The 126,159-nt window shown below is 41.9% G+C and overlaps 3 protein-coding genes across 7 annotated transcripts; all 3 read right to left on the bottom strand.

Annotated features, from left to right (window-relative positions):
• Window positions 1-15,357: 15,357 nt before the first annotated feature.
• Window positions 15,358-73,300, bottom strand: LOC308301197 (DENN domain-containing protein 3-like). Of its 3 annotated transcripts, none has more exons than XM_080745092.1 (29): window positions 73,174-73,300; window positions 62,955-63,147; window positions 60,266-60,503; window positions 59,138-59,266; window positions 58,865-58,980; window positions 57,611-57,735; window positions 56,095-56,206; window positions 55,544-55,663; window positions 54,816-54,914; window positions 53,603-53,722; window positions 52,505-52,620; window positions 52,105-52,260; window positions 51,461-51,557; window positions 50,878-50,981; window positions 50,301-50,491; window positions 49,800-49,959; window positions 38,913-39,108; window positions 38,330-38,498; window positions 36,557-36,649; window positions 34,556-34,815; window positions 33,063-33,233; window positions 32,743-32,875; window positions 32,056-32,163; window positions 27,311-27,450; window positions 26,740-26,900; window positions 25,835-25,971; window positions 25,234-25,352; window positions 24,184-24,321; window positions 15,358-16,555 (listed from the first exon to the last, which is right to left on the bottom strand). In XM_080745092.1, the coding sequence occupies exons 2-29, from the start codon at window positions 63,042-63,044 to the stop codon at window positions 16,316-16,318; spliced, it is 4,038 nt and encodes a 1,345-aa protein (XP_080601218.1). In that variant the 5' UTR covers window positions 63,045-63,147; window positions 73,174-73,300; the 3' UTR covers window positions 15,358-16,315. The 3 variants fall into 3 exon arrangements, with proteins under 3 accessions (XP_080601218.1, XP_080601219.1, XP_080601220.1); XM_080745093.1 differs by having other exon boundaries at window positions 60,296-60,503; XM_080745094.1 differs by lacking the exon at window positions 57,611-57,735 and having other exon boundaries at window positions 56,084-56,206.
• A 2,296-nt stretch (window positions 73,301-75,596) lies between these two features.
• LOC308301233 (solute carrier family 45 member 4-like) lies at window positions 75,597-100,543 on the bottom strand. 3 transcript variants are annotated; one of them, XR_013962860.1, is made up of 13 exons: window positions 100,394-100,543; window positions 92,434-92,622; window positions 91,879-92,058; window positions 90,674-91,380; window positions 90,085-90,261; window positions 89,133-89,384; window positions 87,409-87,528; window positions 85,343-85,442; window positions 85,022-85,102; window positions 84,496-84,626; window positions 82,584-82,652; window positions 76,306-81,582; window positions 75,597-76,222 (listed from the first exon to the last, which is right to left on the bottom strand). XR_013962860.1 is itself a non-coding variant. In XM_080745137.1 (12 exons), the coding sequence occupies exons 1-12, from the start codon at window positions 100,473-100,475 to the stop codon at window positions 81,301-81,303; spliced, it is 2,370 nt and encodes a 789-aa protein (XP_080601263.1). In that variant the 5' UTR covers window positions 100,476-100,543; the 3' UTR covers window positions 75,597-81,300. The 3 variants fall into 3 exon arrangements, 2 of the variants coding, with proteins under 2 accessions (XP_080601263.1, XP_080601264.1); XM_080745137.1 differs by having other exon boundaries at window positions 75,597-81,582; XM_080745138.1 differs by having other exon boundaries at window positions 75,597-81,582; window positions 90,085-90,240.
• A 6,907-nt stretch (window positions 100,544-107,450) lies between these two features.
• gpr20 (G protein-coupled receptor 20) lies at window positions 107,451-112,435 on the bottom strand (the record flags this gene model as incomplete). The annotated part of the gene is made up of 6 exons (XM_080742225.1): window positions 107,451-107,642; window positions 108,117-108,242; window positions 108,865-108,949; window positions 109,970-110,214; window positions 111,568-111,834; window positions 112,331-112,435. The coding sequence occupies 6 exons, from the start codon at window positions 112,433-112,435 to the stop codon at window positions 107,451-107,453; spliced, it is 1,020 nt and encodes a 339-aa protein (XP_080598351.1).
• Window positions 112,436-126,159: the final 13,724 nt, after the last annotated feature.

The following is a 126,159-nucleotide window of genomic DNA, read 5'->3' as shown; positions in this document are numbered from 1 at the left end:
GTGGCGCTATAACAGGCCAATGTGAAAAGGGTAGTATTTGTTCCTTGACATACTGGGAATATATGTGGCAACTGGCAAACTTCACGGTAATTGCAAGCTGCGTTGATGATTTGAGGCTTTTTGTTAAAAAACGGAGCAATCCTGCAAACTTTGGAAGCTAATATTAGCCAATCAGGATGGAATATGAAATATCAGACGGATCGGACTTGATCACATGACTATAGAGATACTGTGTACTGATTTGTGTTCTTTTTGGAGAAAATCTGAAGGAGTAATATCCAAAAATGTGTTTTACACAAGTCGGCCCAAAGGTGGCGCTATAAAAGGCTGATGTGAAAAATGCAGGGCAAAGGTTTATCCTTAGCCTCTAGGGAGTGCGCTTACAAAGTTTGAAACTGATCGGTGGTGTTATAGGTAAAAACACAAATCGGCCTGTTATAGCGCCACCATGAGGCTGATTTCAAAAATTTGAAGTGGCATTTCTTCTTCGACCTAGTGGGAACATGTGTGCGCGATTTCATGATAATTGCACTTTGCGTTTGGGATTTGAGGCATTTTGTTCAAAACGGCTCAATCCTACAAACTTTGGAAGCCAATCTTAGCCAATCAGGATGGAATATGCAAAATCGGACATATCCGTGTCGTTCACATGACTGTCGAGATACTGCCTACCGATTTGTAGGATTTTTGGACAAAATCTGTAAGAGTAGTGCACAGAAATGTGTTTTGCGAACATCGGCCATTAGGTGGCGCTAGAAAAGGCCCGTTTGAAAAATTTAGGGCAGAGGTTCTAGATTGGCATCCAGGGAATGTGTGTGCTCACTTTGGCAGCGACCGGGCCAACAGCGACTGAGATTAGGTGCACACAAAGTGCGAGGACGCACGCACAGACGGACGCACGGACGGACGGACGGACGGACGCACGGACGGACGAAGGGGAAAACATACTCTCCCCCATGCCTTCGGCTGGTGGAGACAATAATAACAAATGCTGTACCAAACAAACATGGTTTTGGACATTCAAGGTTTCCACCCGAGTACCAACGGGTCTGCGTGAATATGCAGACGGGTCGGTATGCTGATGACCTAAACCTAACCTTAACCCTAACCCTAACCTCAGTAAAACTAACACTGGTGAGTAGCTAACCTGGCGACGGGGGTGAGTAACTAACCTCCCGATGCTGGTGAGTAGCTAACCTGCCGAAAGGGGCGAGTAACTAACCTGCCGACGGGTTTAGGTCATCGGCATACCGACCCATCGGCATATTGAGTTCTTCCTGTTCTGACAACAACAATATATAACCTTTGTTATATGTATACTTCTTATTACTTATACATACAGTATACGTAATACAATGTACGTAATACATGTATATGCCAAGGTCTTGTGTACTTCCATAGGGTATTGTGTGCAGAGGCCTACAGATGCTTGTGTGTGAGTGAGTGCTCTACTCTTGCTTTCTTACAATGCTTGCAATCATATTCGGAAATCATGTCAGGTAGGAAGGAAAGAAAATATTATGAAGTGTGTGTGTGTGTGTGTGTGTGTGTGCGTGCGTGCGTGCGTGCGTGCGTGCGTGCGTGCGTGCGTGCGTGCGTGCGTGCATGCGTGCCTGCGTGTATCATTGTGTGAGCTTGGGGTGTGGGTCTGTGCATTGATTTCATTATTCTTATTGTGATCCTGGCCTGGATCTTTCCTGTTTTCTATGATGCTTCCTAAGTTGCTTCATTATTGTTCATTATTTCTTTCATTACCATACCCTTATGGGGGTCATGCCTATTATGTTCCCTTAACCCTATGTTCCCTCAACCCTCTTAGATCGCCTATTTTTTAAAGATATTTGATGTATGGTGAATAAAGAGTGTATCAACTAAATAGCTGCAGTTGCAACTCAGGTTCATTTTACTGGACTAGAATAGGTTTTGTGGTGAAAGCCAAGGCTTATCAGAGCTGAAGTACCAAAGATCTTTTACATGATCCCAGCTGTCTCTTTTCCTCTGTCTGCTCTTCATTCCCTCTTGCACTCTTCTTTCTGAGGCTGTCACTCGCTTGTGGCCCTTTTGCTCAGGAATGTGGAAATGTGAATTATGGTATTTGGACATTTAAACAGCCAATTAAGGGAGTTGTCTGTGTAAACATTATCACATGTTTTGGTCCATATACATGTCAAGGAACACGCATGCAGCCCAAGCAAAACACATGAGGTCAGCGTGGCGAGCAAGAGTGACAGAGAGAGAGAGAGAGAGAGAGAGAGAGAGAGAGAGAGAGAGAGAGAGAGAGAGAGAGAGAGGCCAATCCAGAGATGGAGAACAACCGCAAGGGAAAGAAAGAGCAGAATGCACTCAATGCAATGAGAGAGAGAGAGAGAGAGAGAGAGAGAGAGAGATGCAGAGGAATGTCGGAAACTCGAGAAAGAGAAAATGAAATAAATGAGAAAAGTTAAAAAGCAATGGGACTAAAGAAAAGAAAAGAAATAAGGAATTGGGTGTGATTCATGGGTGGCCTACCACTGGATGATGTGTTTAATATACTCTACTCTCCCTGATTTACTGACTGGCAGGCCTGAGTGTGAAGAGAGAGAGGGAGAGAGGGGGAGAGAGAGAGAGAGAGAGAGAGAGAGAGAGAGAGAGAGAGAGAGAGAGAGAGAGAGAGAGAGAGAGAGAGAGAGAGAGAGAGAGGAGAGAGAGAACTGAGTAAAAAGAGGGAGAGAGAGAACTGAGTAAAAAGAGAGAATATGAGAACAATAAGGTGAGTATTTAGACAAGGAGGATGAGATAAAGTCTCAGACCTCCACAGTAAAGTCCTGAGGGGGGAAAGAACAGTTCTGGAAATAGTACTCACATTTACTGTATACTCAAGTAAAATTATCAATACTGCAATGTAGAAATACTCTGTTACAAGTAAAAGGCTGGAATTCTGACCTGAGTAAAACTACAAAAGTATTGGAATCAAAATGTAATTAACGTGCCAGAAGTAAAAGTACTCATTATACAGCAAGTGCCGTTTCAAGTTTTCAAATGTATAAAAATCTTTTGAAAATAGCAGATCTACAAGCTCACAATGCGTTGCATCGCGACGCATTGTGAGCTTGTAGTTCGGCTATTTTCAAAAGGCCGAAATGTAAATAGGGCTCAAGTGAAGTGGTTAATGTATGTTTTGTGATGCCAAAAATCTATAAAGTACCTAACTAGTAGTAAGCCTTAAAATAATTATAGTGGAGTTAAAGTACAATATTTGTCTCTGAGATGAGTAGAAGTAAAAGTATATAAAATAAAGAGAGGAGGGGGGATAAATACGTAAATGAGAGAAATGGAAGGAACGTGAGGAGTGGTACAGTACAGTATGGCATAGTGCTGGGGGTACTGGTCCGCCGCAGCTGTTCAAACATCATAGTAGCTCACCATGGTTTACTGTGTGTGTCTGTGCGTTCCAGTGTTTTAGCGCGCTTAATAGCATAGCCCTCTGAGCACATTAAGCAAAGTGGAGGTTCCTGAACTTTTAGAGGAGAGAAGGTCTGAGAGAAATTCTGTGTGTTGTATAGATCACTGTGAATGTATGGTGGAGATGATTGTTATGGTATACAAACATTAAGAGCATTTTTTAAATTTCATATACTGTACTGTAGACACACCACCTCGGCATCAATAGTCTTGCGTGGCCAGACTGTTGCCTCACACAATTTTCAAATGCTTCCATCTGGAGCACCGGAAGATCTGATCATGAGTAAAATATAAAATGGATGTGAAGCCTCCTGCACCACTTCTGTTTTGTCTTAACAGTCGCGTGAATTTATCCTAATATAAATCAAAATAAATCTAAGCATATATAGCTAGCAGAAATGGAAATAAAACATTTAATATCAAGATATTTTAAAATATATTTTCGTGAAATGCCATTGCCAGCCTCCTTTACTCAGATTTCAGGATGTGTAGTTCCAGACTCTATATAGCATTCGGAATCGGAATAGTTGTCTGGCTACGCGAGACTATGGCATCAAGGATGATGCAAGAACGTTTTTGACTAGAACGTTTCTGGTTTGCGTTGATGAACAAAAATGGGTTCTGAACTCTTGCTTTCCGGGAAAAAAACAAACTACTGGTCAAGGTACCTTCATGCCAGTGTTAATTTTTTCAGCAAATTTTGATTTAGTTTTAGTCTTAGTCTTTTGAATAACACACCATTTAGTCTTAGTCCTGTCTTAGTCTTCTGAAATAATTTTTGTCTGGTCTAGTCTTAGTCGACTAAATATCAAAACATTTTAGTCTTAGTCTTAGTCTTTTGGAATTAGTCTTAGACTTTTAGTCTTCGTCTTTTAGGATAGGTTTTTTAGCCTAATATAACCACATATAACCACTTAGTCTTAGTCTTTTGAATAACACAAATAACAGTCTTAGTCTTAGTCTTTTGGGACGGTTTTAGTCTAGTTTTAGTCTATCGACAAAATATCAAAATCTTGTAGTCTTTTAGTCTTAGTCTTAGTCGACAAAATTAACACTGCTTCATGCCAAGCACTTGATCCCTGACGGCTCCTATGGACTTGATTAGTGGCCAACAGTAACAATGTTGTTGAAGTGAGAAAATCAGTTGTTGCAGTTAAATAATAGACCATTTCCTAAATGTGGGTGGCAGTGGCTCATAGGTCCTGGGCACTGGACCAGGCCTATAGGGGGTGCTACACACACAGGCCAAGCAAGCCTTTCTGGACACTGATTGCATATGAGTGACCAACAGGACACTGGGCTTACTAACAACTTATAGAGGGGGGAAAAAATCCTTTTCGCCAGAAGCAAACACAAGCGTTTCCATTTTCTAGCCCTCAATTAAACAACATTAAAACCGCAGACATTCTCTCAGTCTAAACTTAAACCTTCGAAGGTATTAATATCATCCACTGTTATAGAAGGAGACTTGCGATTTTTCCATCTTTCTTTCGTCCTTCTTTTTCCTCTTTCTTCTTTTAGTCGCTCCCCTGCCTCTTGGTCTTCTAACTCTGTTCCTGTAAGGTTTGCTCATCTCTCCAGAGATTAACCTGATGTTTTTGACAGAAGGTAAGTAGAGAGAAGAGACACGTTGTGCTCTGAAGAATGTTGTTTTACCCCTGCCATACCACGTCTCTCTCTCTCACACACACACACGCGCACACAAACACATGCACACAAACGCACACAAACGCACGCACGCATACCAGTGGTGGAAAAAGTACTCAATTTTTTTACTTAAGTAAAAGTATCAATACTTCAATGCAGAAAATGACGCTGTTACGAGTAGAAGTACGGAATTACATTTTTACAAATGTAGAATTACTCATTATGTATGAATGTATCATTTCACAGGTTTTCAAATTTGCGATGCATTGTGAGCTTGTAGATCAGCAATTTTCAAATGGCCGAAAGTTATAGGCCTATAGGGCTGAAGTGGTTAATGTAGGCTATGTTTTGTAATAATAATAATTAATCTACTATTACTGTAACAGAAGTTTTCAAATAAATGTAGTGGAGTAAAAGTACAATATTTGGATCCAAGACATAGTGGAGTAAAAGTAAAAGTTCTGGAAATTGTAAATACACAAGTAAGGTACAAATAATTCAAAAGAGTAATTAAGTACAGTACTTAAGTAAATGTACTTAGTTACTTTCCACCACTGACACACACACAGCGGTTGCTGGTCCTCTTATACTCTGTCTGTTAGCTCTCTCTTACGCTTACTGTACTCCCATGAATACACACACACACACACACACACACACACACACACACACACACACACACACACACACACACACACACACACACACACACACACACACACACACACACACACACACACACACACACACACACACAGACATTCAGTACACACACCAACACACCTCTTCCCATGCCAGCACAGAAGAATCTCTAGCCTCTAGCTGGTTGTATTTCATTCCACATCCAACGTCTTGTCATCCGTGGGGACTGAACTACTGCTGACCCTCTCTGACACAGGATGGTCTGAATATCAAAGAGGAACGTAGAGGGAAAAATGGTTAGGGAGACAGCAAGACAGACAAGTAAGGAGACTGACTGTGTGTGTGTGTGTGTGTGTGCGTGCGAGCGTGCGTGCGTGCGTGCGGGCGGGCGTGCGTGCGTGCGTGCGTGCGTGTGGCTAAAAGTAAAGCGGAAAGAGGAGAGGGACAAAGACACAGAGAGAAACAAGACTAAATGGTAAGTGGTGCATTTATATAGTGCTTTTTATCCAAATCGCTTTACAGAGATTGTGCATTACATTCACCCATTCACACTCATTCATACGCCGATGGCAGAGGAAACCATTCAAGGCACCAACCTGCTCATCGGGAGCAATTAGGGGTTCAGAGTATTGCTCAAGGACATTTGTTTAGACACTAACACTGGGGGAGCCCGGGATCAATCTGGGAACATTGCAGTCCTCCATCTGGGCGCTCTGCCGGCCACTATACCCTTGAGCCACAGCTAAAATCCTCACTGTCAAACCCACATGGCCATGATACTCCTTACACACCACTTGGTCTAAAGGTGGCAATAGAAGAAAGGCCAATTTATGCAAAGTTGACCTTTTGGCCTGAGGGTGGTGCAAGAGGAGAGGTCATGGGGTCACTCAAATGGTTAGGGTTTATTCTCCAGGGAGGAAGTTTCATGGCAAACTCCCTGCAAGACTTTGAGATATCTTGTGTGCAAGTGTAAAAGTGCGCCTGAGGGTGGCGCTATAGAGGGAAGGCCATGTGATCTATCAGTATAGGGTCATACTGTAATGGTTCATCATCTCTAGTCCAGGTTTAGCCTCCAGGATGAAATTCCATGGCAATCCACAGAGTAGTTTTCAAGATGTCCTGTTTGGGACCAAAGTGTTGGATGGACTGTGACCTCCATTGCCATCTTTGTGCGTGTGTGTGTGTGTGTGTGTGTGTGTGTGTGTGTGTGTGTGTGTGTGTGTGTGTGTGTGTGTGTGTGTGTGTGTGTGTGTGTGTGTGTGTCTGTGTGTGTGTGTGTGTGTGTGTGTGTGTGTGTGTGTGTGTGCGTGCGCGCGTGCGTGCGTGCGTGTGTATAATGTGTGAGAGAGACAGGGACAGAAAAGTGAACAGACTGAAAGTGTAGCTGATGAGCCTGTTTATTTAATGTCATTCTAGCATGTGAAGAGACCTCTGTCCAACTGGCGTTATGAAATGGAGGTCTACTATATATTGCTGTTGTTGGCTACCCGGCTATTTCACCTGTTGAGCTGTTTGCTGCAGGGGGAATTCTTTCCAATTCTCAAATACTTTAGAACGATACCATTCTTATTCTCTGTCAGACAGGAAACAAAAATGAAATGAAAGATTTAGTCAGTGATGTGGTGGACAAAGTACACTACTACCCCATTACTTAAGTCAGAGTTTAGATTAGTATAGTCCTGGTAAAATATTACACCACAGGTGAAAGTTGCTCAGTCAAATATTTACTTTAGTTAAAGTACTACCTTTTTTAAATAGTATTTTTAGCACATTTTATTTTTAATATCAACACTTGTGTGTGCGTGCGTGTACGTGTCGTGCATGCGTGCGTGCGCACGCCCGTGCGCGTGTGCATGTGTGTACAGTACGTAGGCATTAGTCAGACATGGAATGGCAAGTGGAATTGCAGTAGATGCAGATTTCCTCTGGGGGAAAAATTGAAGAATCAAAAGTTGTAAGTTAAAGCAATCAATAAATAAAAAATAAAAAAGTAAGTAAAGAACAGATGAAAAATAATGGTGTCATGCTCTCAGCATGTTTACCTGTAAATAAATCAATATTAATGGTAAGATTTAACATCACTGTCATTCTATTGTGACAAAAAACATTTGGACTAAGATCTAAACACAAATTATAACTAATGAAAAATAAATAGCTACAGTAGAAGACTGAGATATTTAATATCCATGCACGTCTGTCATCAGTACTGTTTTTAAATACACCTCACTATGAACTGACTAGCAATCTTCTGTTGGTAGCATTTTCTGAGCCAATAGCATCTTTACAGTAAAAGCAAAATAATTCTATAGTTTCCATCAGCCTAGAGCAAATACATAGATTTCTTATGTTCCACAACATATAACAAATCACTCAAATTATGGCATGGACTCTATGGGAGAATGTGAGCCAAATACATCAAAAATATATTTTATTAAAAAATCTGATATATATTTTAATTAGTGCTGTCCGAGTTAACTAGATTAATCGCAATTAACTCACCGTTATGTTAATCACGATTAATTATTTTAATCGCAATTAATCGCATTTACAAACATTGGCTACAATATTGGCTATATTGGCTACAAGGTCCATCCCTGTTGATGTAACAAAAAATACAAAGTATAAATAAAGCATAAAGGTGGACACAACAGTAATCATAATAGTCAATTTAGCAGATCCTTTTACCCATCATCTTCAGTCTGTTTAATGCAATACCATTATGATTTATTCAGATTTTTAATTGATTTTGAATAAAAGATTGACATACTTTTGCATAAATCCAGCAAATATTTCCACTCCCAAGTTAATAGGGCCACAAAAGACTTGAAAGATATCCCTCTAAGTTACATTGTGACCTGATAAAAGCTGATGACTTTTTTGCGATTAATCGCGCGATTAACTACATAAATCATGCGATTAATCGCGATTAAAATATTTAATCGTTGGACACCACTAATTTTAATCTTTTGCCTATTTTGAAATATAAATTATATGTGAGATACATGCATGGGATTTAAAAGAGGATTCAGGCATTTTCCACAAACAGCTCATTGATGGACTAGACCAGTGGTTCTCAACCTGTGGGTCGGGATGATTAATTTACGGTGCAACATTTTTTTTCTCACTTAACAGTAAACAAACCAACATGAAGTGAAAGTGTATAGAGGGTATCTTCACATTTCTAATGTGACAATTTAAGGACTTTTAATTTTAGTACCTCTAAAATGACAAATTAAACATTGGCCAAAATTATAGGCAGAAATTGTGAAGGCGTTGTAAGCATGTAGATCTGCTATTTTCACAATAGAACCGCGTTATACAAAATGCAATGACTCAACTCTTAGTGCTCGTCAGGGTGGGGGGTCCCCAGTTAAAATATGATTATTCTGGGGGTCGCGGCCTGAAAAGATTGAGAACCACTGGACTAGACATACAGAATAATGTTATAATCCACGGGTTCAAGCAGTGTTCAGAAGAAGTGGCGCAGTTCCACAGTCCACTGCAGCTCACCGTGGAGTTTACTACGAGCAGTTCATTTCTCACATACTATAATCTAGTTCATAGAGTCTTTCTCAGAGTCAACAGTGTTTGTAGGAAGCTGCCAAAACCAGGTTGAGGGTTTCAGATCAGTTTAACAGACATCCTTCTGCAGACCCCAAGGTAAACAAAACTCACCGCTATGATGAAGTGACACTTCCAGTCCCCCAATGCCAGGCCAAACAAAATAAGATGGGCTTGTGGAGGGGGTGGAGGTAGATAAGATATACAGTAGATCAGGTAGGAAGTAGGCCTGTCACAATTATTACATAATCATCTAATCGCAGTTATTTGACATAATCGCAATTATTCTGTCATAGTCGTTTTCATGTTGAAAGATGTTCATATATTTTCCAACATTTTCAAAAATAGTGGAAATAGCAGATCTACAAGCTCAGTAGATCAGCTATTTCCACAATCAATGTTAATTTTTAAGTCTTAAGTTGTCAAATATGTCAGTCATTTCTTTGTATATTTAGGTGGCATATCTGCCATGTGCAACTTCAAAGTCTACAAGCCAAACAGAAATTTAATTGTCAACGACAAAAACACAATAACATTGTTAATCGCAATTATTTGAGTGACAATTAATCGCCATGTAAAATGTCATAATCGTGACAGCCCTAGCAGGAAGGTTTGATAGTGAAAGGTGATGCGGAAGAGCAGGAAGAGGATAGAACTTCCTCCACCACTACTACTTCGACGCAATGTTTTGTGAGCTTGTAGATCTGCTGTTTCCGTTGCATGGACACGGTCGTACACTGAAGTATGAAACAGGCTATTTAGAAGTCAAAGCAGGGACGTACTAGGCCCTAGATTCAGCCTGGGGAAAGGAGTTGGAGAGGCCTTCATTGCGCGCGGGCATCGGCGCGGGCATGATTTTAGGTCTCATTGTTTTTCTGGTACAAAGAGAGTCTAATGATGTTGTATGTAGACCATCCAGGAGAAGTCAAGGACACTAGGGAGTAGTGGGCCTGTATTCAGATGATATACAAGCCAGTGGGGCCAATATGATGGCTCTGTGGGCTGCTACTCAGCGCTATAGAGAGAGATCTCTCTCTATATCTACTGCTACTCAAAGATTGTCCATTTCAGATCATGAGAGACAGTGGGCCAATTACATGAGTTATGTTTACTTTGTGGGCCGGCAATTTTTTTTAATGGCCGGCCTGGACTGGCCAGGAATGGACCGGCCTTTCGGGAGTTGTCCCGCTTTTCCCAATGGCCAGCACGTCCCTGAGACAAACTCAATTCAAATGCTTTTTATGGGGTTAACCTACAGTATGTACAAAAATAACTACAATAACAGGCTACATCATTTCCAGTGATTCATGGCAGCGTGTTCAATAAAATGGATGTTTCCACTCAATTAATACAATTCAACTGTGGAAAACGATGGTCAATGACAACTGCCATCACTTGAAATGCAGGGCATTGACTTACATTTTGGAACATTCTGGAAAATGCATGGTGGAGTCGACTTGAATCTGCCTAGGGGTGAAGCTCACCTTGGACTGTATTGCTACTGTAACATTATACAGTAGTGCGATAAAGTAATGGATAGTTATCTAACTCTTACGTTTTTAACTTTGTATAATAAACCTATATGCCATTCTATTCTCATGCTTGCGGTTGGCTGGTTCTCCCGCTATGCGTTTAACCCTGCGATTAGTGCCCCTTTAAACACTTATAATTCACAGCCTATGAAAATATTATCAGAGAGGAGCGGGTCCCTGCCTGAGGGGGTCAGAGGGTTGTTTTAATGGCACCGTGGGTTCAGAGTGTTGAAGAGAGCGAGCTCATAGCATTAAGAGTGGCCTTAAATCACTTTCACTGGATCGGGAATGTTTAGAAAAACCCTCCGAGCCAGGTCTATTCAATCATAGATACATTTCACACCGAAATGTGAAAATTAAGGATATAATGCCGTTGCTGTTAAAACCGTATAGTTTAACGAAAACATGTGGAAGTTATTAAAAGGGATTCTGAATTATAAGGACAAACGGTTTCTTTTTCCTACATTTTACATGAATGAATGTTTGAACTTTTTAATATTTTCACTCTCCACTAGCTGGTAGGACATGGCTAATTGGCTGTTCGCACATGTCATGCACACTCACACACACACACACACACACACACACACACACACACACACACACACACACACACACACACACACACACACACACACACACACACACACACACACACACACACACACACACACACACACACACACACGTCGCCTTCCAGACTGAAATTTCCTGTGAATTAGAGGTGGGATGTGAATATGAAAGGTTTGTCATTTGGCAGGTGGCACGTATCAATTGAAAGTTTATGTAATGAAGTTTAAACATCAATAAATACTTTCTGCAGCTGCTCTCCACTTCCAAAATAGGGTCTATGGGCTGTAGAGAAAAATAAATCATACAATGACCATGCAGGGACAAATTACGTTTTGAGTGGCCTCTGTCTGGATTGGACTTCACATACTGTATATATAAACACCTTAATCTTACACCCAAATATACCTCAGATATCACAGAGAGAAAATAATCACTAACATTTAAGCCTCAGAGGACAACAGAGAAAGAAAGGCCTTTGCAAAAATAATTATAGACAACCCCTTCTTAAGGAATCATGATGAAAAGCTACCATTACACGCTGACATCTGAAAGAGAGTTTGTTTTTATGCTGAGACTGATGTATCCTCTTCACACTTGACATGTATTTGTCATCTGATTAGGCTATGATGACATAACAAAATATCAAATATATAGGATACAGGAAGAGTGGGCACCTACAGTAAGTGTCTCTGACACTGCCAACCCAAACAGTTAGTCTCTCTCTCTCTGTGTGTGTGTGTGTGTGTGTGTGTGTGTGTGTGTGTGTGTGTGTGTGTGTGTGTGTGTGTGTGTGTGTGTGTGTGTGTGTGTGTGTGTGTGTGTGTGTGTGTGTGTGTGGCCCACAATTGAGACAGCGGCCCCACTTCGGGTAAGGGTGAACGGTGTACTGCAGGCCAGCCCATAGAAGTCATTGCAATTCAACTGTAGTTAGCCTACTTTTAAAATAATCCTAAATGAATTGAAGACTATGGATTTAAATAAAAATATGTTTCCAATTGTATGGACTGTCTTTGTCAACATATCTTCTGGTTTTCTAAATAAATGACGTGTGTCACATTTAATTTGCCACTTGAATGGCTAACTATTCATTTAGCGAATGTCTGTCTGACCATCTGAATGCTGACATCACTGATACTACACACTTTTACCGCCATGGTAACCGTCTGTCTGCATGCTGACATCACGTCATACTCTCACTCTGACATCATTCCCTGATGTCATAGTACTGACATCACAGACTGGCCTGGACACATCATGTACTATGGGCATAAAGATCTGCCCAACGGGCACTCCAACATGGAACACCATATATGGGCATAAAGATCTGCCCAACGGGCACTCCAACATTACTTCTGAGACTCCTACATTCAATCCCTCAGATACTGTGCACACCCCTCACCTGAGGGCAGGGCTTAACCACCTGAACACTAGCATCCATATTCTACTAGACCTGTGTTTCCAGTTTAAAGGCCCATTCCCACTGGGCCAGATAAACAGATAAAAAAACATCTTTCTCCATTCAAGTGGATGGTAAGAGACAGATAAAAAAAATTCTGACAGATATTTTTCCATTCAAGTGGATGGTAAGATACTGATAAAAAGATATCTGTGACTGACATTTTTTATCTGTATCTTACCATCCACTTGAATGGAGAAAGATATCTTTTATCTGTTTATCTGGCCCGGTGGGAATGGGCCTTAAGTCTGCTTTTGAGCCAATCAAACAAAGCTATGGGAAACTGACCCGGAACAGAAAATGTTTCCTGGAAAAGAGAGTCTTATTGGAGCGGAGGATGGACCATATAGAGGATTGGATTTGGAACCCTTCTCATGGCAGACCCCTGCGCCAAGTCATGTCAGATCTCTGAAGCTAGAAGCTGAAAGGGGAAAAGTAATAATGCAAAGAAAGAACACTAATATGATCTCATAAAATCAAGACTTTTGCCCGATTGCCTGACTGGAATTGTAAGGACTTGTGGGGTCTTTCTATGGATGGCAGACGTGTATGTGTTTCTGTTATGTCTCTGTTATGTTTTTCTTTTTACTTTTTTATTGTGAACATGCTGATCTAATTGCCTAACAACCATGGCTCATTTGGCAGTAATGTGAACCTTGGACCTTGAAACCTTTGTGATCAACTCTCCAAAATGACATTGAAATGACAAAGTGGAGCCACAGTTTCAGATTACAAAGCCACCTCATCATGACAGCATGTTCAGTTGCACACAGTCAGTATCACTTGCAGGGAATTAAATCCTGCCAATCCAAGAGGGCAAGGCCATGGAATGAAATGTTATGCTTTTTCATGCTTAATTGGGTTTGAAAGGTCATATTTATATAAAGATCAAGCCATTCTTGAATAATATGCCCAAGGCTATGTTGTGTGTAAATTATGAAATGGGTCCAATAAGTGAGACCAGAAACCGCGTACTTTGCTCTGTAAGAGTACTCACTCTAATGAGAAAGTGCAGAGAACGTGGAATATTAAAATATAGACATTTTATATAAACAATCAGTGTCATTCACCTCTGCAGAATGTGATAGGATATGGAGAGGTTCAGACAGAGTCATACGATTCAAAATTCAACATATGGAATACATCTCCCCCGCAAGAGGCATGACTTTGAGAAGTGGATACTTTAGTGATGTGGCATTGGCCAGCAGTTAAGACACTTAGCAGAAGTGACTTAGTGATTCGTCTACCAAAACTAGTAACAATGAAATGTCACCAACCAATCATCAAGGACGATGATACACGAAAGAAGAAGATGACAAAACTACTACTTTCAACTACCTTTTTTCACTGTCAAAAACTACATCAAAACTAGATCAAATCTAAGCTATGATGACTAAAACTAAGACTAAATAAATTCAAAATTTCGTCAACAAATAAAAACTAGACTAAAATGTTACAGAGGGACTAGTGGAGAAGAGTAGAGTAGTTTTCATGTTTGGTTGCAGTGGGTGTTGTGTTTGGTTGCAGTGGGTGTCTATTTTCGGCATGGAACCAAGTGAAAACTAAAACTAGACGGACACAACTGCTTGAGTGAAATGTTAAAATTGCTCATTATACGGAAGAAGATGGCAGTCTGTTAAAGAGATATTTATCAGGGCCCCACAAGGTTCAGGTTGAAGTAATACATTCATGAGCTATTGGACATGTGCAATATTATATGATATGATTCCCTGTGGTCGCCCCTTATTTTTATATTTCAAAGTTTTTATTTGTTTTTTTAGAGTTACTGTATGCATTATGGATGATGTTTTTTTAATGACAACAGACTATGAACGGCCTATGAACTATGAACGGACTAGCAGTTTATGGCATTATGTTGCTCTATCAGTATATTTATTTTTGCTTTGTTGATGCTGCTGTTTGTTTCTGTGGATGCACAAAATGACAATTCACATTCACAAAAACACATACAATTCGTTGTATGTGTCATACAGTGACAAATAAACATCTTGTGCTCTACCCCTTTCTGTGATTCAGTTTACAGTTAAATCCAATCAAAAGTATTTGAAGTTAAAACAAAACACAAAACATTAAAACTGCTGTGCTGTGTGTGATAGCAGAAAGGTTTGAGGGCAAATCAAATGTCTATCTCTTCCATACTGCTGACTAACCAGTTCAAACTAATGGCTAGAAATTGCGAGGATAACTCGAAATGGCAAAGTACAGCAAGCATGTTAATTATATTTTTTGATCTGTGCAAGTGCAACACTGTTACCACCATTTTATTGTTCTGTTATGCTGTTGCTCCCTCACCCCACTATTTCCCTTTTTATTTATACTGCATGTACGGTGTGCATGTTTGTGTGAGCATCCCTGATTATGTTATTCATTCAATGTGTAATCATTTGAAACTCTTATTTTGCACTCTATTGGATCTTATTTGATTTCATATCTCTTTATTTACACAAATCCTGCTCAGTTCATGTGCTGAATGGTAATGTGTCCAGTATACAGCAGATGGCGCCATGGCGTAAGATAATTCTAAGTCTTCTTCAATTTCAATGAGGAGATAAAAACAACCACACAATAACATGCACACAAACAAATGTTTTCCTGGAAACCTGTAAAGCAGTGGTCCAGTGGTCATTGAGGGGTGAAAATATACTGTAAATGTCGACATTATGTCCGGACACAGTATGAATTATACGTCTTAAGTCAGGAAAGTGTACTTTGCAGACTATGGAAATAATATTCCTCTTGTAGGAATATTCTCACTCTCTCTCTCTCTCTCTCTCTCTCTCTCTCTCTCTCTCTCTCTCTCTCTCTCGCTCGGGATAAGCCCATAGAAATAACAGGTTCATATCAGCAGAATATCAAAAGTGCATGATCTCTTAATATACAGTAGTCTGTATGTGCCGATCACCTGGCCTTCCTCTTCCTTTCACATTTTGCAATCTTCATCGCATCCTCTAACTAACATCCTCTTCAACAGGGGGTCCGGGACCCATAGGGGGTCCCCAGAGTTACTACAGGGGGTCCTCCAAATCTTTGAGTGATAGAAAGATTTTTTCTCCTTTTTTATATCAACCACTTGAACCCTAGTGTCCATATTCTGAAAACCAAAAATAGCCAAGTTTAGGTGTAGAGGGGAAAAAAGAGCAGACAAAGTACAGAGTGAAAGGTCAATGTATTAAGTATTGACGGTTTAAAAACCCACATTAACATGAATCCAAAATACACTGATGATTGTGCTGTCAAACTATGAAACTATATGGAATCTATGAACAGGTTGTGGGGGGTCCCTGCTTCATCGCTCTCTTAACTAAGGGGTCCTTGGCCTGAAAACGTTGAAGACCCCTGCTCTAACAGTCAAGACGGTCAAGTGCAACATTTCTTCCTTTACGATTCTTCACTCTCTTGTACCTTCTTCCTCTTGCCACGTATCCTTCTCTTCCCTCTCCCTCTACTCCACCTTCCAGATGGCGATCTTGCCGTCCCGGTGTGCGGAGCCGCTGAGGACGTAGCGGTCCTCTGCACAGCAGAGGGTCTGGATGCTGTCGCTGTGAGCCTGCAGCTCCTTCTGCACGGCATGGCTCTCAGGGTCCACCACCAACACCTGGCTCCTCAGCTGGCCTGGGTCACCCTGGCCGTCCTCACCGCCGCTGGTGGTGGTGGTGGTGCAGGCGCGACAACCCACCCATATCTGACCACAGAAAACAAACAGACATATTGTGGACGGTGGATTGATGAGAAACAGTGGTGGAAAAAGTACTCACATGTTTTACTTAAGTAAACTTAGCAATACTGCAATATAGAAATACTCTGTTAGGGTGCCCTCACACCAAAATACCTATGAAAGTGGAATCCGCGTTCCGCCAATGCATTTCAATGAGAGTGAAGCGGTTTCATGCCAGCAGAGGATTTCGGCAAAAAACGCTCCCTTATCATTGAAATGCATTGGCGGAACGCAGATTCCACTCTCATAGGTATTTTGGTGTGAGGGCACCCTTACAAGTAAAATGTACTTGACTAAGAGTAAAATAAAAATTGCATCAAAATATACTCATTATGCAGAATGTCCCATCTACAAGCTCACAATGGGTTGCATCGCAACGCATTGTGAGCTTTTAGATTGGCTATTTTCAAATGGACTGAATGTACTGTATATAGTTGAAGTGGTTGACGTATGTTTTGTAATAATAATAAATCTACAAAGTAACTAGTAACTAAAGTTTATTGTCATACCTCCAGACAAGGTCCCCCTATGGGATAACCAGCGCCATCTGGCGCTGCAACAGAGTAAAACTCATAAGCTCCCGTACGAGAAATATCATTTGTCGGTAGGGCTGTCAATCACAAACGAGGGCGCCGCCCCCGAGTGTATAAAAGCCCTGCGGGCTATCATAACTTCCTCTTCCGCACCTCTGCTTACCTGCAACTAGAGTGTCGCGAACTCAGCCATATAAGTATATTTTCTGTAAAGTTTAGCCTAAGCGTTGACTAGGAAGTCGGCCACTGGCCTTTATAGATTATTCTCCTGTACGTTTCTACTTCTATTCTTCCTAACAGTTCGGTCTTTTTCTTCACTTTCGCTTTGAGTCTTTACTTCTTCTCTGTACGTTCTGCCACGTGTCTCCCTGCCTTAGCTTAGCTTCGCTTAGCTTCGGTTAGCTCACGATGGCAGCTCGTCGACCTACAGTTAGCAGCCTGCTAGCTAGGGTACCGAAGAAGTGCGGCCTTCCCAGCTGCAAAGGCCTCATCGCCAATGAAGATACTCATCCGTTCTGCATTGTCTGCATGGGGGTAGGACACGCCTTGGCCTCTCTGTCCCCTCCGGCCCCGGCCACGGGGGTGAACTGTGCTGAATGCCTCCAGTACGATGTTCCAGCCCTCGAGGCACGATGTGAGATCGCTGCCGCAGGCTACGGCCTTCACACCACGGTCTCCGCAGGAACCCTCCCAGACACCTCTCCTCGTGTGCCGGACAGCGCTGTACGCCACAGCGCTGCTTCTCGCCACGTGGTTAGGCCTCCAGCGGCCTCGCCCTCAGCTAGCTTCGGTAGCCCCGTTGCTAGCGGGTCTGCGGCCCCTGTTTCCACTGCTGTTTCTCCGACGGGCTCGACTGGTGCCGTGCCCAAGAAGAGAACATGCAAGACCGCCCACGTTGTTTCTCCGCCAGCTGCAACATGGACCGTCCCCCCCAAGGAATTCCACCCTCTAGTCGTCGGTGACATTCCTCTCTCCTTCTCCGTCCCCCAGCTACGGGCTATGCGGCCACCTAGCCCCGTCTCCTGGCATGCTAGCGACGGAGACGAACCGGAGCTAGAGGACTGCGACATGGAGGAGTTGGACACGGAGGGTGAGTACTCGGAGGAGGACGAGTCCTCTTTCCCCTCCGGACAGGGCGGAGGCGCGGCCAGGGTGGTTCCTCATGCTGAGGCTTCCATCTCCGCCGCGTCCTCCCAAGCCCCTTCTGCCTCTCTCCCCCCTTCCATGCCGGCTGGGGCGAGAGGGGCAGCGGCGCAAGACCCAGACTCCATCCCCATGGACGAGCTCTCGGTGCTGGAACGCGCCACCATCCGCTGTGGCCTGGAGCTGCCACTCGGAGACGCGCCACTCGGACCACGGGCTAGGATTCCCCTCCTTGGCCAGGATGTGGATTCCTCTCCCCCGCTTCGGATGGAAAAGCTCCCACTGGTCCCAGGCTTTGCAGAGGCCCTGCATTCAACCTGGACTACACACAAGGACCCCCCCAAGCTCCCCTTCCTGGTCGATTGCCGCGACGCAGAGAAGGCGGGAATCCCCTTGTGCCCTCCCATGGACAAGCTGATGGCCCAGTCCCTGGTAGGGAGCCTCAAGCCTAGCCATGAGCGGACCGGTCCTGGAGGCCGTCCTCCCCTCAATCTGGCCGTGGGTAAGAAGCCTCCTGGGTTTGCCATAGCCTTTGATGACAAGCAGTCTTCAAGGGTGAGGAACTCTTACAGATCGTCCGCGCTGGCAGCCAGGACGATGAACGCCACCCAGCTGCTGCTTTTCTCCACCAGGCGCCTCCTCAGCGAGATGCGGGAGGTGCCTGACGTGTTGGTGGAGGAAATGGACAAGTCGCTGCGCATGCTGATGGACCTGAATGTCCACGCAATCGAGTGGCTTGGACACGGCATGGATTATTGCATCCAGGCGGAACGTGCCAGGTGGCTGGACAAGGTAAAGTGTCCTGGCAGTTCCGGAGAGGAGACCGAGAAGGTCCTGCAAGACCTCCCCGGCCACCCTTCCTCCCTCATGGGCGGTGGACTGGAGCTTCTCCGCCAGGAGGTGGCGGATAAGAAGATCACTCTGGAGCTCCTGGGAGCCACGACGGACCCCCAGGTACCCAGAAAGGAAAAGAGACAGGGACGGAGCAAGGCCCCTGGTCAGGCTGACAGGGGGCGCTCTACCTCCAAACAGGGGAAACAGAACAATCCCCCTAGGACCCCCTCTTCTTCCTCCGCGGGACCCCCTCACACTGCAGCGGGGGCTCAGGCCCGCTCTCAATCCCGCCACCCTCCCAGGCACGGGATACCGGCCAGCTCCCACAAAGCCCGTGGGAAGCCGCCGCGAAAGTGACACTGGACTCTGGCGGGGTCCCCCTGAAATTTCAGGGGACCCCCCCTTGCAAGCGCAGACGTTTGGACAATACGAACAATTTTTCTTATGCCAAGAAATCAATGTTTATTCCTCCTCTGTGCTCTCCTCCAGTGCCTGTAATAAAAAGTGTGTTGATAAAACAATGCCTGTTTATTTCAAACCCACCTGCTTTACTACAGACGACCCCATTTTGCATGAATTTAACCAGTGTAGAGAAGTCCAGGCTGGAATTTCTTTCCACTCAGAAAATATCGCTTCCTCCAGTCATGCAGACAGGTTACAAGCAGAATATTTCTCTTTGCAAAATGTTCCCAGACAAGCTAATTCCTATTCACAGTGGTATGGTCTCACTAGTGTGCAATACCCCTCTGTCTCCACCGAGCGGCACTGTTATGCCGACTCTAGTTCAGGACAGGAGTTTGGTCTTAGCGTCAGGGAAGAAGCCAACACATATCACCCAGGGTCGGCCTCGTCTTCCCGCAAGGAAGCATATAAAGGCCTTAGCACAGGTTATAAACGTAAATACAATTCCCCGAGCCGGGGATTATGTTACTTATGCGATGAACCCTGTCCCCCGGGCTCCACGTTGTGTGTCGCATGTATTATTAACAAGCGAGGCTTCTTGGAGGTCACGTGTTCGTCTCCCACCGGATACGGAAATAAGCGTACCGGAAACGGAAACGCTCTTTCCGCCGGTGACTCCGCGCCTTCCGGCCCGGCGTCTAGCGGATACGGATACGTGCCCGGATACGGAACCTTTCCCTCCCGGCCCAGTAGTTCCGCTCAGGCGGTACAACCCCAAGGCTTCTCCGTTGCTCAGCAACACGTTAGCACAGTGTGCAGAGCAATGGAAACGTTGCAATCCGAATCACTGGGTGTTTCGGACGGTGACACGGGGTTACAGACTACAGTTCGCGAAAAAACCCTCCCTATCCAGCAAGGTTATTTATACTCGAGCCCGCGGCTTGAAGGCCGATGCCTTGAGGGAGGAGATAAGCTCACTATTGCGCAAGGGCGCTATAGTGGAGTTATCACGCGACCAGAGCCGTTTAGGCTTCTGGAGCCGTTATTTTCTGGTTCAGAAAAAAGGAGGGGGGCTGCGTCCGATTATGGACTTACGTGCTCTGAACAAGCACTTGAAAAAGTTCAAATTCAGGATGCTGACGTCAGAGTCACTGATGAAATCAGTGAGACAGGGGGATTTCCACTGTTCAGTGGATCTGAAGGACGCTTATCAGCACATCCTCATTTATCCCCCACACAGGAAGTTCCTGCGGTTCGCCTTCGAGGGGCGCCTGTACGAGTACACGGTCCTCCCTTTCGGTCTTTCTCTGAGCCCTCGGGTTTTCGTGAAAGTGACCGAGGCAGCCATTGCTCCACTGAGGCATCAGGGAGTCAGGCTGGCGAACTACATAGACGATTGGATGATTTCCGCCGCCTCCTGCTCAGAAGCGGCGCGCCATACCAATCTGGTGTTGTCACACCTGAAGGCCTTGGGTTTCAACGTCAACTTTGGCAAAAGCATGTTGTTACCCTCCCAGCAGATTTCCTTTATAGGAATATCTCTGGACTCGGCCACCATGTCCGCTCGCCTCTCCCCGGAGAGGGTGGACAGGTTTCTGACTTGTCTCGGCTCCTTCCGACTGAACCAGGTGGTCAGGTACAAGGAGTGCATGAAGTTGACTGGGCTGATGGCTTCAGCAGTGCAACTTCTGCGTCTGGGCAGGTTTCATATGAGACCTTTCCAGCGGTGGTCACTGGCGCTCAGGATTCCTTCCCTGCAAGGGTACAGGAAGGTGACAGTCAGCCAGGTCTGCATGGACGCTCTGGTCCCATGGAGGGACCAGGCGTTGTTGACAAGTGGGGTCTCCATGGGCGAAGTGGTGTCACGCAAGGTGATCACCACAGACACCAGCCGCTCAGGGTGGGGCGCCACCCACGAGGGGCGCTCAGCCAGGGGTCTTTGGACCCAGGCCATGTTGGAGTACCACATCAACTATCTGGAGTTAATGGCGATCTACTTGGCGCTCAAGCATTTCGAACCATTTCTCCGGGGTTGCCATGTCCTGGTCAGGACGGACAACACGGCGGCCCTGTATTATCTCAACAAACAGGGCGGCCTCTCCTCGCGTACGCTGGATCAGCTGGCGCGCGAGATGACCCTCTGGTGCTTGCCTCGGTTGAGGTCCATCAGAGCCTCCCATGTCCCGGGCCTTCAGAACGGCGGCGCCGATCTGTTGTCCAGGGGGGAGCCTCGTTACGAGGATTGGTCTCTCCACCCTGCGGTGGTGAGGCAGATTTTCTCCAGGTTCGGTCGACCGCGAGTCGATCTCTTTGCCTCCCAGGAGAACGCGAAGTGTCCCCTTTACTTTTCAGTGAGGGGACCTTCTCCTCTGGGGATGGACGCGTTTGCTTACGAATGGCCACAAGGTCTTCTCTACGCGTTTCCACCCCTGGAACTGATTCTTCCCACTCTGGAGAGGATCAGATGTTCCAACCAGGAGGTTCTTCTGGTGACACCATCCAGGGGAGTGTGGAGGTCTCTGATCACCCCACTGCTCTCTCGACCCCCTTGGCGGCTTCCCTTGCTCAGGGATCTGCTGCGCCAGGCAGGGGACGAGATCTTCCATCCAGACCCACGGGGCCTAGACCTGTGGGTTTGGCCCGTGAGAGGGAGAACCTGCTTGCAGCAGGCTTCTCACCGATGGTTGTAGCCACTATTCAGAGTGCTAGAGCCCCCTCTACTAGGGCTGTGTATGATGGAAGGTGGAATGCCTTTTTGGACTGGTGTGAGCTACAGGAGCCACCTGTGGTGGCTCATATAGCTTCGGCCCAGAGGGTGTTAGATTTCCTGCAGGACCGCCTGGACCTTGGTCTGGCGTTCTCTACACTGAGGGGTTATTTAGCGGCTATTGATGCCTGCCACCTGGGGGTGGCAGGTAAAGGCCTTTCTAAAATCCCTGAGGTGGTCCAGTTCATGCATGGTGTGGACCATTTGAGACCTGTGACCAGAGCCTTGTTTCCTGTTTGGGATCTACAAGTGGTTCTTGAGGGCCTTTGCAAGGCACCCTTTGAACCGATTGGGAGGACCTCTTTGAAACATTTAAGTTTCAAAACAGCTCTTTTGCTTGCCTTGTCTACGGCTAAGCGTGTGAGCGACCTTCGTGCGCTCTCTGTGAGCCCTGATTGTATGAGGTTTCTCAATAATGACTCCAAGGTTCTTCTAAAACCTCATTTGAGTTTTATTCCTAAGAACCGGGTGGTCCCGAAGGAACCTGTTGTTTTGACGGCTTTCCATCCTCCTCTGTTTGCATCAGAGGAGGATAGGCGTCTTCATTGTCTTTGTCCAGTCAGGGCCCTGAAGGCCTACTGTGATAGGACGGTGGACAGCAGGTCTACTTCTCAGCTTTTCGTGGTCATGAATGCCCGTCAACGGAAAGCGGTGTCCAAGCCCACTCTGTCGAGATGGCTTGTGGATGCTATTAGGTTGGCTTACACCCGGTCTGGGGCTGAAGTGCCGGAAGCACTTAAGGCCCACAGTACTAGGGGTGTGTCTACCTCTTGGGTTTTGTCCAAAGGTGTCTCCATTGAGGAGATTTGTGCAGCGGCGAATTGGTCTTCGCCGTCCACCTTTGCGACCTACTATCACCTGGACGTTGCGCCTTCTGCTATGGCGCATACGGTTCTGGGTGCTGCTGCCCTTCCTACTATGTAGTGGGGCGGCTCTCTCCCCTTCCTGAGATAGCATGCTGCTGTCTCTAGGATACGTGGGGGGACCCTGAGTTTTTCCCTTATATTATTGCAATTTTATAAGGTGGACCTGTGTCTGCCCTTAGTGCATAAGGCAGGCCTCGGTCTGTCAGGGTCTTTTTCTGTCTGAACACGCCCAGGCCCTGTGGGTCTGGGTCGGATCAGTCCTGAAAGGGGTCACGTCGGTTGACAGGACCTCCTTTCCGGGTGTGGTCGGTGTGCACGACAGTCTTGTCGGTTCATGACTTCTCGGGGAGTATATGAGTCCCATAGGGGGACCTTGTCTGGAGGTATGACAATAAACGTATAGGTTCCGAACGGAACCATGTTTATTTAATACCGGAGGACAAGGTCCCCCGAATAAAGCCCCTCGGTTCGCTAGTTGCGGGCGCAGAGGTGCGGCTTTAGAGGAAGTTATGATAGCCCGCAGGGCTTTTATACACTCGGGGGCGGCGCCCTCGTTTGTGATTGACAGCCCTACCGACAAATGATATTTCTCGTACGGGAGCTTATGAGTTTTACTCTGTTGCAGCGCCAGATGGCGCTGGTTATCCCATAGGGGGACCTTGTCCTCCGGTATTAAATAAACATGGTTCCGTTCGGAACCTATACGTTTTTAAATAATGTTGCGATGGCTTAATTTCCTGTTTTCCTGTGGGACAGGGTTGTTTTTTACACTAGATGGATCAATTGCTAAAAAAAAAAAAAAAACAGAAATAAAAAAAAACAGTTGGCAGTGTGATCCAACCCCAAAGATCTGTGGAAGTACATGATTGGCAATGTGATTGAATTAAATCCGCGGTTCCCAAACTTGGATCAGAGCTTCCTTGAAAATCTTCCCAAGTGTCCATCCATCGATAGATAGCCCATAGGACAATGAATAAAAAGTCTGTGCACAAATAGAGCCCTGCAGTTTGCTGCAGGGCTCTATTGTATGTTGGTATTGTGTTGCTGTACCTGATCCTTGACCCTGATCATACAGGTGACCCCAGTAGTGCCTGACAGGGAGATCCTCTCACAGGGAAGGCTGCTGTCTTTAGTGTTCCACATGCACAGCTCCCCCGAGTCTGCACAGCCTGTCCACAACTGGCCTTGCTGGAACACATGCATGCAGGCACGCACACACACGCACGCAGGCACGCATGCACGCACACATGCACGCATAAGAAATCTCATCCACATTAGCTCAACAAGCCCACACACCACAGAATTGATGTGGTGGAGAGATTACTTTCTTGTGTTACTGTTGTTCTATGTGAGCGGTTGTATCCCCAAACATACTCAGTCTCTCCATTTGTAGTAATTTGCCTGGATATTGATAAAGAATATAAGTAGCAGCCACTAGACCATTCCTGCCAATAACCCTAACCCTTTGGTACAGTAGGTAAAACCATCATCACCATACTGACTGTTGTTAACATGTGACTCACAGCCTGATCACCGAACCCTTAGTTCTCCAAGAACTAAACAGTTAAATTGAAGTTATTGCCTCAGTGGATTGACTGGCTAAATGAAACACTGACTGACTACCTGCTCAACTGACTGGCATTCTAGGGCTCTATTTTGATTGTCTTACCAGCTTGTCTTACCAGTACCAGCTCTTATGGCTTAACTTAAAGGCCTGTCCATACTGTCTCCGACCACCAAACCTTTCGTCTGAGAGTTCCGACTTTCAGACGTGCCGCTTTCCAAACTCTAATTTGGGGTAATGCTTTTCAGAGGATGCGAGTGACGTCACTTTGTAGTTGAACCGGACCTTTCCGATGAAAGGTTTGGTGGTCGGAGACAGTATGGACAGGCCTTTAAGTTAAGTTATTTGAGTATACAAAAAAGTACAAATTACAAAGTACATTTTATTAGTTCATTATATATTTTTGTAAGCTTTCGTCCCAACTAAGAGTCCTTTCCTGGAAATGTTAACATGTATTTATTGAATGTAGCGTATAATGAAAGTCAAAAATTAAGTACAGTATAAGTAAATGAACTTAGTTACTGTCTCAAACTCACCTCCAGCATAATGATGAAGCTACTGAAGCATTTAGACTCGCTCTCCAGGTCATCAGGAGGAACCACCTTCCTCTGGACTGTCCCATTCTTCTTCAGCTCCACAATGCTGTCACCACAACCTGCACATCCACAACATTACACCCATTTCTATCCAACTAATCATTCTCGTTAATGTCTATTTCAGTGGTTTTCAACCCTTTTCATATCAAGGTCCATTATTAATTTTCGGCATTTGAGCCATTTGATGACATTTAGCCTCTCAGACCAAGAACGTCGAATATTTTGTTATCGTTGGATAAGATATTGTCCACAATTCCATGCTGTATTGATGTGGGATGGGAGAGATAAACATGCAAGAACGTTGATAAAAAAAATCTATATTCTCTATTTGTGTAGACTTCATATGAATTGAGTAATAATCTTGAGATCGTTAAATGAAACCAAAAGGACCCGGAAGGTTAACGCTCTCTGTTAAAGATCTATAATGGTCCATTTTGTTACCAACACTTGGAATCCCCTCAAGGACCACTGGTGGTCTGCGGACCACTGGTTGAAAACCACTGGTCTATTTGAAAAAGAAAGGGTGTGTTTGTTTACGTACAGCACCACAGTGTGCCTTCGTGGATCTGTATGGACGAGAGGTGGTCGCATTTGACCTGGAACTGACGCTTGACTTTGAGTCCGGAGGAATCCCACTGCAGGATGGTCCCGTCAGAGCTGCAGGAGTATGGCTGCTGGCTGCAGGGAGAGAGACACACACACACAACTTTACCAGTGGTCATCAACATGTCCGTACACGGACATTATGTGTCCGTGCTCCGTGGCCAGGGGTGTCAGACCAAATTCTGGGCCCTGGCTACAAGGATTCACTGCGGGTCTCCCATGGATGTTCATGTGCTTTAACTATTGAAAAATAGCAGATATACAAGCTCACAGCGCGGCACCGAGTGCCGCGCTGCGAGCTTGTATATCTGCTATTGCTATCTGCTATCTGCTACTGAAAAATCCTGAAAATGTGTGCAAGTCTTTGAATATTTTTGACCCGATTCTATAAATGTATTCTAAATCCTGTCAGTGGTGCTCAAACCTTTTCATGTGAAGTACCCCCAAAATGATATGTATTTGGCCATGGACCGCCATCTCAAAATATTTAGTTCCAGGGAACCCCAGAAGCAAACTTTAGTTACAAATGTTCGCTTAAAAAATACATATATTCAAAGATTTGCAAACATTTTCACGACTTCTACAGTGAGTGACATTGTAGATCTACAGTGACATTGTATCTGCTATTTTCCAATAGCTAAAGTATACAATAATTAAGGCCCCTCCATCTTGGGCCTAGTAACTCAGTCCCACTCCCCCCCCCCCCCCCCTTGTGATGCCCCTGTCCGTGGCAAAGACTTGGCCTCGTCCGTGACACATTCTATAGTTATAGACACACAGACAGCCCCAGTTAGGGCCCAGGCCTTCATTTCCAGGCCTGTTGAGAACTCTATTGTTTCATACCCATTCTGCTGGTCTCTGGTGTCCAGGGTGAAGCCGGTCACTTCGTGCCTGTGTTCAGTCAGCTGCTTGTTGCAGGACATGCTGCGAGTGTCAATGATGTAGATGACAGAGTCCTGAGAGCCCACCCACACCTGATCCTGGTTCAGTCCCAGCATGCAATTCTACAGGAGAGAGAAGTTAGCATAAGTACTATTGTAGTGATAGTATCTTTATTTATATATTTACTGTACAATATCTGTTTATTCATTTTTTTTAAATATATTATTATATATTGTTTTTGTTTTCCAAAACTCAAAAGCAAAGCCCTGCATTTTCTGCTTGTTCGGGTTTCAACACCCAGCATTGGCTGGGTTATTGCTTGGGTGAAATTGGCGCTCTCTCCCTCCCTCCCTCCCTACTAGAGTTCTCAAATCTCTCTCTCGCTCTCTCTCTCTCTCTGTCTCTCTCTTGATAATTGAGCTCTTGGGGATGCAGTGATGCCTTCTGATTCATATGAAGGTCAGAAATGCAGTGAAGATGATCTATGTCTAGTTTGTCTACAGTTTTAAGAGTTCCACAGCTCTGTTCGTACCAGCTGAGAAGCTCCGACCTGGATGCAGTCTTGCAGCATGGACCAGCTGGCTGCATCAAACACCACCACCCTGCCTCCACCCAGCGCCACCCACAGCTTAGGGTTCCCATCGCCCTCCGAATCACTGCAGGTCAACTGCCCTGGGGAGGGAAGACGAGAGAGAGAGAGAGAGAGAGAGAGAGAGAGAGAGAGAGAGAGAGAGAGAGAGAGAGAGAGAGAGAGAGAAAAGAGAGAGAGAGAGAGTGATGAGAGAGAGAGAGTGATGAGAGGGAGGGAATGAGTCTAAAGTGTGCATGCATTCATGAACTCCAGCAGGTGGAGCTAGAGACAGAGTCAAGCTGCTTAGTGCAGTGACAACCATAGAGATAGAAAGGTAAAAGACAGACTGTGATTGGCCAGTAGTCACTTTGAGTGCCTTCACACTTCTGCACTTCCGCCTATCCTTTCTTACAAGTCACTAAATGAACAAGTGACTGTCAAAATAGAGGCAGAAATTGTGAAAATAGCAGATCTACATGCTCACAAGGCCTCGCAACGCAAGGCGTTGTGAGCATGTAGATCTGCTATTTTCACAATAGAACCGTGTTAAAGTGATCCCTGACTAATCTGACAAATATGCCTTAATACATTATAATTGTCCTCTATAACTACAATGTAAAATTAAAAACACCTTCAATATTTTATTTCTTCAAGAAATAGCTAATCTTTCACTCAACAGGAGAAATGCCTGTCGCAAGTTGATGATGTCATAAATGTCATGTGTGATCTAACCCTATGGAATTTATGGCATGCATGTGCAAAAAACACATTTTAAATATTGAGTTGATGCTCATATTAACCATATGAAGTATTAAGTTTGTTTTTATTTGCACATGCATGCCATAAATTCCATAGGGTTAGATCACACATGACATTTATGACATCATCAACTTGCGACAGGCATTTCCCCTGTTGAGTGAAAGATTAGCTATTTCTAGAAGAAATAAAATAATTAAGGTGTTTTTAATTTTACATTGTAGTTATAGAGGACAATTATAATGTATTAAGGCATATTTGTCGTATTAGTCAGGGATCACTTTAAACAAAATGTAATGCCTCAATCTTACAACTCCTCGTGTGCTCGCCAGGGTGGGGGTTAAAATATGATTGTTTTGGGGGTCGCAACCTGAAAAGGTTGAGAACCACTGCCCTACAGTAGGCTACCAGGAAGTGTCACCAAATCCACGCAACTGGAACAAAACCATTTCACTCAAGCCAGGTAACGTGTAATTAGTGTGGTTGCTATAGGACGGTTGTTCTATGTCCGAGAACCTTTATGCCAGCTAAAGTAAACCCGTTTTTTGTTAACCTTTTAACTGAAGTTATCTGGGTTGTAAGGCCAGATACTTTATCTTGGACAATATAATGTCCAATCAGACAGGATTGGTCATGCTTCACTCGACATCACAATATATAATTTAAATGGTAAAGACGGAATTCATTTCCCAGTAGACTCGTGTCAGTGCAACCACACTTGCTGTTTAAGTAGGTAGATTAATTAAGCTCTTGTTAATTCCTTTCCAGTGGTTAAATAATTATTATAAAACCCACAGACAGATGTAACCAATAACCTGCGGTATTTGGGTTATGTTGGGTATTTGGGCAACCCCCACCCCCCTACTCAAAAGGAAAGCATCTTCCGATGGCCATGGTGTCACCACCATAATATGGCTGTGTTGTGTACAGACAGACAGACAGGATAATAACTGTCTTGTGAGAGACTGACTGTTAAATAATTTTAACAGTCAGTCTCTCACAAGACAGTTATTATCCTGCCTGTCTGTACACAACACAACAAGGTTTTGACTGGAGCATCTGGTGCTGTATGGTGCTGCACTCTCTGAATGCATGCAGTATGCACACACAATCACATACTGTACAGTATAAACACACACCTTAAACACACTTACAGTATGCAAATACTTGCACTAAGTATAAATACACTCACATGCAGTATAAACAATGACAGAGTAAGCAAACATGTACGGTATCGGTATACCGTGTTTTGTACAACTGTACATCAGGGATCTCCATATATGGGCATACAAGGGACAAGGGCGGAATGTGATGTCACAATGTGATGTCACGGATATCCAGGGTTTGATCTTTGATGAGGTGATGTCACAACGATGGGATTTCACAATGTCAACAATGTGACAACAGCTATATAGACTATAGACATTGAGGCGTTACGGGCAAGATACGGATCTACGGACAAGATGTGACGGTTTTCATAGTTAACTGAGACCTACGGTCGCAACAAACTTGCATATACCGTAGTATAAACACACGCACGCACGCACGCACGCACGCACGCACGCACGCACGCACACACACACACCGTATTCAGCATGTAAAGGAATAAACCCTCATTTAAACAGTCGAGCTGACTGAGAACATAATGTTCTATAATACTGCCAACATCCAAAGCCCAGAGGGAAGCAAATAGTAAACATGAGTGAATACTCATTATTATTTAGAGACTGATGCAGGTTTTGCCCAAAGGTTTGTCACACCACTGAATGTAGTTTTCTGGGAAACTCGAATTGAGTTGTTGGGGATTAAGAGTCTACTAGAGTTCTCAAATTTTGTTTGAAACCGACCCTACCCGACCCGTTCCAACGTTTTCGGGCAGGGCCAGGCCGGGCCTGAAATGTTTGCTAATTAGTTCCAGTTAGGGCCCAGTTAGAGTCGTTGAGAACTCTAGTGTCTACCTCAAGGGAACCTCTGCATTAGATACACAGTTAGTAAGGCCAAGATTCCAACTAGCAACATTCACATACTCCAAAGATTATAGTTTACGAAACAGAAACAGACGACAGTGTCACAAAATGTGCATGCAAACATTCACAGACAGAGAGAGAGACAGGCTGGTTGGCTGGCTGGCATTCTGGCTGGTTGTCTTTCTGGCTGACTAGCTGGCTGGCTGGCTCCTCTATGAGACGAATGCTAAACACAACAATTACAGACCAGCCAGAGCCAGCTACTGCATAATGACACACCATCTTGTGACGGTAACACGGAGACAACATGCAGACGTCCACACAATGAATCACAGGCAGAGAATGATCCCTGTGGCACTACATGCAAGGAGCACGACTAAAGAGAACTGTGACTGATTATTACACAGAAACTCCTGATGGCACTACATTGTAAAGGATTTCTCTGCTCAAAATGTAATTACATGATGGAGGGCGCATATCCTGTGCTTAATATATCAGTAAATCAGGAATGTGGAACTAATGATTGTTACTAGCAAGTATAGTTTGTTAGTCAAAAATATGCATTTAAATTGTCATGGGTTACACTAATTCACTTAAAGGACAACTTTTGTTTTTTACAACAAGGGTTCATATTTTAGTTTGTAATATAGAAAAGAAAAAGTGAGTGTTAAAATGTTTTCATTTACTTCATTCTATCGTTTTAGAACGTTTAGCGTGATTAAACGTGGGGCATGCATACACATGGGGGCATGTGTACAAGTGGCTAAATATGTATTTTTAGACAAAATAAGCCTGCAATTTTTTATTGCTATTTACAGTAACCCCAAAAGTCACATCTGTCCATGAAAGAGTGCAGTGCATTTTGGGTAATGTGCTTATTCTGTGTAAAAATACATATTTAGCCACTTGTACGCATGCCCTCAGCCACTGAAATCTAAATAATTCAAATCTCTAAAACGATAGAAAGGAGTAAATGAAAACATTTTAACTCTCATCTTTTATATTCTTTAATTACAATCTAAAATATGAACCCTTGTTGTAAAAAAACGAAGTTGTCCTTTAACATGGACCCAGTTAAAAGAAGCCACCTGTGTCCGTTTTAGTAACACCAATGACATTATCACACCAATAAGTTTGCTACCAGCAGTCTAGTGAGTAATTTATAGATACAGTATGGAATTATATTCAAGAGAATTATATTTTTGGAAGTCAACAAGCCTTTGTAAAGATCAATCTAGCAGCCATTTTTAACAGAGATGATTGAACAGTGGTTTTATCATGCAGATGACAGAAAATCCTTTTAAAACGTTAAGATTTTAGTGCAGGATCATTTGAAATTCACACACTATAATTTATGAAGATCTCTGGACTGGGTGAACACCTGCGGTCAACCTCCTAAAGCATACATGGGCAACTGGCGGCCCGGGGGCCACATGCAGCCACCACCTTCACTTAATACAGGTAATATTGGAATACTGATATATTATTGATTTCAGCTATTATAATTCCAAACATCAGCTTAATAACTAGTATTACAATTCTATTGTCTTTTGTTTTTAAGTTCATTTGTATTTAAGGTAACATAATAAGTATAACTAAATGCATTTCAAATTAAGTACAAATGTACATTTTCAAGATTTTAATGAGCTTTGAGCTTACAGATTATAGTAGCAATTATAGCTACTTTTGTGTTAAGTAGGGCATTCAATTAAGATACAGTAAGAGGTTTCTGACCGACAGCAAAGTATATGCATTGTGGTTGTGGCCCTCTGCAGTGAGTGTGGAAATATAGTGGCCCTCTCCATCATCAAAGTTGCTCACCCCTGACCTAAAGTATGTTCATTCTCACCATCCTTTCAGCTACAACGTAGCGTGCCACACAGGCCTGGATCTTTATAATATAAACGACGTACTGCATGAATATATCTTTCTGTAATGATGTACATTGTATTTAAAGTTGTACAGAAGGGGATGCAATCTTACCCGGTGTGTAGAGCAGCACGTGTACAGTCTGAGGCTCAGCAACGTACAAGGAGGGGTTGATCTTGTGTTTCAGAGTCTCTGAGGTGGTCTCAGGCACCATCATGGGCCCTGGTCATCCCCAAGCCCCCCCGCAACACACACAGTATGTAAGAATGAATTATAATGTTCTAGAGCAGGGGTCTTCAACGTTTTCAGGCCAAGGAAGGACCCCTTAGTTGAGAGAGAGATGAAGCAGGGACCCCCACAACCTTTTCATAGATTCCATATAGTTTCATCGTTTGACAGCACAATCAGTGTATTTTGGATTCATGTCAATTTGTGCCTTCAGATATTTAACCACTTGAGCCGTCATTACCTAATAAACCTGACCTTTTTCTCTGTACTTAGTCTGCTCTTTTTCCCCTCTACACCAAACCTCTTTGCCGAAAATAGCCGATCTGCAAGCTCACAACGCCTCGCAGCGTGAGGCGTTGTGAGTTTGTAGATCTGCTATTTTTGGCTACAGTTCTCAGTATATGGACACTAGGGTTCAAGTTGTTAATATAAAAAGGATTGGAAGATTTGGAGGACCCCCTGTAGTAACTCTGAGGACACCCTAGTGGTCCCGTACCCCCTGTTGAAGACCCCTGTTCTAGAGGTTAACAGAATATACCTGAATTCACAGAAACAGAAATGATTCACAAATACCTTCATGTTGGATCAAAGAATCAAAGTAGGCTAGTTTGGAGGCAGCATAGATGGAGCGCTGGCTCTGCAGACAGCCCACCACAGTATCCATCAACAGGACATTTGTCAGAGCCTGGGCCATGTACTGAGGATCCTAGTAGACACAGAGAGACAGCTACAATATGTACACACAGCTCCATTGAACAGGATATCAGTCAGAATTAATATTCAATGCAGTGTTTTCAGTTCTAGAATTAGTGATACTGTAAACCTTCACTTTGCCAACTGACAGGCCTCCAGAGGAATAAACAGTATAACGAGAGACATCCCTACGTGAGTACCTTGTGTTGGTCGGCCATCTTGCGTCCGGCCCACATCTCTTTAACTACCAGATTCCAGAGTTCTGTCTCTGTCTTCAGGTTGGCCTCAAATATCTCACCCCTGCTGGAGGTACGGATACGAAGGGAGGGGATGCGAAGGAGGAAGGAGGGAGCTGAAGCTATCCTCACCTCCTGGAAGAGCGTAAAGGGAGGTTTTAGAAAGAGAGGGAGACGGAGAGATAGTGACTTGGCTTGTTATGCTAGAGAAGCACCGAACCCAGTCACCCAAAATGTGAGATGACCTGTGATGTCTTGCTGTACTTTTTATTTCCGTTTTATCTATTAGTTTGCTCATTAAGGTCCACAGAATGAGCGGCCTGCTCTGCCGGAAACATCGGGAAAAGAAGTTATGGCCATTTTGTATATTCACTGTCCCATTGACTCCACTATACAGTAAAATAAAAATATATATATTAAAAAAAATCAGCTTTAAGTAGCATGCGAGGGGTCAAACTAATGACCAAAGTAATAGATAAAACAGAAATAAAAAGTACAGCAAGACATCACAGGTTCAACCCTATTCCTTGAGCCTTTGGGCCTGTGGGTCCCTGACTAAGTACACTGTAGTATGTTCATGTATTTTCTTTCCCCACAATCCAATCCAACTTTATTTATAGAGGGTATGCGTGTGACATACCCGGAAGTTATGGCAGGAATGCCTACTGAATGGCAAAAAACTACTTTCTGGCCTTGACAGCCCATACAGAAAAGTCCTGTCTAATTTCATTAAACAATGATAAACTCACTTTGCCATCACTTTGCCACTCGATTTGCCATTCACTTTATGTATGCACATTTAGAAACAAGTTGATCAAAGTGCTTTACAGAAAATGTAGCAGCGAAGAGACACAAATTACAGTACAAGAAACACAATAAACCAGAGAAAATCATCAGTAAGAAATAAAAACACAAATAAGCATAACATAGGAACGCATGCAACATACAAGTAGAACTCAAAGCTTGGGAATACAAAATGGGTTTTAAGACACAGTGTGAGGGTGCCAGTTTGAGATAGAGGGGCGTTCATTCCAGAGCTAAGGGGCAGCCACAGAGAAAGCTCGATCCCCGGTAAGTATAGGCAGTGGTGTAAAGTAACTAAGTACATTTACTCATGACTCTGAGGAATTTGTACTTTACTTACTGTACTTACTTCCAATTCCCAATACTTTTACTTCTACTTGATTTTTATTACAAACCAAACCATTAACCACTTCAACCCAAAATACATTCTGGCAATTTGAAAATAACCGATGCGATGCATTGTGAGCTTGTAGATCGGTTATTTAAAAAGGATTTGAAAACTTGAAATGGGACATTTTGACGCCAATACTTTTGCACTTTTAATCAAGTAAATTTCGATTTCCAGTCTTTTACTTGTAACAGAGTTTATCTATATTGCAGTATTGGTACTTTTACTTTAAAAAAAGAAAGAAAAAAAAAACAATATACAGTACCTCTATGTCTCTGAACTTGGTGATTTCAAAGAAGTCCAGTCGTCCCTCTGTGAGCAGGAACAGGCGTTTCTGCGTCATGGCGATCTTGCCCACGCCGTGCGAGGTCTTGACGCTGGACGACAGCTTGTAGACACACTCGCTGTTGTCCAGGTGCTCGATGACCTCGGAGGGCAGGTTGACGTCCTGCGCCTCCTCCTCCGTCTCCTTCCAGAAGGTGTAGAAGACTCTGAAGAGCTCGGGATCCACCTGCCTCTGATGGCCTGGAGGGACACACACAGAGAGAGAGACAGTTCAGATGTTGGCACAGGGGCGTCAATTGGGTATGGCAGGGGTATGCAGCTGCCATACCCTGGGTCCAGGGCGGAAAATAAAAGTTACTTTTAACTATAAATCCACAAATGTCTCTTTGTCTATCTGTGCTGGTTATTATGCCGTTCCAGGCTGCCATATCCAGCCCAAGAAACCGTAGAAACGGGGGAAAATTTGAATGTACTTCTTTAAATAAATGTATTATGCCTGTTGCTAAGGTATGGCAACATGAAGGCGCGCGTGCAAGACACCAGTCATGTTGCCATACCTTAGCTTTTTCTGAACTGACGCCACTGTTGGTGGGAAAAGTACTCAAATGTTTTTACTTAAGTAAAAGTATCAACACTGCTATGTAGAAATACTCTGTAAGGGCCACACCAAAGTAAGGTTGCCAGCTATTAAGCGGATTCTTCCAATTCATTTCAATAAAAAATGTTTTTTTTTAGAAATCTGCCATTTGCAGATTTCACCAAAAGGCCTGACATTTTTTGTTTAAATAATCACAGACTAATGGCATAAATCAGCAGTTATCTTCCCCTTCCCCTCTTCTTCTGAGCAAAGCTAAGCTGCCACCATGTCCATGTGCATGTGTGCAATATTGCTGCTACATATGGGTGTTAGCTAATGGTAGGACAGATAATACTGTATGTGTCTGACATATTGGATTGAGCGAGGAGAAGATATGAAGATACCTAAATACAGGCCTCGTCGTAAGTGGATTTAGAAAGAGGATTGTTGTAGAAATGATCTGTAAAGGGAGTTATTATTATGAGGTTGTGTTAGGTTGGCAGTGGCCCAGGAGGTAGAGTGTCCGTTTGGGAACTGAAGGTTCCCGGATTGATCCCTGGCTCATCCTGGCTTAGCATTGACGACATGTCCTTGAGCAAATGACTGGACCCAAGCTGCTCCCTGGGTGCCGTTCAATAGTTTCCCACTGCTCCTGATAAATTAGTTAGGACGGGTTAAATGCAGAGGGCAAATTCCAGGTACTGTATGTGCAAATGGACTTGGCCAATATCCCAACAACTAAACTGGAGGAGAGAGAAGTTTTAAATCTTATTTGTGTCTACCGCAAAACAGATACTGCCCCACCAAGTGATGCCAGTTTTAAAGGGATATTTCTTTGTATTGTATGTTTGTATTTTTTAAATGTAAAAATAAATGAAAAGAATTATTGAAAGAACACAGCCTCCTCACGTATCCTGAGGGCAGTATTAGTCACCAGAAACAAGGACGGGTATTTTCAATGAATCTGGCATGGTTCAAATGGAGTTAGAAGTTACAATGGGTTTGTATAGGAAGGGGGCATGTTTGATAAAAATGAATATCGAATATCTAAATACTGAATCAAGCAACGTAAGAATGGTCCCGGGAGCTCCCAAAAGCCTAGTAGATGAGTAGATGATAAAATGATTTTTTGAAAGGGAAATATAAGTAACTCTGGTTGTCTGATCCAGAGCTATAGTTAGAAACAGTTGTAGTCATGTACAGTAATAGCTCCCTCCATAACATTAATCACCATCAAATCACGTGTTTCTGAGTAAAAGACATGAGCTCTGGTGGAATTAATATCCCAGCCACCAAGTAGGAAAATGTAAATCAGCATGTACTGTATGTGTGGGTTTTAATCTGAATGCACTCTGGCCTGATTAGATTATGACGTTCCACACTGTGGCTCTGATGTGGTCTTACCCTCACTGGAAGCCGAGGAGGAGTCAAAGGAAAAGGATGATTTGGAGGAGGGACTTCTGGAAGCCACGTCTGAAGACGAGTCTCTCTTTGATTCTATTAAAGTCAATTACAGCACCATCAGATGACACATTGTACAGCATGACTTTGTGTATTCTTGCCAGCTTTTATGTTGTGTCTGCAGCAGTGGGTGTGCTCACATATCTCTGTATGTGCCCTTGGTTGTGCGTGCATTTAGCTCTGGTTCTCCTTAACGCTATGGTAACAATGAGCCCTTGCCCTTACAGCCGTGGTAGCCCAGGCTGCTCAGTAAAAAAAAACAAAAAAAAACACTTTTGACAGTCACCAAAACAAAGACAGTTATAAGATGTTGAAAGCCTTCTTTCCTTAGTGGGAACACTCTGAGCCCCACACCTCATGTCTAAAAAAAAAAAAACGTTTTGGCCAGAAAAGAAAATATTTCACCTGAAGAAAATACATGTTTTAGTTACTCCACTGCGCTTTCTACAGATCTTGTCCAGAATATTTACCAGATTTAGCCTTCTGGTGAAAATTTTTGGTTTCTGGGCAAAAAAAAAAGGGAGGGAGGTCGGGGGCTCAGAGTGTTCCCACTAAGGAAAGTAGTCTTTCAACACCACAAAGCCGTCTTTGTTTTGGTGAGTAGTGAAACTTTATTATTATTATTTTTTTACTACAGACGAGAGGGTGCGCAGCCTTTCCTGCGGGCACAAGGGATCATCGGTAGCGCTAAGGAGTAAAGGAGAACTCCTTGTAATGCTATGGACCAGAGCTACGTGCATTTCACAATCTTGTGTAGTTTGTATCCTTATGTGTGCTCGTGTACCTCTCTTTATCTAATAGCACAAGCCATATAGTACTTTCCACTGATGTAATCATACAACAGCAACAGATCATCTGATAGACTCTTTAAGTTCGCTATGGTAGTGTGACAGCCACTAGCCTCTGAACTGATTGAAGATGTTTTCATGCATTGCTGGTGGGGAGCATTAATATTACATAGACAGCAAAACAGCATTCATCATCGGTGCAAACTCTTTCACACAGAATGCACATTTAACAATCCATCTAAAAACAAGACATTGCCTAATAATGTTCCTGTCCAATCTTTATAATCAATACAAAGTTACTGTGTGTGTGTGTGTGTGTGTGTGTGTGTGTGTGTGTGTGTGTGTGTGTGTGTGTGTGTGTGTGTGTGTGTGTGTGTGTGTGTGTGTGTGTGTGTGTGGTTTTTCAAGAAGATTCACAAACCACAACATGTTGTTCAGTGGCGAAGCGGGACTATACAATCTGGCTGCTCTTATGAATGGTCCCAGTGTGTAGTGAAGTTTTACGCCTCATTTGGCCAATTGGAAATGGCAATCTTTGACTTCAAAAATAAAGTGTGGCACCTAAGGGTCCTCCAAGCCATCTAACAGTGTCTATCTCTCCCCACAAAAGTAGATCAATCACAACTCAGCTCAGGCTGCCATGTGTACACAGCGAAACACACAGCTCAGTGCTGCAATGCCAATCACAGCTCAGAACCACTGGTGATGGAAATGATCACTCTTTGTAATTTTGGATAAAGGCGCTATATAAATGCACAATGTATGTGTGTGTTCAAGCACAGTATGTAAGTACAGTGTACCGTACCGTATGTAAGTACACACACACACACACACACACACACACACACACACACACACACACACACACACACACACACACACACACACACACACACACACACACACACACCTTCCTCTCCTCTCTTACCAACAGTTAGGGCATCAAACAGGCGGTGTATTGTCGCTACATCCTTAACAATCCCAGACTCCTGGATACAGCGCACAAACTCTTCCAGGTGCAGATGTGTTTTTGGAAGCACAAACTTCTTAACGTGGTAGTCGGGCTCATCCAACACCTTCTCATTATCCTTCTTCACCTAAAGACAAGAAGAGTATCACTGAAACATTATCGTCTAACTACTGTAACATTACATCATCATCAACAACAACAACAGGAAAACCACTGTCGCTGCCAACACCACCAGATACATCTGAAGACCAGATCATCATCATCTGTGATGATCTTTTCCCCCCGGGACACAAACTAGTGTCACTTGGCGCCGTGTTGTGATCTTGTAGATTGGCTATTTTCACTACTTCACCATTTGGGAATTTTGAGTGCAATAATGCAGTGGTTCTCAACCTGTGGGTCCCCAAATGATGTTGGGGGGTCCCCAGATGATTAACTTAATGTGCAACATTGTTTTCTCACTCAGCAGTAAACAAACCAATATAAAGTTTGAGTCCGAAAAGCCTGAAAAGGTTGAGAACCACTGCAATAATGGACCGACCTTGAGGATGAGTCTCTTCAGCTCAGGCCGTCTGTCTGCCTGCTGCCTCTCCTCTTTCTGCAGAGAGTCCACCAGCCAGGTGACCAGCTGGGTGGGGAAGATGGCCGTGTCCGTCTTGTAGAGGTTCTGGAAGTCGCTCAGGGCCTCCAGGCGCCGTGAGCACAATGTGTTGATGAAACCACGCAAGTAGTAGTATCTACGCAGAGAGGGGGATCAGTGGTGGGATCAGAAGATGAACAGAAATGAAGTATAATGCATTATTTTTATGGTACTATGTTTCCCATTACGGTACTCTATTAATTGATTATGGCTAATGCAATAAAAAATGGAGGGTTAAGATTTGTCTCCTGGAATGTTAAAGGGATAAATGCCCCAGTTAAGAGGGGCAGAGTCTTTTCTCACTTAAAACATTTAAAAACCGAAATTGCCTTTTTACAAGAGACCCACCTTATTAATAAGGACCACCACAGGTTAAAAGCGCCATGGGTTGGCCAATCCTTTCACTCTAACTTTAGTAGTAGAGCAAGGGGAACAGCAATTTTAATACATAAAAAAGTAAAATTTCACCCCACTAAAGTTATAGCGGACCCTAATGGTCGTTTTGTAATGGTTTCAGGCACGCTTAACGATGTGGCCGTGGTCCTTGTCAACTTGTATGCTCCTAATTGGGACGATGAAGCATTTATTAGAAGAGTAATATCACTCCTCCCAGATTTAAATTCTCACCGCCTAATTTTGGGCTCAGATCTTAATTGCGCAATATCCCCACTGATGGATAAATCACATCCAAAACGGGAGACACCTTCTAAAATGGCTAAAGCAATTTCATCATTTATGAGTCAAATAGGATGCTCTGACCCATGGCGCTATTGTCACCCAAATGAAAAACAGTTCAGTTTTTATTCAAATGTTCATAAATCATTTTCAAGAATTGACTATTTCTACATTGATAATTATTTCCTTTCTGCAATAGAGAAGGTAGAATATTCAGCTATAGTTATATCTGATCACGCTCCATTAATACTTGATCTTTCACTAAGTCTCCCTCAGAGATCTCGGCCCCTTTGGAGGTTGAATGGGGCACTTTTAAATGATGAGGAGTTCTGTGACACTATTTCTAAAGTAATAGACGACTTTCTTATTATTAATAATACTGAAGATACATCCCCGTCTCTTCTCTGGGAGACACTAAAGGTGGTTGTTCGAGGGGAGATCATATCCTACTCCATAAGGCAAAATAAAATGAAAAGAGCAAAACAGGAACAACTTTTGGAAAATATACAGAAACTTGACAGCAGAATGTCAGTGTCCATGTCCATATCTCCCGAAGTAGTTAAAGACAGGCAAAACCTTCAAATGAATCATAATTTACTTTCAACTACAGAGACTGAAAAATTATTGTTAAGACAGCGTGGGAATTTTTATGAGCACGGTGAGAAGGCCGGACGTATTTTGGCACATCAAATTAAGAGCCAATCATCCTCTCAGGAGATAAAACAAATAAGGACTCCACAGGGTGAATTAGCTGTATCCTCGACAATCATTAATGACACTTTCAAAACATATTACTCCAAGCTTTACACCTCTCAATCCCCAACGGATGACTCTGACATGATAAGATTTCTGGACAGCTTGGCTTTTCCTTCTGTAACGGCCACTCAAGCAGAGGAGTTGGACCAACCATTAAATATAAGGGAAATAGTAGATTCAATTAAATTAACTCAAAGTGGGAAAGCCCCTGGTCCAGATGGGTATCCAATTGATTTTTATAAGAAATGTATTGATAAATTAGCTCCTCTTTTATTAAAAATGTTTAATGACTCTCTGGACCGGGGCATATTACCCCAGACCCTTACGGAGGCCTCTATAATATTGCTGCCTAAACAAGGTAGGACCACACTGAGTGTGGCTCATACCGCCCTATCTCTCTGCTGAATGCAGACTATAAAATCTTAGCTAAAACCTTAGCATTACGCTTTGAACCTAATATGCCAAATATCATATCATCAGATCAAAATGGGTTCATGAAGAACCGTTACTCCTTTTCCAATATTCGTCGCCTACTTAACATCATTCTCTCTCCGGCATCCACTGTGACACCAGAAGTGGTTGTCTCTTTGGATGCCGAGAAAGCCTTCGATAGGCTCGAATGGGGGTACCTATTTGAGACCCTGAAAAGGTATCGTATAGGCTCTAAATGTATATCTTGGATACAGCTTTTATACTCTTCTCCTAGGGCATCAATAAACACTAATGATACGAGGTCCCAGTATTTTACACTCGGCAGAGGGACACGCCAAGGTTGCAACTTGTCACCCATGCTCTTCGCCGCCGCGGTGGAAACGCTATCTATGGCACTTAAATCTGCCCGTTTCACGCGAGGGATACTTAGAGGAGGCACAGTACATACCCTGTCCTTATATGCAGATGATCTATTACTATTCATATCTGATCCGTTAGCGGTTATACCCCAGACGGTGGAACTGCTGAACAGATTTGGTCCTTTTTCAGGTTACAAACTGAATCTCTCAAAGAGTGAATGTTTTCCGATAAATAATTTGGCCCTCCAAATCCCAGTAACCTCTCTCCCTTTTAAAATTTCTAAAAACTACTTTAAATATTTAGGTGTGAATATTTGTGGTAAACCATCTGACCTCTATAAAAATAATTTCCCACCGTTAATTGACAAGCTTAAGGTGGACTTGGAACGTTGGAATAGCTTACATATAACCCTTGCAGGGAGAGTAAATTGCATAAAAATGAATGTGCTACCACGTTTTTTGTATCTTTTTCAAAGCCTACCAATTTTTTTACCCAAATCTTTTTTTGTAATGGTAGATAAATTAATCTCTGCATTCCTATGGAAAGGAAAACCCCCTAGAATAAAGAAAGAGTTCCTACAGAGACACAGCTCGGAAGGTGGTTTGGCACTCCCTAACCTCAGAAATTATTATTGGGCAGCTAATATGCACAAAATGTTACTCTGGATACAGGAACCTACATTGGATTGGTGTGTACTTGAAGCCAACTCATGTCCATCCACATCACTTTTAGCATTACTCACTTCCAAATTGCCAATTCATCCTAAACAATTCTCAGCCAACCCAATTGTTGTCTCGACGTTGAGAATCTGGTCTCAATTTAGAGCTACCCTGGATCTCACAGGATTATCCAATCATAGCCCTATTCAGAACAACCACCTTTTTCTCCCTCCCAACAATGATGCAGCCTACAGTGGGTTACAACATTTAGCGTCGCCAAGTCTAAAATGACACCAGTAGACACCTCTAGACACCTAGAGGTACCTCTGTCAAACACGCCTCCAAATTCTTAACCGCGCCCCCTAGAAATGTGATATTTTATTTCAACGTGTAGTGTGGCTGTTCAGCCACGGGGTGGCGATTCTTCAATATGAGTCGACTATTCCAGTCTATTACTTGTTGGTTACTTGTTATCTCTACCTGCATTGTGAGCTTGTAAATAGTTTCTTTTCTTTTCTATGAGTTATTTTTGCACTCAAATTGTAATTATTTGTTTAACCCATTTAGGCCTAGGATTAGTGACTGCTTTAACTATTGAAAAATAGCAAATATACAAGCTCACATGTAGATCTGCTATTTTTTTTTTTTTGCAAGTCTTTGAATATATCTACTTAAAAGCGAACATTTGTAACTCAAATATTTGCTTCTGGGGGGTCCCTGGAACAACATATTTTGAGATGGGGGGTCCGTGGCCAAATACCTGTAATTTTGGGGGTCCTTCACATGAAAAGGTTTGAGAACAGCATGATTTCGATTTTAGAGGAAGGATTTAGAAATCGGGTCAAAGATCGGGTCAAAGATATTCAAAGACTTGCACTCATTTTCACAATTTTTCAAAAATAGCAGATCTACAAGCTCGCAGCGCGGCACTCTGTGCCGCGTTGTGAGCTTGTATATCTGCTATTTTTCTAAAGTTAAAGCATGAAATAATGGTTAAAGTGGTTCAAAGCTAACGCGACTTGGGCGCGTTCCAGGTATTTGAGAGTTAAATGTTAATAAAATTGCCTTGCTTAAATGGAGATTGTTTGTATATATTGTTGAAATCAGAGCCAAATGAATCCACAACCCTCAAAATCAACTGAACTTAAAATAAAGGGATGAGCCCTGGCCCCCGTATAATGTAAGTATTATATTATAAGTATTTCCATTTCCACAGGCCACAAATATAAAATACATTATAAACTGTTCCTGTAGTATCAATTTTGAGAGAGAAAGAGAAAGAAAATGTTGTGTATTTTATTCTTATGTTATCTTGTCCGCTTAGTTTGACAGGGCTGAATAGATTAATGTAGGCCTATGTTTTATGATAATATTCTAAATCTACAAAGTAACTAGTAACTTAAGTTGTACAAATAGTGGAGTAAAAGCATAAAAAAATATATTTACCCTCCCCTAAAAACATGACATTTACTACAGTAAAATTATGCCTAAATTAAAACCTAAACTTATAGTTATTCCTAACCTTATCCTCAGTAAAAGTAGCGTTTGACCGCAAAAAAGGATTATAGGATCATGTTATAGGCTACCGCTATCCACTGGGTGATTTTACATCAGTATTGTTGTCTTGAGGTTATCTTGTCTGTGGTGGCAGAAAGTAGTGGCTAAGCGGGACGCGAACCCGGGGCGCATGGATTGAAAAGACAAAACATTATCCACTAGGCCACAGAGTCCACAGTATATCACCATAGGTCATGATAATCCAATGATACTTTTTGCGGTCAAAACGCTACTTTTACTGAGGCTAAATTAGTTCAAAGTAAACATCTCTTAAAATCAGTGGTGGAAAAAGTAATCAAATGTATTACTTAAATAAAAGTATCAATACCACAATGAAACAGAAACACTCTGTTACAAGTAGAATTCTGGAATTAAAAATGTACTTGAGTAAAAGTACAAGTAAACATGTGTCTCTTAAAGTCTCAAGTTTGAGAGAGAGAGAGAGAGAGAGAGAGAGAGAGAGAGAGAGAGAGAGAGAGAGAGAGAGAGAGAATTGTTTGTATTTTACTTAAGTTATCATGTGTCTATGTCCGCTTAGTTTGACAGAAAAGGAGAGAAGAGAGTTGGGGGGAGGGGATTGCAGTGGACACCTTTGTATTTCAGATAGTGAGCCAGTGAAGTGAAATAGCCTGTTTTTTCTCCTTTTTTTGGACAGCTGCTCCCCTTGTTAACTTGTATTAGTGCAGGGGTCTTCAACAGGGGGTCCCGGGGTCCTCAGAGTTACTCTAAGGGGTCCTCTAAATCTTTGTGTGATAGAAAACTTTATATTAACCACTTGAATCCTAGCATCCATATTCTGAGAACTTTGGTCAAAAATAGCAGATCTACAAGCTCACAACACCTCACACTGCAAAGTGTTGTGAGCTTGCAGATTGGCTATTTTCGGCAAATACTTTAGGTGTGGAGGGGAAAAAAGAGCATACTAAGCAGTAAGCACAGAGGTTGAGGTACAAAAGGTTGTGGGGGCCCCTGCTTCATCTCTCTCTCAACTAAGGGGTCCTTGATCTGAAAACGTTGAAGACCCCTGTATTAGTGTATTTTTCTTATTGAACTTTTTTTCCCCACATGATTCCACAGTAGCTTAAGGTGTCTCCCGAGACTACCCTTCCCCCTCTTCACACCTCATAGCTGGGTCTCTCTTTGCATTGAATCATTTGCTTCAGAACACAGCACGCTGTCTATCTGTGTCAAACAACACTGTTAAATCGCTATTTCACTTTAAAAGGCTCATGTCTCACCACAGATATCATGTTTGCTTTTAGTCTCTGAGCACATACACTTTTCTTTATAAACTTTAAGAGAACTTTCAGGTCAACCGTAGCCTATACTCCTATTTTGGTTCAGTTTTGTGAGCTTGTAGATCAGCTGTTTTCACCAGTTTGTTTCCTGGGAAAATGTCTAATTTCCAGAGACTCTGTGGGTTCATTTAGGGGGGTGGTCATTTGTACACAGTCAGAGTTAAGGGGAGAGAGACCTTGACATTTGGAAGTTTGAGAAGCACTACTGTAGAACATAATTAATAAAAAATGCAGTGCAAATAAGACTTAGTATACATTTTTTGTATAGTCTCCTCTTATCACTTGATTAAAGAAAACATTATTTGATAACGTTTCATTGTGCTCCTAAAATTATTTATATTCTACCAGATGTTTCATGTGCCACTTGTGAAAATACAAAGCGGCTTGTAGTCACACCAGTAAATGCAAATACTTGGTAAAACCGGTTTCACTTATGCGCGGGGGAGGGATTGTCAGAATTGAATCAGCCTTTATCCCACCTTTATCCCATGATTTTATAACCCATTTTTCACCCAGTGTCAAGTCAATTTTTAATTAACTTGTTCATAAAGATTTATTAGTTGTCCCAGACACCTGGACAAGCCTAAAGTCTATAAATATAGTTTGTGCCTCAGGAACATTTAAAATGTACTTGTGGCTTTTGCTTTCACTTTTTCAAACAATGAAACTATATGAAATCTATGATAAGAGTGTGGAGGGCTCCCTCCCTGCTTCATCTCTCTCTCTCAGCTAAGGGGTCCTCGGCCTGACAACGTTGAAGACCCCTGGGAGGAGGCAGAGGAGGAAGAAATGTTCCCTGTGTTACCGGTGCAGTGTGAGACAGGAGCTGCTCATGGACTGACCTATAGTTACTAATCCTGCAACGATAAATGACACACACACACAGAGAGAAACGTGCATGCGTGCACTGCACTCAGCTGCAGAGAGAGAGAGAGAGAGAGAGAGAGAGAGAGAGAGAGAGAGAGAGAGAGAGAGAGAGAGCGAGAGGCGGAGAAGTCTCATCAAATGACAGAACGTTGTGACACAAACAATTACAAAATAATTGGTTCACACACTGTCCCAAAACAACACAAACGTGACATAATAATAAGCTAAATATAAGGAAACGAAAAAGACACAACTTTTGTTCACATGTTCAATTGAATTTGTTCTTTATTTGGAAACAAGGCAGTAGGCAACATTTTTCCAATAGCCTCATAAAGTTGTTCATAAAGATGTATTAGTTGTCCCAGACACCTGGACAAACATTTGATTGTGGTTTAATAATAATAATGTAATGGCATCATGGTCATAAATGTAGGCCTAATGCCTGTCTCCATTCCTCCTCTTCTGGTAAATTTCAACGTCTCAGAAGAACATGTGACAGCGAGGAGGTTTTTGAGAACCAAGCCTCTGACATGACCAATCGCTTTTGCGAAAGGGTCCCTTTCTAATTACAGAGTGAAAGGTCAAGTTAAAATGTCAAACTATTATTTACCACACTGTACATGCTTTTAAGCTACTTGAAGTACAAAAAAAAGTAAAAGTACTCAAGTACATTTACTCAGTTACAATATAGAAATACTCTGTTACAAATATAAGTCCTGAATTAAAAATGCTGGCATGCTTACTTGAGTAAAAGTCCAAAAGTATTGGTATAAAATAAAAAGCCTACAAAAAGGAAAAGCTAGGCTTTAGAGGCTACATCAATTATATTTAATTCAAAGGAGCTTTACTGGCATGATAAAATACAATAACAACAGTTCAGTTGAGATTTTTTTTTAATTATTTTGGAGGTGGGGGTAGAATACTGTAGGCTACAGTAGAGCTACATCACACACAGAGTAGACAGCCTTTGCATACAGCCAGGATGTGGAGGCGGGCTTTGACGCTGGGTGACGCCCTGCTCACATTGAAAGGGACAAAGCCGACGTGTGATATCGGCTGAGTGCCAGGAATGCAGTTTGGCCAGTGCCATCATAACCAACAAGGAAACAAAGACAGACAAGCGAACAGCAGAGCTTTTCCATAATGAAACATGCTCTCTTTGATTATAATTATCCGTTTTAGTCCCATAGCCAGTTTTCAATTATAAACTTCTATAATCATGTTTCATGAAACATTATAGAGTAAGTAAGTAAATTCCATTCAGGGCCGCCAGTGAGATGTAACAGAATTACCCTAGCTGTCAAACATTTTGCTAGGGATGTTGAATTTCAATCTTTGTTAGATATGTTACAAGACACTATGGGCTGTCACAATTATTACATAATCGTCTAATCGTGATTATTTGACATTATCGCAATTATTTTGTCATAATCGTCATAATCGTGAATGTTGAAAAATGTCAGAAATAGTGGAAATAGCAGATCTACAAGCTCACAACGCGTCGCATCGCGACGCGTTGTGAGCTTGTAGATCGGTTATTTCCACTATCAATGTTATTTTTAAGTAGTAAGTTGTCAAATATGTCAGTAATGTATTTGTATATTTAGGTTATGTGTCATATACCATATGCAACTTCAAAGCCTAAAATCCAAACAGAAATGTAATTGTCAACGACAAATACACAATTAAATCGTTAGTCGCCAATTATTTGAGTGACAATTAATCGTCTTGTAAAATGTCATATCGTGACAGCCCTACAAGACACCTTTACGAACACATTGGTGAAGACATTGTATGGTAAGGAATTTATTCCCAGGGTTTTATTAAAATTCCCTGAATATTAGCAAAACAATCGAAAGCTTTGTTTTATTATTATATTTGATATTATCTTGATAAGTTCCTCCCACGCTGAGAAAGGCTTACACCGAAAAGCTATGCAAAAAGTAATGGCACACAATTCAATTTCAATTCAAAGGTGATTTATTGGCTTATTGACATGAGAAAACATCTTTTTACATTGCCAAGCAAGAGTTAAAATATAATAAAATCTTAGTTTCTTCATGAAATTATTGGTAATGATTTGAATTTGTGTAGAACAAAAATTACCCAGTGTTTATTTTTAAATGGACCCTTACAAATACAAATGAGATATTTAATTAACATTTAATGAAAAAGTCCTATGCCAAAATGTATTTTTACACCATTTAAAGTATAATTACTCTCTAGTATCTACAGTAGTCTCTTCTGTGGTTCATTTCAATCCCCAGCAAAATAGTTAAACTAATTGCTCTGCTATGCCATCTAGTGTCACTTGACTGTATTGCAGAAGATAAGCTGAAAGGACGGCCTCCTATTTTTAGACACACCCATCTCCAGAGAGACCGGTGGGTATCCAGAGGTACCTACAGATACCTGTGGCGACCCTATTTCCTGTAAGGGACTGTATGCCTTGTGGCAGAGAGCAGGGTTAGTTAAGTTAAGGGATTTGTACAGAGATAACATATTTTGTAGCTTCAGCGAATTGTGTGAAAAGTTTAACCTTCCAAGATCTCATTTATTCCGGTACTTCCAGGTTCGTGATTTTGTTCAAACATATAATACTTCCTTCCCAAATGCGATCCCTAACTCGCTAATTGACACAATATTGGACATTGCTAAAATTGGAAAAGGGCTAATCTCAAAGATTTATAGTTCTATTTCTATACATACAGAAATATCTTTGGATAAAATCAAAAAAGACTGGGAAAACGAACTGGGAGGGGTTATAGATGATAATGTTTGGAAGGATACTCTAATGAGAGTGAATGATAGCACTTCTTGCTCTAGGCTGAACTTAATACAATTTAAAGTCGTGCATCGCATTTACTTTACTAATTTTAAATTATCTAAAATATATCCTAGTGTCACAGACTCTTGTAATAGATGTCATATGTCCCCAGCGAACATGACACACATGTTCTGGTCATGTCCTCGCTTACGTGGCTACTGGTCTAATATTTTTAAACACCTAACAGAAGCTTGGAATGTAGAGCTGTCACCGGGTGCAGAGTTGGCGCTGTTTGGAGTTGTAGTTGATCACCAAATTAGAGGAAGTGGAATAAAGCAATGTCTTGCATTTGCCTCTCTATTAGCAAGAAGGAGGATTCTATTGGAGTGGAAATCATCTCTGGCCCCTAAAGCATCGATATGGCTTAAAGATCTCATGATGTATCTAAACTTGGAGAAAATCAAATTCAATTTAAGGGGATCACCGAAGAAATTTGATCTGGTGTGGGGTCCTATGATTGAATATATAACTAAATTAAAGACATTACAGCTGCCAGCTCTGACACAGGGACAAGCTCCAAGCTAAGGTCATAGCACACTTTAACTTTAATTATTATTATTTTTATTATCTGGTTTTGTTTGTTTCCATACACCATATCTGCGCCACAGGGGATGTGCCAGGAGGGATAACAAGGGTAAATGAGAGGGAATGAAATGAAAAAAATAATAATCTTTGCAATGTAAGCTGTAGATGTTTGTATTGTTTGTAATATGTTGTATGTTGTATGTTGAAAGTGCACAGGGGAGAAAAAAAAAAAAAAAAAAAAACTTCTTGACACCCTATAAACTACAATTGCTGTATGTATTCATGTCAAAAAGCAATAAAGAAATTATATAAAAAAAAGAAATGAAGTATAATGAAATATAATTCGTTTTTAGATGCTTCTAATGCAGGGGTTCTCAAACTTTTTTAGGCTGTGACTCCCAAAATTAACATATTTGACAAGCACTTGGAATTGTAGGTAAACAAAAATCGCTTCCAGAGATAAATATTGTGAAAATAGCAGATCTACATGCTCACAACGCCTCGCACTGGTATTAAAATGGTCTTGAAAGTCCTTAAATTGTCCCTTTATAAATATGCAGATACCCTGTATACACTTATGTAGGTTTTTTTACCGTTGAGTTAGACACACAAAATAATTTGGGGTCCCCACTTGGTGTCTCACCCCAAGTTTGAGAACCACTGTTCTAATGTCATACTCCACAATCTCCATATGAACATACAGTACATAATATTACTGTACATAATATAACATAGTAATAACATGGAACATTTTTCAATTAAAGAACGACAAGGATTTCTGAAAGGACAACAGGAGGAAACACTTGAGCAGCATAACGTAGTGTACATGTACCTGGCGAGCAGGGCATAGTTGTCAGGCGGGACACAGAAGATGGCTTTGCCCAGCTGTAGGATCACCTCACTGTAGTAACTCTGGACAGAACTCAGGGACAGGGAGGCCGGGAAATCTGGGAGTTTGAACACCTTTATGGGCTTAGGAGTAGTTCTCAACACTACAGAGAGAGAGAGAGAGAGATAGAGAGAGAGAGAGAGAGAGAGAGAGAGACAGAGACAGAGACAGAGACAGAGACAGAGACAGAGACAGACAGACAGGGGGGGACAAAGGGACCAATGCAGAAAGAGGAGGCAAAAAAATAGAATTTATGGTTTTGATAATAATGTGTAACATAATGTATGTATCAGCTATGTTTTAAACTATTTGTGCATGCGTGCGTGCGTGCGTGCGTGCGTGCGTGCGTGCGTGCGTGTGTGTGTGTGTGTGTGTGTGTGTACTGTGTACAGATCAACATAATATGTATCTACGGTATGTAACAGTTATGTATTATGGTCTTACTGGGGTCAGGTATAAAGGTATTCTTGGCGAGTGATATCTGTCTGTTAAACTGTATTGGCCGGTCAGCTGCCAGGTTAGGGAGACTCATCCCCAGTCTCCTGTTCAGCCCTATCTCCGTCAAAGAGCTCTTCCTCCTGGCCTGGATCTCCTGCATGGTGGGCCTGCGAGGGTTCTCAACCATAGCTTTCATCCTGGAAGACACAGAGAACACACAATGTGTTTTCGGTTAGGGTTATCATGCAGTGCATGCAGCATCTCAAAGGGAGCTGAGTGCCACCAAAACACACAGAACAGGTTGTTCATGGATGGCATTTTAATAGCGCTTTTCTATGCAAGTTGCGAACTCAAAGCGCTTTACAACAATGGTCCATTCATTCATACACGTCCTCACTTCCGACATTCACACACCAATGGTGCCAAGCTAACATCGACCGACTCATTGGAGTCAATGTGGGGTTCAGTGTCTTGCCCAAGGACACTTCGACATGTGGACAGGAGGAGCCGGGATTCAAACCGCTGACCCACAGATCATTGGACGACCTACCTCCGAAGCTATAGGTTTTACTTTACAACTTACTTCTGGGTCTCTGATCTAGTATGGAGCTCCATGCGAGCGAAGGCGTCCATCTTCCTGTTGAGGCGATCCTTCAGGAAGGAATGGAAGATGTGGGTTTCCAAAACCTACAACACACCATAAAAACGTTTAAACAGCAAGGACATAAAGTAAAACACTAAAAAGGATAACACGAAAAAAGTCCTGGGGACATCGTGGTCCTATCATCAATCAATATGAAACCAATTGGTAGTCGTTACAGAAGTGCAGAACATTTTTAGCTCGAGACCCAAAAGAGAAATGTTACAGTATGTCTCCCTGGGACCCAAACTAGTGAAAATATCAGATCTGCAAACTCACACAATGCGCAAGCTTGTAGATTGGCAAATTTTATTTAATTTTTCCATGGAATTCCTTTGGTTTTTCTTTTGAAAAATGTTAGATTTTCATTTTCTTCCTGACGATCTTTGCTTCCCCCCCATTTCTTTTGAAAAGCTTTTGAAATGATTACAAATATTGAAAATATATTTATATATATTTACTGGCGAGTGGTGACCCATGCAAAATGTGTCGGGATCCATTTGGGAAACAGTGGGTCAGTGTTTACCGTCTTATAGAAAAGCTGTTCTGTGGGCTCCCTGGTCTTAAGGAACTCCACACTGTTGAACACTCTGTGTTCATAGTTCAGATGACTGCTCACATCCCTGTTGCACACACACACACACACACACACACACACACACACACACACACACACACACACACACACACACACACACACACACACACACACACACACACACACACACCACACCACACGACACCACACATTGAAACAGAACACCACACCAAAGAGTTTTTTATATGTCAACTCTCACATTTATTTACATGTTTACTCTCCACTACTAAACTGTATTGTCATGGAACTGTACCTTTTCCTATGCAAACTTCTAATAGTCTTAAATCAATCAACCAATCAGTCAATCAGTCAATCAATCAATCAATCAATCAATCAATCAATCTACACCTCTTCAACTTTATGTGTGTGTGTGTGTGTGTGCTATTCCATATAAATTAATAAATATAAATATAATACAGCATAGAATAATATACAATATACCATGCATTTCCGATCAGCAGCAAATAACCGCCTCTATGTTTTTTTTTATTTTTATTCTGTCATCCAAATAAATCAAATCAACAATATGTAATACTGTACAAAAATCACACAAATTTGAAACTGAAACACACCTGAAAATGTTAACAATGAGCTCTAGCGTGACTCTCTGGATGTCGTGGTTGAGGTTGCGTTGCCAGGTCCTTCTGTGTGCCCGCTGCTCGCTGATATCACTGCAGCTGGCCAGGTGGCACTGGTTCAGGTCAAAGTGTATCTGCAGGGACATACACCTGGAGAAAACATGACATAGTGAGTCCATTCTTCGTCCACCTCAAGTATCATTTGACTATTAGGATTTTATTCTGCCATAACCTTGTATCTTCATCTTTAATTAGTACATTAGTGCACTACTTGTATGAAAATAGGCGATCTACAAGTTCAATGTGTCATGACTATGAGCTTGTTGAATGTTTTGGACATACAAGGATTCAGCTGACAGTAACGATATGTTAATTGACTCAGACACATGTGTACCTCTGTGTGAAACACTCTGCAGCAGCCAGTGGAATCTCTGGCAGGTCGACGGTGTCAGAACAGGAAGTGGAGATGCTTCCAGTGTCAATCTTGATCAGGATCAGATCATCTGTTTCCTGGACAACCAATAATATATTGACCACTTTGGCACTTTCAACCTGGCGTCCCTATTTTGGGCAGGTCATTATACTGTGTCATTATACGTTATGTCAGGTTGTCAGTGCACACGTTATGAGCTTGTAAATTGGCTATTTTTGTGTGACAGTGACAGGGTCATACAACACAGTATAAAATAGGGCTTAAGTGGTTCAGTGGTAAAAGGGCTTTGTGGTCCGATCTGATTGTTGTGTCACATTTTGTCAAAGACTTTGCGAACTAAACTTCTTTTGAATTCTCTGAAAATGTGTGTTCAGAAGCTGTAATGTCTATTCCCCACCAAAGAAATTTAACAAGTAAAACGCCCTAATAGCGATTAGCGACCGTCAGGTCGACAGAGCTTCTAAATACGGCACAGTCATATGCCAAGTTTCGTTCACATCCATAGGAGATTTGGCTGTTGATATGGACACACATGCTGGAACGATCATAACATCCGACGTTACTGCTACTGTACGTGTGCGCAGGTGATATTAACTCCTCCACTGCTTATGACTAGTTTGACGAGTTATAGTTATGTGTCCACTCTGCTTATGACGAGTTTGACGAGTTTGAAAAAAAAAAAAAAAAGTTTTTTTTTTTTTTTTTTTTGAAAAAATATTTTTGGACCCCATTAAATCTAGTGAACATGATTTCAATCGCGATTGTGCATGTTCCACCCCCATACAACCCCATCTTTCATACAGGGCAGCCATCTTTGCTTACATAACATGTAAAACATAATGGCTATTATCTCAAGAATGCCTGAACGGATTTCCAATCGAATTTTTTTGTTTGAAAGCTGTGAAGAAACTGCACAAACATGGTGCATGATCTGTGCATGGGCGTGCGTGATCTGTGCACTATAAATTACATGGAAGTCTATGGAGACTTCTGGCGGGGAGATCCCAAAGAAGGCATATTCAAAATGGCAGTAGATGAGTTAAATGAGTGAGTACTCACAGCAGCAACCTCTTCAAAATGGCTTATGTGACAGCCCATGAGGAATGCAGTTGGAGCCATAAGGAAGTCCAGCATGCCGCTGGCCAGGACAGGAACATAGGGCTGCTGCCATGACAGAGGCTAGGAGAGAGAGAGAGAGAGAGAGAGAGAGAGAGAGAGAGAGAGAGAGAGAGAGAGAGAGAGAGAGAGAAAGAGAGAGAGAGAAAGAAATGGAAAAACAGATTTACTTGCATCTGTAATTATCACATCACCTGCCTTTATTTATTTTTCCCTGGTTGATTGAGAAATGCTGTATTAAAGGACAGAGAGGCTGATAATATAAAGGTTTTTAACCCTAGTGCTGATACAGCAGTAGCTGACACATTGCCCTGCTTATTGTAAATCGCTCTGGATTAAGAGTGTCTGCTAAATGTCTAAACTGTAAACCAAAATGCTGCTACATGCCACCGTCCGTTGACCTGTCATCAAGAGTAATCTCTCTGCGTAAGGAACTTGGCGTTCCTTACGCAGAGCATCTGATGGATTGCATCCATCAGATGCTATTTTCTCTATAAATAAGGTTATGGGTATGTGATAAACAAACTATCAACCGGTCGCGCATTTGGCGTTGCCCAACGTTATACAGGTCTGCGAGGAATGGCTGAGTCATAATCATGGACGGATTAACCCCTGCGAGGGCCCCTGGCCAATAATTTTTTAGGGCCCCCCACCCTCCATCATAACCCCCCCTCCCTCCCGATGCACACTACCCAGCTCGTATTTTAAGCCATGATTATCATCTGTGGGACAAGAAAGCACCTGTAGACAACAGAGGAGGGGCCCACACATTAGATTTGTAATTAATGTATACATTTAATTTTTGTAAATTGTCAATGACAATGCGGCCCAGTTCCCCCAAGGGCCCCTGAGAGCCAAGGGCCCCTGGCAACGGCCCCACTGGCCCAATGGTTAATACAGCCCTGGTCATAATGTAATAGCCCATACTGTATCTATCTATCTATCTGATAGATTTTTATACTTTCTGCTCCAGTCAAAAACGATTTACGGATATTTAAAAAAATACAAAAATTTTGACTACTTTCACTACAGTATATAATTAGTTCAATTACTAGTGTTAACGTACAGGTCCATTTGGTGTCATTTGTACAATCTCTGAGTTAGGCCGTTCTATAGGTACTATAGTAGAGACACTGATTTGACATTGTGAACTGACCTTTAGAAAGTGCCGCAAGCCTTCTGCTACCAAGGTGAGTCTGGCCCAGTCAGCAGAAAATAACACCACCCTTTGTTCCTGAAGCAGACAGGATAGAACCTACAGACATGGGGATGGAAGAAACACATCCTGTGGTTTATCAATGCTTATTACACCGCTTGGTTGAATGCTTGATTCTGATTGGGCAATCGCTGAATTCAGCTGTGTGTTATTTCTGGATAATGACCGCTCAGCTCAATAACAGAACGCTCTCTAATCAAAGGCTCAGAGCACCTGCTTGAAATGTATGCTGCATCCAACATGACAGCTATGTAAACGGACACACTATGCCATTTAGAACTAAACGCTGCTCTCAAGAATGTTTCTGAAAACATTTGAAGCGAGAAATTGACGATGCCGTGACTGAAAATTGATTCTATTTGATCAACACTTCTTTGCTTGCCCAAGCGACGATGTTCCGCTAGGTGGGCAGCCAGCGCAACCGTAAGCAAGGAAATACTCGTTTTGTTGTTACTTTTGAGACAATTTATTATTAATTTTACTAAGTAGCCGTGTAATAAGCGGGATATTTGCCGGGTCACTAGTCATTATTGAGAAATACGGTACCTTCACTACGAGTCGATGCCTTATCACCCTGTCTGGATTTATTTCTCAATAATGACCAGCGACCCGGCAATTATCCATTGCAAATCCAACAGTCCTTTATGAAAGCATGTCAGTGTGTTTACCTGTAGTAGCTGCTGTGGTCTGAAGCAGAGCAGAGGTATATGAAGATCCAGATCTATAGCTGTTTGGTCTTTGTCTTCGCTAGACGGCAACACGATGGTCAGAGGTTTTAGAGCAAACGTCTAGAAAATGATCAACAGTCTCATTTTAATGCTTCATTTTTTTTATTATGGGGTCTCTTATTTCTGTCTTGAGCCAATGTCACACTGAAGCACACGGAGCTGCAATGTAATCACACATGAACCTGGAAACATTCGTACCTAAACTGTACTGAATTAACCATAGAAACATCAATTTGTCAGGAAAATTGGTCTTTCAAATTGATTTGTCGTACTTGGTGGTTGTGGTAAGTAATAGTATAGCAAGACACGCACGCACGCACGCACGCACGCACGCACGCACGCACGCACGCACGCACGCACGCACGCACGCACGCACGCACACACACACACACACACACACACACACACACACACACACACACACACACACACACACACACACACACACACACACACACACACACACACACACACACACACCATATGCACACCATATGCAGTTGTCCAGGTGGAGGAATGGGCACTAGCGACAGCTTGGTAGCAAACTCCTTGGCCCTCTCCTCCAGGTCTGCCAAGCGACACGTCTTCACCTGGACCAACACACTGAAGACAGATAAAGAGAGAGGAAGAGGCAGTCTGTATACTGTATGTACAGTAGCTATATGGATAACTGTGGCCTCATTAGCTTTGCAATAAAAAAGTGACAGCCATAAATTATTTTTAGATGAAGGGTTATTATCGCACAACAAGAATGGACAAGTGTACAGATGAAGAATTCAAGACGAACCAGGAAACACAATTCCGTTTGGCTATAAATTATTTTAAACAAGAAACATAATTTGTGTCTTAATACGCTTTCTGTGCCACGGCCACTTGAGGGCGCCAAAGTGCCAGAGTCACTCCCATAGACCAGCGCTGTAACATACGGGGACCCACGTAGCAGTGACGTGCGTTTTCACGTTTGTGCGTGTCATGAAAATGACCCGGATGAAGATAGCTATAAGATAGCCATAGGCTATCACTCACAGCCCGATTTTCGGCGATTTAGCCGTAAATAAACCTTTTCCGCTTCCATAAGAACACAGTTCAGAGAAAACGAGCGTCAAAGATGTGAGAATGCATTGGATTCGGCGGCGCGATTTGGCGGCGAGACGCTCTCGCGGGCCGATGTAAACAGATCGCGGCCGGCGGCCTGGATGAAAATTAGGCTCAGGCTTCGGTGAGGCCTCCGATTATTTAATTCATTTTATATAAAAAGCCGAACTAGTTCGGGATCGGCACCCCGTGAAACGTCGCGCCGCCGACAGCATAGATTCAGTAAAAATTGGGGGTCTGTAAACTTGGCATCTGGCCATTTTCAATGGAATAAATTGTCGGAGCACGTAGCTCGGCTCCTTGGAAAGCGTAGGACGAGCCAGGACCACCAACGTCTTTACAAGCAGCTCAGGGTAAGTAAAATAGCAAAAGAAAATATTGTCTCCTGCCGAAAAAAAGCTGAACTTGTTCGGGATCGGCACTCAAAAGGTTTGTAAATGAATCAAAGTTAATGGGCTGATTATTCTCACCATGACAGCACTGTTGTTAGGGTTAGGGCTATCACGATTAAGACATTTTACATGACGATTAATTGTCACTAAAATAATTGCGATTGACCATTTTATTGTGTTTTTGTCATTGACAATTACATTTCTATTTGCGCTGTCACGATTAAGACATTTTACATGGCGATTAATTGTCACTCAAATAATTGCGATTAACGATTTTATTGTGTTTTTGTCGTTGGCAATTACATTTCTATTTCCGCTTAAAACCCAAAAAGCCAGAAGGATCGTGAGGTCGCGCTTTCACAGTCTGTACCCATACTGAAAGTCTAGATCAAGCGGGTGTTGCCCTTCTGCTCCACGTTTGTTTTGATTATTGCGATTATGTCAAATAATTGCGAATGGACGATTATGTAATAATTGTGAAAGGCCCAGTAAGGGTGCTTGGATATGACATTCTTCTCACCATGACAGACAGTCTTTCAGAGCAGTGTAGTAAGGGTGCTTGGAGATGACACAGAGAGCGTAGGCAGAGTACAGCTTGGGCGGCTTGGACGACCAGAGGCCGTTCTGGTAGAAAGATGTTCCTTCCTACGACGCACAAGAGAGCAGTGTTGATTTTGACAGTCTTTTGGATGAGATTTTGTTTCGTTTTAGTCATATTTGAGTCACCTGAAAGGTTTTAGTGTTAGTCTAGTTTCAGTAGACTAAATCTCATAAGATTGTAGTCGATTAAATCTAAAAAGTATTTTGCCGGGAGTTGATGGCATCGTAATGGCTGATTTTACACTCGGTTGCATGCTGAAAATAGACAATCTGCTATTTTCAGAGTGCAACACCCGAGCACAACCAACTTGTCTTTTAGTTCTACTGGATCTCTTCTCCACTGGTCCCTCCATAACATTTTAGTTTTTATTTCCTGATGAAATTGTCAAGTTTAAATAGTTTTAATCTAAAAAAAAAAAAAAAAAGCCTTAATCCTATATTAAAATTGCCTGATGGGTGAAACCATGGATATTTTTTAACACGTCACGCACACATTTGAACATACAGTAGGTGTGAGGGAGAGTGTAGTGGCCCGAACCTCAAGTTTTAGAAATGTTCAAAAAAATCTTATAAACTTTAACAACATAAGGAGATATGTAGGGTCTGATATGTCGGTGTGTATACACACCGTCAGATAGAGATTCCAGACATTTATAGATAATATAGATATTGATGATGATGGTCTTTGCTGCGTGTCACTCCCCATCTCTCTCCCCATTTCCTGTCAGACTACTATCCGATCAATAAAGGTATAAACACCCCAACAAATAATAATCGTATAGAATAGTTAAGGCACATACTGTACAGTACCACATAAGTATAGGCTCGAATGTAGCTTGACAGCGAGTTCCGGGTTCGATTCCCGAGCCCACCAGACTCTCCTCTGTTTCCTATCAATCTCCACTGCTCTATCAAAATAAGGGCAGACGATCCGCCAATATATATAGTCAGTAACATAATCTGATTACCACAATTTAAAAAGTAGCTACTAGTATATAAAATAGCAGATCTACAAGGGCACAATGCGTCACACGTTGACATGAAAATGTTTGAGAACCACTGTTCTACACCATAAAATATAATTTTATTCATACACCAGATTTCAAGCAAATGTAAAGCAATATAGTGCATTACATCTTGATGCATGCTTGGTATTGTGTGTAGTCTTATATACCTGTATAGGTCGATAATACTGCATCACTACTCCATGGGTCTGGTTGCCAAACACGTCGGTAAAAACCAGGTAGTGAAACCTCTCCTCTCTCTGCTCTTTGGAAAGCTGCAGCCCACCTGAAGCACAGAAACAGAAAGTGTTGTTATGATTAGAAGAGACGACAGTGTGTTTGTGTGTGTGTGTGTGTGTGTGTGTGTGTGTGTGTGTGTGTGTGTGTGTGTGTGCGTGTGCGTGTGCTTGTGCGTGCGCGTGTGAGTGTGTGTGTGTATGTACCAGGGAAGCAAAGCTGAGGTAGTGCCATGAGATCAATATCTTTGGGAACAGAGACATCTTCGGTTCCTCCTCCTTTCACCCCTTCAACTCCTCCTTTCACCCCTTCAACTCCTCCTTTCACCCCTTCAACTATAATAAATACATAAATAAATAAGTAATTATCTACTGTATATCTATAGTATATACTGCATATACATATAGCACAAAACCTGTGTTTATTTTGTCGACAATTCGTTTTTCCGTTGACTACCTTTGTCTATGACGAAAACCTAAAATAAACAAAATTAAAACTAAGCTATGATGACTAAAACTATGACTAAATACATTGACAGGCAAATACATTTTGTCAACAACTAAAAAACTAGATAGTGGAGATCCAGTAGAACTAAGCCATTTCATTATGTTTGATTGTGCACTGGTGTTGCGCTTCTGAAAGATCTACGAGTGAGCTTACAGATCTGCCATTTTCGCCACCAAGAGACATTCTAGTCTTGTGTGTCAACTAAAAGTAGACAGTAGACACTAAAACATTTCACATGACTATAACATGACTGAAGTTACATTCTATTCAAAAAACTACATCACAGTTAAGCAATATTACACAAGAGGGTGTGCATTATCGTGGTTATTGGTACGCCAGCCTTGCTGCAGGAACAAGCCTAATTAACTGTTTGTCAGGTGAGTTCCGTAAGCAGGGCTGAAGTGCCAATAACCACGATAAGTTATGACCCTCTAGTGTAATATTGCGATTATACAACAGTTGCCCTTTAAAAAAAAAGGAATTTCATTTACAATTTCATTTTAATTAAGATATTCGATTGAAATGTATATGTTTTAATGCCAGATTTCGCCACTATGTCCCTGAACTTCACATGAAAACTGCTAGCGTAGCCGCTTACAAGGCATCGCCTACGGATACAATAAAAGTGAGTGGACGGCTATCAGCACAGCTGATTTCTTTGTTTAATGAGACCCGTGTGGTAATGTTCATTATTCGCACGAGTAGAAAGCTATTTCAACCAATCAGATTGCTTCGTCGGAACTGCCTGTTGTATAATTTGCTGTAAAAATGAACACCGCAGGAAACAGCCTAACGTGGCCTTACAATACCACGCATCTGGAACGTACTGGCCTGGGTTGACACCAGATACAGCACACCTTGGCTAGGGGTCGCTGTGGTCGGCGTGGCAGCTTCTCTCTTCTTCCTGATGTAGGAGCGTCGCCGCCTCACCAGCGACCGCAGCACTCCGTTTCCAGCCTGCTCTCTGCTGACAAAGGGAGGAGCTAGGACATGCAGTACCTCTGGCTCTAGCAGGGGGAGCGCCGGAGTTCCATTGCTTCCTCCACCATCAGTCTCCTGGGTAGACTGAGGAAGAAAGAGAGGACGTGTATCCTCAATATTATTTGTAATCTCAATGGAATACAGTGCAGGTTAGTTCAGGGACCTTTAATGTCAAAAGAGCCATTTTGGGGGCGCCCGCTGGCCTGGTGGTCAAGGCGCGTACCATATACTAGGCTATGATGCCTGCTGGCGTCGCCGGTTCGATTCCCGATCCGGACGACCTTTGCCACATGTCATTCCCCATCTCTCTCCCCATTTCCTGTCAGTCTACTATCCTGTCAAATAAAGGCATAAAAGCCCAAAAAACAAATCTTAAAAAAAAAGAGCCATTTAGGCAAATATGAAATGAACGCTGGCTATCAAGTGTATATTAATATATTATCACAATTACTAAATTACAAAATACATGTTAATGAGCATTCATTAAATATGATAACAGATCAAACATACAGGTAATTCAGCAGTATTGGCAGTGAAAGCAAACAACTCCTGTTTTCTCAATTATCTTAATTTTTTTTTAACAATTGGAATCATACCGGTTTATTTACACAAGCAACCTGTCTGGCTCCTCGTCAATAAATATCGCAGGCTAAGGCTATGACACAAATCTTGGTTGACATAAATGTAAAAAAAAACCTTTTATTTACAGTATATCTATATCTCTTATAGCTGTCATGTTTGGCCTACTACAGCAATGATACATTCAAATTAAGACTAGAAGCAGTGCTCTACTGAGCACAGGTCTCCACCAGGTCAGGTATTACTTATTGTGACCTCCTGGTGGTGCCATGTCTTCTTTGGCCTTTAACGGTGACACTGCATGCATGATTTGAGGCATTTTGATCCAAAAATGAGTTTGGCAAAAGTCAACCTGCTGGTGGCGCTATAACAGACCAATAGAAAAGAGTGTAATTTGTTCCTTGACCTATAGTGTGCAGATATGAAAAATGCAGGGCAAAGGTTTTTCCTTGGCCTCTAGGGAGTGCACATACAGAGTTGTACACTGATCAGTAGAGTTATAGGTAAAAACACAAATCTGGCTGTTCTAGCGCCACTGACACAAATCAGCCACTGACACGCTGATTTGTGTTTTTTTAAGTGACATTTATTCCTCTGCCTATTAGGAATGTGCATGCACAATTTCACCAAAATCGCACACTGCGTTCATGATTTCAGGCATTTTATTCAAAACGGACCAGTCCTGCATACGTTGGAAGCCAGTTTCACATGTCGATCACATGACTGTGGAGATACTGTCTACCAATTTTTGCGATTTATGGACAAAATCTGTAGGAGTACTGGCCAAAAGTTAGTTTTGCAAAAATTGGCCTCCTGGTGGCGCTAGAACAGGCCCATGTGAAAAATGTAGGGCAGAAGTTCTGAATTGGCATCCAGGGAGTGTGTGTGCACAATTTTCCAGCGACTGGGCCAACACCCCCGGAGATTAGCTGGTAACAAACTGGATGGACAGACGCACGCACACACGCACACTCGGATGGACACACAGAGGCACACACGGACGGACGGACGGAGGCGAAAACATAGTCTCTCCCCATGCCTTTTGGCTGGTGGAGACAATAATTATATAGAAGCACAGGTCTCCGCCAGGTCAGGAAGGTTATTCTGGCGTCCTGGTGGTGTTATAATAGGCCAATGTGAAAATGGGGCCAGGTCTTCTTCGGCCGCTTCACAGACACTGCATGCATGATTTTGTTACAAAAAATTGTTTTGCAAAAGTCAACCTGATGGTGGCGCTATAACAGGCCAATGTGAAATTGGTGGCATATGTTCCTTGACCTAATGGGAATGTGCATGCAAAGTTTCACAGAAAGCGCAAGCTGCATTCATGATTTGAGGCATTTTGTTCAAAACGGACGAATCCTACAAAATTTGGAAGCCAATCTTGGCCAATCAGGATGGAATATGGAAAATCAGACAGATCCACGTCAAACACATGACTGTAGAAATACTGTCTACCGATGTGCGTGATGTTTGGACAAAATCTGTAGGAGTACTGTCAAAATATTTGTTTGACAAGAATCAGCCTTATGGTGGTGCTACAAAAGATCCATGTGAATAATGTGGGGCAGAGGTTCTGAATTGGCATCCAGGGAGTGTGTGTGCACAAGTTTTGGCCAACGCAGCCGGAGATTACCTGGTAACAGACGGACGGACAGACGGACAGAAGGACGGACGGACAATTTTAATATAGCCGGACACGCGCACGGACGGACGGACAGGGGCGAAAACATAGTCTCCCCATGCTTTCGGTCTGTTGGAGACAATAAACATTTAAACAGTTAATTTCCACATATATTATGTGAAGCTACAGGGAGCCACTAGGCAGGGGCTAAAGAGCCACATGTGGCTCTAGAGCCGCGGTCTGCAGACCCCAGAGTTAGCTGAACGTATCTCGGCAACATGATGTAGAGATTTTGAGCACCCGAGCTACTGTGCACGCGCTACATACTCTACCTGGTACAGCTCTCTGAGTTTGTCACTTGATGATCCCAACACCACGCAGGCTTCCAGAAGACCAGGAGGACCAGGAGGATGGTCTTCCATCAGCAGAACTGCTACAGTACCTTCTAGAGCCCAGGAACACCTCAATAGATCTCAGGAGAACCACGTCTCCTCAGAACCGCTGACACACAACACAACCATGGAACTGGGAGGGAGGGAGAGAGAGAGAGAGAGAGAGAGAGAGAGAGAGAGAGAGAGAGAGAGAGAGAGAGAGAGAGAGAGAGAGAGAGAGAGAGAGAGGTACATAGAATAGGTACAGATAGATAGAGATAGTCACATACCGTACGTAGTCACAATGTGTACCTGTTCCAGTGAAAATGTAAATGTTTAGCACTTTATTTGTCATTTAACTGTGAGATGTATTATGGCTCTATCAAACATCCGCCCACTAGTGACCTGTGGATGTCTATTTACATTTTACAGTATGTGGGCATGATATGAAAACACTCCATTGCAGAACCAATCCAAAGTCTTTAGGGCAGTTCTTCATATTGGGGCAGTGAGATGATTGACGATTGGTTCCCAAAGCAGTGTTTGCAGCCTTTCTCACCATCGCTCTAGCAACTACTTGCATCTGGAAACCCCCAGATGTATTGATAGGAACTAGTAGGCACAGATCTCCATTCATCTGGCAACGCAAGACTTATTCTTTCCTGTGAAAGCCCATTAAGATACAAGTCCTCCTGAAACCAAAAGCAACCTAGAAAGGGAAATGTAAGTTGGAAACAGCAGTAGAGGTTCCTCTATTTAAGAAAAATCTCTTGGGGTTAAAATAATTTGTTTAACGTGTGTAGTGTAGTTTTGGTTCCATACGAAGTCAGCACTGAAAACATTCAAAAAGGAGACATGATGGTCAGCCTAAATCTCATGTTCAAGCCAAGTTGTAACTTGTTATGATACGTGGGCAGACATTTAAATATTCAGATTTCCTCCTCAAAAGGGGATAACATCTGCATTGTTTCAAATTCCAACCACAAATGATGTCCATTGGAAAGCCATGCCTGTGCAATTATTTGATCATTGACAGGTCATAGACTTCACCAGAGCCATTACTAATCCCCATGAGAGGACAGGGAAATTTTAGATGTCTATCAGCATTTCAACAGCGACTGCCCACTCTTTGAACGGTGCTGGAAGAGAATTTCCCGTTCATTTATTCCAAAGATGTTTCAGAACATCTTTATAGAAAGAGTTTTAAGCTTGGAAATAAGCCATCCAGCAGCATAATAAATCACTGCTACATTTAGTAAACTAGACTGACTACATACAGATGTGTGGTAGGGATGGGACGATATGAAAATGTCATATCACGATTATTGTGACCAAAGATATTGCGATTTACGATATTATCGTGATAATCTAAATATCCCCAACATCCCTTATCCTGGGGCGAAACATTTGCCAAAAAATAGCAGATCTACAAGTGACACATTGTTATTTTTTGGCAAAGACATTTGATAGAGAGTGAAGAAAATACAGTAACAAGTACGTATATTAAGTAAGTACCTTTTACCAATTATAGAGGGTTTAAGTGGTACCAGATATGCAGCTATAGGCAAATAAAAGGTGAATTGATCCCAGTGCATGACGGAGGACGATATCACGATAAATTAAATCTCCACAATACAATCATTGTTTTTTTTACCACGATATACGATAATATCGTGTATCGTCCCATCCCTAATGTGTAGCTTCTTGTAGCTTATAGCATAGTTTTGCAACCACGTCGCACATGACAAGTCGGATTGTTATTATGACATTATAGCTGATTCTCTATGTAGAAAAAAATCACACCCGTGTGAACTGAGCGGTGGTTCTTCCCCCCCCCCCCGTGTGTGTGTGTGTGTGTGTGTGTGTGTGTGTGTGTGTGTGTGTGTGTGTGTGTGTGGCCTGGACAACAGCGCCCCTCCCTTAACATGTGTGGTCAGAAAAGGTACTACACAGGCTTGAGGCTACATACAGACCCACCCACATACAAACAAACTAACAAACAAACATACCTACACACACGGCCACGCTATGGAGACGGTGTGACCACCGCTCAAAAATATTGGGTACTTCGGACACCACACTGTTGAGCTGTACACAAGGACCCCGAAATGTAGAAATGTTAGCTTTTTTCCCCCACAGAATGTAAATGAGCACTGATGACTTTGTGATAAGTGCCTCTTTAACGGTAGAATAACCGTATTTTGAGTCAAAATGGATAGAAACTGGCCACCGACATGTTTGTACATTTCTTACACTGAACTAGATCATGAAAAGGATAGAGCTCTGACTGAATTCATAAGATTATAGAAGACAACAACTGAATCACTAAATGGATTGAACACTGTGTGTTACCAAGTGGCAAAACAAGGAATCATTCACTGACTGTCCGTCCTTTACTTCCTCACTTCCCTCACAGCGAGCAGCGCATTATCTTATTTCCCTACTGCTCTGCTGTTCTGCTCCAGGCTTTAACTCCACTCCTCTTCAGGGCAAATTAGGCTCATGAGTGCAGAGGAGGGCACTGAGGGCACTGGGCCTGTGCAAACGCACAACTGCACGCACGCACGCACGCACGCACGCACGCACGCACGCACGCACTCACGCACGCACGCACGCACTCACACACACACACACACACACACACACACACACACACACACACACACACACACACACACACACACACACACACACACAAAAGAACGCACAATAGAAATCCAGTGGCCACTCCAATCCAATCCACAACATGTCCCTGCTCTAGTTTAAATTTGAAAAAGAGAAATTGCCGACTCTCTGGTACTGTAACTGTGGTGAAAGGTTTGGACGGTTCCTATTCTTTTGTATACCTTCCTGGCATTTCACTTCACCAGGGTATACAGAGTATATGACAGTATTGAGAGAGGGAACAAAAACTGACAATAGACAAACAAAAACAACAACAAAACAATTACAGCCAGGCAAGTGTCACTGGAGTATCATAAAACCTTCTTTACGTTATCACCTAGCAACTGTCAAGCCGTACCAACGATGAGCCCTGTCATCATGTTGTATCACCGCTTTACCATGCATATGAAACTGTGAGTCAAACATACTTGACGCTAGCCTGGGCCACAGGGTAGTGGTCCAGGCACCTACGCTGGTAGTCCGGCCTGACAGCGTGTTGCTGGTTCGAGTTCCAAACCCGACGACCTTTGCTGCATGTCACCTCCCATCTCTCTACCCATTTCCTGTCAACCTACTGTATACCTATCAACTAGTAAGACACCTGAGGGTGGAATGCGACCTCATGGTGACATGCGACCTCGCTGAGGTCGCGCCAATTCTTGACCATCTGGCCAACCACAGCGTTTCTCTGACGATTCTAGTTGTTGTCATTCTGGGGGGAGTTTGTTCATGTTTTTGTGAGGGTATCAACCCTAGGAGACACGGGGAGAACATGCAAACTCCACACAGAAAGGCCCTATCGCTCACACCCTAGGTTGGGTTGGCGATAGGGCCTTTCTGTGTGGAGTTTGCCTAAACATGGAGATGTGGTACAGAAGGACTCATATATGGGCATAAAAAGTATGTCATGTGACATCACTTCCTGTACAGACAGTCAGACAGACAGCCATTGACTCCGACCTAACAATGGCTACTGTTCAAATGTCTTTGGTCTAGTTGATACAAACCACTTCAGAGTGCAGCTGATACACTCAAGACTATTACCACTGAACTTGCCTGTCAGCCCTCCATATGCAAACACATGCATTTCCAGCGCTGAACTTTGCAACAGTATTGCAATGCAGCTGAGGAATGACTGTATAACATGTCAATTGTGAGGTGAACACTCTACATGTCAACCAGTGACCATAGCTGCTGCCTGCTTGGACACCTGGATAAGGAGTGATAAGATGTGAGAGACCTTAACCTGACCTTTAGCACATAGGCCTAAGACTGAATGGCAATTGAATATATAACTGTAATCTACACCTATGCCCCCCCAGGTACCCATATGAATCACCATAAGTTCACAGATTCCCTCACACAACTGAAATACAATTTGTTATTTTTAACAAAATGATGTACAATCATTGGATCATTGCAATACAATGGATTTGGCAATAAATAATTAACTGATGGTAATTTCACTGATTCAGCCACATTCATTGAACCCTAAAACCTTGGGTTAGATAACGCTATTTAAGATCCAGGCAGCCATCTTGGACGCCATCTTGAAAATGATGGCTTTATAAGACATATAAATTCCTACATCTTTAGTGTGTTCTTAAGCATGCCTAGAGGTAACATAACTAGTTGAAAAACCTTTTATATAGGGGGGTTAAGTAGTATGTTTTCATAAATTGACCCAAGTAATTTTCGCCTAGCGTTATAAAATAAAATGCATGATAGCACCCATAAAGCTACCTCTGGTGCAAGGCTATCACATATTTTCTAACTCTAGACATGTATACCATGACAAAAATCACTATGAGCATTAATCCCCTCAGTTGGTACCGACCAACCCCAGTGGCTTACGCTGCACAGGATCCATGATGGAAATTAGGATTTGCTTTAGATTTAGCCATAGTTTTACTGAGGTTAGGGTTAGGGTTAGGGTTAGGGTTAGGGTTAGGGTTAGGGGTTAGGGTTAGGGTTAGGGTTAGGTTTAGGGTTAGGGTTAGAGTTAGAGATAAAAGATAAAAGCACCAAAAAAAAGTGTTTGGTCAGCCGCTTGGTAGCTCAGTGAGTAGAGCAGGGTGGCTACTAAAACCAAGACCCGGGTTCGCCTCCCACTGGGGAGATAGTAAAAGTGTAAATATTAGCACTCCGCCTCCCACTGGGGAGATAGTAAAAGTGTAAATATTAGCACTCTGACTGACTCAGTAGGCAGAGCATGGCCCTCCTGGCCCATTGCAATGGGTTGATAAGAAGTGATAAGAGCCCAAGTAATGGGATGATAAAGGGAGAAGCCGCTGTGCAGTGCCACCTATCCATTGCAAATTATTCATTCACCATACTGTGTACAGTATATTGGACTTTGTAGATTTGATTTGTCTGTTTTCTTGCTGTTATTATATTGACTGTGTTGTGTTCCTTTCCCCTCTATGCTCTCTAATTCCCTATTTCTATAACTGCAATATTAAGAGCCTGGAAAAAGACACAAAATAATATGACCCGCTCTTTTATACCTGTAATCATGTGATGTGACAATAATGCTGATTCAGATTTTGATTCTAAATGCTGAGCTGCTGCTGGTGATAGAAGTCATAGACGTGTGTCTAATATGCAATTAGTCTACTTACAGACAGACAGGTCTTGCTGCATACCTTTTCAGCATAGCCTACCTTAATTCAGGATTCGATTAGACTCGTTGCCATGGCAGATATACTGACACAGAGATGATGTGTGGGTGGTTGTGGCAGACTGTCAGTTGAATAAAAACATGTGGCTAATAAACTGCTTTTGTGGTTGGAAGAAGTTTTGTCAAGATAAAGTTATCATGTCATGTTTTTTTGATAGTATCAAAAAACCAATAAGACTCCCTAATCGGGAGATAAGCGACTGTCAGGTCGCAGCGTGATTTTAGGGCAAAACGTGTAGGAGCAGTGTCAAAGAATGTGTTTGAAAAAAGCGGCCTGATGGTGGCGCTATATGGGACAGATCTATGTTGATGAGATGAGTGTAGACATACTGTGTACCGATTTGCGTGATTTTAGGGCTAAATCTGTAGGAGTAGTGTCCAAAAATGTGTTTTAAAAAATCAACCTGAAGGTGGTGCTAAATGGGACAGATCCATGTTGATGACATCCCAAATCCTCCAACCCTGGCAGGGTTAGTGGTCTGCAAATTCATGCACAACATTGACCTGCTGCACGTGTAGCAATCAATCCTGAAGCATGGCCTTATGGCACATCTACAGACTGGTAGTGATGCATTTCTGTATCATGTCGTAAACAAAACACATGCCAGTGGATTTGCCGGTCACATTTTCGCACAGTTTTGAAAGATGGGGAGGTACTCTTACTGTACATCTTGAAAGAAGGGTCAACATCCAAGGTAATGAAACATCTTACATCCAATCAATACTCAAGTTGTTATTAAATTGGTTTAGGCCTACTCAGCGATATGGTGAAAGTATTATATCAAATAAATTCACTCACATTCAGCAGACTCACTCAAACAACAGCAGACTAGACCAGTGGTTCCCAAACTTTTCAGGTCGTGACCCAACAGAGAAAAACACAAAAGAGAGATCTACAAGCACGCAATGCGTCACTTTGCGCAGCGCTGCAAGCTTGTAAATCGGCTATTGCAGACAGCCCAAGCCACCCCGTTGTGGGGCGATCCACTCCCTTCATTCCTGTTGCATGTACAAACAATACTGAAGTCCTCATTTATTCCACATGCCACAAACTTGCTCAACTGCTATAGACTCTCCACCCCGTTTCCTCACTTCCATTTATCATTAACTGCAATTACTACTACAGTGAATCCTCTGCCCAAGCTGGCTTTCTGTTATAGCTCAGCAACAGTGATATTTTCAGCATTCGCATGGGGGGACCCAAGTTTGAATCCCGGGTAGGACATAAATGTCATGGATTGCAGCTTTCTAGTCACATGAAGTTATTCACTACCCCTTCTGAGTCAACAACTACTTAGTATTCCATTAGTACTGTACTTAACTTCACATGATCTACAACTGTCCATCCATAACCACCGTAAAGCCAAGGACATTATGATATATATATGTCACGGTTTTAAAGAGAAACAGGACATTCGAGACGCGGAGCACTCGTGGTGCGGCACGGGGCGGAGCAAGCGGTCGCCAATACAACGTACTCCAGGCGGTGCGCCGCTCTATTGTCCACGACACTGCGAGCGGCTACCGAAGCCCCCCTGTATCCACGAAGCCCAAACGAGTTACGAGGCCCCCCTGGGTCCACGAAGCCCCAAGCAGCGCGAAGGCCAGCGGACCTTGGTCCTGCTCTTCGCCCCCGAGCGCCGCAGGCGCGAGTGGCCGCGAAGAGCGGGCCAGGGCCGTGCGGCCGGCGGAGCGCCGCGCGAGTTACGAAGCCGTGGTGAATGCAATCGTTATATTTATGCCCAGGCCGTAAGGCCTGGGCAAGCGCACGTTAAACGCCCTGTCCAAGTGACTACAATGGAGCTAATGGCTAGGCTAGGCTAGGCTAGGCTAGTAAATAAAGAGTAAACACTTCCGGTCTGCGGCGAGTTCAAAGCGTGACGTAACTCTCTTATCCAGTGGCTGACGTCGCCATCTGGTGGTGATTAGTGTGTGGTGAACGTCAAAACGAGTGCTCCTTGACAACTTTTACTGGTTTCTTGAACATACTGTAACATATATATATACTGTATAATCATGTGGTCTCTGTGTAATAGTGCAAATGATCATGAATATTGTATTGATACAATATAAAGAATAAAATGCTTCAATTGCTGAGGACTGGCCCTTGTGTTCATTCTGTGGAAGCTGTTGTGTTAGAAAAAACATAGGAAAGAAGGTCAAATGAGACCAGAGAATATGTTTCAATATTATAACTAAACACAGTGCTCTCTCTCGCACTCGAGCACACACACACACACGCACGCACGCACACACACATATAAACTCTCAATACTGATATATTTACAGGCAATGCCTTATTTTGTTGCAACAAACTAAATGGTATTCCTCAGTATTGTGGTAGAATGACCATGAGTCAACAACAAAACAGCAAAACAGAGAGTCTAATGTCATGTGGCATAAACAGTAAACACTCAAATTCAAATTAAATCGCTAACTATTCAGTAAAGGAAACTACTGTTCAGCTAACTTTAGTCGTCCAAAGATACCTCAAATCATCCCGGTGCTTTCTTATTCATTCACAAAGTTAACCTTAGAAAATTCCTGCTGATTACTAGTTTAAGTTGTATTTAAAACAGTTGCCTCAGCATTGCTTAACTCATTATAATTGCACGTCTAGCTTACACATGTGAAATCTGATCCGCCTCAACATTGCAATAAGATACAGTTGACTAATTTCCAGTGGGGTAAAGTAAAAAAGTACATTTACTTAAGTACTGTACTTGATTTTGGGGTTTGTATTGTAAAGTACAACGGTGTGATGTCATCAAGTTGTACTTTACAATACAAACCCCAAAATCAATTCTCCAGTTCTAGGCAACACAGAAGAGGGGGAACTTTTTTTCTATTTTCCACACAACTCCTCTAAGGTATATTACTGACATAGTTCAATATTGAAAATGGATGGTCTTCCCGTTTAAGTAAGAAATGTGAGTAGGCTACTATTTCCATCACTGCTTATTTCCCTATCTTTCAGTTTGCATGCATGACAGGCTTTTTGCTCTGCCTCCTTGTACAGTACAGTACAGTACTGGGAGTTATGACTTCCAATCAATATCACGATTATTTCAAACTTTTGCCTTCAAATTGTAAAACTAACAGTTAATTATCTACCCGCTCAGATCAGCTATTTTCAATACTACACCAACATTGTACAACAAAGCATAATAGCCTGCCGGGTGGGGGTGGTTATCAAAAATAGCTGTGCTTAATTATGCCTCTTCTAACACTAATTCACGCAGAACTATTATCATTGGATCAGTAATCACTGGGTTGATGTGCACCTATAGTTGCAATAAACTGTGTTTGCTACTGCTGTAGGCTGTCCTGCTGTATACAGGCTACTGTCCTGCTATTATAGGCTACTGTCCTGCTATAGGCTACTGTCCTGCAGGTGCACTGCACAAAGTGCTTCTTCCAGTTTACAGCTTTATAAAATATACTGTGGCAGGGATGGTTGTGCAAAGGAAGATAATTCCCTTTCACTAGTAGGTTTACTACACCCTGTACACATTATTGAGGCCAAGATCAATATATCAAATAAATCAAGGCAAACAAAGCACTAGCTACCATTAGGCTTACATAAGCTTATGTGCTACAATAAAATCTTTTTCACAGAGAACAAAAAATGTATCAACTGTCCTTCCCTGAAAGATTAGCTACAGAAGATATCTCACCTTAGGCTGTTTCCAGATGTTATAGATACCCTGTCCTAAATTATGCTAACAAAAAGGCATAAAAACACAATTGCTGAAAGCTTCATGTCAAAACAGGAAAGTTATAGCTCTAGGCTATATGAAACACACTTTTAGCTCCAGGATCTGGCAATTATCATCTACTATTTTAAATAATGACCCTAAAATAGGACGATTGACAACAACACATGCACGTGGGTGACAAAAATAAAACAGTTTATCTCAGTGCCATTTTCTCCTAAAATGAAATGATTCTTCGAGACAGACTTTGTAGACATAATGTATGTGAATGCAATTATATTTAATGTATTACATAAGCCTATTTATGCTAATACATACTTTCACAGCCATTCTAGGGCTATTAAAGATTAGAGGAGTTTATAACCATGTTTTACAACATGATCATGTGATTCTTTCTAGGTGATCAAATTCCAAACAGGCTATACAACAACATGTCACGAGTGGCAGGTAAAACAGACAGCATGTGTTCTCTTAAAATCTGATATTCAATTAAACTGATCAACAAACACATGTACCGTATGTAGGCATGCCATGCATGTACAGTAGCCTAGTGTGTAGGCCTATATTTCATTATGCATTTATAGCCCAGTGGTGGAAAAAGTCATCACATTTTGTACTACAAGTATCAATACTGCAATGCAGAAATAATCGGTTACAAGTAGAATTCAAAATGTACTTGAGTAAAAGTACAAAAGCATTGGCCTCAAAATGTACTTAACATACCAAAAGTAAAAGTACTCATAATCCCATTTCAAGTTTTCAAATGTATACAAATCTTTTGAAAATAGCAGATCTATAAAGTATGTTTTGTAATAATAATCAAAAACTACAAAGTAATTAGTAACTAATGAAGTAAGTAGACAATTGGATCCATTTCCAAGATGCAGTAGAGTAAAAATATTGGAAATTGTAAATAATGTAGCCTACAAATAACTCAAAGGTGTACTTTTTACTTACAGTAGGCTACTTAAGTACATTTAATTAGTTACTTTACACCACAGTAGGCCTACTATGCGTTTATAACCAATGTATCGAGTGTCAGAAAAGTTTAAACTCTCCGTGACTCCGTCAATAGTTGTCAAAGAAAACTTTGTGTGCGAATGTCATGATGAGCACTAACCTGATGACAGTCCAGAGTCATCCGTCGGGCTTCTCATTCATTCTTATAGTCTACTTTTTAACTTCTATGACTATGTGACTACAGTAGCCTAAACCTCCTCAGTACGAAGCCTTATAGTGGATCCTCCTGTTATCCCAGTGGTGAACTCGTGAAGTTATCTGTGCGTGGATCTGTAGTGTTTGACAGTCTGCTAGCTGCTTCCTGTATGAACACAACACACAACACACTGCGCATTGATTGATTAAGACAAGCACCACGCGCTCTGTGCCCCCCTCTCTCTCTCGCTCTCACACGCGCGCGCGCGCGCGCGCACACACACACACACACACACACACACACACACACACACACACACACACACAATTTGCATCTGCTGAAAATGTAAAGTGGAACTTTTTTTATTAATTGAGTTTTTATTGTGATATAGGCCTATATGTTCTGAAATATAGATTGGATTGGATTGTTCATGGGCGACTAGATATGGGTTTAAAAAAACACACAAAAATCGTGTCCAGACAGTGGCCAAGATGAGTTCCTTCAATAAGTGCACATGCGTCCTGGTTTAGTTCAGGTTAGTTACCACGTGTGGTGCGTGCGTCTTCCTGTGCCTGTCCAAATAAAACACAAGCTGCCTCCAAAATAATCTGATATGCATATCATGTGAATGAGTGGGAAAATGTATGCTTTAAATTTAAATACATTATTGTGTGTGTGTGTGTGTGTGTGTGTGTGTGTGTGTGTGTGTGTGTGTGTGTGTGTGTGTGTGTGTGTGTGTGCGCGTGTGCGCGCGCTACTACTGTCCATAACGTAAACGTACAGACAGTAGTAGCCCACAGTAGGCCTAATCCATTTTTATGCAGCATTGTTCCTATTCCTGAGTTCAACAAATTTCAACTGTTATTCTTCAAGACATGCAGTGAACTATTAGCCTAGGCGTGCTTAATATATTACATTCTTTAAAATATTCAATTTAGCCTATTTTGAGTGGACAAAACATACTAAACTATTGACACCTGGATGAAATAGATGATATATTTTTAGACTAATAGCCTGCTCACTGAAAAAAATATATATATTATTTTCCTTTTTTGCTTCCTAGAGCTTATTTGTACATTTTGATTGCAACAAAGCTGACCAATATAGTAGGTTCAATAGCTTTCACTGATAACTCTGTAAGTTCCAGAATTTACTGTACCTTTATCATATCTATCTATAAAACTACTGTAGCCTATGTCCTACTATGTATAGGTTACACCAATATGACTGACAAGTCCCTCCTAATCATATTCCATATGGAGCCGGCTATCAGACTGCCAGACCAAATCAGATTTTTGGCCAATCCACTTTGGAATCAGACTGTTTTTTATCAAGACTGAACAGCCATAACCACATGGAAAAGATGTTTGTGAATCAAATTTCAACCACATTCCTAAAGTCTGATTTACTTGGTCGTGTGTTGCGATGCAACGTGTTATATGAGGCTGAAGATCAGCTATGTTGGGAAAGTGACATCATCATACAATGAATGGAGCATAAATTCAGCATTACTAAATTGAAAATTGTTACCACAGCAACCCATGCAGATACCGGTAGGTTGATTATGATCAAATGTGACTAATCTGATCTGACCACTGATTACAATTAAGGGATCTACTCCATAGGCTTTCTTGGGTTTAAAATCCTAATAGCAGACCTTGTTTTGAACTGTACTTTCCTATGCTTTTTTAGCAAACTGCTAAGTATACAACCAATCAATCAATCCACTGTACATAACAGCGTGGACAGTCAATCCTAAAGATCAGGTCTGAGAAACGCATTGGATTTGCCTGCAGTCTAGACAGTCTGGAATGATATTAGATATATTTCGACTGAATCATTGTGCAGTAGCCATATCTATCACCTTGTCGTTGACTGAATACATGCTGGACTGTAGAACTGGCACAGCATTCAAAAGTGCAATGACCTTTTACTAAAGCAGGCCTACTGTACTGCAGAATCCTCAACTCCTTGTAAACTCTCTTGGGGTTAAAATCTTGCAATGCTAAACTCAATGGCTTGTTTGCTCGGTGAAGTTTGACTGGATACGTTTTTATGTCCCTTTCAGAAACTAAAAATAGATTTTCACATTTAAAGTTGTTTAACTGAGATTTGAGGTTTTACATTTTGTAACATTTGCATACAACACTGCCATCTAGGGAAACTATTAGTACATGCTGCATAGTGCTTGTATCAATGTTGATGAACTCTGCAATACACAAAAGCCCTGGATTAAGTGCAATGGGAAAAGGGCTATTGATAGATTAAGGTGGAGGAATGTGTCATTATAATCGACTGTCGTCGAGATCCTAGACGCCACATCTTTCCAGCTTGTGTAATAGCTTGTCAATGAAGACACAGACACACACTTCAGAGTTAAAGGTGAATTCATTGTTTTCATGGAAGTCATTGGTACAAAAACCTTAGTCTCAGGGTATAAAAGTATGTACAGCAGCAAAGAGAAGGCCATATTTATAAGAACTTGCAATATTTTCTATAACAAATTCAGTTATTGACTTTCAAATCAAAATGCATCCATTCAGTGATAAAGAAAACAAATCAACCGCACACAATCTATAAAAGGAAAGATTATTTACAATTTAGAATAGTCAATCTTTCTCTCCTGTAACCAAAGCTGTGTATACCGTAACTTCAAATAAATAACAATCACAAACCATGATACTAATAGTGTATACTATAACTTAGTCAACTCAGTTTCAGTTGTTGATCATCAAAGCTACAGCCCAGTTTTTGACTTTTATCTGGAAGCTCCTCTGAAAGACCATTTAGAAAATATAACCGTTGTCCTGCAGTGCACTGAAACAATACTCATCTAAAGATTTGCATTGGCGTACCTATCGTCATTTGTAGATAAACAATATAAAACCAGCACTTCTTAAATCATATGATTGATAAGCGTGTTTCATTTGTAGGTCAACTGTTTTCAAGGTGAGTAGTTGCTGGTTGTTTTTGTTAACCACTTAAAACCCCAGCATCCGTTTAGTGGGAAAAGCTTACACTGAAAACAGCAGATAGACAAGCTCACTTGTCGATCTGCTATTTTCTGATAAAGCTTTCCCCATAATAATAGAAAACAGAAAAGACACTAGTATAGAGCCCTGAGGGACTCCGGTCAACCATATACAGTAGGGTTTAAGAAGTGGAAAATTGGCTGCACTAACACAGCCGTTTTGGTTATGGGACATTGAGGCTGTTCAAAAAAAGTTTCAAAGAACACCATGACACTTCACAGAACTTTCCCACAATGTAAAAAAATTATGGAAAAAAATAAAGAGTAAAAATAAATCTGTATTGGCACTTAAATGAATCCCAAAGGCATATTATCACAACGTAGCTTAAATTCCATAATTCAAGGTCTCTTTAAGAATCTTTGGCCCTCAGTCATTGGTCAGGTGCAGCAGTCATAACAAGATGCATTTAGGAAACTGATGGGTCCAAAAGCATTCATGGTTAAATAAATACTGTGGCAAACACTTAAAATTACAACATTGTATTGCATGAAGGGACAATCTTTGGGGCATTGTGGAATTTATATTTATATGTGTAGTGTTTCCCTTTAATGTTCTATTTAAAATTATGCAGTGTGAGGTTGTTACATTAAATAATTTAACTTGAGACATCGTGGGTCCTCCTGAACTACTGAAAGCCCAATACTTCACTGAAGGAATGCACATGGCATGTACATTGTAAATTGAAACTATGAAGTCAAAGTGAAAGCAAAAGGCTAAGACTAAGGCCTTATGCGTTTCTTTCTCTATTTGGTCATGATGACTGTGAGGGCATTTTTTAAAGATTTGCATAGACAAGTGACTGGTTATATGGGTCTTAATCTACACCATTAATATGCAGCATTAGAGGGATAGAGAGAAAATTGTGAACAGGCTCACAATCATGTAATAATAAACATTACAATTGCTATTATTTTAGGCAAGCCAACAAGCTTCTTGTGGTACAGTAGCTCAGATAATTAAACGTGGGGAAATACTGTAAATGTACACAAAATAAATAGTCTGATTCAAGAGAAATGAACAGGAGCACTCAGTAAAGAGCTACTGGAGGTAAAGCCTAGTATTATAACAAGGAATGAACAAGGAGAATCTACACAACACTGAGGTTGATACCATAGCTTGTATACGGTAAGTACATTGTGCTTAACAATATATATGGGTTACTGTGCTCCAGGAGTTAGACTAGGAAATATAATGTACAGCTCCACCGCTACTTGTAACACTATTGTGCTGCTCAGTGCTATAATGTATCTGTGGCAAACAAAGCTAGCTGTAAACTGTGTATATAGTATACTGTGTACTGTATCTATCGAGTCAATTAAGCACAAAGGCACCTCAGGTTAAAGCTGCTTTGTGTAATACGCTACCAATAAGCAAGGGAAATACCAACAATAACAGTGGCTCAGGGGTAGAGTTGCCATCTTAGAACACAGAGGGTTCCCAGTTTGATCCCGGGCTACCCCAGAGTTAGTGTGGAAGAGTCCTTGAGCAAGACTCTGAACCCCTAGTTGCTCCCAGTGAGCAGGTTGGCGCCTTGGTTTCCTCCGCCATCCGTGTATGAATGTGTGTAACATGCTGACTCTGTCTGTCTGGACGTGTACACTTTTTTACGGTCTATGGGTTTGCCGCTCTATCGCTTTGACATCACTGTGATCTCATGGGAACCACTCTAACAGAATCCCTTTTATGCCCACGGAGATCCCTGATGTCATCAATATTAAGCCAATATCTAACAGGACTTCATATGGGAATGCCCATAGAGGAAGACAGCCCATATCCGTGTGGCTGGTTCAGACAGGGATCTCCATGTATGGCATAAAGGGATTGTATACATGGATCTCCATATATGGGTACCAGGGGTCTCCATACAGTATATGGGTAACTGGGCCGATATACATCACTGGCCAGATGGCCAAGACTTCGCCCTGAGGTGTCTTACTAGTGCACAATCTCTGTAAAGCGCCTTGGATAAAGGCACTATAAAAATGCACCATTTACAACAACAAGCTGCATGTGTTTCAAACAATCAAGCCAGTAGGAACGGTGCCATGTCATTGTTCCGACGGCGCATTTCTCCTGCGTTGCGTTGGTCTGATTTACCCCATTACTAGCCCTATCCCTAACCCTAACCGCATGCGTAGCCAAGTAGTTTGGAGTTCCTACGGGGAAGTCCGACATCTTGGACTTACAGTATGGGCAGTCCCCGTAGGAACTTTATGAATTTCTTGACTGGGGGAGCAAAGTAAATGGTGGGGGAACTGGGGCTGGGGAGCACAACTGAGTGGTTGGTGGGGTTGAAAGGAAACTAAAAGGATGAAACATCAGATGTTATTGTCAAATGGGGTGGAAGGTTGTCTACAGAGATGACAAAAATTCATCAGGTGGTTAAAAAAAAAATAATAATCAAATGAAGAGATCATGAAATCACCACGGACTAATCTACGTTTTCGCAAAACATAGCACATTTGCAGAGGTCATAGTGCTGCTTGACCAGCATCGCCAATTTATCGAATTATCGTGTTTATGTAATGTTTGAAGCAGACAAAAGGAGTGCCTGTCAATCTGTCTGTTTTCTGCCAATCAAAGGCATGCAGCCTTACTTTCATGCATGGGAATGTGTCAGTCTAGCTTGCTTTGGCAGTAGCTTAGAGCACGTTGTGTTCCACACCTTAGTGCCTACATGTATATTCCTTTGGTTCAGAACAATACATCAGTGGATTACGATAACAATCTCTGACTGTTTTATGGGGACAGGTAGTCAACATTGATGGAACATGAGGTTTAGTCAGCAAATTGTTGAGCTTCTTGTCGACGAGGACAGGTATAGTAATGATGAAAATGTTACCGTCGGGTGGTTAAATTCCACAGAATTATTGAGGGATTTTGATATAATCACAAAAAGCTATGGGTCCTCCTCCTCACACAGAATTTGTGGAGGTCAAATCAAGACACTCAGGATGTGATGAAAAGCTGTAGTTCAGAAGAAAATACAATTCCTGATTTGACTGAATACACAGCAGCTCTAGTGTATGAAATGTGTCTCTCGTTATATTGATTTACAAGATTACTTGGTAAACGGGATAAGATAAATCAATCAAAATATCCTGTATTATCATGATTAAAATCAATCTAATCTTGTGGATCTTGGGATCCACATGGGAATGCCGTCTCACTGTACGTATCTATGAGATGCGACTCCAAATTGGCCAATATTTCAACCTGATCTGAGCCCCTCTAACTTCCATTATAAAATGTACGATAAAACATTATGTGAAATAAAATTAGAGAAGGTACTAAGTTAGCCAACTGCAGTATGTAGTCTGCTACCACAAACACAAACAGACAGATACAGTACACACAAAGGCTGGCGCTCTTATAGACTGCTGGTCATATTTTCTGGCAAGATTTCAAGTTTAGTCTATTGATTTGATTTCCTAAAATCATACAGTGTATCATACTGTAAAGTAAATGAATCAATGAACATACCAATACTTATAATGTGGCATTCTTTGGTGAAGAAAAACTACAAACTAAAATGGGAAATGTCTACAGCAATAGTACATAAAGTACAGCAGGTCACAAGTATTTTTCAGCATTTGGATTGTGTTCTTTGAGCTTTATGCACAATGAAGTGAAAGCATTCTCCACAGAGGAAACAGTGTTTTGGCACCGTTTTACTGAGGTTAAGGTTAGGAATAAGGTTAGGTTTATCGAGGTTACGTTTAAGAATACCAGGCAGAGACCGTTCTACCACGGTATTCCTCTACAGTACTGGATGTCCTTTTCACATACTGTAAAGCAGTGGTTCTGACGCGTTGTGAAACTTCAATCTATTTTAAAAAAATCTTGAAACGCAAATCTTGTATGGGGTGGTCCCTGGCACAAAATATCTTCAGAATGGGGATCCGCTTCCAAATACATTTAGGTATCCTAATGATACCACTGTTGTAAGGTGCATTCACACAGTAGGTGAAGATATTTGATGTACAGTGCCATTACATGCAAACATGCAGTGCAAAGGCGTGGATCAGGCAGAATCAGGCTTCTACAGATGCGACTGTGTTTAGCTACACTTATTTTCGCTCCTCCCTCCTTTGTAGACAGAATCACTAAAGCCACTCAAACACAGCCTAAAAATATGTTTTTAAACAATGTGGGTTTGATCAAATCATTTATGTGATGATGTTTTGTACAGTAACTAAAAAAAAACTTTGGTTTATCTCCATTATAATGGATTATGCACCTTGAAAAACATATAGGCCCAGATTCACCTAACACTGCACTGCGAAAGCAGGTTCTTTTTGCTCCCTGGTACAGTAGCTTAAGAGCACACCACACTACTCTTATTCAATATTAAATTAATGCAAATTAGCTTGTAGCTCAAAAGCTACTGACGTTAGCTTTACACCATCAAAAAGTACTTGTAGCCTACGACTCCTAGGCAAATCGTGTACCTCAGCTTAATTCAGCAAGGCTGATGACTAATAAAAGAATCAGCTCCACACATCTATAAATGTGCCCTGCCAATTCAGTGCTGTTAAGTGCTCTCTCAGTTTGAACCACGGCGCCAAACAAAAAGGAACAAGTGCATTTCTGAGAGTGAGATTGAGGTTCTGATGGCAGTGAGTGGATGGAAGTTCAAAACTATTCAGGACATTGGAGATCCGACCACAACGGAAAGAAATAACATTTGGGAAATATAGAGAAAGAAATATTAGTGTTGTGGGAGTAGCACTGCACACTGGAGATGATTCGCAAGAAACGGGGGGACGATGCCAAGAGGCCAACAAAAGAAAAACATGTTTCAGTCTGATGGTTATGTCTGTGACTCGCAGCAACAGAGGCCACCGCTTGCTGGCCTGACTGGTCTTTGCAAGCAGCGTTTTCGCTTCCAAGGGTTTTATTTGTGGTGGTTACAGTACAGTAGCAAAGTACTGTAGGTGAATAGGGTGCCTTAAGGCTGATTTATGCTTGGACAGAGAAGTGGCTCGAGACATGTCCCTCGGCAAGAAATGACATGTTTTCCAACTGAAAACGAGTCTTAAGTGTAGTGTATTCCTTGTCAGACAACAGAGTGGTACTCTGCCTTCATGAAACTCTCCTTGGCTTTCAGTCTCAGGGGAGATGGCTCAGGGTCGGTCCTTTCAGTGTTAGCAGGGCCTGCCGGCACTTTAGGCTGTTCTGAGCCGCTGGTCTGCAAGTCTGGGTATATGACCAGGAAACAGGCAGTGAGAAACCCCAGGAAGGAGCCCCCGGAGGCCACCATGGGAATGACACGCACGCTCCCCACCGCGTCCACCACGGCACCCAGGGCCGACGCTACCAAGATCTGGCTGATGTAGACCTGGAAATAAAAACAAAATAATATCAGTGGTGGAAAAAGTACTCAAAATGTTTTACTTAAGTAAAAGTATCAATACTACAATGCAGAAATACTCTTAGGGTGCCCTCACACCAAAATACCTATGAGAGTGGAATCTGCGTTCCGCCAATGCATTTCAATGAGAGTGAAGCGGTTTCATGCCAGCAGAGGATTTCTGCAAAAAACGCTCCCTTATCATTGAAATGCATTGGCGGAACGCAGATTCCACTCTCATAGGTATTTTGGTGTGAGGGCACCCTTACAAGTAAAAGTCCGGAATTAAGAATTCACTTGAATAAAAGTACAACAGTATTGGTATTCAGTATTGGTATTAAAATGTACGTAAAGTACCAACGTAGAAATTACTCATTATTGCAGAATGTCTTTTCAAATGTATAAACAGCATCTTTTGAAAGCTAGAAGCTCACAATGTCATTGTGAGCCTGTACATTGGCTATTTTCAAATGAACAAAATGTATATAGGGCTGAAACGGTTAATGTATGTTTTGTAATAATTCAAATCAAAATCTACAAAGTAACTAAAGTTTTCAAATAACTGTAGGGGAGTAAAAGTACAATATTCGTGTAGTGGAGTAGAGGTAAAAGTATTGAAAATTGTCGATACATAAAGTAATGTAAATCCTCAAAAGTGTACTTAAATACAGTAAATGTTCACTGGGAAATATAAATACAGTCACACTTCCCTCTGATTCCTTAACAGCACCCAGCATTCAAACCAGAACCTGATACTGTATGAAGCTGAATATTCCAGTATTATAAGCCAAAATAACACAATAGACTATAAAGAAACACAGAAAGCCTAGTGCCTACACTGCATGGACCTCTCAGGGTAAGCAGATTAAAACCAATTTATCAGGCATTAGTGGGTTCTATTGCTTTCTAAATCAATAGCTTGTGGTCAATTTAGAACTAACAGGGGAATACCCTTCACAGTCTAATGAGTGAACAAAATAAATGCTTACCTGGCAGGATAAGATGGCACAGTCAATACCAAAGCCTCTTCTAGAGTTTTCAGGGCTGTGGTGAATGTACTGGAGGAATGACAAATACAAAACAAAGTTAGTTTGCTAGATTATGTAACGTGGAATGAAATCACGTGTGCAAAGAAAGGCCAGTGTCATATGCAAGGAACTCTCCTTGGTTGGTAGCATTTTAAGGAAATATGGTTGGTTAGGACAAAGATCCTTAATCTAACAAGACAGCCAATCCCACATCTCGATGTTCCAAAACATCCTCCATAGTTGCATTTTCAATAGGGCTGGGACTTGAATAAAAATCATGAATAGCATATAAATATTTTTATTATTAAAACACATCTTTGTATAAGAGTGAATCAATGAGTGAGTTTCTTTTTAAATTTCCCATCAACTGAGCCAAGCAAAGTGGTCTGGTCGGCTTCTTGCGTGCACAGGGGTTTGTTGTCTGTTGGTTGGTGCACCGGTGTGATCGGTACGCCTGAAACTTGCAGTGAATAAGTGAGTGGTTCCGTGTTGCAAAAACGAAGCGTGATTAGAAAGCGTTTAATTAATCAGTTAAAGTCCCAGCACTCATTTTTTTATTGTATGCCCATCAACTTTGTTCCCTGTTGTCCGTCAGTTCATTTGTTGTGAGTCTGTGTACACTGGTTACCATGGAAACGGGAGGCACCACAGACCACACTGCATCAAAGTTTTGTCACATGACAATTAGTGCCAATGGCTTATGGGTAATAATGATATTAGACACAGTTGGACAGGACTCACAGTGCATATTTGTGAGAGGTTTTAATGATAAACTACATTTATCGCCTGTGGAAATATTAAATGCAATACAATATGACAATTATTAACAGCTATAATACGTACAGATGTTAAAACAAGTTTAACAGTACATGTTTCTACTGTACTTTATGTCTACTCAGTGTAGATTCATTGTACTCGATATCATGTTTTATTACACAAGACTGTGGTTGTTTGAGCGGTCATTTTGCCTGTAACTGAACCATTTCCAAGCAACAGACTTTAGATGTCCTTTTTTATTGGAACTAATTGGGACTTTCTCTCTGTCAGGAGACTCGTACTACTCCCCTTCCTTGTTGTGTTGTCTACACTAGGGATGGAGCCCTAAACAAGGGTAGCTCGATAACCCGATAACAGATTTATTGAGTACCCAATATCAATAAGCTTGTTATTGAGCATAGAGGCCCATGATGTCATGTTTAAACAAGACAAAAGGCGATCAAGAAATTATTACAGAACATTACAGTATAAAGCCATTTAACACATATTGCACACTAATGAATGATTGCTTTAATGATATTTGTTACTTTTGTCAATTTTAATTTTTCATAGATTGTGGTCAGCAACAAACTCACAGTTGCAACAACTGGCCAATAAAAGATACCAGTTATGTTCTAAATTTGTTGTCACATATCTTTCCACAAAATATTAGAAAATCCTCAATAGGGGCACAATAAAAGCCCGGCTCAATAAGCAGGATCAATAAGGTGGTTATTATCAATAAAGATTAACGCACACACACATCCCTAGTCTACACACAAGGGAGGAGAGCTGCCGACTCACTGCTATGGACAAAAAGCAAAACAATTAAATCTTGTGTATAACCTTGGAGTAGTTTACTTTTTTTTTCTTTTTTTTTCATTTTCAATATCAGGCATGAAAATAATATCCATCAAATTGAGCTTCACCATCTACAATGGTGACACATCTTTCTAGGTTGTCTCAGTTTATTTAATCTTTTAGACAAAATAGGAGCCTGATAAGGAATTTTCCTAGAAGGGTGATAGGATGTATCTTTCCAAATGAGACGGAGCCGGTGCGCACACGCACGTGTGTGTGTGTGTGTGTGTGTGTGTGTGTGTGTGTGCGCGCGTACCTCTTTGATTTCATGGTATTGACCCAGTAAAGCATAAGGACAGTAGGAGATACTCATGGAGATGACGCCCATGCTACTGATCATCACCATGGCGATGTAGACGTTAGGGAAGATCGCCATGACAGCAGTTCCTGAGTGGAGAAAAGAATACATTTGAGATAAATGATTACTTCTTTGGTATACATCAAGAGGACAGAACAAAAAGTGTCCGTACTCATAAATGGATCAGAATCCCTCTCTGCAGCTATTCTATTCTGTAATGTCGTTGTTGTCGGGTAGAAACCTTTTATGTCCAAAACCGTTCATTTTGTATTTATCATTTCGAGGCGTGTGCTTGTAGATCTGCTATTTTCACTAGTTTTGTGGGACAGTCTTGTATGATGAAGCAAGGCTTTACTTAACGTTAAAACGTACACATTTGAAGCCCGACAGTGACGATATTCTCCTTTTCAATATTTGTATTTATAAGGAAGATCTCACAAACATACACAAGACACCAGTGACGATATTCTATGGGGTTGCCTACCTATAGAGAACCCCAGGGTTCCCAGGATGTAGATGACCTTGATGCTCAGGTCAAAATTATCCAAATACTTCTGAAGGAGGGCTGGAACAAAGAAAAGAGAAGAATAAACAGCAGCACGATAAAGGGGTGGGGTGGGGAGGGGAGGGGAGGGGGTGGATCGCATAAACAGACACTGTAAGATGGTGCAAGCGTGTATAACACTGCGATCACCAGCACCAATGCTTTCTATGAATGCAGACACCCACGTCTATTAATACAGAATCCTAAAAACAAAAGTGTGAATTGTGCATGCATCCAGGAACAGAGATAAGGTGTTCTAACCAGAGCAGACAGCAGCAGTAGCAGCGTAGACCACCAGTCCCCAACAACCCATCTGCACTCCTTTGTTATAGTTCTGGAGCTCAGTGGAATTAGCTGGTGCCTAAAAAATAAAAAAGAATCAGAGTAGCACCATGATAATATATTCATGGTCAGACCCACCGTCTTCCATCACCAATTCCAACAACAGTGGGTCTGAATCACAAGTCAACATAGTTTTACCACAGAACATCTCGGGTACAGTATGTGATGTATTGTACAGTATGTCTCTGATTGGCTGGGCTATAATCGAGGTCCATGGTTGGTTGCTCTTTGAGTATGTACCGTACAGTATGAATGAGTCCTGCATACAAGAGTCTAAGCAGCAGATCATCTTATTACTACAGCACCAAATTCTAGGCCCTGGGTACAAGGATTCACTGTGGGCCCCCCATGAATGTTCTTCATTACGCATTATTTTGTGCTTCAGCTAAAATAGTAGATATACAAGCTCACAGCGCGGCACTCGGTGCCGTGCTGCAAGCTTGTAGATCTGCTATTTTTCAATATTTCAAATCCTTCTAAGGTCTTTGGTGCTCAAACTTTTTCATGCGAAGGACCCCCAAAACTATATGTATTTGACCACGGAACCCCATCTCAAAATATTTGGTTCCAGGGACCCCCCAGAAGCTAAATTTGAGTTACAAATGCTCGCTTGAAAAATACATTATATTCAAAGATTTGCACACATTTTCACGACTTTTCAAAAATAGCAGATCTACAAGCTTGCAGCTTGTATATCTGCTATTTTTCAATAGTATAAAATAATTAAGGCCCCTCCACCTTGGGCCCTAGTACCTCAGTCCCCCCCCCCCCCCCTCCCTTGTGACGCCCCTGCTGTTTGTATCTAGATTGCCCATACTCCTGGATTACCAGCGTGTCAGTGGCAGGTCACTGCGCTACAGGTCGTGACAGGGGTCATCATGGCAGTTTTTTGGGGCTATACAAGGGAGAATCACCAGTACCAGGGACCATTGATGTACTGTAACTGTTGGATGCATAAACAAAACCCCCTCTCAACTGCACGCACGCACGCACGCACCACTGATAATGTATTTCAAAGCATTTTCTTCCCGGTGTGGCCGAGCAATCTAAAACAGGGTTTGTCTTTGTGTCCCCCAAAAGTAGACCAATCACAGCTCATGTTTACGATTTACAATTTGGGCATTTAGCACAGATGCTCTTAACCAGAACAACTTACAAAACAACATACTGTAAATGCAGAGACAGTTTAGTGCCTCTGTAAACTAGGATCACGAGGAAACCAAGAACCTGCCTTCAGTCTATATACTATCAATATAATAAGCAGTGCATTGAAACTATAGAATACCTCGAGCACCGTCCCGTCCGCCACTGTGGGACTGGGGACGGCAAAGACTTCAAATATCTCTTCAATGGAACAAGACCTGAAGGTCCGGAGGGCTCTTGCCTTTTTAGTTGTGGCTTTTTTTTAAACACAAATCTTTCCCCAATTTAGTCGTTCTGCCAATTGATTCCAACTCACACACATTTCTGTGTATCCTACTGACTCACCTACCAGTGAGGAGCCCCCTTCCCCCTCCCGCCCAACAGTCCCTGCTAACAGGTGCCGCCCCAGTCCGTAAGATTACGTGCAGTCACTGCAATGACAGTTATCAGACACCAGTCACTGCAATGACAGTTATCAGACACCCTCCCTGCAACACGGGCCAATTGTGTTTGTGTGTAGACGCTTGACAAAGCCGTGGATTCAAAACCACAACCTCTGTGCCACCCGAGCGCCACAAATAATCTTATTTTTTGACTTAGGATGCAGTCCTTAACCACTTTTCAATCCTTGTGCCCTAGAAGCTAGATACTGTATCTATGTAATTGTCTGGCTACTGCGAGACTATGTTTATCAACTCTTAACCAATTAAAAATATTTGACATGTACCAAATGTCATTGTGTGTGTGTGTGTGTGTGTGTGTGTGTGTGTGTGTGTGTGTGTGTGTGTGTGTGTGTGTGTGTGTGTGTGTGTGTGTGTGTGTGTGTGTGTGTGCATGCGTACCCTAGGGTCTCCGTGGTAGATAACTTCTCCCATGAAGTCAGTATAAAACACAGCCTCGGCTATGATAGAGAACCATGTGAGGAGATGACACACACATAACCTCCACAGTTGGCTTGGCATCTGTGGAGGAGAAACAGCAAGCAGCCACCAGTGTTACATCAGCCATCAGAAGCACAACTCTCATGAGCCGCCAGTCTGCAAACCTAAGAAATGAATTTTCTTGATACATTTCACCATGAAATGCACACCTACGGGCGCAATCTAGTCAAAGGCTTGACACCTGGGGCGGCATACTGTAGCTCAGGGGTAGAGAAACAGTCATTAGAGCACGAAGGGTTCCCAGTTTGAATCCGGGCTCCCCCTGAGTTAATGTCGAAGAGTCCTTCAAGCAAGACTCTGAAGCCCTAGTTGCTCCCGGTGAGCATGTTGGTGCCTTGCATGGTTTCCTCCGCCATCGGTGTGTGAATGTGTGTGTGAATGGGTGAATGTAATGCACAAGCTATGTAAAGCGCCTTGGATAAAAGCGCTATATAAATGCACCATTTACCATTTGACACCTCATTATCAGTACATTATTACATAACTATTATACTTAATCACTCTTACAGTAGAGAGAGGCAGACTGCAATGGTACAGACACATACAGTAGTAAGGAAGGAAGATAATGATTGGGTGAAGAAAGTAATGTCATTTAACGTAGAGGGGACAAAACCCAGTGGCCGGCCTAGGAAGACCTGGCAGACGACTGCGTTGGCTGACATGAAAGCACTCGGCATCGACCATGAGGTGGCCATAGACCGTTCCTGGTGGAAGAAAGCCATAGCGAGAATCCAGTCCAACCCAGTGGTGCCTGGAAGGCGGACTTCAAACCGATGATGATGATGACGACAGTAAGCTGTGCAAGCATTGAGATGTGTTTGTGATGCCATGTGCTCTTATCGAAACACTGAAGGCCCAAGGACACAGTATGTCACTGTTTAGGTACAACATATCTGCTTATTGGAATATCTTGTCTATTCATGTCCCATTCTCCTCACTTCTGTGTCAGTTATGACTCCTTTAATAGAGAACGTTTACGAACACAACAGAGGATTACAAGACAAGTATTGTAACATGACATCCTCTGTGTCAATCAGTTTGTGAATTTGTTAATTAATATGACAATATTGGAAGATTTGCATTGCTAATAACATGACAAATAAGAGGACCAGCGTCTGTACGCACCTTGACCAGTGGCACAAAAACAGGAATCCTATAATTAACCACATGCATAGGCGAACATCCCGAGAAATTCTGACAAAGATAGCAGATCTACTAACTTGCAATGCATTGTGAGTTTGTAGCTCATCTATTTGCATTTTTGTAAAAAAAAACCTAGCCCTGAATGACCATTACAGGTCTATAACGCTGAGAGTGTTCAAATGGAACCAAATGAACCCTAACGGGTCCATTTGGTTCCATTTGTACACTCACAGAGTTAGGTCCTTAGTGTGCCATAGTGTCATACATCACAACATCAGTGTCATACATATTCTGGAGAACACCTGGAGACTTGACATCCAGTAATTGGGTTTTATGATCAGAATGAGAACATTAGAATGTTGTGATAAAAATAAAAGCTATAATTTGCCACAGACAAGGACAAGGTCTTTGCCACGGACACATCTGTCAGTGTACAGTACGTTCATATGGATGACCCCTGTAGGACAACGTATCCATCATACCTTCAGCATTGAGAGCCAGAGCAGTCGTACGGTGGTGCCTCCCTCCGCTCCCCCCTCCAGGTCTGAGCCCTCAGACGACAGGCTGCTGGCTGACAGCTGCAGCTCCCGCCTCTCGGCGCGGCGCTGGATGTCACACAGGTCGTTGAGGCTGCGCGAGGAGGTGATGAGGGCGCGAGGAGCCCCGGGCGCCGGCTTCCGCAGGCGTTGGCGCTGTGATCCCACTCGTCCATAGTAGGAGAAGGTGAAGGAAGGCTGGGGAGAGACGGGCACAAGCATAGCTATAGCCATCATGTTGCAGCGGTGGAAAAAGTACTCAAATGTTTTACGTAAGTAAAAGTATCAATACTTCAATGTATTTCACTGAGAATAGAGCGTTTTTTTTTTTTGCAGAAATCCTCTACTGGCAGGAAACTGCTCCATTCCCATTGAAATACATTGGCGGAATCGGGAATCCAGTAGTTTGGTGTGACCGAACCCTTACAAGTAGAAGTCTGGATTTCAACTCAAAAAAAAAACTTGAGGTATTGGTAAAATGTACTTAAAGTACAAAAAGTAGAAAGTACTTGCATTGTGAGCTTGTAGATTGGCTATTTTCAAATGGCCGAAATGTACAGTAAATAGGGCTGAAGAGGGTAGTGTATGTTTTGTAATAACAATCCAAATATTCAAAGCAACTAGTTTTCAAATAATTGTAGCAGAGGAGTACAACATTTGCATCTGAGATGTAGTGAAGTAGAAGTAAAGTTATTGGAAACTGGAAATACTCAAGTAAAGTCCAAATATATCTTTTTTTAACTTAAGTACAGTACTTGAGTACATACTTGGTTACTTTACACCACTGCCGAGTTGACTGTATACTGTAAGTATAAATGGCAAAATATAATTTTTTACAATAGTTGTGATTAGTACTAAATAATAAATATGCATTAAACAAAGAGGTTGAAAACCATACTTGTCTGTAGAAGGTGTGTGGGTGTGATCGGGACGGGGTGGACGAGCTGAAGAGGCGGTTCCCCTGCTTGGTGGAGCCGCGGCCTCTGGCAGGGCGGGGATGACCAGAGACGGACACGATCGCTTTTACTCCGTTGGCAGCCTTACCCTGCTGGACCTGGAGGGCAGAGGAAGAGAACTGTGAAATCACAGTATTATGAAACAGTATCAAATCACTTACAGTATAGTCTCGCGTAGCCAGACAACTATTCCACAATCTCTGAAAGCTATATAGAGTCTGGAACTACACCTCCTGAAATCCGAGTAAGCTGGCATTTCCGTTCACGAAAATATATTTTTTAAATATCTTGTATTTATTTGTATTTTCTATATGCTTAGATGGTTTTGATTGAAATGAGGATACATTTGTGTGACTGCAACGGAAGTGCAGAGAAAGCTTCGCATCCGCTTTATATTTTACTCATGATCAGAGCTTTGTGTTCCAGACTGTATGACGGAAGCATTTGAAAATTGTGGGAGGCAACAGTCTGGCCACGCGAGACTACAGCCCTTAGCCTGCACCTCCCCACCACACTTCTTATTCTTATTACCCTTGTGTTTAGCATAGTGTCCTCTGTGCTCGGGCTGGTTTTTAGAAGCGGCGGTTGCGGGCCATCCATCTGGTCTTTGAACTGAGGCTCCGGAGGGTTTGGGGGCTGCCATTCCGCCATCCCACCAGCAGGGGGAGACACCTCACAATGAGGAGCTGCAGGAGGATGTAGAACAGGGGGAGAGAAAGGGGGCGTGGAGGAGGCCTCATCGACGTGGTTAGTTGACCAGAAGACATCGTCCAACTCCTCCTGCGACTTTGCGGGCGAGTAATGCATCTCGGGCAGGAAATGATGCGACTCCGGGTCGAGATCGGGATCCAGTTTGATGCTCGCTGCGTCCGGTATAGCTAAGGCAGAGTCACTTTTACTCCTAACACGTTCCACATCAAGGAAGTCCATATCCCCGTCCACAACATTTATAGCTTTGTCCTCCTCGTGAGCGAAGGCGTCCTCCTCTCTAATCAGGTCAAGGCTGTTGGGCTTCAAGGAGGCCTGACTGCTGGAGTCCCCGTCCGCTGTGGCCTCGGCCTGCAGGGACGGGTTGTACGGCCCCTCTGGGATGCTGAGCATGTGCAGCGTGACAGAGATGATGAAGATGATGCCGGCGAAGAGGAAGAGAACCTGTTCCTGGGACTTGAACGCGCGGCCCAAAGCGGTGTCGGTCCAGTCTAGGCCACCTAACATGTAGCCCACAGCACCACCCAGACCTGAGGGGGAGAACATAAATAATACTCCCACTCATATCAAGTTCAAGAGGCAGCATGCATGTGCAAATATGTTTTTTTTCTTTTCTTTTTTTTTTACTTAAAATGTATCCCACAATTTTTGTAACCCATTATTCCCACCAGTTTGTTTCCCCTCCATCAGGCACCCCGGCTGGCCAGGGGGAGGTAGTATAGAGACCAGGATTACTGTATGTTTTTGTGAGGGTACCTACCCTAAGGGATACAGGGAGAACATGCAAACTCCACACCAAACCCATCTAGGGTATGGGCACTGATGACGCAGAGGAGAGAACACGCTCCCAGCGCCCACAGCATCCCCAGCGGGAATCGAATTGAATAAGCTTTTGTAAAAGTTTGAATATTGGTTGGAACGGAAAAAAGATGACATGAGGGCCATCTCTTGCTCTTCCATTCTAAGTAAATGATGAGTGTATATAAATGTGCGTGTCTGCGTCTGAACATGTGCATTATATATGTTACCAGCAGCAAAAGCATGAATATTCAGAGCCATGTCTTGCTCCTCGGTATCGGCGACATCTAGAAGGTAGGCTCTGATTGGTCCCTCGGATGCGTCAGCGCAGAAGTCCAGCACCACCACGCCCACCACAGTTAGGACGATTCCTACTGGCTGGCTGCCGGGGGTGTCGCTGATAGACAGACCTATAACAGCACAACAAAGATACTGTATGTTAAGCACTGTCAGTTTCTTTTCAGTGGGGGATAAAGTACTCAAACTTTTTGAGCGGTGGTAAACCGCTCCATAGAGTGGCTGTGCGTGTATCTGTAGCCTTTTTCCTCAGCGTTTTGCCATAGCAAAACGTGTGTGTGTAGCATCAGTGATGTCATCATCATGTGTCTGTAGCCTTTTTCCTCAGCGTTTTGCCATAGCAAAACGTGTGTGTGTAGCATAGCCTGTACATCCTAGACTCAAATCCTAGTCTGAAGACGTTATGCAAGCACGACCACCGCTCACTTCACATTTGGTGTGATTTTTACTTAAGCAAAAGTATCAATAGTGCAATGCAACATTCTCACCTATCAAGGATCCATTCAGGAACAGAGCTACTCCCAGCAACACGCCCACACACAGGGCCAGGATGAAGGGTCTTCTCCTGCCCCATCGCAGAGTGCAGCGGTCACTGGCTGAGCCAATCACAGGAGTGAAAAGCAGACCCAGTATAGGACTGAGGAACCAGGTTAAACTGTAGTACTGCTTTGGAAGACCTGGAAACAGAGACAAAATACTGTTAGTTACACACATAATGAATTGCATTTTATAGCGCTTTTTCAAGTAGGCTACTCAAAGCGCTTTACAATGGTTCATTCATTCATACATTGAGAGGTGAATCGGCGAACAGTCAAGGCCAGCGCCCTCACTTCCCACATTTTCACACCAATGGTGGCAAGCGAGCACAGACCGACTCATTGGAGGCAATGTAGATTACTCAGTGACTTGCCACTTCGACATGTGGACAGGAGGAGCCGGGATTCAAACTGCCGACCCGCGGATCATTGGACGACCTGCTCTACCTCCTGAGCCACAGCCGCCCACGTAAACACACAGTCAGACTGACTGACAGCAAGGCAGCATACAGTACAACTAGCTTAGGACCAAGATGGCATTATCCTTTTTAGAAGCAGAGGAGCTTTATGTCTAAATCACAATACTATCAAAGATAGTCATTTCATTTTTAATCGTTATAAATACTTGTTGATATTCTTGATATTTGAAAATAAAAAGCAAGTCTGAACACATGGGTGAGCTTGCATATCTGTGCGTGCATGCATGCGCAGTCTGCACACACACACACACACACACACACACACACACACACACACACACACACACACACACACACACACACACACACACACACACACACACACACACACACACACACACACACACACACACACACACACACACACACACACACACACACACACGGTTAAGGTTAGTATGTTTCTATTGTTTCTATTACTCAATAAACTGTGGTATGTTCAAATGGAGGAAGTCATTTGTTGTCCTGCTTGGCTCAATAGGAAATTATTAAAATAAATATAGAAAAGATATATTGTTTGTCAATATTATTGAATATGGACCAAAGCTAGTGGGGTGTAATCATAGGTTTAATGTTAAGGTATTTATATTTCTCAATCTCTACACAGCAAAAGTACTCATTTAACATTTTTACAAAGTTCCTAAAAGTTACTAAACTAAGGATATTGGCTGGCTATGAATGTTTGAAGTAAGAGTCAAACTTTTTGTTTTCTTAAAGAATTATTAGTACGTCAACATTTCCGTTTCTAGTCAACAGACAGATTGATAACAAACAATGCAGAGAGAGATAAGGAACTACTGTATGTGATCTGGGACTATATGTGCCTAACAGGAAGGTCCATTGTAAGAGCAGGGTACACGGGGCAGCCATCTGAATGGGTAGAGAGGCCCTCTGGGAATCAGAAGGCCCCCTGTCTGCCCACCGGCCCTGGCCTGTTATGTTGAAGAGTCCCTGAGAAAGTCACTTAACCTTTAACTGCTGGGCCTGGGCGCTGTATTCGCGCATTGGTTCTCAACCTGTGGGTCGTGACCCCCAGGGGGGGGGGGGGGGTCCCCAGATGATTAACTTTATGTGCAACATTGTTTTCTCTCTCAACAGTAAACAAACCAACATAACGTTTAAGTGTATAGATGGTATCTGTACATTTCTAAAGTAAAAATCTAGGAACTTTTTAATACCTCTAAAATGGAAAATTAAACATTGTCCAAATTGTTGGTCAGAAATTGTGAAAATAGCTGATCTACATGCTGTAGAATAGATGTAGATCTGCTATTTTCACAATGGAACTGTGTTAAAAAAAAATGTAATGCCTCAACTCTTAGTGCTCGTTAAGGTCCCCAGTTACAATATGATTATTCTGGGGGTCGTGGCCTGAAAAAGTTGAGAACCACTGTATTAGCGCAGTCGCACACTGCTCCTAATAGTTAAGGTGGGTCATATGCAGTGGTGTAAAGTAACTAAGTACATTTACTCAAGGTATTTTTACTTTACTGGAGTATTTACAATTTTCAGTACTTTTACTTCTACTCCACTACATTTATTTGAACACACTATACTTACTGTATTAGATTTTGGTTATTATTACAAAACATACATTAACCACTTCAGTCTTATTCATTTTGGCCATTTGAAAAATTGATCTACAAGCTCACGATGCGTCACATTGTGAGCTTGTAGATCTGCTATTTTCAAAGTAACATTTTGATGACAAAACCTTTGTAAATTTTGATTACCTGGACTTTTACTTGTGTGAGTACTTTTCCCACCACTGGTTATATGCAGGGGCCAGATTTCACATACTGTATATGAATTTATGTTCTGTGACAGAAATACCCTTTTTTCCTAGGTATGCCTTCAGTTTCTCAAGACAGGACAGGAGTGTGAGGAAGTGGAGTGGACATGTCTGTACAGGTCTAAACCACACCCTGACAGACACGAGGGTCTCTGTAGGCCTGTAGCCCAGGTGTAAACAAGTTAGGTAATATGGTACACCATTTAGACCGGAGGCCCATTCTACAAATGTCCTTCTAAGGTTTTTGAAAAACGTACTGTATGTTTCTATGATCAGTGTTACTCAAACCTTTTCATGTCAAGGACCCCCAAAATGATATATATTTGCGGACCCCATCTTAAGATAAGTTGTTCCAGGGACCCCCAGCTTCCATACCCCAGAAGCAAAGATTTTGAGTTACAAACGTTTGCTTTAAAAATAAATATATACAGTATATACTGTATCTATATTATTCAAAGATTTGCACAAAATGTAGTGATTTTACAAAAATAGCAGGTCTACAAGCTCATAGCTCATAGCTATAAGCTTGTATATCTGCTATTTTTGAATAGCCAAAGTATAAAATAATGGTTGCTTTCTAAACGGGTTAGATCCTAACTATGTCATGCATCTGCTAAATAATGCATGCCCAGTTTTCTTGGATAGAAGAGTCAAAAACCCTTGCAGCATAGGGTTTTAATGTGAAAATCAACCCAAAGGCAAACTCAGTAGGTGATTTGTTTGTTCAATTAAAACATATTTGAATATGGGAAACTCTTTGACAAAGCTACAAAACTGAAAATCAAGGCTTGAACATGATCAAAGGAATGCTTTATACAGGATTAGAGAGATGGCACACAGTTTGCGACAACACGAGCCATTAGTCTAAAATGTCTGTATCCCCTGGGTCGTACCCAAGAGAAAATGTAATCTCCCCTTGGACCCACTGAGGAGGCACATTAAATGACCCTAATAATAGCCCTTCAAAACAATCCCTATCATCCCTGTCCATTATTAAAGAAACACTGCTTTCCAAAGCCTTTCTCTAGAACCAACTGTATTGCAATGAGAATGCTATACACACACAGTGAGGTCTGTCTGTTGCAACTTCAGTACAGAACAGAATGTGACTACTAGGTCGAAGGGTCAGAGAGACAAAACAAGGGACAGAGAAAGAGAGAGACGGAGTGAAATAGAGCGACTTGCACCCCGACAAAGTCGCTGCAAAAGTCCTCCTCTAGTTTAACCTATTAACAACCAAAACTCAGAGTTAAAGCCTCGGCACAAAACATTAGCTTTGCTGTATGTCATGATGACGATATCTACATGCATGTGAGACACAATGTCAGTGGTTAATCTTAGATTCAAACAAAATGCAACTACAAGGTTTCTGCGAGATAGTAACAAAAATATCAAGATTTTCCATTTTCTTAAAAAAAGAAAAAGAAAGGGGAAGGTCAATAGATTTCAATGGAAACTTCCCATGGAGTGCCTTGCTGGTTCTCAAGGGAACAACATGCATGTTACCCACGCTGCCTCCCTCTCCGCACTTTTCTCTCACATAATTCAGATAGCTTGAGTTTCGTGGAATCTGGGAAATGTTAAACCTTTCTGTCTCTCCTGTTGTCCATTTGTTCCTTGCACAAGTGGCTGCACTTTGGCTAAAGAGTGACAAAAGATTTAACATGGACTAACAGTATAAGCAAGCAAAACAATTGCTAAACAATGCTCACTCTTGGGTTGAACATCATGAGACATAGTTGTTTTTGTTCTGATTGGAGTGCCACCTGTTTTGAATCAACAAATCCTGGGTGTCAGTAAATTTAATTTGGTGTGTGACTGAGTTCCCTTGATTGGTGAAATGGACACCGCCAACTGCCATTGTTTACTGCTTTTTCCTTGCTCTTGTTTAAAACTAAAGGTTGGTTGAGGGGATTCCGTTTATTTCTCTACAGAAAAATCTATATCAACAGAAATGTAAAATTACATAATCTGATGCTTGATACTGTAGGTGCATGTGGTAGCATATACCATGGTAAGAAATATTAAAATAATGTCTTTGAACAGTTAAAAATTACATTAACAAAAACAAAAATTACGATCTGTACTGTAGGTCAAGATGAAATCGACGACACAATGACAACGTTTAAAGTGAACTTTGATCTTTAACCATAGAGGAAGTGATAACAGAAATGCACGTCTCCAGCCAAAAATCTGGGACCACCTTAAAAGTGTTAAAAAGGAGTGTTAAAGGATAAGTGTTGCAACAGACAAATGTTGCAAAAAGATGAGATTGATAAAACTGATGAAAATCTATAAAGTAGATTTTCATCAGGACGGCATCTGTGTCACTTTTAACCACTTTAACAACTAAAATCTTTGCTTCTGGGGGACCCTGGAACAAAATATTTTGAGATGGGGGTCCACAGCCATAAAAATATAATTCTGGGGGTCCTTGATTTAAAAAATAGTTTGAGAATCACTAATATACATAGGGTTTTCAGTGTTCAAGTCAATCAAACTCCCCTTCTAACAGGCATGTAGTAGTGAATGAATGGTGAAATCTCTGGCCAGCCATGGTAAACCTAGCCATGTGTAGCCAAACCACTGTGCAACAACACTGCTCTTTCTTTTCTGCTACAGTTCAACCTGACCTGGCAGGTTAATGTTTCCTCGGATGATGTTGAAATAAAAAGGTTGCTGGAATATTGGATGATATCGGAAATTAAGATTATTTTTTTTACTTACTTACTACACTTCTTGGAACATGGGGCAAAATTGTCATAGTTTCAATCAATCAATGAACTTTATTTAGTGATGAAAATCTAATGCTATGCCAGTGTACAGTAGCTTTTGACTTTTCTTCACACTGGTGGGTATACAGCAGCTTATCTGAGACGATTATTAAGATGGTTATTTAAACCCGGCCTTCAGTGCACAATCTAAAAAAAAGAATAACTTCTATTTTATCCGTTATCAGGATAATCAACAATACATGTGGGGTAAAGAAAAGTGGTCACAGGCCTCTTTTAGATCGTCATCGTTAAAGAAACTATTCAACAGTATGTCAACACATTAGCCCTATCACCACAATGGAGAGCCTAAGAATATGAACAAAACAGGAAATGAGTGTTTGGGAGCAGTGGAATGTTTCAAAATACCTCTCGATGGATTTTGAAGGAGACTTTACAAACACACTTTTTATGACAATATTCTAAGCGGTAGGAAAACAGTTGAGTGAAATGTGCTGTGTTAGACATTCCTGCCATACCTAGCCAGGAGTAGAGGCCCTTTGTTCCATTTCTGCTATGGTGGCAAACCTGGTAGCTAGCTTCATACCCTCTGGTATCTAAACCTGGTAGCTAGCTTCATACCCTCTGGTATCTAAACCTGGTAGCAATAGCTTCATAACCTCTGGCTGGTAGCTAGCTTCATACCCTCTGGCTGGCGACTGCCGGACACAAAGTCTCACATAACACCTTGTAGGGCATTCACGAATAGTGTTTTTTTTTGGTATTCGAATTATTCCACCTCAAAGTATTTGAATAGTGGAATATTCGACAGGACTGGCCAAACTGTCAAATATCAAGTAAGCAAGAGGCAAACATTGTGAAAATAGCTGATCTACATGCTCACCTGTGAGCATGTAGATCTGCTATTTTCACAATATGTATCTGTGGAACTGAGTCACATTAATATCTACAATTCCAAGTGCTTGTCAGGGTGGGGGTCCCCAGTTCAAATATGTTTATTTTGGGGGTCACGGCCTAAAAAGGTTTGAGAAGCCCTTGTATAGAGCATTAACAAATTCATCCACCAGGGGCATTGACAACTCATTCTTATGACTTCCTATCTAGCCAAGCTTTATAAACTATATATTTTTTAAAGAGAAAACAATAAAAAAAAAAAAAAAGTAAGCGAATATTCGACTTCAGTGAACAACGTCGAATAGTGACTTTGATATTCGAATGTTCGAATATTCGAATATTTGGTGAATGCCCTAACTGGCCTAACACCTTGGTACAAACCAGAGCAGTTGATAAGACGATGAATGATAGCGCTGCACCTATCGATTATTTACACAGATTCTTCTTCTAGCTGATTACCTTTTCAATTAATCGAGTAATCTGAAAATGTGTCTTAAAATTATTTATTAAATATAATTATAGGCTTATACAGCCCTATTGGACTTCACAGTGCATCTATTCTATACTACTGTGTGTAACAGGATGTAGTTTATGTCTGTGTTATTTTGTGTATATTCAACTGAACAAGTTCTGGTGACACCCAAAATAAATACCCCGTTTCTTAAAGGGATATTTAAGTGTAGACACAAAAATGATCAGGTTATTTTGTATGGCTTTTGTGAGCACCAGACAGTTTACTTTATATGTGGCTTGATTCAGTATTTAGGTATATTATTTGATATTAATTTTATCAGACACACCCCCTTCCTATACAAACCCACTGTAATAACCCCAAACTCCATTTTAACCATGATAGATTTATTTTGTATTTGGTTTGGTGACTGATATTGTCCTTTTAATACATGAGGGGCTGTGTTTTTTCAATTACTTACATGATTACAACAATGAGCTATAATAGCCGATCTACAAGTTCACACGTCACGTGCCACATTGTGAAGTGGTCTGAGCTTGTAGATCTATTTTTTTAAGATTGGTCGTCAAAATCTGTTATTTGACTAAAATGTTTAAATAATCGATTAAATGTATTAGTGTGATTAACTGTTGGAGCCCTGAAGATAATATAATACCAATGCACATCATTTCTAGCCCTGCATGTTACAGTAGCTCCACAATCCCACTCTTGTTCATGCTGATCTTTAGGATCATGGCCATTTCTCCATGTGATGTTTTGTCCACTTTGTTCTAGAAAAGTTCAACCGCAACGTGGCCTCTGAGTACACAATATGACCACACATGGCATTCCTAGTACACACACCATGATCACACAGTGCCTATCTGTGTGCATAAGACAAGACACCGCAGCTTGGCAAATCAGCCAGGGCAAATTCAGCCAACTACACAGCAGGAGTAAATCAGGTTCTGGCATAGAGCTACACCAACAGATTTCACCAGCCTACAGCTATGCAACCTTTTCAGTGTGCTAAATTGGAACACGGCAGTAGCATTCGGACAGGTAGCCTCATCTACCCATTCAGGGCTGAGATGTTCATATATGAGCCCATTACCAAACTGCAATAATATATAGGCCTGTGTCAAACCAAGGCTTGCACAGACTCTCATAGTTTCCCTACATCAGTGGTTCTCAAAGTGGGGTCTGGGGACGCCCAGGGGTCCTTGAGGGAGTTCCTAACTATCTTATCATGTCCCCAGTTAAATGATAAGATAGTTAGGAACCAAATGAATGCACCCTTGGGGTCTGTAACTTAGCGAGTGTACAAATTCAATTAACGCTGATTTTACAGTGTTAGATTGGGCTCCCACAGATAAGAAATGCAATCAAATGGGGGTCTGTGGGCGAATACCTTGAAATTAAAAATGTTGAGAATCACACTCAAAATCCCTGGCATATCTCTTCAAATGGGGGGTCCTTGACTGGAAAAGGTTTGAGAACCACTGCCCTAAGATCACCTTGAGCTTGCAGTATGTGATTGATGTTTGCCTCCATAGTGACTCACCTATTTGCAGCAGCACCGGCGTCACGAGAGCCGTTTCCATGGCGTAGCAGAACTCGCGGCCGAACATCACGGCTCCGTGCATCACCCAGCGACGCAGCGGTATCCGGGCCCCATCCTCCCCCTCCCCCCGGGGTCTCCTCTTCTCAGGGAGGCCCGGGACCTCCTTGTCTACCGTCTCCTCCTGCTCTTCTTCCATGAGCGGGTCTTTTTTATTAGGCAACATTCTTCTGTTGTGAGGAAGGATGGACGATATGACTACTGTTTAGCAGTTTTCCTACATCTGTAACACTACAGATAGTTTGCTGATATGACACGTGGTATCCATGGTCTCAAACGTGTACTGGTGAAGAAATGTGAGAGGTAGGATGGTGTGACAAAATCCAACTAGACTGATAGAGAATCCATGTCGTTTCTTTTTAAACTGTAGTGTCTGTACTCGGAAAGAAGAGGGATTTGATCAGGACGAATGGATTGGCAACAACATCTTAAGATCCCATCCATGGATTGCAGCCAAAAAAAAGTTCTCACAAACAGTAAAGAAAGACAAAAATCCTACTCTGTGTTGATGACTGCAAAACAGGTACTTGTGACTGGTCTTCATGTCCTGTAAAAGTTTAGTAGGAAATCCAATTCAGTTTGCCATCCTGTCGACAGGGGTACCGTGATATTGCTTCCTGTGATTATGATCAAAGATAGCAGCGCACACTGACTGGCTTTTGGCTAAGTAAAGAAAGCTACAGTAACGTACAGTATGGTGTACTGTACTGGTCTTCACGGCCTCTCCTGTTCAGTTAGAATCCATGTGACATGGAGTTCAGGACAGCTCCATAAGGGGGTATGTGGTTGGAAGGAGTTTGGTGGGGAGGGTTGGTGAGGGCCTGGGAGACTGGTGGTGAGTGTGTTTGTGTTTAAGTGTGGGGGGGATGGAGGGGATGAGTGTGTGTGTGCAGGTGGACAGTCCTTGGCACGGCCCCATGAAGTCACATAATAACCTACAGAGAAACAAACAGTCAGTTAGCCAGTAAGCAAGCTGAAGCTACAGTATTATCACTGAGGCAGAAAGTCCTATTTGGGCTTTTTATTTTTATTTTATGTGAATTTGAATCAAATGTCATTGCATATTCTATAGACCAGATCACAATGTCTGAATGTTTGCAAACAAAATGGGTATTTCCGGGTAGAATGTCTAATATGGACATGTTCAGTTTTCACAATATAAAATAAGAGTGTTCAGAACATTAGCTATGCCTAGTTTGTCTAATTTCTCATTTCTAATAGTCAATAAGAATATCATAAGTGCCCTGTTCTTCCATAAAAAAGGCTAATGAATAATAATGCCACATAGAATTGCAAAATTGTTTCAACTCTATATCCTCTACTCCACAATATTTTGGGTGCTCAGATGAACTTTTCTTCTTTGTAATGAATACTAATGCTGCGATGTGATGCTGCTGACTTCATCTACCTGGAAACGTGTTTTTGTTTATGCTTATGGCATGATGATCTATAGATTTGGTCTTTTCTATAGATACTGGACAAGGTATAATTGTGCCACTACGATTAGCCTATAGAGACACTGAAGCTGGTTTCGAAAACACAAAATTATTTTATGCATGTATTAATAGTAATTAATGAATAGTAAATCATTTTGAATATAAAAATGTAAAGTTTAGGTCATGAATCACAGATTCTATCCATGATGGAATCTTAAACGTCTCCTTTTCGCACATTATGGTCTATGATGTTATGTTGTATCCAATGCGGAATCTTTGTTAATCTGCTACTTTACCTTAATTCTTAGGTTGAACTAAAGTACAGTACAAGAGGATACTTTAATACTGTTATGTACAGTAGTATAGCCTACTGGCAGAAATAAGAAAGTGATATTATTGCAAGAGAACACATTATGCAATAGGAAAACCGCATGAATGAACTGAAGGGCCACACCTTATAGCTGTTCAGAACTAGTTTGCCTTGTCAGCTATGCATTTCACAACTGGTTGGCTTCTGGCATTGGCACAGCAACATGCATAATGATTCTCCACATGTAGCTAGATAACCTTTACCTCACCTCCAGCCATATCAATCATTCTCACATATCTAAATTATAAGCAAAATGAGGTAGGATTGAAAAAGTTTTTTAATGTATTATTTCCCTTAATGTTGACTTTCATAGTAGTTAGAAAAAGTAAAATTTAGTTAGTAATTGGTTGCCTACAGTATAGGCTACATCTTTACAGATCTGGTATGATAATTGCCACAAATCTTGCAACATGTTGACTAAAAACAGATACAACTCTTAAACGCCCACATTAAACTGAAGTAAACAATGAATTAAATCAATGCTACCACAAACAGAGACGAAACAAGATAGTTCTTATGTCACACCACCTCAACATGGACAAGAAATGTGTCTTTTCGATGGCTTAACGTTAGACACTTAAGAGGTAAAAACTGTAAAGAGTTTCCTTGACAAGCAAGTAAAAGACTTACCATGGTGCGCTGCTGTTATACTGTAGAAGCGAAAAGAACACACGATATGGAGCGTCTGTTCCCATGCAGAAAGTATTTCTACAGTCAGGAATCTACTCTCTCTCAGGACAGGACACGTTTTCAAAGAGCTTTAACAACACTAGCCTACCTGACTGAATGCTCTCTCTCTCTCTTTCTCTCGCTAGCGAACAGGCGATACCATGTAGTAGACACATGATAACACAACACAAGCCCACGCTAATGCTATTCCATCCTGACTAGGCAGCAAACTTCACAAATAATCTCGATTATATCCTGATTCCTGCAGGCAGCACCAGATCATCAGATGATGAGACAGAGACTGATGGCAGGTGTAATTGTCCCAGAATGATAGATTCAGAGACAACTTCAGTTATGTCGCTATGCTAGATGGCTAAACGTACCATTAAAGACTCATACCTGAGCGTGTTCTCCTTCAGTGTTAACGTAAATCATCGATCCTCCTGCGGGACATCATCACATCCGGACTACAATAATGATGGATGGTCTCTTCATTAAATTAGCTGTGTGTGTGGCTAACATTAGCATGCTAACCTGACTGACTGGCCATCTGGCTTAGTTTGACTATCAATCTCATTGGTTGCCACAGTAACAAAGCGGAGGAGGGCAGATGCTGACATCATCAGCATCGAGTTGATGATGGGGAGGCGGGTTCAAGAACAAGATCTGCACCTGGCTCAATGACAACAGACTCTCAATTCACCTAGGCAAAACTGAATGTATCCTCTTTGGATCTAGTCAGAAACTTAGCCTAGTTGAGAACTTCACAATTAAAGTAGGTGACACTGTGATAGAAAGAAAAAAACACATCTGCTACCTGGGTTGCATCCTGGAGGCTAACCTATCCAGTGAAAAAATGACCACCAAGGTAATCAATAGTCAACCAACGAATTTGCTTCTTGCAAAGGGTTGCCCCGCTGATCAATATTAAATCCCGAAAGACACTAGGAGGTGCTCTTATTGGGCCCCTCATTGATTACGGAGTCCTTGTCTGGTATCGCGACGCCCCAGCTGCCTTAAAGTTAAAGCTCCAAACAGCCCAAAACAAACTAATTAGGGTTGTGCTTGGTCTCCCTCCTCAGACCCACCTTACCGATCATCACCACGAAAGCGTGGGGTGGCTCAAAGTAGCTGATAGAGACAGTACAGCATCTTGCAATGGGCCTGGTGTACAAGATACACTACACCTCCAAGATTCCCATGTACCTGACAAACTACTTCTTAAAGGTCAAGGATGTTCACGATCACAACACCAGAGGCAGCTCCACTAATCATCATCAACGTAGATTTAACACTAAACAAGGCTCTAACTCGTTCTCCTGCTACACCATCAACATGTGGAACGCCCTTCCACAAGCCCTAAAGGAGAGCAAATCCCTAGCCTCCTTCAAAATTGGTATGAAAAGTCACCTTCAGACAGCTGCTACCCGTGACTTGTAAATGGACTAAGCCCCCATGCCCCCCCCCCCCCCCCCCCCCCTTTTCTTTTTTTCTGCCTTTGTATTTGATGTTATGCTTTTGAAACTGATATTATCCTAGATAAAGTACTATGTTCTATCCGTCTGTTTTTCAATGTTATATGAGATACTTAAAGTGTGGTTCCTGTGGAAATAAGCCTCGGCTTTCTAGGATCTCCTTTTAGTTGACCTTGTACCAGTGATTTGTACTGTCATGAAACTGTACTTTTTTCTATTGCAAACTTCTAATACATTCTTCAATCAATCAATCAATCAATCAATTTGATCAAAGAAAGGGTCACTCACTGTAGTGTATTAATTTAAACATCTTGCACACACCTACACACACCTGTATACATGTGTACAAAAATCCCTGTACCTCATGGATTGAAGGCACTCCAGTACACATGTCTTCAACATACATGACATAAGTAATGACTTTTCTCCTACTTACTTAACCATAGATGTAACCATGACTGTCCATTCAAGACACTTGGTCAACTTTCACACATAGAGATACTAAGGACACCTGAGCAATTAATGGTCATTGTATAATGATAACCAGACATCAGGACATGGATGTTGCACAATGGTCAGGCAAAGACATCAGGACATGCAATGTTATATCAACTGTACACTGACCATTGGTCTCATGCACTCTCATGCACAACCACTGAAGCCGTACACATATGATAAGATGTGCACACGCCTTGACCACTTATCTCTGATATGTGCATGTGAACACACACTGTTGGTAGAATATGGTATAAAAGCAAGACCTGAGGACTGAAAACTTTGCGCTTGCATCCGAGTCTTATCCACACAAGAGCAAGTTAGCCAGTTGACTGTATAACCGCACTTTGTGTAATAAAACTATCTTGATTATTATACAAAGCCCGGTCCTTGTTATTGTCTCATCTCTTCAACCATTTTGTGTCAAACTTCAAGACTATTTACTTCATCACATTTCTCATTTCTGTTTGGTTTTAGTTTTGTTCAGTGGTGGAAAATGTACTCACAGTACAGTACATTTTCCTATCCAAAACTTCTAATAGATAACTCACTCAATCAATCAAAACAGCCCAGCTGAGTGTGTTTTCCGGCGACTCTTCTCTTCTGGTATTCATAGGCCTACGTGCTCTTTACTCAAGTAAAAATACCAATTCTGCAATATATATTCAAATACAAATACTGTTACAAGTAAAAGTCCGGAATTAACCTACTTGAGTAAAGGTACAAAAGTGCAGGTATCAAAATGTCCTAAAGTACCATAAGTCAAAGTACTCGTACTCATTATGCAGAATGTCCCATTTCACTTGTAGATCGGTTATTTTCAAATGGCTAAGGGCAGAAGTATAGGGTTGAATCCAAATCTAAAAAGTAACAAGTAACTAAAAGTGTTCAATTGTAGTAGGCCTATACAATATTTGCCTGCGATGTAGTGGAGTAGAAGTAAAATGACTGAAAATTGTAAAATGACTGAAAATTGGAAATACTTTAGTAAAGTAAAAGTAGGCCTACCTCAAAAGTACTTAGTTACTTTACACCACTGACTATCAATCTCATTGGTTGCCACAGTAACAAAGCGAGGACGGCAGGTGCTGACATCATCAGCATCTATAGCTGATGAGAGGCGGGCTCAATTTGATGAAAAGGTCACATTTCAGTTTGGTTTTAGTTTTGTTCCCAAACACGGTCCTATAGTTAATGCTTTTTCATTTTGTATCTGAACAGTTATTGTCCTGTGCTGTGCTTTTCCTATGCGAACTGCAAATAAAGTATTCAATCAATCAATAAATCAACGCCACCACTGAATAAATGCACAGTACAACCAAACATCCTCATTCAATTATAACTCAAAAGAGTTCAGTCTAACTTTTTAGAGCTTGGTTCTCGCTGTTTATTGGTACATTCATTGACACATAATTATGCATCATCAGCTACTGTAGAGCAAATCATTAAATAAAGAAAGAGCAAAGAAATAATAAATACATGGCCCATTCCCTGTAATGCAATACAACGTTAATGGAAATTATTCAATATAGAACATTACTTGAAGCTTAAACTCTTTATTGTCTCATTTCTATATTCTTGATTTATTCAAAACATTATGCTATATGGGAATCCTGATTAAAGCCCATTAAAACCGGGACAGCATCTGTGTCATTTTAGATTTTAGTGTTGGCTGTTCAAAGATTTACAGATATACAAGCTCACATCACGTCACAATCTGCTATTTTTGAACAGTTCGGGAAAATCTTGAAAGCGTGAGAACTACTAATTTAGAATGCATTAGTAGAATCAGCCTCCGGTCTAAGAGTCTTATTCACAGTCAGAGTATTTTCAACATAATTTATAAAGTATCTATTTCAATATATACACACCAGAATTCTAGTCCATCTACCAACATATTTAGAGCGAATGTGTCATATCATTTGGAAGCAAATCAGTCCTTGGATTGTGTCGAGAACCTAAAAGTAGCAAAAAGCTGCCCTCTCCTGGATAGGATAGTCATTACAGACCAGGGCATGTCTTTTTTCCCTTTTTGTTTTTCCTCAATACATATCGGAGGCAGGCCAATCCCTGGCTCAAAGTGTCTTGCTGTTCAAAGCCGATGATTGTCTTTACAGTATGATTCCCTAGAGATGGAGGATGCTGTACTGTGTAATGTGTCAGGTTGGTCCTCAATCCTCATCATTGCTATTACTCTGACAATCATTCCGTCATTTGTTGATGTAGATTGCAATCTCTGGTTGGCACGAATGAACCCACAACAGTCAGCCTCTACCTTTAAGCCAAACTGCTACTACTACTCCTCACTGTCGTCTCTGTGTGTAGTGTAGACTTAGAGGGAAGCTTGGTCAGCATCATTACGTTGTGAAAGTGAAAGCATCAACTGTTCCCGGCAGGGCCACCATGCTGCTGCATGCTGATGATGTTACCTCTGGTTAACCATGTCGTCCAGAGAGGCCAGGTATAATCCGCCTTCTTTCCAAAGCCCAGTCTGTCATCCAAGTGACCTCTCTCTGGGTCATCCCCCATCCCTACAGCTGTGAGAGAGAGGGGAGTTAGAGAGAGTGGCTGAGCTCCAGGTCAATGTCTTCCTGCAGCGATGATGGGACAATGTTGGTCATCATGATCACGTTATTGGTGATGGCATTGACCGGTCCCCCCGAGGGCTTGGAGCTGCGCTGCATACTGATGATCTCACCACTGGTCTGCTCTGCCTCGGCACGGCGGAAAAGACTCCTCATGGTGGCCTGGGGGAGGGGGAGGGAGAGAGAGAGAGAGAGAGAGAGAGAGAGAGAGAGAGAGAGAGAGAGAGAGAGAAGGTGGATGGATGATGAAGACAAGGTCTGAAAGGTAAATGGTATTTAATAGATAGATCATAAGATGGGTCAAAAGATTGAATAAATGATGATTGATTGATAAAGTGTTTGAGGGAAAATAAAGAAAAGGGGACAAAAAGTGGAAAGAAAAGCAGATGATGGAAGGAAGAACAGAGTGAAGGATAGAAAAGGGGATCGACATATCCCCTTCTTCCCCCCTCTCTCTCTCTCTCTCTCTCACACACACACACACACACACACACACACACACACACACACACACACACACACACACACACACACACACACACACACACACACACACACACACACACACACACACACACACGCGCACACACACACACACACACACACACACACACACACACACACACACACTGTTACCTGGAAGTTATTGGTAACAAAGCAGTACACCACAGGATCCATGCAGCTGTTTAAACTGCTGAGAGTCACGGTCAGGTGGTAAACAATCACGTGGTGAGGCATGTTGGGGTAGAAGTACACCAACACCTACAACACACAGCACACATGACCCGTCACCACAGAAGCAATGACATGTTTATACTTTTTGCGTGTTGCAATACAACTTTCCACCATTACATCTTTTTATCAACTCTTAATAACTTACACAGTCTATTCTCAGTAAAACAGACTTGAGTAGTGTACTGGAGCGGCGGTGGTCACGCCGCTCCTATACGTGGCCGTGTGTGTAGACGTACGTGTATGTATGTGGGTGGGTGCGTCCGTCCGTATGTAGCCTCAAGCCTGTGGTGTAGTACCTTTTCTGACCACACATGTTAAGGGAGGGGCGCTGTTTTCAGGCCAGGCCAGGCCAGGCACACACACACACACACGCACACACACACACACACACACAGGGGGGAAGGGGGGAGGGGGGGGGGGGGGGTGGTGGGTAAGGTTGGTGGGTTGGTGGTTAAACCACCGCTCAGTTCACACGGGTGTGATTTTTTTCCCTACGTCTACACATACGTCTCTTTGCCAAAAATAGCTGATCTAAAAGCTCACGCGAATGTTCCCCTCCCAAATAATATGGATGCTGGGGTTCAAGCGGTTAAATCCCAGACAGTGTTTCTGGGTTTTTGACATCCCTTCAAAATGGAGTGTCACTCACCTGTCGGATGTGGAAGGGTGTGAAGCAGACAGTGAAGATCACCAGCACCGTGGTCAATAGTTGGACAGCTCTCCTCCTCCTCTCCCTATAACAGACACAGCTTCAAATCACCCACTGTGACATTCAACCCACCATAACCATATTTCAACTGCTGTCAAATAGACTCCTTGTTTTCTTTTTCTTTTTTACAAAAGGCTTTCTTTGTTTTGTTTTCTTCTTTGGGATTTATATGGTACAAACTTTTTGTTGTTTTCCTGTAGCTATTGGATGAAAAGGCATTTTAAACAGATATCGTGTGAATATGTTTTATGATGAGTATTTAGGTCTTACAGTCTCTTTGTGTTATTAAACTTGCTCTACAGAGTAACGCACAATGTAAGCATTCATTCCAAGTGGCAACACAATGTAATTACGAGTTCCAGTGTGAAACCAGTTGAGAACCTGTAGACTAACCACCCAGTAGACTAACCACCCAGTAGACTAACCACCCCGAGGTGGGGAGTGGGGAGTTAATTTCATTAAAGGGGAAGACCACCCATTTTCAATATTGAACTATGTCATTAATATACCTTAGAGGAGTTGTGTGGAAATGAAAAAAAAAGTTCCCCTTCTTCTGTGTTGCCTAGAACTGGAGGGTTGATTTCGGGGTTTGTATTGTAAAGTACAATGTGTGATGTCATCAAGTTGTAATTTGCAATACAAACCCCAAAATCAATCCTCCAGTTCTAGGCAACACAGAAGAGGGGGAACTTTTTTTAAATTTCCACACAACTCCTCTAAGGTATATTAATGACATAGTTCAATATTGAAAATGGGTGGTCTTCCTCTTTAAGCATCCCGCGAAGCTTGGCCAATGTGACCCTGGGCGTACACCAAACTTTGGACAAACTGACGACGATGTAGGCCAGATGATGTAGGCCAAGCTTCACGAGACACAAAGCTTGGCCTACATCGTCTGGCCTACATCTTTGCCGTTGTGACTCTGGGCGTACAACAAACTTTGGACAAACGGACAAAGCCAGATGTTGGAGCTCCCAGGAGCACTGCTCAAAAATAAACAAATTCCAAGGCATCATCAGTAAGGTTAACATGAGGCGAGTTGTACCGGCTCTGCTGCATCAGGCGGCGGTCCGTTAATGCCCACATGATTCTCAGGGTGAAGACCACGATGATGATGAGTGGCAGGAAGAACTCTGTGATGGTGAGGAAGAGCAGCTTGGACAGACAGCAGCCCGTGTTCCGGAAGGCAGAGGAAAGGAAGGAGTAGGTGAACACGATGGCAAACAGCCAGACGGAGATGCACACACACTTGGCCACACTGGAACTACGCCACCGCCGGGATGCTTCAACCTATGAGACAAAACAAAATGAAGTAGCTTGGTTATTTTTTTGTTATAGTGTAGTATCCTAACATGTAGGAAGAATATTCCTTTAATCACTAGAAATTAACCAAACAAATCACTAAAATCTAATTTATACATGTGGAAAGACCTGTTATTTATGGCAAGCAACAAGTCATCTGACAAGGTATAAACCAGTTAGACGCCTCAGGGCGACAAGCGACCTCACCCTAAAGGTCGAGGTCGCGCCATGTCTTGGCCATCTGGTCAAAGGGATTTGGTTCCCCTGGCATCACAGTGATTATTGGCATTCACAGAAATGGGCTTAATATTTATGACATCAGGGATCTCCATATATGGGCATAAAAGTGATTTGGTTCCCCTGGCATCACAGGGATCTCCATATCTCCATATATGGGCATAAAAGGGATTTGGTTCCCCTGGCATCACAGGGATCTCCATATCTCCATATATGGGCATAAAGTGATTTGGTTCCCCTGACATCACAAGGATCTCCATATATGGCAATAAAGGGGATTTGGTTCCCAAGACATCACAGTGATGTCAGAGCATGATGTCATGTTGATCCCTGATGTCCACATCACTGTGACATCACTGTGACTCTTTTATGCCCATATATCGACATCCCTGATGTTCACATCACTGTGACATCACTGTGACTCTGTGCCACACTGGCCAGATGGCCAAGACAGTGATGTGTCAGGAGAACCACAGTGTCAGACGTTTCCCATCCGTTTATGGACAAGCTGTGCCAGTTCTGACAGTAAACTGTGGCAATAAAACCTGTAAATATGGTTAGTCCATGGTCTTTTTAAAAAAAAAAAAAAGAAAGAAAAAAAAAAAAAAAAGATCAGTCTGTTAGGCCAGTTCTTTGTTACCTTGATGTTAAAGATCAGAATTAGAATGCAAGCATTCAATGAAGTTATATGATCACATAATAACCTTGATCTTTGAGAGTTTTAACTTTTAACACACAAGTTAATCATCTCTTTGGAGCATCCATCAAGTTTCATGAAAACTCTGCGCATGCGGCCCAATAATTTTGTTCAAAGACGTTCCCACACAGACTTGACTGATTTTAATACCCTAAACAATAAAAGAATATAGCGCACACTCGTAGCTGCCGATGCAAATTTTATTGGAACACAGAGAAGGGCAGTCTGGTCTTCTCTGTGTTCCAATAACATTTGCATCAAGTGTGCGGCTATACTCTTACTTTTATTGTTTAGTGTTGGCTGGCATCTCATAAGAACCGGTGGGCTGTGCACCTTTTGATTACTGATTTTAATACCCTGCCATACATGCATGCCAGCTGTTTTGAAACTAAGTACACATCACCCACCTGTACAATGGCGAGGTAGCGGTCAACACATATGCAGGTCAGAAACAGGATGCTGCAGTACATGTTGACAAAGTAGCTGAAGATGTGCAGGTAAGAGCAGGTGAGACATTCCCCCCCGCTGTAGTAGAGCAGGATACGAGTGGGCAGAGACAGGTTCACCAAGAGATCAGTCACTGCCAGGTTGATGGTGTAGATCACTGAGGTGGTCTTTGGCTTGGTCCGGTAACAGAAAACATACAGAGCCACTGTGTTTAGAACCAAGCCCACCTGGAGAGAGGAGGAGGAAGCAAAGGCAGGGATTTGAGAAGAAGGTTGGGAAAGGAGAGGAGGCAAGGAATGGGTAAAAATGAGAAGAGATAATTGGTTCATTGAAGAAAGTGAGTTGAATAGGAACGCAGTGACAATGGGAGCTGTCAAACACAACAGATGTAATTAACGCTTAATTAACAATGAATTAATGATGACCTCATAATACATGACATCATCATGAATGTATCATGAACTCATCGTTAATTCCTGGTCCTCACCATTAACTAACGGTGAAGTCACTATGACTTAACTAAGTGTAATATACAGTATCATAGTATATCATTGGTTAAGGACAGTTCCAATATTCTATGCCCGGGATGAGTGCTCATAGGCGGGTAGGAGTAAGGAGGGTTGGACTTTAAATACTGTTCTCATGTAAGGCTTGTTACAGGATACCTGCAGAACAAACAACGAGTGTCTGGAAGAATAGGCTGTAAGCATAGGCTATACCTACCAGGAAAATAAGAGAATTTATGACCATCAAAGCAATCCAAAGGCTGTAGAAGTCATTGTAAAGCCCCTCGTCTAAATGGGCCAGTCTCTGAAGGTATGGTTCCATAGCACCACTGTTACTGGGACTGCCCAGCACAGGCTGTATGGGACATGTAGTGTTGACCAACACCCAGGAGTCCGAACTGTTGGAGTACATGATGATGATGATGATGGTGTGGGGGATGAAGAGGACACAGATGACAATTTGGGCTAGGAGTTGAAACTCTGAAAGGCAAAATGAGAAAATGCTTTGTTAAGGTACTGTATACTTTGGATATTAGTCTGAGTCTACCATGGTACGCTATGGTTTTAGTTCAGGGGAATACAAAAATACTGAGAAGTATTGGTAACATGATGATGAGTCTTATTTTTCTTCATGTGACAGCGAGGAGAATTAACTGACAAAAAAAACAACAACAACATATATTTTATCAAATATATTGTATTTTTTATCAACACTACAAAACCCTGATTGTCAGTTGTGAGTCCAGTGTTTTTATCAAGACAACAAGTATAGGATAACTATATGTGATTTTAGCTAAAGTACAAGCTGTTTCTAATTCAGATGTTTGCGTGACAATTTGTCATGGCTTGATACTTGATCATCTCCAAATAAACCTCATGCAGGATATCCAGGATTTGCCACAATGTATGACCTCATAGACTACAGTGACAGTGAGAGCACAGCCATACACACACACACACACACACACACACACACACACACACACACACACACACACACACACACACACACACACACACACACACACACACACACACACACACACAATACACAAGATTATATTGCACAAACTGGTTTCCAATTCCGTCAGGGGTAAAACAGAGGTTGCTCCCACCCTGTTCCTATGTGCAATCTATTGAACAACATAAATGATATCTTCAAACTGTGGAAAAGCTAAATGGTGAGCATTCTCTTTTATGCTGACTTGCTGATGAAATGTTTTTTTTTTCTGTCTAAATGTTGGGAAACTATGAAAAGAATGGAGCCGTTCCATAATTGCGAAGGAAACTGAATTCAATCCCATTAGTCTCAATATGTATAGCCTATCAGTTTTATTTTGGAACACAATGGTTATATTAGACCAACCATGGAGGCTGTCTTAGAAGACTTATTTATCATTGTGTGCCCAATGGAAATCTGTCATTTTACCACTTGTGTTAACAGAGCATTGTTAACATGCAGGAGAAAAAAACTAATCTGTTCAGTGTGCCAACTCAATAAAATATACAATTAATATCAGTATTTTCTGCATAAACATTGAGTAGTTTATCACCTCTGCCACAGAGGTTGTGATGATGTCCGACACTGATGTTTGTCCCTCTATCTGTGACCAACATATCTCAAATATTAATGGCTGGATTAGCGTGGAGTTTATTGTGCACTTTCACGCTCCCAAGAGGAAACCTATTGATTTTGGTGATCCCATGACCTTCCCCCTAGCACTGTGACCACCATTATCAGGCCAAACTGTCAAATGAACTGAATTCACTTGTAATGAGGTCTGCACCATGGTCTAGTCAATTGACATTTAAATGTTATATTTGAGTTGGTTAGCTAATAGCTACTCAGGGAAAACCTGGAAAAATGAATTAGACAACTCTCTATGCCTATGGCAAAACAGAATACACACACAGCGTGTGTGTGTGTGTGTGTGTGTGTGTGTGTGTGTGTGTGTGTGTGTGTGTGTGTGTGTGTGTGTGTGTGTGTGTGTGTGTGTGTCTGTCTGTCTCACTCTCTCATTGCCAATTCTCAAGTTTGTTAGTGTTGGCATGGCCCTCAGTGACAAAGTCACTAAGGGCCATTTGAAGCATCCATTCATTTTAGACTGTATATTTATTTATGACTCTACAGATGGGATATCTGTTTACTTATGGATGCAATTATACACGAACAGAAGGTCTGGTTGTCCTGTGGTACAGATTTGATTCCCACATGACGCACTAGGATTCAGTTTGTGCCTAAATCTCATACATTTCATAACAGGGAAAGAGAAACAGTTAAAAATTTCTGACAAACATGAATAGAACAGAACTACACCAGCAAGAGTTACTGCACATCAAATCTTCAGCATCATGTGTAAAGGTGGTTGCACACTGCCGCGTTTTTCGTTGCGAAATGCGTTTTTCAGGGCAAGGAGAGAGAGAGAGATAGAGAGAGCAAGGGACCGAGTGGTGCGCGAAACGGGCGGCAGTGTGCAAATGTGACTGACATAACGTGAGGTTGATTTTTTTATTTGCGTGCTCCGAAATTCACTCCGATATTCGGCCCGAAAAACGCAGCAGTGTGCAACCAGCTTTAGTCCATCCTATGAGTGCAGGGTTATTTATTTCTCTTCTATTTCTATTAAGATGGGAATTTGGGAAGTGTATTTATTTACCACTGAGAAACTTCTGTGATGGGAAAACAGCAGAATTTGATGATGCTTTGTGTTTGTGTTTTGGTAATTGTGTGTGGATAAAAAAAACATTTACAAAGATTGACTGATGTTTTTAATATTCAAATAACCTTGTTATTTGTAAATGTATTTGTACATTTGTGATGGGAAGAATAGAGCAGAATTTGATGATACTATGTGTTTATGTTTTGGTAATTATGTGTGGATATGAATATATTGACAAATATTGACTGATGTTTTCAATATTTAAATAACTTTGTTACTTCTAGATTTATGAGCCAGAAGCTTCTACGTATCCCATCTTTTAAAATGAATAAGAAGAGTTCTTCTCCCAAGTGCCAAAATGAACTGTTTTTTTTTTTTCCCACATGATTTGAATTCCCAGCGTTTAAAATGATGTTACCATCCATGTCTTTAAGAGACTTTGCCCTGGCCGGCCTCCGACGAGAGGCCGCTACCCTCACACTTGCAAGGAAAGCCCAAGAACATGACTGGCATATCCTTCACGAAACAACAACTTCAGTCTGCCCCCAAGCAGACTGAAGTCCTGCCACTCCTACAACAGGACATCACAAGAGATGTTTGGTTCCATCCCTGAGGACCTGTCTACAATAGCATGGCTGGCAACTTATTGGAGGCAGGAATGGGAGTCGGCTGAGCCCACATGTCTGCACTATCACATCCAAGACCCGGCAGATGGAGCCGAAGGAGAACATCTACCGTATCTACCACCCCGACATTGGACACTGCTGAACCGGCTCCCTACTGGGGTTGGTCACTTCAAATGGTCCATGAAGGAGTGGGGCCTGGCAGACAGCGCAGTATGCCAGTGTGGCGAGCCTGAGCAGACTGCACACAATCACCACCTGTCCTCAGTAGAACAGACCTCCTTCACAGGCTGGCCTCTTCCAAGTGGGACCAGAGACAAGAGCGTGGCTTTGCGACACCGAGATGGACATAATGGCGACGATACACGAAAGAAGAAGAAGGGACCGGATTGAAACAAAAACTACAAAGTTGGATACAAATTAACTGATATTGCGGTCAAATGTCTGTTTTTTTGTTTGTTTGTTGGGGTATTTTCATAATAAGACAGATGATTATTCCTAGGCTATACCATGTACAAACAAACCCTTATGAGAATGTATCAAATCAATCATTATTAGTTATATGGTTGCTACCCCTGTATGTGTTAATAATAATAGGAAAATATACAAACTCAAATGTTTATCTACCAAATCTACCAGAATCTTATAGACAGCAACAGATGAAAAAAAAAGACTGTGTATTACCGGTATGTCTAAATAGAAAGTAATTAAAGTCAGAAAGAGATACTGTAGGGTGAGTGAAGATAAAGAGAGATTGAGAGAGAGAGAGAGAGAGAGAGAGAGAGAGAGATAGAGAGATACTGTACTTAATGTGCCTTTGGTATTTCTTCCAGAATGATGCAGACATGAAAGATTAAGCTAAAACTCTGAATTTTACATTTGTCATAATAAATTCAAAGATTATGCGCAAAAACAGGAAAATGTGCTCCCGTGTCACACATTCCACTGGTGCAGTGTCAAGTTGAACCGGATCAAGGGGCTGCAACTATTGACTCCAACATGGGAGCTTTATTTCTCATTCAGGTCCCCAGGATGAAAAGGTTTCAGAACCCCTGGTTGTTGCGCTATGTGTACTCATTGCTCAGAATTAATCTTCCAGAGCAAAACAGCCATCCGGCCGCAATGACAAATGTATTCGATTCCCACTTAATGAGAATAACATGCTCAACTAAAGAGTGGGACGTGAATAATGTGATTCATCAACATAACAAGAGCTGCCCAGCCATACAGCTGTAAGGGGCAGTGAGGGGAATGAATGGGTATATTCACAGTAACATCCCCTGATATTATTCACTCTACTGCTGATAGTTCATCATCATTAGCGGCACTAAAGAGTGTTAAAATCATCACTGAGGGGAAATTGTGTATTAAACCTCTCACTGCCTCTGTAGCCATGGAGATAAATGACAGAGCCTCATTGGTTCAACCCATGGTTTTCAAAGCGTGCAGGGTTGGGACCCACCAGCAGAGGCGTAATTTCGGAAAGAAGTAGGGGGTTACCATAGTTAACTACCCATTTATTAAATAGCTAAATTAGTGGATCTACAAGCTCTTGTGTCGCTTTCTTGTAGATTAACTATTTTCACTATTTGTTTGGGGGCGAAAAGAGAAAATCTTGAAAAGATTTGCCTATATGATCACATTCCCAGGGCTGCCACATTGAAAGTGGTTAATAATATAATGGTTGGTTAGAATAAAACGCTTATCAGAATGATAACAAGTGTCACATGTAGATGGACAGGCATCGATTGATGATTAATCTGCTAAACAATTCAGATTGGGGATGCATAAAACAACTGCATATAAGGTTAAATATGAACACTAGGGGGTGGCAATCGCCATCCCCTGATGATCCAAATGATGCCCCTGCCGGTGAGTCTCAGAAAGATTGAGAATTTTGATTATCAAATTTCTCAGAGGAAAATGCTGCTGGCTGTTCATGCAACCCAAGCCCTCGTCGTAGTTATCGCTTACATGATGAAATCCCACAACAAAACACAGTTGTAACACCCCTATTGATAACTGGGCTCTGCCTCCCACCCCCAAGCCAGCCACTGCTGTGATTCTTCATATCAAGTTGTTACTTAATTATAGTTAATTACAATGTAGTTAATTATCTGCCAATTATCTTTTACATTTATAGTACTGGGAAAATGACAGATTTTTACATAACATGTAAAGATCCGTAAGGAATGAAACTCTGACATTTTCAGATTTTCAAAGAAGAGAAAAAAACACACTAATTTGAAATAGTGAGATTCAGATTCAGATTCAGATTCAGATTCCTTTATTTACCATTGTGTATCACACATAGGAATTTGCTTTGGTAACATACCAGTGTGCATTCAATATTTTTTTCACAGATAACATGAAAAACAACAAACACAAAACAACACCGTGCAGAAATAAATAATAAATAATATAAATAAAGTGCAGTAGTGTTCAATAGTGCAACATATTGCTGATGTCCCTAAGGGGCAAGGGAAAAAGGGAAACCAGCGTCATCCAGCAGCCTGGCAGCTGAGGGGAAAAAACTGTTTTTGTGGCGCTCTGTCTTGGCCCCTAGGTGCCGCATCCTTCTCCCAGAGGGGAGCAGGGTGAGGAGGCCGTGACCAGGGTGGGAGGGGTCGGCCATGATCTTTCTTGCCCTCCTCAGTGCCCTGGAGTCGTGCAGGGACTTGAGGGAGGGCAGGGGACGGCCAATCACCCTCTCTGCAGAGCGTATCACCCGCTGCAGCTTGACCAGGTCTTTTGCGCATGCAGCGGGGAACCAAGTGATGATAGAGTGAGTGAGGATGGACTCTATGATGGCCGTGTAGAACTGCGTCATCATGGCCCTCGACAGTCTGTATTTACGCAGCTGCCGAAGAAAGTACATCCTTTGCTGGGCCTTTCTCAGGAGGGCAGTGATATTGAGTTCCCACTTCAGGTCCCTGGAGATGATCATCCCCAGGAACTTGCAGGACTCAACATAGTCCACCTGAGTGCCACCCAGCATGATGGGAAGGGGCGGGGCTGGGTCCTTCCGGAAGTCCACCACCATCTCCACTGTCTTAAGGGCATTTAGCTCCAGGTTGTTAATTTCACACCAGCTTCGCAGCCATGATCTTCCCATAATTACAATACATACTGCGTTAAAGCTTCTACACCAAGTATGACGCTATTTCAGCGCATATTCATTGCTATACGGTGCCATTTGTTGTTGCTCCTCTCCTCTTTGCCTTTACATCAAAGGCTGTAAAGTGATACAGACAGGAGAGCAGAGAGGGCTCCGAGGCACATCACAAATAACACTGTCCAAATAAACCGCAGCGATGTGGGAGTCCTCCTCTGTGTGTGTGAACGAGAGCCAGAGAACCAGAGAACCAGAGAGAGGGGCTGTGAGAGACAGGATGGAATAGCTCTAATCTCAGATCCCACGCTGTCTTTAAGGAACGTATATTACTTTAACCATTATTTTATGCTTTAACCATTAAAATGCGTGCTTGTAGATCTGCTTTTTTGAAATTTGTGGAAGATTTGCGCAAGTCTTTGAATATTTTGACCCGATCCTATAAATGTCTTCTAAATGCTTCTTCTAAATCAGTGGTCCTCAAACTTTTTCATGTCAAGGACCCCCAAAATTACACATATTTGGCTGCCGGACCCACATCTGAAAATATGTTGTTCCAGGGACCCCCAAGAAGTAAATATTTCAGTTACAAATGTTCGCTTTTAAAACGATATATTCAAAGAATTCACGATTTTTCAAAAATAGCAATCTACAAGCTCGCAGCACGGCACTCGGTGCCGCGCTGTGAGCCTGTAAATCTGCTTTTTTGATAGTTAAAGCATGAAGTAATAATGCATTCAAGGTCTTAATGGGTTAAGCAAGCCAAATTCATTGTATGACGGACCATAAATTAGGCATTACAATGTCTCTGTAGTCATTTTTAGACAGTTCCCTCAAGCAAAGGGATGATTTTACTTTTTTTGTGACTGCAGACTTTTATTTTTTTTAGTTTTTACTTTACTTACTTGAAAGTTCACATGGTTTAATTGCCATCTCTAAACCAGCAAACAACATTCTCACAATAGACACAAACCTGTCCCATTCTGGAAGATGGATAAAGTGCAGCAACAGCCAGGGTTCACCGCATGAAAATAGACAAAGGTCTACATTATTTTTTTTTTTGCACAGCGTACTTAGGCTATGTATAACAAGACGGGGGTCTAATAAGGCCATGGTTCACACGTGGATGTGGATCTAGGGATTCATGTGGCCAGTCCATGATATCAGTCGTCTATATCACTGGTTCCCAAACACTGGGTCAGGACCCATTTTGGGTCGTGGAAACATTTTTATGGGTCCCTTATTATTTTTTTCCTCTATTTAGTTCCCAATGTGTGAATGAATGAACCATTGTAAAGCGCTTTGAGCACTTGGAAAAGCGCTATAAAAATGCAATTCATTACAAAAATGCAATTCATTAGTTGTTAATTATTTCAAATATTCCCCAAAAGTTAAAATATCCATGATTTTTAAGTAATTTCATTAATAAATAAAATAAATCTAAGAAATTCAAGAAATTAGCAAAGAAATAAGTAGTGAAAATAGCCGATCTGCAAGCTCACACAACGTGGCGATTCGCTCCGCGTTGTGAGCTTGTAGATCTGCTGTTTTAACTAGTTTGGGTCCCGGGCAAAAGTCTTATTTCTCTTTTGGGTCACGAGCAAAAAAGTTTGGGAACCAAACCCTCATATCATCATATCCAAACAAATTCCAGGGTTGAATTTGAAAAGTTGAAATCCGAATACCTGTTGGATGGAGCGCTAGGCTCCCCCCTTCTCTTCCCCATCCTTCCCTCTCCCCTTTTTATTTTTCTATTTTCTTTTCTTTTCTTCTTTACTGTTTCTACTCATACATCTCTTAACTCATTTTTATATTATTTTATTTTATTATTACTATTTTCATTATTACTAATCTGACTGTTTAAAAAGAAGAAAAAAAAAACATTTTCAAATATGTATACATTTGTATTGGTCATGTTACATGTCTTGTAGTTTGTATGTGTTGTTGAAACAATAAAAACTGTACGTACCTCAATAAGGTGAGAGGGGAACAGTCAAACCTTCCTTTTTATCGTTACTCACTGACCCTGGACCAGTCAGTGCCGGAGATAAGGTTGGGATTCCCTCAGTGTTCTTAATCCACTCAGTAGCAAACCGTGATGCAGGGTCATGCCCAGTCAAGGGATGTGCATTTGTTAGTGACCCTTCACCCTCTTATGTCAACATCTCAGGACGGTGACTTGTTAAGTGTGTTTGTTCTCTGTCAGTTGAAGTTACAATCCTACCTGCCTTAGGATATAGTTTCTCTCCTCTTTCTGTCCATCTGTATTTCCATCCAGGTTCTTATTCCATTAAGAGAAATAATTGTCTCTGCCTCTATCAGCTATTATCAAATCCTCCAATGTAGTAGCTTTTGGTGTCTTTATCTTGCTGTATGTCTCTTTAGCCCTCCAGTGAGTCTGTCTTTCTTCCTATTTTCTCCTGCTGTCAGCATCCACTTTTTCTTACATTTTCCATTTTGGAGTCTTTTATCTTGCTGCCTCCCTCTCTGTCTCTCTGTCTCTCTCTAGCTTTCTAATCTCACATTCTGCTTTTCAGGCAGGAAGTCTTACTGTCTGTTTACATTTTGTGAGACATATACACGCACACGCCGGGGAACACGCTTGAGCTCATGCACGGGTATGTGCACGCATCATAAGCTCTGTAAAACAAATCTTATGCAATGACAATAAATGTTTCTTTCCATAAAGAAAAGACCCCTTTCAAATGCTATCCAGCAGGGTAAGCAAAGATGGTATTTCACATTAAATAAGAAATATATTGAGTCAATTTTACAGTTAACTATACAAATGTATGTACTTTAAGTATAAGCTTTCCAAAAAGGCATTTCTATTGTACAGTACAAGTCAGAAAGGTGTGTTCTGTGTTGAGAGTTAATATGTAAAAATAACAATCACAGAGGCGGAAGGAGTCTGAACCTCAAATCACATTTCTGAAGAATATTGAACATAGATACAGACTATAATAAATCAAATAAAATCAATTATCCTATCATGTGCTCAATCAAGCTTCTATAGAGCCTTTGATCATCCATTCACACCACTAGATTACATCTCTTTGTTAAGACAATGTGCTTGGATGGATGTCGGTGTGCAAGCAGCCAAGTTTGAATAATACCTACATTGACCCCTAGCTCCGTACTCTTGTCGCATCCATTACGGGTTTATATTAATAAGGAATTTGGCATTTGATGGAAGAGGTCTCATGCAGGAAATAAGGGAGAGAAAATAAATACGCTGATCATTTTAGCACTGTTAGCAGAATTACATGCAGCAAAGGGCCTGGGGTTGGATTGTAACCTGGACCAGATGCACAAGGACTTAAAATGGCATGTGCTAGATGAGCTACAGTATATGATTTCTAATGCAATGAATCTGTAGAAAATAGTGGGTTAAGTATAGATTTCTCGTTTGAAATGTAGTGAGATTATGTCAAAATTCTGTAGTTAAACAAATACTCAAGTACATAATTGGTACAGTAGCCTATAGCCTATGGTACCAAAGTACAACAGTAGTAGACAAACAAACTGTTGTCCTACCCTCAAATTTATGTCACATAATCCTTCTGAGGATGATCTGGAATTGACCTGAAAGGTGACAGTGGAGGAGGGTAGATTATAGGAATAACATTGGTGTGGATCCAACTATACTGTGTACATTTAATTAATGAAAGAGATCCCTTCTGTTAAGTGTGCTATATCTGTTGTCAAAATTAATCCAAGTTCAGACTTGGCGTCTAGTCTACATGGACTTGGCGTCTAGTCTACATGGTGTCAATTTGATTAATTGATCAATCACCAAACAATGAGAAAGACTAACAATATTATTATTGTGTTCTTAATCATTGCCAAAGAGCAAAATCGAACATAAGCCAGGAAGACTTGGAAGAAGAAATATCGAATCATAGTGGACGTGCACACAATAACTCACAATTTCTCCTATTTAGATCTTCATAAAAGATCAGATTTTCCATTTGAAGAAAATGCCTAGAATTAATTACTGACCAAACTTGGCATGAACTGATCAGCGTCAAATTTCTCGTGCACACTGCCAGTAGGCCAAAGAAGTAAATTATACATTTTGATACATATACTATAGCTTAACATTTTGGAAGTCAGTCTGATCCCAATGAAAACATGCCCAATTTTGGAGTCATACATCACAGATATAGACCAGTGGTTTTCAACCAGATGTCCGGGGACCACCAGTGGTCTGTGAGGGAGTTAGCTAAATGATGGGAGAGTTGATAACCAAATGGACCCATATAGATCTTTAACTCTTGAGAGTGTAAAATTAATTTGAAATGAAATCATTTTATGCTCAAGAGTAAAATTATTGTTAACATCTGCATTACTTAATCCACACAATTAGAGAATGTAGAAAATGTATAATTTTGGTCAATATTTGCCTGTTATCTCTCATATGGCACCCACATCAATACGGCATAGAATTGTGGACAAAATCGTATCCGACGACAACAAAGGTTTTGGGTCTGAGAGGCAAAATCTCATCAAATGGTGGCCCGTGGCTCAAATACTGAATAAATAATGGACCTTGATATGGAAAAGGTTGAAAACCACTGTCATAGATGATATCATGGACTGGCCACATGATTTCCAAGATCCACATCCCCATGTGGGAGCCATGGCGTTATTAGACCCCCGTCTTGTTATATAAGTACAGCAGTCACAAGTGTAATTTAAAAGTTGAATTTAGACCTTTGTCTATTTTCATGCAGAACCCTGGCTGTTGCTGCACCTTATCCATCTTCCAGAATGGGACAGGTTTGTGTCTCCTGGTTTCCTGTCTGGACGATCATCATCACTCTCGGCCTGTCAAGCGTTCCCTTGGAGAGGATCCGGAATAACGGATGTCAGAAGAGGAATCATGGATCAACCTGTTACCGAGGATGAGCAGGACGAGGGTTGAAGGTGATGGGAGACCGGGAGGGAGAGAGGAGAGACAGAGAGAAAGAGGGGGAGAGAGAGAGAGTAAAGTGGGAGAGACAGAGAGAAAGGGAGAGACTGAAAGTATGAGGGAGAGGAGACGGAGAGTTAGAGAGGGACAAAGAGGGGAGACCGCAAGAGAGAGAGATGGGGAGAGAAAGACATGGCAGAGGGAGGTATGAGAGAAAGGGAAGCACCAAGGGACAGATGATTAGGCTTAATTTATACTTTATCACGTGACACATTCGACAAGTGTCTGACAAAAATCACATGTCGACAGATTTTCACTGAAAACGTGTCATTTTTGTCGAGTGAAAGAGTGGCGTGACAAAGTGTAAATTAGCCCCCAGAGGGAGTGAGAGAGATACGCAGTCTATGTGTGTCAAAGATGAATCAACATTGTGACAGTCTGTAGAGCCCTATGCTCACATATAGTACAGTACAACAATGTATGCACGACTGTGTGCACGATTATTATACGCCTGTGTGGATAAGTGCACCAAAAAGTATGACAAAGTATGGCCGAGGGACACGGTGGAAAGCTTTCTTTATGCCAGGAAGAATGTGATGAGAGGTGACACTGTCTTTTTATTCAACTCCTCTGCACTCTCATGGGCTTGGCTTATTTGTCAGGGGTGACAGGAGGATTGATGGGGGATTACTGCTGTTCTCAACACCACAGTAAAACTTCTGCCCTCTATTTGACGCCCCTGTTCTTCTTCAGATTAGAGGCTGATATAATGAGGGTGGGTGCGGGGCTGGTGAAGGGCAGTTATCCATGCATACATTGGTACAAATTATGAATGTGCTCCAATATTTAAAGGGATTATGTGAGGAGAGACAACACGCTGCCTCTGCAATCTCCATTTGTAGTAGAATAAGCCTAATTAATATTCAATGTATAATGGTGTTGCACAACCAAATAATCTCCAAGCTCACGTCACAATGCAACACATTGCGAGCTTGTAGATCTGTTAATCTGGTAATTTTGACTATGATGACTTGCACAAAATATGGTTATTGTTAAGGTACTGTAAATGGTAAAGGTGCGCGCGTCAAAGAAAACACAAATGGAAGAGTGGTGACTGCTTTTCAGTTGCTCATAACTTGATGATAGCCGATAGCTGAACTGATAGTTTCTAAACGTGTTGACATTTTTAAAATGGAGCATACAGCTGTTTGTGCAGTGAAAACCTAGTGGGAGAGGGGATGTGATGTGTGGGGAAGGGATGAAATTATTATTATCGTTTATCGTGATAAAAAACATGTGGAGATTAAAATTTATTGTGAAATTGTCCTCTTTCATGCACTGGGATCAATTCACCTTTTATTTGCTGAGCTGCTTATCTGTTACCACTTAAACCATCTCTAATTGGTCGGAAATACCATACTTGATACAGTCTTTTTTTTCACACTCTACCAAATCTCGAACAAAGCACACATGACACGTAGAGAGAAAGAGAGAGAGGGGGGGGGGGGGGGGGGGGGGTTCCAGTAACTCCCTTTGGACTGCTGTTTAATCCAGTGTCAAACTGACAAAGCACAGCTTCACAGGGCTGCCCTCAGATAATTTGTGCACGCACATATGCAGTGGTGTGAAGTAACATTTACTTAAATACTGTTTATAGTTGAGTAAAATGTTTAGGTACTTTTACTTTACTAGAATATTTCCAGTTTTCTGTACTTTTACGTATACTCCACTACATCTCAGAGGCAAATATTTTACTTTTTACTCCACTACAAGATTATTTGACAAGATTGTGATTGTCATAACAAAACATACATTAACTAGCCTGACACTCAGCCTGAATTGACATTTCGTTTCACTTCATTATTCAGTCTGAAGTCAGTTCCGCCCACAGCCTTTGCAGGGATGGGCGTTGCCAAAATGAGGCACTGTTCAGCGATTGGTTCACCGACCAACACATGACATAGTGTTGTTATGTGTGCCTGGCTGGCTAGTGGCTAACCTGTTGCTTGCTAATGCTACTTGCTAACCAAAGAAACAGTCAGAATAGGAGCACTACGAACTAGTAATCAAACACAACATAACATGCCTGCTACTGGTGTTTCATAGCGAGATTGATACGATCGCATTTTACCGCAATTTACCGCGACACGATGTGCGGTACGGTACGGCGGCGGCGCTGGTGTACTTGGAAACACACATGAGTTCTGGGAAACCCCCACCCACGCTGATCACAAGACGCTGATTCACGACGCTGATTCGCCGTTTGGATTTTCAACCGAGGCATGCAGGCCTCCTCATTGAGAGCGATTCTAGACCTGAATCGCCGAAACAAAAAAATGAAAGGGGTGTGGCAAGCGATTCAGGGTCTGGAACTAGGCTATACATTAACCACTTCAGCTAAGAATACGGCTGTTTGTAAATTGGAAAAATATTTTCCAAAGATTTTAATACATTTGAAAATATTCTGCATAATGAGTAGGCCTACAGTATTTTCTGGACTATAAGGCGCACCTGACTATAAGGCGCACTGTCAATGAATGGTCTATTTTCAAACTGTTTTCATATATAAGGCGCACCTGACTATAAGGCGCACATAATAGACGCTACCGTTGTTATGCATCCAACAGATGGAGCTGTGCTAAAGGGAATGTCAATGTCAATGAATGATCCATATATAAGGCGCACTGGACTATAAGCCGCACTGTAGTTTTTTGAGAAAATTAAAGGCTTTTAAGT

This window comes from Nannobrachium achirus, assembly GCF_963921795.1.
Source record: "Nannobrachium achirus genome assembly, chromosome: 2".
Lineage (NCBI taxonomy): Eukaryota > Metazoa > Chordata > Actinopteri > Myctophiformes > Myctophidae > Nannobrachium > Nannobrachium achirus.
Note: the sequence above shows the minus strand (reverse complement) of the source record. Positions and strands in the feature narration are given on the sequence as shown.

Excerpts from the sequence above, each read along its gene's own strand:
- LOC308301197 (XM_080745092.1), bottom strand. The coding sequence starts at position 63,044 with ATGGAAGACCATCCTCCTGGTCCTCCTGGTCTTCTGGAAGCCTGCGTG. Across the intron at positions 25,972-26,739 it reads ACCAGAGACCAGCAGAATGG|CCAGCAGCCATACTCCTGCA; the intron begins GTATGAAACAAT and ends CTCTCCCTGCAG. Across the intron at positions 24,322-25,233 it reads GCTTCATCATTATGCTGGAG|CAAGGCCAGTTGTGGACAGG; the intron begins GTGAGTTTGAGA and ends CATGTGTTCCAG.
- LOC308301233 (XM_080745137.1), bottom strand. The coding sequence starts at position 100,475 with ATGCACGGAGCCGTGATGTTCGGCCGCGAGTTCTGCTACGCCATGGAA. Across the intron at positions 92,059-92,433 it reads CCTGAATGGATCCTTGATAG|GTCTGTCTATCAGCGACACC; the intron begins GTGAGAATGTTG and ends GTGCTGTTATAG. Across the intron at positions 90,262-90,673 it reads ACACTATGCTAAACACAAGG|TTCTCTTCCTCTGCCCTCCA; the intron begins GTAATAAGAATA and ends GTGATTTCACAG.